This window comes from Sminthopsis crassicaudata, chromosome 3 (assembly GCF_048593235.1).
Source record: "Sminthopsis crassicaudata isolate SCR6 chromosome 3, ASM4859323v1, whole genome shotgun sequence".
NCBI classification, from domain to species: domain Eukaryota; kingdom Metazoa; phylum Chordata; class Mammalia; order Dasyuromorphia; family Dasyuridae; genus Sminthopsis; species Sminthopsis crassicaudata.
Window position 1 is genome coordinate 546,197,835 of NC_133619.1, and position 144,179 is coordinate 546,342,013.

At 33.8% G+C, this 144,179-nt stretch overlaps 2 protein-coding genes across 15 annotated transcripts; one reads left to right on the top strand and one right to left on the bottom strand.

The window, feature by feature from the left end:
* Positions 1–21,311: 21,311 nt before the first annotated feature.
* On the bottom strand, positions 21,312–42,409 carry ANKRD49 (ankyrin repeat domain 49). 8 transcript variants are annotated; one of them, XM_074304509.1, is made up of 5 exons: positions 41,921–42,258; positions 41,395–41,491; positions 39,771–39,866; positions 35,394–35,761; positions 21,312–22,094 (listed from the first exon to the last, which is right to left on the bottom strand). In XM_074304509.1, the coding sequence occupies exons 4-5, from the start codon at positions 35,664–35,666 to the stop codon at positions 21,633–21,635; spliced, it is 735 nt and encodes a 244-aa protein (XP_074160610.1). In that variant the 5' UTR covers positions 35,667–35,761; positions 39,771–39,866; positions 41,395–41,491; positions 41,921–42,258; the 3' UTR covers positions 21,312–21,632. The 8 variants fall into 8 exon arrangements, with proteins under 8 accessions (XP_074160610.1, XP_074160605.1, XP_074160608.1 ...); XM_074304504.1 differs by adding an exon at positions 37,131–37,211 and having other exon boundaries at positions 39,767–39,866; positions 41,395–42,258; XM_074304507.1 differs by having other exon boundaries at positions 39,794–39,866; positions 41,395–42,258.
* A 7-nt stretch (positions 42,410–42,416) lies between these two features.
* MRE11 (MRE11 homolog, double strand break repair nuclease) lies at positions 42,417–116,960 on the top strand. 7 transcript variants are annotated; one of them, XM_074304498.1, is made up of 20 exons: positions 42,417–42,532; positions 43,588–43,726; positions 45,521–45,653; positions 47,183–47,343; positions 48,309–48,396; positions 52,150–52,291; positions 54,165–54,279; positions 59,233–59,418; positions 60,555–60,726; positions 61,148–61,228; positions 64,830–64,956; positions 72,441–72,544; positions 74,358–74,531; positions 76,285–76,347; positions 81,951–82,170; positions 88,105–88,188; positions 104,550–104,608; positions 105,750–105,817; positions 113,701–113,776; positions 113,973–116,960. In XM_074304498.1, the coding sequence occupies exons 2-20, from the start codon at positions 43,707–43,709 to the stop codon at positions 114,099–114,101; spliced, it is 2,202 nt and encodes a 733-aa protein (XP_074160599.1). In that variant the 5' UTR covers positions 42,417–42,532; positions 43,588–43,706; the 3' UTR covers positions 114,102–116,960. The 7 variants fall into 7 exon arrangements, with proteins under 7 accessions (XP_074160599.1, XP_074160601.1, XP_074160600.1 ...); XM_074304500.1 differs by having other exon boundaries at positions 42,444–42,532; positions 43,593–43,726; XM_074304499.1 differs by lacking the exon at positions 42,417–42,532 and adding an exon at positions 42,612–42,743.
* Positions 116,961–144,179: the final 27,219 nt, after the last annotated feature.

The following is a 144,179-nucleotide window of genomic DNA, read 5'->3' on the forward strand; positions in this document are numbered from 1 at the left end:
ACAGGCAGTAAAATGCCCACAGTAAGGAGATGGAATAGAAAGTACAGCTAGGAGAGTATTGCTCCTAGATGGGAGCATACTTGGCAGGGGACAGTTAAGGTGTATGAAGATTGGAAAGATAGGAAGGGATCAGCAATTGAGGATTTTATACTTGATCCTGGAAGTAACAGGAAGTCATTGAACTTTACTGAAAGACAGATGACATGGCCAGACTTTTGCTTAAAGAAGATCAGTTTGATAGCTGAGAGTAATGAGGTCCTCTACTTGAATATAAGAATATAATATAACAATATAAGAGGAGAGAAAGTTGCACATATGGGAGATGTTGTAATGCAGAACTGATAATACTTGTTAAAAGACTGGATGGAAGAAAGGGTGAGAGAAAGTGAGAAGTGAAGGATGGTCCCTAGGTTGCAAGCCTGACTAGCTTGGACAATGACGGTGTTCTCTAGTTCTGAGGGAAAGCTAATGAGTTCAAATTTAGACATACTGAATTTAATGTTTATGAGGCATCCAGTTCAAAATGTCCAATAGGCAGTTGGGGATGTGAAACTGATGATCAGAAGAGGAGCAGATAAGTGATACAAGAGATAGTGTTGTATTTGGAATCAGGAATGTCTGAATTTAAATCCTGCTTCAGACATAAAATAGCTGGGTAACCATGGACATGTCACTTAACCTTGTTGAGCCCCAGTTTTCTCATCTTTAAAATAATAATAATAATAGCACATATCTCATGGGGTTGTACTGACCTTAAAGCACTTTGTAAATACTAGCTATTGTTTCTATTGGAGCTTTTAAAATGATTGTTGATTTGTATTTTTTTTTGGTAAGATTTTTGTTTGTTTTGTATATGTCCCAGATGTATATTGGTTCCCTCATATTAGTAGGTGCTATGTGATCCAGCACACGTCACAACTTTTCAGTAGCCCCTGGGAAATTTTCTTTAAGTGTGTGTGTGTGTGTGTGTGTGTGTGTGTGTGTGTGTGCACGCACGCCTGCACATATGTTGTTGAACAATGATAATCTGCACTGATAGAACTAAATTCCTCACCAGGAATATTCTATGTCAATGAAATAACAGTTCTATCAAAATAAAAATATTTTTCTTAGTTATATTAAAATAAGTTCTTGTATTGCCTTGTAAAGTTAAACACTGTATAACCATATAACTGGTAATCTTTCAGACTAACTACTGGTTTATTGAATGCACTTTAAAAAACTAAAAGAAACAGCAATATCTCCTTGTTATAAAACATTTGGTCACTAGAGGGAGGCAAAATCTAGGACTTCTTTTGTTGAAAAGTTCAGTCATTTTCAGCTGATGGATTCTTCCCTATGGGGTTTTCTTGGCAAAAAATAATAGAGTGGTTTGCAATTTTTTCTCCATATCATTTTATAGATGTGTTAATTAAGAAAACAGGGCTAAATGACTTGCAATGGGTCACACAGCTACTCTCTATACTATATTTGAACTTGTCTCCCTTACTCCAGGCCCAGAATTCTATCTACTGAGTTAAATATTTAAAAGTGAAAAATCTTCAAATGCAAAAATCTCAAAGGTGGGAAGATAAACCTGTTTAATCCCAGCTGTGTGTCATTATGTAGAGGTATGTACAACTCCAAGTGACCATAAGCAAGGCCATGCCATAATAACTGGTAGGTGCTTGTTCCTAAAGTTGATTGGCTCTGCTTATGGTCAGTGTGATTTTTTTTTTATTTTTTATTTATAATTTTTTTTGACAGTATATATGCATGAGTAATTTTTTTTATAACATCATTCCTTGTATTCATTTTTCCAAATTATCCCCTCCCTCCCTCTACTCCTTCCCCTTGATGACAGGCAATCCCATACATTTTACATGTGTTACAATATAACCTAGATACAATATATGTGTGTAAATGCCATTTTCTTGTTGCACATTAAGTATTAGATTCCGAAGGTATAAGTAACCTGGGTAGATAGACAGTAGTGCTAACAATTTACATTCACTTCCCAGTGTTCCTTCTCTGGGTGTAGCTGTTTCTGTCCATCATTGATCAACTGGAAGTGAGTTGGATCTTCTTTATGTTGAAGATATCCACTTCCATCAGAATACATCTTCATACAGCATTGAAGTGTACAGCGATTTTCTGGTTCTATTCATTTCACTCAGCATCAGTTGATGTAAGTCTTTCCAAGCTTCTCTGTATTCCTCCTGCTGGTCATTTCTTACAGAGCAATAATATTCCATAACCTTCATATACCATAATTTACCCAGCCATTCTCCAATTGATGGACATCCATTCAACTTCCAGTTTCTAGCCACTACAAAAAGAGCTGCCACAAACATTTTGGCACATACAGGTATCTTTCCCCTCCTCAGTATTTCTTTGGGATATAAGCCCAATAGCAGCAATGATGGATCAAAGGGTATGCACAGTTTGATAACTTTTTGGGCATAGTTCCAAATTGCTCTCCAGAATGGCCGGATTCTTTCACAACTCCACCAACAATGTATCAGTGTCCCAGTTTTCCCACATCCCCTCCAACATTCATCATTATTGGTTCCTGTCATCTTAGCCAATCTGACAGGTGTGTAGTGGTATCTCAGAGTTGTCTTAATTTGCATCTCTCTGATCAGTAGTGATTTGGAACACTCTTTCATATGAGTGGATATAGTTTCAATTTCATCATCTGAGAATTGTCTGTTCATATCCTTTGACCATTTATCAATTGGAGAATGGTTTGATTTCTTATAAATTAGGGTCAATTCTCTCTATATATATTTTGGAAATGAGACCTTTATCAGAACCTTTAACTTTAAAAATATTTTCCCAATTTGTTACTTCCCTTCTAATCTTGTTTGCATTAGTATTGTTTGTACAGAAACTTTTTAGTTTGATGTAATCAAAATCTTCTATTTTGTGATCAATAATGATCTCTAGTTCTCCTCTGGTCATAAATTCCTTCCTCCTCCACAGGTCTGAGAGGTAGACTATCCTCTGTTCCTCTAATCTATTTATGATCTCATTCTTTATGCCTAAATCATGGACCCATTTTGATCTTATCTTGGTATATGGTGTTAAGTGTGGATCCATATCTAATTTCTGCCATACTAATTTCCAGTTTTCCCAACAGTTTTTCCAAATAATGAATTTTTATCCCTAATGTTGGTATCTTTGGGTTTGTCAAAGACTAGATTGCTATAGATGTACCTTTTTTGTCCTTTGTATCTAATCTGTTCCACTGATCGACTAGTCTATTTCTTAGCCAATACCAAATGGTTTTGGTGACTGCTGCTATATAATATAGCTTTAGATCAGGTACACCTAGACCATCTTCATCTGACTTTTTTTTCATTAGTTCCCTTGCAATTCTCAACCTTTTATTCTTCCATATGAATTTTGTTGTTATTTTTTCTAGGTCATTAAAATAGTTTCTTGGGAGTCTGATTGGTATAGCACTAAAGAAATAGATTAGTTTGGGGACTATTGTCATCTTTATTATATTCGCTCAGCCTATCCAAGAGCATCAGTGTGATTTTAAATACAGATCAGTAGATATTGCAGCAACTGGGGATATTTTTCTTCCTACAGCAAATCTGTAGCCAGTAGATATGGGCTTGAGTCTACTTTACTTAGACAAGTTACTTAATCTCTCTGGAGGCTTGGTTTTCTCCAGAATGGGAGATTGGACTAAATGAATTATAAAATCTCTTCAAGTCTTAAGTTTTATAACCTAATTCTCTTAATAATTAGTTCATCATAATTTGGTGTCTGTCATTTCATGTGTTACTCTTGGTATGCCAGTTTATATAAAGAAGGCGTTTTACTTATTTAATATATTATTTACTCTAACCATTGCATTCTACAAATGAGAAAACTGAGGCCTAGAAAAATAAAGTGACTAGCTGAGGTCACACAGTCAGGTGGTAGTGGAACTAAATAAATTGGAATGAATTGATAATGTGTGTTTGTGTGTGTGTGTGTGTGTGTGTGTGTGTGTGTCTGTGTGTGTGCACTTATATAGAGTGTTTGAAAGTTTACAAAGGGCTTTCTTCCCCCAAACCCTGGGAGATATCTTCATTTTATAAATGAGGAAACAGATTCAGTAACTTGCCCAACCAACATCAGTCATATTGTTAGTATTATACAGTAGGGCATTAAACTTGGGCCTTCTGACTTCTCTGAGTCCAGCACTATATCATGCTGCCCTTTCTAAGTTTCGATTTTGCATCCTCTTGGAGGTCATTAGTGCCTGAACCTTGATGCTCAATATACACTTTTTGATTGATTAATTATTAAATTGAAAGGCAGGATGGGGCAGTGGATAGAGTGCTTGTAGCCAATCAAGTCCCACCTCGGACCCATAATAGGTTTGCAACTATGGGGAATCCTTTAGTACTTTTCATACCTAGAGAAAGAAATGGCAAATCACATCAGTACTTCTACCAAGATAACCCCAAATGGGGTCGTGGAGAGTTGGACATGACTGAAATGACTGAACAAAACTTTTGGCAACTCTCTAAGACAATAACATTAATAATGATAACCAATACTTATATTGCTTTAAGTTTTGCTAAGTGCTTTACAAATGTTATTTCATTTGATTCTTACAACTCTGAGGGATAGGTGTTATTGCTACCTCCCTTTTTACAAATGAGGAAAGGAGAAGTCAAGTGGCTTGCCCAGGATCACATAAAAAATGCATCTCAGGCAGAATTGGAACTCAGGTCTTTGATACAGCCATGGGCAACAAAGTGACTCTGATGAATCCACCCTCTTAGCCATTGTAAGGAATGATGAGAACTCTAACTCTAAGCTTGTTGTCAACTTGATTTCACACAAAGGGAGGCCACATTCCTGGGGCTATTTTATCTTGTCAGCATGATCCATACTTGTCTCACTGACCAAATCAGGGAAGACCCCACAGATAAGGCGCCTTTCCTTTCCCAGAGCAGGCACTCTAGAAGATACAATTACCCTACAAGCAACTTTTGTGATGAAAGCATCCTTACTATCCTGTATCAGCATATTCTTCCTGTATTCTTTTCAGGCAATTGTTGACATAGACATAATGCACATGTGGGTTCATTCTTTTTTTTTTTTTTTTTTTTTTTTTTTGAGGCTGGGGTTAAGTGACTTGCCCAGGGTCACACAGCTAGGAAGTGTTAAGTGTCTGAGACCAGATTTGAACTCTGGTCCTCCTGAATTCAGGGCTGGTGCTCTATCCACTGAGCCACCTAGCTGTCCCATGTGTGGGTTCATTCTTAACTAGGTTCCCACCCTACTTCTTCCCTAACTTTCTAGACCCTTCCTTTACTTTCCCTTACCCTCTTGTTTCTGACTTTTATATGGCATCCTGTCACTCACAGCTGGCAGCTAGATCACTTTGCACAGCCATGTCACAAAATAAGGGCTCTGTGGCTGTGCGAAACCTTTGTGAGTTTTTCACATACTGAATTGCTTTTTCAGAGCATGGTGCTTCATGAGTGTTCATAACACAAAGTTCAGTAGTTTGTCTACTTGGCTATTGTAAAGGGAGCTTTGAACTGCCATGGTAAGAAATATTCAATCCTTTCAGATATAGTCAATTAGTCAAAAAGCATTTATTAAATGCCAACATGTACCAAGCACTATGCTAGATGCTGATGAAAGAAAGGCAAAACATAGTCCCTGCCCTCAGAGGGCCTCATACTCCAAAAGGGGAAACAACATGCAGACAAGCTACTGACAGGATAAACTAGAAATAATTAATAGAGGGAAGGCAATACAATTAAGAGGGATAGGGAAAGATCTCCTCTAGAAGGTGGGATATTAGTTGAGACATTAAGGATGAGGGAAGCTTAGTCTTCATTAATGAAATCAGGACCTGTCCCAGGTGTGAATATGAAGAGTTAAAAAGTATACAAACAGCCTCTAGGCACTTCGAAGAAACACATAACTGTAGCCCTGTTCAGACTTGCCCTTTTAGCTGGGAGACAAAAGGTATATTTGTAAATGCAGAGACCAGATGCATAAAATGAAGAACAAACTTCAACTATTGTGGCTGGGAAACAGGAGTGGAGGGGAGGAAATAGGACAAAGATGAAAACTCTAGGCTTCTCTACCCATCTACCCAGATCAGTCTCAGTGAAAAAAAAAATACAGGGGCTTAAGAGTGGGAGTGATGAAAGCCACTCCCAGAATTGTTAAGTGGTTGTTGTTCAGTTGTTTTAATTTCTAATTGACTCCTTGTAACCTTATTTGGGGTTTTCTTAGCAAAGATACTGAAGTGGTTTGCCATCTCCTTCTCCAACTCAGTGATAGATGAGGATTAAGTGACTTGCCCAGGATTATACAACTAGTGTTTGAAGACAGACTTAAATTCAGGTCTTTCTGTATCTGGCTGGACACTCTATTCACTATGCCACCCAGCTGTTATTGAATTGTTAAGTGGAGACCTGGGAAATATTTTGCATGGAATATGAAAGATTTTTTTTTGATTTTTAATTTTTTAAAATCAAATGTTTTATTGTCCATATATAGACATAGGTTTACATGATCATTTGATTTGTATGTTTTGAACATGTTTCCCATTTAAAAAAACAAATTTAAATTCAACATGTATTTTGGATTAAACAAGAAAATAAAACTATAATCATTGCATTAATTATAGTCTGAAAGATTTTTTTTAAAGGAACTTTTTGAACTATAAATTAGATGATGAATGTTGGAGGGGATATGGGAAAACTGGGACACTGATGCATTGTTGTGATCCAGAGTTGTGACCCGATCCAACCATTCTGGAGAACAATTGGGAACTATGCCCAAAAAGTTATCAAATTGTGCATACCCTTTGACCCAGCAATGCTACTACTGGGCTTATATCCCAAAGAGATCTTAAAGAAGGGAAAGGGACCTTTATGTGCCAAAATGTTTGTGGCAGCCCTTTTTGTGGTGGCTAGAAACTGGAAAATGAATGGATGCCCATGAATTGGAGAATTGTTGGGTAAATTATGGTATATGAAGGTTATGGAATATTATTGCTCTGTAAGAAATAACCAGCAGGATGAATACAGAGAGGCTTGGAGAGACTTACATGAACTGATGCTGAGTGAAATGAGCAGAACTAGGAGATCATTATACACTTCAACAATGATACTGTATGAGGATGTATTCTGATGGAAGTGGATATCTTCAACAAAGAGAAAAATCTAATTCAGATCCAACTGATCAATGATGGACAGAATCAGCCACACTCAGAAAAGGAACATTAGGAAATGAGTGTGAACTGTTTGCATTTTTGTTTTTCTTCCCAGGTTATTTTTACCTTCTGAATTCAATTCTTCCTATGCAACAAGAAATTCGGTTCTGCACACATATATGGTATCTAGGATATACTATAACATATTTAACATGTATGGGACTGCCTGCCATCTAGGGGAGGGAAGGAGGGGAAAATTTGGAACAGAAAGGAGCGCAAGGGATAATGTTGTAAAAAATTACCTATTCATGTGTACTGTCAACAAATGTTATAATTATAAAATTATTTTTTAAAAAAGGGAAAAAAAAAGAACTATAAATTAGATAAAAGACTGAGTCCAAAGGAATTGTGGTAGTTTGTTAAATAAATATTTGAAGATACTTAAGGGTTATGTGCAGGCTAGCTGGGTGTGGTTGGATGATTCTATATAACCAAAGGGCTAGACAGCCTTATTTGTCTTTCAAGTGGACTATGACTTTGGAAAGATGTTATGACTTATTGTTATGACTTGCAAGTAAATTGGATTTAAGTGAGGCAGGACTGTGCAAAGTCAACCTCTACAGCTATCTGATTCTAGTGGTAAGACACACATCAGGACAATTGGAGATGGCCCTAGGTACAGTGGGAGACCTGGGACTTTTTAAGCTAAAGTCTTTCCCAGGTCTCAGTTTGTCTGAGGTAGTACCCATTCAGTGGCTAAGTAAGAAATGAGGCAAATAATGGCCTCCTTTACCCAGTTTAAAAAAAAATTATCTGGGAAGGAAAGACCATCTGGGTTTCTGGCTAAAACAGAAATAATTGCTATTTACATTCACTCTGAGCCATCAAAACCTAAATAATGACCATACTAGAAGACTGTCCCTCAGAGAATATTCCTAGAGTCTTGAGAGACTAGTTGTCAGTCATGCTCTGGGGATTCAGCCCAACATTGTTTGTGAAAGTTGTAACTGTGGCCCCAAAGGGGTTCTTTAACAGTTCTTTAACAGTGATGTCACATGGACTTGGGGCTTTTCAACAATGAGATGATTCAAGGCAATTCCAATAGATTTGTCATGAAAAGAGCCATTGACATCCAGAGAACGAACTATGGAGACTGAATGTAGATCAAAACATAGTATTTTCATCTTTTTATTTGGATGTAGGTTTGCTTGTTTTTTTTTTTTTTTTTCTTTCCTTAGTGCTTTCCCCGCCCCTCCCCCCACTCCCCTATCTGATTTTTCTTGCACCATGATGAATATGGAAATACATTTAGAAGAACTGCACATGTTGGATATTCTTATATTGAATTTTTTTCTCTGTAGCTTCCCCTCTCTGTAGGGGAGGGGACAGGAAGGCGAGGGCAAAAAACTGGGAACACAGGTTTTGCAAAGGTGAATGCTGAAAATTATTTTTGCATGCATTTGGAAAAATAAAATACTATTTTAAAAAAAGAGAAAGATATCACAAGTAGTCATGGGTTTAGTGTAAACCATTCTAGTTTCTTCAGTAGATCATCAGTGGCTATGGACTGGAGTTCCTTTACTATCCTGATTGCCTCCCTTGGACATTCTCCAATTTATCATTGTCTTTCTCAAACTGTGATTCTCAGAACAAAAGAGATAGTACAAATATGATCTACTTAGAGCAGAGTACAGCAGAACTATCAATTATTTATTCCTGGATATTGTTCAGGCTCTTAGTATAGCTCAAAATGTTAAAATGGGAGTACATTAAAATAATTAAGACTATTTTCAAAGAAACTGTTGTTTAACCATGTCTCTTCCATTTTGTGCTTATCAAGGCAATTTTTTGAACCCAAATGTAAATCTCAATTAAATTAATTTTATTTATTTGGACTCAGTGCTCTAACTTGTAATCTTTCTACATGACTTTCTCATCTCTGCTTTACAGAGAGATCTGCTGCAGCTCCAGGTAGAGTAATAAGCAGACTGACTCCTTTTTAATTGATATCTTGTTTCTTTTTCTTTCTCTTTTAAGTCACCCATTCCATGGTGGTTTTTTGTCATTGGTTAAACTCCAAAGTCTGGTGGGAGGGATCAATAGATTCACTCCTTATTGAAATACACTTGTTACATCAGGATCATAGGTTCATAGTTTGGGATTGAAAGGAACATCATGGGTCATTTAGTTTTCTTGAGACCCAGAAAGGTGAAGCCTAAGTTCACCTAGATGATTAAGATATTAATTAAGATGATTAGGATTCACATAGATGATTAAGACCAGAGCCAAGATTGCTGTTATGGCTTCTTGATAACCCTTGTCCAAGTCTCTGCTGATAATTAGATTTTTTACAATTTTCTGATTTCCATATAGTTAGTTGAGGACATAACTTCTTTAATGTTTCCACAGATTCTAAGACTCCAGTTCGGTGAGGTTGAAGGTAACCAAGTCTTAATTACAATCCTTAAATACTTGTTGCTATCCATGTATCCATGCCTTGAAAATTGAAAACCATAAAATGATCACAAAAACTAAAGCTAATTTCAATAGAAAAAGGGCAAATCAAGAGGAAGGAGAAAATAAGGATTAATGGATATATCAGAAATTTTTATTTCTTTTTATGGAAAAATGTAAATATAATCATCAATGAAAATATGTATATGTCACAATAAAATTATATAATTTAGTATTATTCTTTTAGTCTTATTGCTGCTAAGAATACAATTCTGTGAGTTTCTCTCTCCCCTGGTGACAGGAACACTCAATTCTATTTATTTTTTAAAAAGTTTTATTCCTATATCTTTAAATACATTCTGTACCACAGGTGGAATATCTCTAATTCTTCTGTGTATTGTTAAAAAAAAAAAAGCTATAAAGCTTTTAGAAACTGTGAGTTGTCAGACCCTGTTCATTCAACCTTTCTGATATTTCTTGATTATACTCCACATCTATGTTCTCTATCCTGAAAACCTTCACATCTGATCATCTATCCTTGCTAGTCACTTATGTATCTCTCTTCTCTTTTGTGGTTTAATCTCCTAGAGGTGACCATTTATAATTAGTGCCTCCACTATCTTTTCTCTCAGTTTTTTCTTAACTCTGCAATCTGGCTTCTGATCTCAACAATCTATTGTAATAACTCTCTCCAAAGTTATCAGTGATTTTTTAATTGCTGACTTTAAAGACAACTTTCCAGTCCTTATTTTCTTGACTTCTGTATAGCCTTGAAGGTGAAGGGAAAGGGAAGAGGAACAAGAATTTATTAAGTGGATACTGTGTAAGAGCTTTATAATTATTACCTGGTTTGACATTGTCAATCACTATCTTCTCCATTAGATTATAAGCTCCTTGAGACCAGGCACTCTTCCTTCCTTCCTTTCTTCCTTCTTTCCTTTCTTCCTCATTCTTCAATATGATATACTTTTTTCTAGTTCTCCTCTTACCTATCAGACTTCTTTTACTCAGAATTCTCATCTAGGTCACACCCTTTAACAGTAGGTGTGACAGACGGCTCTGTCTTGGGTCTCTTCTGTCTCTCTACTTTATTTGAGAATCTCATCATGGATTCAATGATCATCTCTATGCTGATGAATCTCTACTTATATAGATCTCTCTTATGACCTTCAATATCGCATCTCTACCTGTTTATTGAATATCTCAAAGTGAATGTTCCATAGCCATCTTAGTTCCGTAGACATGTCCAAAATGGAACTCATTATCTACTCCTTCCCATTCTCCCCTCTTCCTGACTTTTTTCCCCCAATTATATGTCAAGCCAATTTTTAGCATTCACTTTTACAAGATTTTGAATTCTAAAATTTTTTCCCTCCCTTTTCCTAAAATAGTAGGAAATTTGATATAGGTTATATATATGCAATTATATAAAATTTTTCCATATTAGTCACAATTATGAAAAAATTAACAGACCAAAAGGAAAAAAACACACACACACACAAATGAAAAAGTATACTTCAATCTAGAGTCCATCAGCTCTTTATCTGGATTTGGATATCATTTTCCATCATGAGTCCTTTGTACTTGTTTTGAATCTTTCTGTTGCTGAGCAGAGCTAAATTATTTACAGCTAATGTTGCTAATGCTTTGTACAATGTTTTCCTGGCTCTGCTCATTTCACTTGGCATCAGTTTATACAAGTCTTTCTAGAGAGAGAGATCTGAGATCTGCCTGCTCATCATTTCTTTTTGCACAATAGTATTCCATTATATTCCTAAACTACAGGTTGTTCAGTCATTCCCCAATTGAAGGCATTCCTTCACTTTCCTTTATTTTACCACCAAAAAATCCCAAATTTTGCTAATATGTGCCCTTTTCCCTTTTTTATGATTTCTTTGGGATACAGACCCAATAGTGTTATTGCTAGATCAAAGGTTAGTTTGGTTGCTCTTTACGCATAGTTCCAAATTATTCTTCAGAATTATTGGATCAGTTAATAACTCCATCAACAATGCATCAATGTCCCAATTTTTTGACATTCTCTTCAACATTTATAATTTTAATTTTTTTGTCATATTAACCAATCTGATAGGTATGAGGTTATATACCTCAACTTCTCTGTTACTGTTAAGGTACTACCATTCTCTCTGTTTCTCAAACTCACATTTTAGGCTACAAATTTGGAATTATAAGAAAAAAAGTAACTAAATTGTCTTTTGACCTAGCAGTCTCACACTTGGGCCTCTATCTTCAAAAAAATGTCAAAGAGAAAGAAAGGTTCAATATATGTCAAAATACTCATCATTCTTTGTGGTACAAAGAGCTAGAAACCAAATGTGGATCATTCTCTGTGGTTCAAAGAACTAGAAACCAAATGTGAATTCCTCATTTGAAGAAGACTCTTAAGTTTCGTTGGCTTCCTTAAAGACTTAACTCAAATCCCATTTTCTGTAAAAGGTTTTTCCTGATCCCCCAGCTACCTTCATGTACTCTTGTACATTTCTTGTTTGTACCTAGATATTTACATTATCTACCCTATTTTATAAATGCCTTGAGAACAGAGTTTATTTTTTGCCTTCCTTGGTATTCCCAGCATTTAGCATGATACCTGGAATACAAGAATACAGTAAGTGCTTAATAAAATTGGCTGGTTGATAATTGTCCTTCATTTTCAAAGAGGACCAAAAGATATCACTATATTAGAGGCAAATTATAGTGTGGTCAGCTGTGACTGAGCAAACCAATACAAGCATATATATATATATATATTCATCATGCTGTACAAGAAAAATCAAACCAAGAGTGAAAAAAAACATGAAAAAGGAAAAAAACAAACAAACAAGCAAACAAACACTACCACCAAAAACAAAAGGCAAAAATACTATGCTTTGATCTACATTCAGTTTCCATAGGTTCTCTCTTTGGATGAGTATGGCTCTTTCCATCACAAATGTATTAGAATTTGAATATTTAAAAATCATTGGCATTCTTTGACAATTTATCTATTGGGAAATGACATTTAATGTCACATATTTGTGCCAATTCCCTATATATCTTGGATATTAAAATTTCTCCCTCTCCTTCCCTGTCCTCCTTCCCCAAGAGAACAAGCAATCTGATATAAATTAAACATTTGCAATTCTTCTAAACATATTTGTCATGCTGTACAAGAAAAATTAGGTAAAAAAGGGAAAAAACTGAGAAAGGAAAAAAAAAACAAGTGAACAATAACAACAAGAATAAGAGGTGAAGATGCTATGTTTTGATCCACATTCAGTCTCTGTAATTCTTTCTTTGGATGTGGATGGCACTTTCCATCCCAAGTCTTTTGGAATTGCCTTGTTGAGAAGAGCCAAGTCCATCACCATTGATCATCTCATAATTTTGTTGTTACTATATACAAAGTTTTCTTGGTTCTAATCAATGAAGACATACTTTTTGCCAAACTGTTTTCCAAATTTCCTTGTACTTCTATTCAAAAGGTGAGTTTTCCCTTCAGTCATTCAAAATTCTAGGGTTTATCAAAACTTGGTATTCTTTCTTACTGCTTCAGTTTTTTTATCTAATCTGTTTTAAATTCTGTTGTTTTACAACTAAATTCAAGTAGTTTTGATGACTATATATTTATAATATTATTTGAGGAATGGTAATACTATGTTCTTTTTATTTGTACTTTTTATACTTTATACTTTATATGTACTTTTATGCTTTATTTATTTATACTTTTCTTGAGATTAAAATTTTTTTGTTCAACTGAGTTTTGTCATTCTTTTGTCTAGTTCTAAAAATTATCTTTTTGGTAATTTGATTGCTATGGCAATGTTTGTAAATTAGTTTGAGTAGTATGGATGTTTTCATTCTATTGGTATGACCCAATTATGAAAAATTAATTTGTTTCCAATTATTTGTCTTTATTTCTATAAAAAGTATTTAAGAAATTTTGCTCTTATGTTTGTAGGTAAGTTCCAAATATTTTATACATTTTATAGCTATTTTGACGGGGGTACAGGGTTTATTTAGAAAAGACTAGTGCCTCTGGGGTGAAGGTTGCCAAACCCTTTAAGGGCTGTTTTCCACCTTTGGTGTCTTCCTGATCCACTTAACTCTCATCTGTGGCTCCAAAAAGCTGTAGCATGCACAGTGGCTATGCCATGTTTCAAAGATGGGCTGACCCAGATTGAGAGTAACCAAAGAGACTCAAATCCTATAATGATTTGGGGGTGTCTACCCCAAGCATGTAAAGACTTCCCCTGGTATAGGGATGAGAACAATTTGTTCCAATGATTATGAAAGCAGTGAAGCAGGTATCATGAAGTGTCTTTATTCTGTCTTGCCACTAGACAGTGGAGGCTTTAGAAGAGAAAGTGAGACTGAGGACTTTGTGTAACTCACTTAAATCCAATTTATGCCCAAATCAAAAGACATCACCACACCATTTCCCCATTTCTACCTATCCCAAAGCTCTGTGGCCATGGACGAGTGATGAAGCAGCAGGTGCGGATATACTGGCAGCTGTGGTCACAACCTTGCACGTGGGCTGCCCAGGCTATCGGGTGTCTTCTCACTGGGAGCAGCTATGGGATTAGGCCCTTTGGGTATCTGAGCAGCTTTTTAAGGATTGCACTGCTCACCTCTATGTGTGAGGAAGGGGCTAGAAGAGGTGCCCTAAAAAACTGTCTGCTTACTCAACCCTGGACTGATTATTGTAGCAGGTGGGGATTCCATTCTGTAGGTGAGGCATTAAAAAAATGCACAAAAGCTTCAGAAAAACTTATTCCTCTCACCAATAGTACATGGAACGTGCATACACTTATAGACAACACAAAATCTAGTAGACCTGAAGGAAAAACAGCTCTTGTTCTGAGAGAACTCAACAGGTATTGCATCCAAATAGTAGTCCTGAGTGAAACAAGGCTGGTAAATGAAGGTCAACTTCCTGAAGTAGGAGCTGGATACATATTTTTCTGGAGTGGCCAGAGTAAAAGTGAGCACTGTGAATCTGGTATAGATTTTACAATGAAAACTAATCTAGTAAACAAGCTCACATGCCTTCCAAAAGGAGTGAATGATAAGCTCATGACAATGCAGTTGCCACTTGTAAGAAAATGCCATGCCACAATCATCAGTGTTTATGCTCCCACCATGACAAACTCTAATGAGGTAAAAAAAAATTATGAAGATCTGAGACCCTTATCATCAATGTGCTGAGAGGACAAGCTTATAATTATGGATTACTTTAATACTAAAGTAGCCTCAGACTACCAGACATGGCAGAGCCCTTGGGAAGAAAGAAGTTGGAAACAGCAACTCCAATAGTCATTTACTATTGAAGACTTGTGTATCTCATGACTATCTCCTTACCCACATTGTATTCACTTACCTAAATGCAATAAAGCTTCATGGATGCATCGTCACAGCAAACATTGGTATTTAATAGACAATGTGATTTAAGAAGAGACAAATAGGATGTAATAGTGACAAAGGCTATCTGAGTGCTGGACAGATCATAGACTTAACCTTTCCAAGCTCAATATTTGCATTCAACAAAAGGGTTGGTCCCAAGTCAAAAAGACTACTAGAAGAATTAATGTCCTCAGATTAGAGCACTTTTTTGAGAGGGAAGAGCTTATTGCCAAGTTGGAGAGTAAGTTGAGCCAATACCCATTTGGCAACAATGGAGGAAAAAAAGAAAGGGCAACTTTCAGAGACTTGGTGTTCAACACTGCATTTGTTCTTCTGGGTCATAACACTTGCAAATATCAAGATTAGTTTGATGAAAATGATGGGGAAATTCAGAAGCTGCTAAATGAAAAATGAGAACTCCACAGGGTATTCCAGCAGGATAGTGTATCTATCTCTAAGAAGTTGTCATTCAATTCTATCCAAAGTAAAGTATAATTGAAACTTAGGGCATTTTTTTTTTTTAGAGAAACTTGGCTCAATAAGAAGGCAGATGAAATTTATTTTTCTGCTGATAGTAACAACCCAAAGTATTTTTAGCATAGAATAGTATAGTATAGTATAACATAGAATAGTAGAATAGAGTATAATATAGTATAGAATAGTATAGTATAACATAGAATAGCATAGTATAGTATAGTATAGTATAGTATAGTATAGTATAGTATAGTATAGTATAGTATAGTATAGTATAGTATAACATAGAATAGTATAACATAGAATAGTATAGAATAGTATAGTATAGTATAGTATAGTATAGTATAGTATAGTATAGTATAGTATAGTATAGTATAGTATAGTATAGTATAACATAGAATAGTATAACATAGAATAGTATAGAATAGTATAGTATAGTATAGTATAACATAGAATAGTATAACATAGAATAGTATAGAATAGTATAGTATAGTATAACATAGAATAGTAGAATAGAGTATAATATAGTATAGAATAGTATAGTATAACATAGAATAGCATAGTATAGTATAGTATAGTATAGTATAGTATAGTATAGTATAGTATAGTATAGTATAGTATAACATAGAATAGTATAACATAGAATAGTATAACATAGAATAGTATAGAATAGTATAGTATAGTATAGTATAGTATAGTATAGTATAGTATAGTATAGTATAGTATAGTATAGTATAGTATAGTATAACATAGAATAGTATAACATAGAATAGTATAGAATAGTATAGTGTAGTATAGTATAGTATAGTATAGTATAGTATAGTATAGTATAGTATAGTATAGTATAGTATAGTAAACATAGAATAGTATAACATAGAATAGTATAGAATAGTATAGTATAGTATAGTATAGTATAGTATAGTATAGTATAGTATAGTATAGTATAGTATAGTATAGTAAACATAGAATAGTATAACATAGAATAGTATAACATAGAATAGTATAACATAGAATAGTATAACATAGAATAGTATAGTATAGTATAGTATAGTATAGTATAGTATAGTATAGTAAACATAGAATAGTATAACATAGAATAGTATAACATAGAATAGTATAACATAGAATAGTATAACATAGAATAGTATAGAATAGTATAGTATAGTATAGTATAGTATAGTATAGTATAGTATAGTATAGTATAGTATAGTAAACATAGAATAGTATAACATAGAATAGTATAACATAGAATAGTATAGAATAGTATAGTATAGTATAGTATAGTATAGTATAGTATAGTATAGTATAGTATAGTATAGTATAACATAGAATAGTATAACATAGAATAGTATAACATAGAATAGTATAGAATAGTATAGTATAGTATAGTATAGTACAGTATAACATAGAATAGTATAACATAGAATAGTATAACATAGAATAGTATAGAATAGTATAGTATAGTATAGTATAGTATAGTATAGTATAGTATAGTATAGTATAACATAGAATAGTATAACATAGAATAGTATAGAATAGTATAGTATAGTATAGTATAGTATAGTACAGTATAGTATAGTATAGTATAACATAGAATAGTATAACATAGAATAGTATAACATAGAATAGTATAACATAGAATAGTATAGAATAGTATAGTATAACATAGAATAGTATAGAATAGTATAGTATAGTATAGTATAGTATAGTATAGTATAGTATAGTATAGTATAGTATAGTATAGTATAGTATAACATTGAATAGTATAACATAGAATAGTATAGAATAGTATAGTATAGTATAGTATAGTATAGTATAGTATAGTATAGTATAGTATAGTATAGTATAGTATAGTATAGTATAGTATAGTATAACATAGAATAGTATAACATAGAATAGTATAACATAGAATAGTATAGTATAGTATAGTATAGTATAGTATAGTATAGTATAGTATAGTATAGTATAGTATAGTATAGTATAGTATAACATTGAATAGTATAACATAGAATAGTATAACATAGAATAGTATAGAATAGTATAGTATAACATAGAATAGTATAGAATAGTATAGTATAGTATAGTATAGTATAGTATAGTATAGTATAGTATAGTATAGTATAGTATAACATTGAATAGTATAACATAGAATAGTATAGAATAGTATAGTATAGTATAGTATAGTATAGTATAGTATAGTATAGTATAGTATAGTATAACATAGAATAGTATAACATAGAATAGTATAACATAGAATAGTATAGTATAGTATAGTATAGTATAGTATAGTATAGTATAGTATAGTATAGTATAGTATAGTATAGTATAACATTGAATAGTATAACATAGAATAGTATAGAATAGTATAGTATAGTATAGTATAGTATAGTATAGTATAGTATAGTATAGTATAGTATAGTATAGTATAGTATAACATAGAATAGTATAACATAGAATAGTATAGTATAGTATAGTATAGTATAGTATAGTATAGTATAGTATAGTATAGTATAGTATAGTATAGTATAGTATAACATAGAATAGTATAGAATAGTATAGTATAGTATAGTATAACATAGAATAGTAGAATAGAATATAATATAGTATAGATTTATAACCGCATCTCAACTACTCAGTGCTGATGGTGCCACACACCATCAGCACTGAGTAGTTGAGATGCGGTTATAAATCTTTAGTGATAAAGACATGATCCTAGAAGGATGGGCTGAACACTTCTATAGTGTTCTCAACAGTCTGTCATCAATCAATGCTGAAATTATTGATTGTTTACCTTAAGTTGAAATCAATAACTCCTTAGCTGAAGTTTCAATTGAAGAAGAGGTTTTGAATGCCATTAGGCTTTCATGTGGCAAAGCACCTGGTGCTGATTCTATTCCAGCTGAGATTTATAAGGAAGAAGATCCATTGTTCATACAAAATGACTGAAATTTACAAGATTTACAAGGTTGGAAGTCCAGTGCTTATACAAAAGCTGATTGAAATTTTTCAGATTATATGGCAAGGGATTACACCTCAGGAGTTCAAGGATTCCTCCACTGTCCATGTTTCAAATGAGCTGAAGAATAGTCAATATGGTAATTATTGCCTGACAACTCCTCAAGAAATACCAGGAGCAAAGCAGAGGTCTGTATACACTTGTAGATCTGAGCAAGGCCTTTGACAGTCAGTCATGATGGCTTATGGAAAATTATATCAAAATTTGGTTGCTAGTATAGTATAGTATAACATAGAATAGTATAGTATAACAGAATAATATAGTATAGAATAGCATAGTACAGTATAATATAAAATAGTATAGAATAGTATAGTATGGTATAACATAGAATAGTATAGTATAACAGAATAATATAATATAGAATAGCATAGTACAGCATAATATAGAATAGTATAGTATAGTATAACATAGAATAGTAGAGTATAATATAGTATAGAATAGTATAGTATAACATAGAATAGTATAGCATAGTATAGTATAACATAGAATAGTATAGTATAGAATAGCATAGTACAGTATAATATAGAATAGTATAGTATAGTATAACATAGAATAGTAGAGTATAATATAGTATAGAATAGTATAGTATAACAGAATAATATAGTATAGAATAGTATAGTATAGTATAGTATAGTATAGTATAGTATAGTATAGTATAGTATAGTATAGTATAGTATATCAATTTCATGATGGCATGATTGCCTAAGTTCTGCACAATGGACAATGCTCTTGAGATTTCTCAGTCACCAGTAGAGTGAAAGAAGGTTGTGTGCTAGCCCCCGTGCTTTTTAGCTTGATGTTTTTAGCCATGTGGTCAAATGCCTTCAAAGAGGACAAACATGGAATCAAAGTCAGCTCCTATGCTGATGGTAAATTCTTCAATTTGAAAAAGGCTATAAACCAAAACTGAAGTGAAGGGTTGGTGCATGATTTTTTGTTTGCAGATGATTGTGCACTTAATGCAGCCTTCAAAGCTAAGATGCAACAACATATGGATTGATTTTCTCTGCTGCTTCTGCTAATTTTGGCCTAACAATTAACACCAAAAAAACACAGATCCTCCATCAGCCAGCACCAAACCATCAATTACAGCAAATGGAGAAGCTTTGAAAGCTGTGGATAAGTTCTCTTGCCTTGGCAGAATACTTTCCAGGGGTGTCTGTTTACATTGATAATAATATTGATACACACATTGCCAGAGCTAGCTCAGTATTTGGAGACTTCAAAGGAAATTGTGGGAGAGGAGTGGTATTACTGACTACCAAACTGAAGGTCTACAAAGCCGTTGTGCTGACTTCACTGTTGTATGCCTGTAAAACCTTGACATCTATCAGTGTCATGCCAGGAAATTGAATCACTTTTATTTGAATTGTCTTAGGAAGGTTCTGAAGATCCCCTTTTCAGGATCAGATATTAGAAGCTGAGGTCCTCTCTTGAATTAAACTGCCAAGCATTCCAACTCTACTGCAGAGAGCACAACTCCATTGGGCTGGACACACTATTCAAATGCTAAATGTACACTTGCCAAAATGACCACTTTATGGAGAATTCACATAGCACAATCTCTGACAAGGTCAGAAAAAGCGATACAAGGACACTTTCAAGTTCTCTCTTAAAAACTATAGAACTGATTTATGGCATGGGAGACATTGGCACAGGATGGCAAAGCATGGCATGCCTTTATCAAAGAAAATGCTGTGCTCTATGAGCAAAGCAGGATTGAATCAACCCCAAAGAAAGGCAAGATGTGCAAAATTAGAGAAGCTATCCCAAATATTTGTGTCCAACTGTGGCAGAGCATTCTGAGCTTGTATTGGTCTGATCAGTCAGGATACACTAACTAGTAGGATACACTAACTGGACTCTAACATGGTGATATCATCTTGGTCCTCTTCCAGGACAAAGGATAACAATCAACAATCAATCACAGTTAATTTAAATAGAATTTTTCTTATCATTTACTCCTGGTTTTTTTAGTACTTAATTGTTAGATTCTTACTAAGTGCTAATGAGATAATGAGATATTAGGTTCTTACTAAAGTGCTAAGTTAGTACTTCACAATTCTCTAGTTCCGGCCTTTACTGTGAGTTTTTACTTGTGAATTCCTGGGGAAGAGCTTGCATGCTTAGGAGGAGCAAGTTCACTGGTTGAAGTAATTTTTCCCAGAAGCCCTTGCATTATCCCACGCCCATTCTCTGGGAGGATAAAAGAGGGAAGTCACTACTCTGGACCAGTTAATGGCAACTGTCTGGAGACAACGGCTCTCTACTGGAATCTAAATTGAGCCTCAAAGAAGGTAACAATCCTGATAAGGTAAATTAAGAAGACAGTTTTTCTTTTTTTGCAAAGGAATGGGAGTTTAGGAAGCAATTAATGATAGTTTGGTTGGAAAATTACATTGCATGGTGTGAGTCTGGGTGGGAACCAGATTGTGGAAGGCCTTAAGTGTCAGGTTAAGAAGACATTTTACCCTTGAAAGTTTCTGACCAGGGAAACTAAGATTTTACTCCCTGTTTCATATTAAAATACATATGTATATATTGCACATGGGCAGTAGATAAAATCTATACAGATCAGTGACTGTTGTTTTTGTATCTCCAGTGCTACTTACAGTGGTAGGCACTTGATCATTTAATTGAAATCTAATGCTCTTTCCAAGATACCACAGTGCAATGAGTTTATAATAATAACCATAGATCTCACAAGGTGAAGTATTTCAAATATGAGTAGAATTATGCTAATAGGCTTTAAACCTAAAACTCAATGTACTAAATAGTGAATAAAGAGCCAGAATATAGGATGTTTTAAAAAGCATTTTATTTGATTTAACACCCAAAATGACACATTTTAATATGACACTTGAATACAGAAAGTACAGGTAAGATAGTTATGTTTGATCATATCACAAAATCATCACATAGACATAAATAGTAGAAAACCCTTCAGAGCCCTTTCATATATACTTTGACAGTGAATCTGTCTAATCACCCGGAATAAATACTACTGAGTGTTTTCAAAACATCTTCCTTGAATTAAATTTCATATTCTGGAATGTTTTTGTATTTTATCCAAAGGAGCTGCAGCTATTCAGAAACTGATTAAAATTATCAGAATGTTTAAGACTCCAGTTTAGAATTTGTACAACCTTCTACAATTTCAAAGAGGTAGTGGTAGATACTGGTCCTCCTGGCAATATCAAATGCTGTTTCTTCCAAGTTATTTTTTAGGCCTGGTTTGATGTAACGATTCATCAGAAGGAGTTCTAGGGTGTCTTTGCCATCTCTATTTCCTGCAGCAAGATGCAAGGGGGTCAACAGGCCATTTGTTTGAGCATTGATATCTGCATCATGCTGAAGTAAGAAAGATGCCACCTTGGTATTGTTCCATTTACAGGCACTATGTAGGGGAGTCCAGCCATCTACTGTCACTGCATGAACATCTGCCCCTTGGCCAATCAGCTCTCGGACAATATCTAAGTGTCCACTATATGATGCTCGATGGAGAGGTGTGTATTCATCTTCATCTCTGGTGTTTACATGAGTGGTCTTTTCAGAAAGCAGCCTTCGTACTGTGGCAAGCTAGAAGGAAGTACAAGAAAGCTTTAAAGTAACTATTTCCTATTTTACTAAAGGGTCTTTATTATACTTTGGATGCTGTTTGGAATTTAACCCAGAGCTTAAAATAAAAAGGATATCATGAATATTTTGTCAACACTATCCCTCAAAATACAAATTAAGATGTTTTACTGAGAATGACTAAGTCGTAAATGACTTAGTCCATAAATGTTTCACACAAAAGCACAATTCCTAGCCTGTAAATTATGACTAAAATCAATATTCACATTATCTGTGAAGCAATACATAGCTTAATTGATTTTAGTATCCTCTCCAGATTTTTACTATGCCAGAGGTGAGGTTGAGTTCTCAAAAAATATGCCATTAATGGATGGAAGCTCATTCAGCTTCCTTCAGAAGCTTTCAGTATGGACTCAGCTAAGGATCAGCTTACCGAAGTTCAGAGAGGCTAATCATCAAAAGGTTGGGCACTAGATAATAGGATTTTTGGCCATAACAACTCGCGAAATTGTTTCTTAAAACAAAATTCAAGAATATGTTATTAAAAAGATTATTAGTATCTAAAAGAGAAAGCTCTGATCATAAAGAGCCATCAGCTCCTTAGCAAAAACAGGTTATATTAGACTAACCTTATCTCCCTTTTTGACAATTGCAAAAGAGTAGATCCCAGAAAATGGCATGAATATAGTTTCCCTCTTTAACAAATAAGGTACATAGCATATTTGCTATGTGGAATAGATGGAGAGACATAAGATGATAGAACAATCTGATAAATTTGGAAGTGGTTGAATTGCCATTCAAAGATTCTTTAAGTCATTTACTTGAGGTCAGTTTGTGATGAGATTATTAATGAATTGGTAAAAGCACTCACTAATGGTATCCATATCAAATCTGTACTCAAAAGCTAAGAGAGCTAGCAAATACCCCAGATGACTGACCCAGAATCCATAATAATCCTGAGGGGTTTTTAACACTTGGTTGAAAATAATAAAATTGTAATTGTCTTTATTAAATTTAGTGAATTTAGGTGAAGTTTAAAAAAAAACTTTAAGCACAAATTAGGAAAAGTATGGTTCAACAGCAATTTATGACATGGTGGAATAAATTAATGTGATCTTGGCTGCATTAAATTAGGAACAGTATCCAAGATTAAAAAGGTGATACTTGGTATCTGATGACATCTAAAATATTGTTTTCAGTTCTGGGTACCACAATTTAAGAAAGACATTATAGAGGGCCAGCTAAATTGTACAGTGGATAGAACACTTGCCTGGAGGCAAGAGGACCTAAGTTTAAATATGACTTTAGACCCTTATTGTTTGACCCAGAGCAAGTCACATAATCCCAATTGCTTCCAAAACAAAAACAAAAAAAAAAAAATAAATAAATAAAAATAAAAAAATTGGAGGACAATGCTGAAGAATAGCCAAAATTCTCTGAAGAACAGAAGTAGGATATTCAGTCTAGAGAAGAATTGGGGATCCATGATATTTATCAAATTATTATATTCAATAGTTTAACAGGGTTCAAATATTGATAGTATTAAAAAAGTTGTCATTTTGAAGAGGGATTGTAAAATGACATTTATTATATTTGGTTCCCTCTCCATGTGTATAAGTTACAAAAGAGGTAAATGTAGGTTTTTTGCAAGGAAAAAGATCCACATGGTGAGAGCTATACAAAAGTGGAATGCTCTATCTTGAGAGGTAGTGGGCTCTTCAATGCAAGTCTTTAAACAAAGTGTGAATGACTTCAGGTATGATTCACTTACCATGAAGACGATTTTTAAGATATGGATTGGATTAGATGGCTCCCTAGTTCACATCTAATCTGAAATTCTTATAGTAAAATATTGGACTGGGGAGGGGAATGAGAGTATCTCAATTAGCATTCATGGCAGAAACATTCCTACTAATGCAATTACATATCTTAATTACAGAAATAAGATTTTAGTATATTGGGATCAATGTGTACTTTATTTTATATGGAGTTAAAACCAAACTTATTTTTCCTGAAAATATACCAGGCTAATAAAAGTCTTCGTTTTACTTTTTATAATTAACTTACCAGCTTTCTCAGGAAGAAATTAAGAGGAAAACTTCCTGTTGTTTGCGCTTATTGTCTGATGTTTGCTGTCTTAGCAACTAAAGCTACTTTTATGTTTGCCTAAATTGAAACGATCTCTTCCTTTTGTCAGAAGACAGCACTTTGTACCTCTTTTGTGGTATTTTCATATAATAAAGGTTATCATCATTTATATAATCTTTTCTACTCTACTAAGGGAATGAAGAAACTGTAAAGGGCTGACACTCTTGAGTTAATGCACCGAGGTCAGACAATCGAGCACTTGAGGCTAATTACCGATTGGACAATACTCTATAAGAATATGCTTGGAAAATGGCTATTCCCACTATTCTGTGCTGGCCCAATCATTTGGTGCATACAGAGAATTGTAGAAGGGACTAGGGGGTGGAGTTATACTAGCCAGAGTCACTTCAGGGCAGGAAATGAAGAGATTAGGTCGTGGAGATTCTACAAGTCCATTCCCTTCACTTCTACCGCTAAAGACCAAGAATAAAGACCAAGGACTTTTGCTCATCCTGACTCCAGCTGATTCTAAGGTATCCAGGGTGCTAACACGGTCATCACAAGAAACTGTCTTATCTTTTTATTTCTCATAGCCTTGAGAATAGTGCTTTGCATGTATAGGTATGTTTCATAAACTTTTCTCCAAGACTTTTACTAAGTGATTCAGGATTCAACTTCCTTTTGGGGATTAAAAAAAAAAAAAAAAAAAAAAAAAAAAGGTAGCTCAATACGTCAATACGATAGATTTACTATTTACCATTTCTAATAAGTTAAAACTGATTCTTTCCTTAAAAGGCAAGTTATCCCCAAGACCTGATAGGTCCTAGGAACTAAGGCTCAAGCTGTATCTTTGTTGACAGAATCTGATAATGGCCTCTGGTCATTTTGATCACTGGGCATCTCAGACTTGGTTGATTTTCCAAAATTGTACAAGTCACAGTACTCTGATTTGCTAAGATGTTTATTTCCTCAAGGGAGGTTATGTCTAAGTACTATAATGTTACTGGTGCTAGGTATGGCTAAGTAAAACTCCTTTTGTTAAATATTGAATGATCTATAGACTTCTAATTTAATGCCACTGTAAAATCTAAATTAAAAAAGGGTATTGTCTGAGTCAGATATACCCATTATACTCATAATGTTATATGATTATATACATATTCATACTTTGGTTACCAGCCTTTTTTAGTGATAAGTAGTACAGGTTTTCCTATCTTTCCCTCCAGTTTCTTTTTTAATTCTGTCTCCACTGCTTTTACTTATACAAAATCTTTTAAATTTTATGTAGTTTAATTTGTATCTTATAATTCTGTCCTTTGGTTGTTGAGAAATTTCCTAATCAAATCTATGCAAGCTACCTGTTTTTGTTACCAGTTTTTAATGGCATGATTTTAAAAAATAGCCTTTTATTTTCAAAATATATGCAAAGATACCGTGTTTCCCCGATAATAAGACACTGTCTTATTATTTTTTTGGGACTAAAAAACACCAGAGGGCTTATTTTCAGGGGAGGGCTTATTTTATCCTCCATCATGCCCCTTTTATCCTCCATCATGCCCATTTTAGCCTCCATCATGCCCCTTTTAGCCTCCATCATGCCCCCTGAGTGCTTATTTTATTCTCCATCGCTTACTGAACTTACCGAGTTTTTAGATGGTCCTGTCTCAGCTCTACTCCGCGGCGCTGCTCTCAGTAGCGCCAGCAAGCAAATCACCAGGGAAGAAGAGGATGACGCGCTCACTGCTGCAGCTCTGATTGGATGCAGCTCGGAGCGCGACGTGCGTTTCACCCGGGAGGGGAGGGCGGCGCTGCTTACTGAAGGTACCGCTACGCAGCATATAGCGCAGGGGATCACCATGATGACCGTTTTCATAGTAAGTTCGATAGGGCTTATTTTCGGGGGAGGGCTTATTTTAGCGGAATATTAAAGAGTATGTGGGTGTCTTATTTTCAGGATAGGTCTTATTATCGGGGAAACACGGTAGTTTTCAACATTTACCCTTGCAAAATCTTGTATCCCCAATTTTTTTCTCCTCTCCTTTCTCCCATACCTTAGACAATAAGTAATCCAATACATGGCATGATTTAATATTTAGATCAAATAGCCATTTTGAGCTTAGTGTGATAACTAATCTTAAAATGCTTATCTAAATTTTTACCTAATTGCCTTATATTTTTCTAACTGTAGTGAAAAAAGAAAGTTTTTCCTTAAGTAATTTATTTTGGCATTCCAAAGATACTAGGGTACTATTTCTAATGCTTATCTAATCTCCACTTTTTTTTTTTTTAACTATAACAAATAGTTTTGAGGACTACTGACTTATAATATGGATTGAAGTCTGATATATTACATTTCTTCATTCATAGTTTATTTTAGTCTTTTGTTCTCCCAAGTGAATTATTATTTTGTATAGTCATAAAAAATATTCCTTCAGCAATTTAATGATACAGTGGATAAAATGCTGTGCCTAAAGTCAGGAATTCCCAAGTTCATATTTAGTCTTATATACTTATTAGTTGTGTGATCTTAAGCAAGTCACTTAAACTTTATCTGTCTTCAGATAAATGGAGGTAACACCTTATAGGGCTATGAAGTTCAAATGAGATAAAGCACTGCACAATGCCTAGGACAGTGAGTACTTAATTTAGTTTATTACAGTGATAGGACCCAACCACAAATGGTTAATTTCTGTCTAGTTATGTTTCCTTTTACTTTTGCCAAGTGTGTTTTATCTTTTGTGTCTTGGTAGGAGTAATATTATGCATGCTATAGGTATTTTATTTTATTATTTTTTTTGAGGCTGAGGTTAAGTGCCTTGCCCAGGGTCAAACAGCTAGGAAGTGTTAAGTGTCAGAGACCACATTTGAACTCGGGGCCCTCCTGAATTCAAGACTGGTACTCTATCCACTGCGCCACCTAGCTGCCCTTATGTTACAGTTATTTTAAAGGGATTTTCTTGCCTTTTCCCTGATATTTTTTAGAATAGCTAGTATATTTTGTGGATTTGAACCTGTCTTGCATACATCTCAGTTTCCTCATGAATTCCCTGAAGTTTCTTAAATATACCATTATGTCAATTGAAAATGAGGACAATTCTGTCTCCTCCTTGCTAATATTTAGACCTCTGATTGTGTTCTAGAACTGTGTCAAATAATGGGTTCAGTGCATTCTTGCTTTGGTTGTACTGGAAAAGTAATGTTTCTTCATTGCTCATAATTCTACCTTCTATGCTTTAAATACATGCAATGGTTCTATTTTTAAAAAGGCCCTTCTGTGAATGATATAGCTTGAAAAAGGTTTTTTCTGCTTATATTGAAATGATCATGTGACTTTTGTTACATTTTTACATCTCTTCCTTTTCTCCCATATAGTCTGTGATCCAAGGTGACTAGACTGTCCTTTCTGTTCCATTTCTGAAATCCAGAAACTTTTATTAGTTATGTTCAATCCTAGAACTCTTTCTTTGTGATGTTCTGTTTCTCTAGATTGTGATCGTTCTCTGGAGGGCAGATCTCTTGGAGAGCTTCTGAAGCCAGCCTTAGTTTTAGTTTCAGTTCGAGTAATCCCCAAAATGCAGCCAGGAGTTAAAGTCCAGATCCTATATTGTGTCCTTCAAAGTCTTGAATCTTTTCCTGTCAGAATGTCTCCAGACAGCTTCAGTCTCTAGCTCCCTCTAAATCCAAAGCCTGCAGCCAGCACGAAGGTAGATGTAGTAATGAATCAGACTGTGCCTCCCAGAGTGTGGGATTGTGGGTTTCCCAGAATTCAATCCTAGATGTGAATCTCCCAGAAGTCTATGAGCAGGCTTTTCCTTTAGACTTGTGAATTTGCTAGACTTGTGAATCCACTGAATACTCGCTCTGAATCTCCTTGAGCTTCCCTGAAGTTCTCCTGGGAAATCTTCTCCTTGACCCAATCCAGACTCACTTCCCCACTCAATGTTGGCTCCTTATATCCTCCCAGAGAATGGGCTTGTGGGAGCTCCTTACAGAACCAATGAGCTCCTTTTTTAAAGATGTGAACTAAGCATATTACCTTGTCTCAAATTCTGGCCCATAACATCTGCAAGAATCCTAACATTTCTTCATCTCCACCTTGGAGATTCCTTGAAGTTTCAGCTAAAGTCACACCTTCTATAAGAAACTTTTCTTAGTCCTTAAACTTATTGCCTTTCTTTTGAGGTTATTTCCAACCTTTCTTGTATAGACATATCTTGTTTATAGCTGCATTTTGTTTCCCTAATTGCACTTCAAGTTTTGGGACCTGAATTTTTTTTTCTTTTTCTTTTTATCCCAATACTTGGTACCGTCCTTAGTTATATATAGTAGCCACCTGATGTTTATTGTTGTTGATTTGACTTGTTTCTTTGTTTTGAATTCTACCAGATCATAATGAATTATGGCTAGGATTTTATTTAAAATTTTTGAATCAATATTCATTAGTGAATCCATTAGTTTTCTTCTCTGTATTGTTTCATACTTGTGTGGGTATCAGGACCTCATGAAGAGGTTTTTGGTAGAATGCCTTTTGTCTCCATTTTTGAGACTTTATATAACAATTTCTCTAGCCATTCTCCAATTGATAAGACAAAATATTTTCCCCTTTTCTCCCTCTTCTCAGTTTCTAATTTTTTACCTCTACAAAAAGAAATACCATAAATTACACATGAATCTTTTCCTTCATTCTCTGATCTCTTTGGGGTATGGGTCTAGCATTGATATTGTTGGTTCCAAGGGTATACAGTTCATTTTTTCATTTGGTTTTAAATTATTTTCTAAAACAGCTAGACCAGTTCACAGCTTTACTGCCAATGCATTTGGGTTTTTGTTTGTTATTTTTGTTATCTTTGCTAATCTGAAGAATATGAGGCCGAATCTCAAAATGGTGTTAATTAGCATTTTTCATATTATTAGTGAATTGGAGCCATTGTTCATTTGGCCATCAATAGCCTGGATTTTATTCCTTTCAGAATTACCTATTCATATTTATTTATCTTTTCTGGAATGGCTTTTGTTTATATATGTGAATTAGCTCCTTATTTATTTTGGATATAGACCTTTGTCAGATTAATTTGAAAATTTTTTTTCTAAATCAAGTTTCCCTAATAATTATAACTGCATTAATTTTTTATGTGTAAAAACTTCAATTTTATGCTATCAGAAATGTCCACTTTGTCTTCTATTATATCCTCTACTGCTTGCTTGGTCAGGAACTCTTCCCTTATCCTCAGGTATAGTAGTATTTTCTTCCTCCTTCCTTTATTTTATTATTTTTTTTTTGGGGGGGGGGTTCCTATTTCTCAAAGCTGTAGTCATCAGCTTCCATTTGCCTAATTCTAGTTTTTAAGGTATGATTTTCTTCAAGTTAGCTTTTGTAGCTCCTTTTCCATATAGCTAATTTTACGTAAGAGTTGTTTTCTTCAGTGGATTTTTTTTTTTTTTTTTTGTATTTGGTTAATTGTATTTTTAAAGGAACTAATTTTTTTTCCACTCAATTTTTGTCCTTTCTTTTCTAGTTAACTCTCTCTTGATATCTCTCATTTCTTTCCCCAAATTTTCTTCTCTCTCTTGACTTTTAAAATCCATTTTAAGCTCTTCCAAGCTTTTTTGGCTTGAGACAAATTCATATCCTCCTTTGAGGTTTCACATGTAGGCATTTTCCTCTTCTTTTGAATTGGTATTTTGATCATTCCTATCATTACAGTTGAGCTCTGCTCCTACAGTACAGAGGATATTCTTCCATTCTAAGCTTCTTGTGCAGGATTTCTGACTTTGAACACTGGGACTTCAGGTGTTTGGTGATTTGTTTGTGGTGTTGGGGTAGTAATCATTCCTGTTGTTGCCTGTTTTCCAAAACTGTTATTTTGTGCTGAGGCTGGAGGTTTCATTTGCTGGTCTGCTGTGCTATGGACCAAGGGCTATCATTTGCTATTCTGTCTTGTGGCTAAGATCCTTTAGTTGGCTTGCCTGAATATCATCTGTGCTGAGCTGCACTCCCCTTTCATCCAAATGAGACTGACCTTTCCTGAAATCCTTACAAGTTATCTTAAGCTGGAAAATTCTTTCATTCCATCTCTTTGTAGGTTTTCTTGCTCTAAAAAAGAGGTTTGATTTCAAGTTGTTTCTAAGGAAAAATGGGGAAAGCTAAGGAAACTTCCTGGCTTCTCTGCCATCTTGACCCCACCTTATTCTTAAGAGTTTATGATGTGACCTAGTTACTGGTTATAAATATATTTCAAATTGTTAGCATATGGTTTAAGTTGTTCTAAATAAATTTCTGCCTTGCCTTAAAATTTTTTTCTTCTTAGTAATTCATGTCAAATTCTTGTCCCAGAATTTGAGGCATTTGAGCATATCAGAAATCATGATATCATGTTAATTTACTTCAGAACCTGTTCCACTTATTAACATCTGTACTTCAAATTTAATACCAAATATTTTGATGATCATTTTTGTAATATAATTTGAGATTTACTATTTGAGTAGTTTCACTTCTTTTCCATCCTTTTTCATTATTTTTCTAATACCAAATACAATCTCTTGATAATTCAGAATGACACTAAATAAATAAGTAATTATACTTTTGTTATATTGGCCAATTCATAGGACCAATTAAAATCTCTTCAATTGTTCAGGTCTCTAATTCTGTGTAGTGTTTTATTACTGTCATTCTTTTGTATGAGTCATATTTGAACATTTTATACCTTTTCTAATCATTATGAATGGATTTCTCTCCATTTCTCTTGGGTTTTTGTTGGAAATAAATAGAAAAACTGATTATTTGTATGGAGTTGCTGAATTTATTCTTTGTTTCAGTTAATTTTTAGTCACCTCTAGGTTTCTCTATGAATGCCATGATATCTGGTTGTTTTTTTTTTTTTGGGGGGGGGTGAGGCAATTGGAGTTAAGTGACTTGCCCAGGGTCACACAGCTACTTTACTTTCACATGTTTAAGACTTAGATTTGAATTCAGTCAGTGCTCTATCTACTGTGCTACCTAGCTGCCTTGTGCCATGATATAAATGGAAATCATATCATGTAATTTTATTTTTTGTTTATATATTACTTCCTCTGTTTCTTTCTATTGTCTTTTTGTTAGTTACCTTTGACATTAATGGGAAAACCTCTAGTTAATCTTTTTTTATGTGTAATATAATCTCTTGATTTTAGATACATGCTATTTGTCATATTAAAGGTCCATTAATTCCAATAATTTTTAGTATTTTTAACAAATGGCTATTTTGATTTTTTCTTCTTGCTTTTAACATGACCTATGTATTTGTGATCTTAATCATAATTGAACCAATCTGGTATTGTTGGTATAAGTCTAACCTTGCTCTTACTGTAATTAAAATTTTGGTACTGATATTCATTAAGGATAATGGTCTAGTTTTCTTTTTTCTGAGTTTTCCCCCCAGGTTTAGATTATTGAACATATATTTGTATCACAGAATGAATTTGACAGGATTCCTTCATTTAATATTTTTGCTAAGTTTATGTAACAGTAGAATTAACTGTTTTTTATCTTATTGATAGAATTCATTTGAGAATTCATCTGGCTTGGAGATTTTTCCTTTTGGAAATTCATTTATATATACTCAATTTCTTTTGCTAAGATAGAGTTAGCATCTCTTTTCCTTTTTTACTTTGTTTTTGTAGCTACTCATCTATTTTAATTCTTAGATTTGGGAATGTATATTCTAGAACTCAGAATTCTTTGGTTCTCTCTGCTACAAATTTTTATTGTAGTAACTTGATTTTCCTTTGTCCTTTTCTTGATCAACTTAGATAATAGTTTATCAGTCATATAACTCTTTTTCTCTTTCATTTCAAAAAGCATTTTTTAAGCATCTACTATTATGTGGTAGGCTCTGAAGGAAACATGAAAAAAATTTGCATAGTTCTTGTCCTCAGGTACCTTACAATTTATCTTAAGGGAATACAACATGCATATAAATAGGTATGATGCAAGATGACTATTACTTCCCTTTCTAAATACTCAAAATACCATCCTTTAAGCAATGTGTTCTTCAATATCCTACTTGTAAAAGATACTGTACAGGAATTCTTGCTCAGACACAGTTAAATTATTTAATCATTGCAACCCTATGAAAAAGTATTCTAAGGAGGTTTGGTAAAGGAAGTACCTAGTTAGTTATGAGCAGTTGCTATCACTTATTCTTAAAATGACTTTCAGAACAGGTAGAGAGCAGGAAATAAGTGTTATGAAGTATAACAGTTTTGCATGGACAGGAGGTAGAAAAATTTCTCTAATTCTAGTGAAACAATAGAAGAATATTTCTTTAGAATAATTCAATATATCCTGATGAAGGACAAAACTAAACTAAATGGAAGGCTATTTTCCTCTTTGTAAATACTAAGACATCTTGCTCAATATATAACTGAATGTTAAATTCAATTTATAGGACCATAACACCCTAAAAGTCAAATGAATTAACAGAAATAATGAAAAGGCTGAAGATTTTTATTAATTTACAAATTTTAATCTCACCACAGCCTTCAATCTAAGACCTAACTTTTTGATTTGTACTGAAATAGGCCTGTATTAGAAATGGAAAAAAAAAAAAAAAGAAAAAAAAAAAAAAAAAGAAAAGAATTTTTGAAATGTGATGGAACAGAAAATAAAAAAAGGTAAAAACTTAGTTTTATATTGCTGAGAAAGGGAAATGGAGAAGAGAAATAACAGTTTTGCCTTTTAATGTGTTTTATTTAAAATAACAATGAGCTAAAGATAGATGAGGGCAAGATGTAAATATGGAATTTACCGAAAGAGGAGCAATTGAATTCCTACTGAATAGAAGAAAAACAATTTAAAAGGTTAAGGTAGAATTCCGAAAATAGAAAAACTTTATTACTCTCTCACTAAATTTTAAAATAACATTCACTCCACTTTTGCTAAAGTCCCGAGTCCAATAACTATTTGACTTTGAATAGAGATAACTCTAGCTTCTTTAATAGTGTTATAGCAGAGCACTATTGATAGATCCTAACCAGATGCAAAAACTTCAATTTCTTTTCCAAGTCCTCAGCCTAGTGAAGAATGGAATGGTTTCAGGGAATTACACAAATCTTTTAATGACTCCAAACTTCTTGAAATAAAAGTCATATTCTTGTGATTTTGTGAGTGATATATAAGTGATATAGTTGCTGAAAAAATTATTTTAAGAAGGAAGAAGCTACTCATAAAATCAAACATTTTGAAGAGTGATCCAGTCTTATTTTATGAAAAATGAGTAAAATCTGCTTTGTTAAAAGGTAGGTAATACAGATGAGGAAACTGAATTTCAAAGAAAGGTAAAATGAGGCACTCATACCCATGAAGGTAATGCCAGACCCAATCTCTCTTGACTTTAAGCCTAATATTCTTTTTACCATTTTATGTTGCTTCTTGCCTCTTTGCTGTTTGCTTTTTTTTTAAGCAAAAAACAACTTTCATAGAGCAAAAGACAACTTTTAGAGTGTGTACATACTGACTCACATAACATTCTGCAATAGACATAGGCAACCACATAAATAATTTAAAGATCTTTTGATAATGTCATGTAAACAAGAAAAAAAGAAGATAAAAGGTGTGTACTAGGGTCATGGTAGATATCCTGAGTAAAATCCAAAAGAAAGAGTAAATTCCCTACAGATGATTCTCTAGATGTTTACATTTGCACAAAACACCAGGTAACTATATCTAGTTGTACAGAATTGCAGATTAGTAGTTTAAGACACAACAGAGTTGAAAAAAGTTGAGATACTAGTGTTGCCACTTTTACAGATGTTCTGAATTTTTGTGACAGCAGATGTAGCCTCAAGAGGAGTATCATCAAGACCATAAAAAAAATCTGTAAAGGCTGCTACATTTAGCTTTGTATGTAATTTTGAGAGGTGTTAGTTGGCTTGGGTAATGGATGCAGCACCACATAAGGTTAAGTAGTGGGCTGAAGTGAATGTGTTAAAGGTTTGTGTTCAGAGGGGCAACAACTGAACGTGGAATTTGAATTCTCCTGTTTGTAAGTGTATAAATTTGCTAGTATATGTATAATCAGAATATTATTCTTCTGACCTCTTAGAGATGGCTTTCCTTTAGGATTTCAGACCAAAGGAAACTGATGCCACTTACCAGTTGTGAGACCTCAGACAAAATTACTTCTGAGATAGATTCTCCTCATCCATTGTTCAACTAATCCTATTTGATCTTTGAGGTTTTTTTGAGGACCTTTTTCTTTAAGATTGCTTCAGCATCAGCATTTAAGTGCTTATGTATACCAGGCTAAGCATAGGGGATATAATGAAAGGGAAAAAAGTCAATGCCCTCAAGGAGATTACATTCAAGTTATTAAAGAATTAAATGGACAACATATTCTTGAGGGAAGCTTGGACACAGAGGATGTAATTATTCTGTGAGTATACAAATCCTGACAAGACAATGAAGTCCTAAAAATTTATCTTAAGTCATGTGCAAAATATAACAATAATCATGTCAAATTGTTGCATGATGGGAAACAAGAACAAAAGTAGCCAAACTTAATAAATAACATTTCAGTCAGGCCACTCATGAAAGATGTGATTAATTTTATATTATAAACTGTAAATATAAAGAGATGGATCTTGATTTCAGGAAGATTTTATTTTAATGAAATAAGGAACTTTAGCAAACTATTAATCAAGTTTTCTTTAAGACAAACCACTCAGCTATCTTATTTCAATTCTTTAAAATCCACAATTTCACTAGTGTGGATGAAACTGCCAATGCCACACATTAAAAGCCTCATAGTAAATGGTTTCATGAGTTTCTGTAGCCAAAAAAATTCATTAAACACTAGTCAATCTTCTAATGATAAGCCTCTCCATCCATATTGATATGTTGGGGTATGTTGCTAGGTTTAACTGAGGAGCTTTTAAGTTTTAGAATCTATTTTCTAAAGTTTCTTGTAATGAAGGGCTAGGATAGGATTCCAGTAGAGGTAGAAGAGATTAATTTATCTATAATATATACATTCTAATCAATTTACTATACTGTTGGATGCTTATATATAGAATAATACTTTAGTTGTACATATAATTAGTAGCACTATTTAAAAATGTTTCCATGATGCTATTAATATACTGACCTATTTTTCTTGACAGAAAAATGTAGATGGTTTCTTATATACTTTATAGATAGAAATTTGAAATTAATAAAAAAAGAAATTTTCTTCTTACCCGATTTTTTTCAGCAGCCCAAAGAAGCAATTTGTTTGGCTCCTTTTCCAGTTTTTGTTCTTGCATTTGATACCACTCTTCGGTTTCTTCATCCTGTTCTTCTTCTTCATCAGTATCATCAACCCAGAGGCTCTGAGTTCCAAGGGGAATTAGGTGTCTATGTGTTTCTAACAATTCCAGCTGGTTAAAATATTCAGAAAAGTCTAGTGTCTTCTCTGGATCAGATTTTCCACCATTATCTGCTTTTTCTTTTTCATTCTCAATATTTTCCATTTTTACTATCAGTTTCTCTGAACATCCGGGGCTCGGGCCTATCTGTTTCTTTCTGTGATGAATTGTGTCGTTTCTATTTTACTCACCATTAGAACCTGACAAAGTGCAAGATGCAAAAATTATTAGTAAATGATGGAACCACTGCTGAATACAATAATGTCACATAAGCATGAACATTAGCAAAGTACTAGATAGAAATCGCTTGAATGCCATTCTTTCCATAATTAGAACTAACATCTCAATTTCATGTGATGATTACTGATTCAACTCCAGTTGAATCTCATACAATGTCAATATCTATATATTATTTTAAAACTTTGTAATATATGCTAAGCATCAGAAATTATGACAGCTGTAAAAACGACATACCAAGTAAAATAGTAAGGTGGATAGTAAAATTTTAAAAGAATTTTAGGGTAAAAGAAATACCACTGTACTACTATACTACCTATCATTTATAATAGCAGCTCACATTTATAAGGTAGTTTAAGGTTTACAAAACACAATACTACAATAACTATTTAGTATAGGTAACATACATATTATTATTCCCATTTTATAGATGAGGAAACTGAAGTTCTGAGAGGTTAAGTGACTAGTCCATGGCCACACAGATAGTAGTGGAGCTGGGTCTTATACTAAAATTTTCTTACTCCAAGACTATTTCCATAATACTATGCTGTGTCTTATGGCTACCATGAGTGTCAATTATCATAATAAAATCATAGTTTGACTTTTAAGATAATTTTTATCTAAGGTTTTATAAACCTATATTGATTGTAGTTCTTCCTTCTTCAAGTGACACCACAAAATAACTATATTATGTTGGAGTCAAGGAACAGTGTATCATTTGTGGCTAATCAGACCAATACAAGCTCTAATACAGGTTAGGCCCAAATAGTTTATATGAACATTTGGAATGGTGAGGTCTCTCAATTTGTGCAACTTCTGTTACACATCACTCTATAACTCCCTTGGTTTACTATGTCATTCATGAAAATATATCAGGTGATTGGTAGCTATGACCAAAGAATTTGGCAAATGGATATTTGTGTAAATCAGAAATGAGAAAATATGATTCAGATGCAAACACAAGTTAAATTATTTCCCAGAGTTTTAGAGAATCCTTTTGAGTACAAATGGTAGCAGACAGTAATCTATCTAGTAATATTAATAATAGTAGTAATAAATAATAATAATAATAGTAATTTAACCTCTAATTAGATTAGAGAATACTACCAATGGTGGTAAGCTAACCACTTTACTTAGTAGCACTACCACACTGGAACATTTTGAATTGTTTAGAATACTTATACTGCATCAAAATTTGCCTCCCTGTAATTTCTTTGAAGTGCTCTATTTATTTAAATTTCAATACTAGTCCAAATTAATTAATAAATGAAATTAAGAAGACCATATTAAAGTATATGAAAAATATTATATAGCAACATGAGTATCACTTACATATCTTCACAACCTTTCATAGGTAACAGCCTTGTTAATCAGAAATGTTTGCCAACTATTAAGAACTGTACTCTCCATTACCTGACAAGACAGCAAAATCTTTCATAGTACTATTCCTAACATTTTGATTTCATTCTAGTTAAGATATGGTAAACGAAGTAGGGTTAAGAAATACATTTGGGGGAATGTGTGCTAGAGAATCAGCTTAGAGTTGTTCTTAGTCTTCCTAATTTGATTTCACACTATTTTTCGAAACTATAGTCAACCCTCTTTTCCTCAGTGTTGATATATTTACTCATGAACTCAGAAATTGTTTTCCCCACTTAAAAACTTAATCAACTCTGGCATACTCAGATCCTCCACCAAAATTTTTCTCTGATGCTTCATAGTGGAATGAAAAGGACCCTAGGATTTTGAAGACTGTGCCCCAGAAGAGTGCATATTTTGACAGATTCTACCAAACTAGAAAGAATCACTATGGTGTCAAGGATAGACTATTTAGTGGGGTGGCTCATTATCAAAAGGATGGACACCAGATGATGAATTCTTTGTTCATAGCAATCAATGAAACAAAGAATAATAAAAAATCATTCAGCTTTCTACAATCCTTTTCTATAGTGACTAGTGATTAAGAATTACAATTTTTTAGGTGAAATAAAAAGACTATCTTACTTGTTGATGCTTTAAATAAATGATCTCTATCTAATGCCTAACAAGTCAATATATTATCAGAATTGAACTGTATCAATATTGACATTATATGTGAATTAAACTAGAAGACATAAAGAACTTCTGCATTTTCCTTATAGATCAATTAGTTCAATTGATTTCATAACATGTAAAAAGAAATGTCATTTTATGGAACTCTATAATATCTTGTCTACAGTGTTCACACTGAACATAACTGCAGCTTATAAACTATTATATGTTGCAGAAGACAAAGAGTGAGAGAAATTCTATAAAGAATTCTGCAAGATATCCCAAACCAAGTCATTTTATATACTGATCCTTGGAGCTGGACATGGTAAGTACTATATAACAAAACTCAGATGAATTATTTTAGAAATAGGGAATAATTGATTAATGCTACAGGAATTATTTTTGTCTTTGTCAATCAGATCAACTACTTAAACTTCAACATACAATCAGAATAGAGAGAGAAATGACAATTACAACTACTCAATGAATATGAATTACCTATAAAATAATAAATGGTAAAGAATTGTTGCCATTTATTTTTATTTCCAACAGAAGTTTAATTGTGAAAATAAAACTGCTATGAAGAGTAGTCCAAAAGAACCTGGAAATTAGAAATGACCTAGGAAAACATGTACTTTCCTAGATAAGGAGATCAGGGCATCAAAAAGCAATACTAATTTACTATATAAATTCATATGTAAAATGTTATGGAGAATAGTGGATAATCAAAAAATTCAACTGACTCAGAAAATAGGGAATAGCAGTAGGGAAAAAAATGAATCTTTGGAAAGCTTGGTAAGAGATCACTATATGAAAATAAGCTGGGTCATTGCATGAAAATTTATAACTGAAACTCAGAATAACAGAAACAAAAAACCTTAAAGTGTTTCTGCATCATTCTGTTTTCACCTTCTGAGAGTGTGACCACATATTTACACTCATAACAACTCTTTCCCTGTGGTATATGAGAATGTGGATATAGCATTTAAGAAAATGAAATCAAGAATTGAGAGGCTAGACCAAATCAACAAAAATGTGACTAAAAGATATAAGTAGCCAGTCATCTGGCTTTTATTAAAAAACTGCTACTGCCAGGCATAGACTCTGCTGAGTAGTGGAGAATAAGTACGAAGTATGGTGTAGTAGAAATATCGTTGATCTTAAGATCTGTTTCAGTCTCACTTCAGACATATAGTGTGATCAGCTGTGAGTTGGTATCTATTTGTAAAGTGGGGATAATAACAATATCCTTAAGTACAGTGAGGAATTGTGGGGCTCTAAGGAGAGAAGGGTACTTAAAGGGCTTTGCAAACTTTTTAAGTGTTACATAAATATCAGCTGTAATAGTTATTAGCAACCCACTTGGTTACTTTCTCAGCTCTAAAAAGTCTTTATGAGAACAATCTCCATATGTATAAAGGGTAAAGGGTATGTTAGAAAATATGAGAAGGGAATAGCCAGACTTCCATAAAGGATGTTGTACTGCAAGCTACATCCTTGGTCATACAACTAATCAAAAGGTGATACAGAACATAAGATCCTACTTTTTGCTGATTATGAAAGATTTAGAATAAAATGTAGCCTTAAAGGTTCTCTTCAAACAAAGTATCACACGCATATATTATTAACAAAAAAGATATCTAATTAGTGAATTTTGAGATAGAACCACAGGGGTAATTTTTTTTTTCCAGTGATCTACCAATATTTATTGAAGTATAAAGTAGAAGATATGTGCTAACTAAAGCAATTTTGCCTCTGATATGTACAAAACCCAAATGGAAGAGGAAGTATTCTTCTAAATAGTATGGTCTTCTAGATGCTCTCATTTGAAGATCATATCACAGCCCAGAATACTTTATGACTTCCTCACTCAAATAACATTGAAAAGAGATCAGTTCAACTATCTATTCAGGAAAAAAAAAATTGATAAAGAATACCTACTGCTCAAACTATGATATACATACAGCTGGATAGTCAGGCCATTCAGTTATATCAACAGTAAATGTATCTTGAATAGGTATGAAGATTGATGGTGAGCTGGTCCAGAACAGAAAAGGAGGAGGAAAAGAACAAGCTGGTCAGCATTTGGGAAACAGCACAGTGCCTTTCATGATCTGGATCTCAAACCATTCCTGACATAGAAATCTATCTTTAACACAAATAGATGTTTAACCAATTTAAAATAATTTGGCTTAATAATCTACACAGGACAAAATAAGTGGATGAGTATATATATAAAATAACTAATTACCCATATTATATGCAGTTAAACAGCACTTGTCCACCAGAATATATATCTAAGAACTGACAAATGAATAAATGAAATTACTTTCTACAGCAAACTACATCTTCAATTATACAACTAAGTAAAAGGTGATATGAAAAACAAGATCCTGATTCTTTGTTGCTTTTGAAGGACTTTGAATATAATGTAACCTTAAGAGACTTTCCTGCAAAAAAGTGTTGGACTGGGCTTAGCGGGGCTCAGAACTTCAGGACAAAAAGAGTGTTGGATTGTTTTTAGATAACTGAAGACCTTCCCTTCCTCCTTTTTCATATCAATATTCTATTCACTTTGTTGCATAGATAAGTCAGGGAGCATGATGGTTTGCAAAGAATCCAAAACAAGCATCACACAGAAGGCAAGGGAGAGGTGCATAGTTGATGGGAATTTGTAATAAATAAGGTACTTTGTAGAGATGGAGTAAGAGAAGGGCAAATGTATGAGCAAAAAAGAATACTGGCTTGTGTGAAGGGATGCAGTTGGACTGGCCCGGTGCTCCGTGGGAATCCTGTCCATTAAGAAAAACTGAGGAATGCCTCCAATATAGTTGGAAGGGCCTCTGGAGCAATACAGACAAGAGTAGCACAGGAAAGGCAGATATGGATGGATTGTAATTTACATTACAGGAAAGGCAGATATGGATGGATTGTAATTTACATTATTGGAAGAACATCCAAATTGATGAGGTCACAGATTCATGAGTTATTATAAGATAAATAGTTGCAAGTCATGAATACCACACTTTCTGAAAAACCAAAATTGCAGATGAGTCAAAAAACTAACAGAGATGCATGATAGAAGTAAAAAGGCTATAGTACATTATTTATGGTCATTAACTTGCAAGTAACATAAAAGGGATACCTAGAAAGGGAAAACCAGATAATGAGGTAGGCCAGTCATGTTGTAAGAAGGGTAACAAAAGCAGCTTGAATGATATGGTGTCCACAGATGCTCTATGGAGAATTTATTGGAGGACACGGACAAAATTTACCTAGGTTGAAAAAGCATAGATGAATTTTGCTTTGCACTATTGGAGGAAGTACCTAATCCTGAAATCTCAGATCCATTAAAATACGTTTAACGTTTATATAATGGGTATATTTCTGAGGTATGGGAAGGTATGGATCTTCAACCCATATCAGGCTCCTCCTTTTCTCCAAGTCTCAACAGGACACATGACAGAAGTGCATTCTTAATGGTCACATCCTTTTCTTTACACATATAGCAAAAAACACTTAAAACAAACATGCAGAAAATCATAGTTTTATCCAGGTATCTTACCACCTCCTTGGTTCATATTCTTCTTTTGGGCTGAGTGATGTTAAGGTTGTACAGTCATTTTGTTTGTTATACTGTTCCCTCTTCAAAAGTTAGAAATCTGCAGGTCAGGAGTACATGCTACATAACCCTCATCTAGGGCTACCCTGAGTAATTTTTTTTTTCTTTTAAAAGGCAAATACTGGTATGTCTCCCTGTGTAATGAACTTTAATGTGTCAGTTACCCAAGGTAAACTGAGGGAGAGGTAGCGGCCTTGAAATTAACTTAAAGAAATGGGTCTACTTGGAGTTGGGCTACATGAGGCAAACATCCGATTGCAAGTAGCTACAAAAACTACGAAGGCCTGGGTCCGAATCCCAGCTCGGCCCCCTAATACCTGTGTGGCCTCAGGCAAGTCCCTTCCCCTTTATAGGCCTCAGTTTCCTAATTTGTAAAATGAGGAGGGTTTGGACTAGATAATCTTTACAGGGTCCCTTCCAACTCTAAATCCTATGACACTAGGATAGGAAGGGAATGAGGGTTGATGACCTGGAGAGGCGGAATTCCCAGGACTTGGGGAGGCCATGACAAGGCCCTCCGGAGAGGGCCAGTCACCTCACAAGGCCGGCGTCGGGGCCCTCTGTCCTCCAACAACAAACGGGCGGCTCTGCCAGGGCCCCAGGTGGGAAGAGAGGTGGCGGAAAAGCTGATGCGTCGCGGCCCGGTGTGATCTTGTCTAGTTGGACCGGAAGACGGAGCCACGTATGGACCACAAGCAAGTCCGTTACGCGCAGAAGACGGGCTCCGGGGGTGCCGGGGAGCGGGGTAGAGCGAACCCACCACTCCCTTCCACGCACTTCCGGGTCCTGTCACCGACTCTTCTCCAAAGCCGACCGGATTGGCTCTCGTTAAAAGGGCGGGGACTCGTTCCCAAGGATCTAACCATGCGCCCTATACATCAGCCAACGAGAGCAGAAGAATCCGAGAGGGTCTCGCGCGATCTCAGCAGGCATCGTGAGAAGATGAGGTGATTCGTTCCTTCCTTCTTTCCTTCCTCGTCCCCTCCTCCTACCCTTTCCCGCCTGTTCTCGTCTATGGAAGGGCTGGAGGCGTCGGCTTCAGTCTGAATTGCCTTCGCGACCCCTTTCTCCTGTACCTGGGGTAAAAGGCAGCCTGGATTTGTCCCCATTGCCCCGTCATCGGCAGGGCAGTCTTTGTGTGGCAAGGAGGCTGTAGGACCTGTTCCCAGGCGGGATCCTGTGCGGGAAAGAAGGGCTGCTCTCGTCCCCGCCCCCAACTCCGCCGGCGCGGCTGGCGTCCCCGGGCTCCTTGGGTGCAGTCGGGGCATGAATCCCGGGCCAGCGAGGCCCAGGTCACTGAGGGGGGGGGGCTTGCGGTCATCTTGGACAGCCGCGCGCCTGCCGTCCGCGCTGGCATTCACTACCTGCCCCGGATCTTCCCCGCTTTCTAGCATCTGCCTCCGGGCACCTGTTGGCTTTAGATCACGTGGCTGTTCTTTACCGAGGCAGTAAGCTGGAATCCACTGGTTTGGGAAGGGTCAATTTCCTATTAAACGGAAGGATGGATTTAAGTAAGAATTCGATCTTTGCTTTCAGGAACGCTTTGTGGTCCTTGCTTGTCAAGGGAAAAAATGTTATGTATTGTAAGAACTTTCCTCTTTCAGTGTGCAAAACCAGGGAATTCCCATTCCTCCACAAGGGAAACTTCATTGGAAAAAGATCACTCTTTGCTCTATAATTCTGCAGTATATTAGGCTTTTCTTGAGCCAGATTATATAAATACATATGTAAGCAAAAGGCAGCTGGTTTAGTGGGATATATGACATTTTGTAGATAAGGATTATGTAATTTAAATAATGTGATATGTTGTCATGGTCACATATATACATACAAGAAGCTAATATGGTAATTATGTCATTCACATGCCTCAAACATAGCACAACCATAAAAAGCAGCTAATTTAGAGACAGCAATCAGATCCCTCAGAAAAGTTATTGGTTCAAGTTATGATGCATTTATTTTACTGGCCATGTGATTCTGCACAAATCGTTTAACTTTTAAGTGATTCAGGTGCCTCAGAATTTAAGAAAATTATTTTAAAACTGCATAATTAGTTTTTCTATTTAAGCAGCACATGGTGTAAATGTATAAGTAATTTATAAATGCATTTAAAAATATAATCATTTTGTTTTTTAGAACAGACTTGGAAAATTTGAAATCCAAATTAAATTTCCTGACCAGCTGGACCTTAAGGCATATTAGAAGCTACTTGGTGAAAGTGCTGGCCCCTAGCAACTGGGTTAATTGTAGAAGAAATGAATTCTGCAGATGCGCTGTAAGTCCCACTTCCTTCTAGAATCTTTGAATTCCCCCTCTCCTCTCCGCTGTTTTGCTTATGTAAGGAAGAATTATTTATGTTTATTGATAAAATGTATTTTACCTTTGAATTCAAATTTTAGAGTATTAAATAAGCATCTTTATTTCACTTTTCAAAAAGTTCATGCAGAAATTAGGGAAAAGGAATGTGTAGTTGATTGTTAAGTGTGAGGCAGCTTGGTTTAGTGGCTCTAGCCACCTTTGAAGCCAAATAAGTTACAGAGAATGAGTCAAGATATTTCTTTCCTGTGAACTCCTTATACAGAAACCACAGATCCTATTCCCCGAATGCATTGTGTAAAAACTGCTCATTTTTTCACCATTTGTGGATAGTATTTGATAGTGTTTGATTAAATTCTTGCTGTGTGAACTCTAGTCTGAGCGCTGGGGGAAGTTTTAGATAAGTTATTGCTCCTGTCCTCATAAAGCCCCTCTAAATAACTAGGTTCTGAAGCATTTTAAAGTTTGCAATGTGCTTTATAAATGTTTCCCATGATCCTTACAACAACCCTGTGAGATAGACACTACAAGTATTGTTACACTTTCCAAGTAATGAAATTACAACAAAGTGTCATATAAATGCAAAACAAAGTTATGTAAAGTGTAAGGCCTGTGATGGTTTTAAAAAAACGATCATTATTGTGGGGTGGGCAGCAGGGTAAATCAGGGAAAAGTTTGTATTTAAAGGGCTTTCATTAGGCAGAGAAGATAGTAGAAAGGATGATCCAGTTAAGGAAAAATGTGAACATTATAGCATGTTTACAGGAGTGGTGAATAGTTTAATTGGGTTAGTGTTTCAAGTGGATAAAAAGAATATGAATTAAACAGCAAAGATTGAGGAAGACCAGATTGTGGAGAGGCTTGAGTGCCAGGAGCTTGAACTTAACTTGCTAGGAAATAAGCAAGAGCAAGAGAGTGATATGGCCAGATATATACAGATCACAATAGATTGACAATTGTCCAAAGGAAGGATAAAGAGAACTAAAGTTGAAATAGTAGTAAGGAGACTTAGAAATTGAGGTTAATGATAATGTCAATGGTGATACAGTGTGATATGTGATAATGTACTACAGTAATAGCAGTGGGAAAAGGTGAAGCAAGATGAGACACTGCAGAAGAATTAATAAGATTTAGCAAGTGGTTGTATTATAGGAGGTAAGAAAGATGAACCAGTCAGATAAAGTTTTGGGTAGGAGAGACTAAATAATGGTTCCATTAACAGAAATAGTGGAGTAAGGAGGTGCATTTTTTTTTGGTAAAGACAGTGAGTTTGTGCATTCCCTTTGATCCATCAGTGTCTCTGCTGGGTTTGTATCCCAAAGAGATCACATGTACAATGTATTTTATTTTAAAAAAATGATCTTGTGAAGAAGAGAGCCATCTATACTCAGAGAAAGGGCTGTGAAAATTGAGTGTGGATCACAACATAGTGTTTTTACTCCTTTTGTTATTTGCTTGCATTTTGTTTTCTTTCTCATTTTTAAACTTTTTGACCTGATTTTTCTGGTACAGCGTGATATTGTGGAAATATGTATAGAAAATTGCACATATTTAACATTCATTGGCTTATTTGCCATTTGGGAAGGGGAAGGGAGGGAAAAAATTAAGAATACAGATTTTGTAAGGGTAAATCCATTATCCACTTATATATTTTGAAAATAAAAAGCTTTAATTAAAAGATCACTAACAAAAATCTCTGGCTGTAAAATTTTATGAATTACTTTTTATTAAATGCATTTTGTTTCTCATACAGCGATGATGAAGATACTTTTAAAATTTTGGTTGCAACAGACATTCATCTGGGATTTATGGAGAAAGATGCAGTCCGAGGAAATGATACATTTGTAACGTTGGATGAAATTTTGAGACTTGCCCAGGAAAATGAAGTGAGTTAACATATCTTTAGTGGAATTTCTGCTCTCTTATAATTAACTAAAGGATTATTCTTTCTGCCTCGTGATATTAAAAGAATGTACCTATATGTTCACCTAAACTATTTTTATATGAATGTTGTCAATACAATTATAAAGATAATTCAATTAAACACTTCAGAGTTTACTTTGTTTTAAAAATTCTTTATAAGTTGTATAAAGTCAAAATATATTTTCAGGCATAAGTGACAAAAACAGACATATACATACATACATACACTTAAAAAAAAAATCACAGCTTAGTTAAAATCTCTCATTTCTTGTTTTTTGACCTTAATGACAACCTTTCCTGGCTTCAGATATTAAGTGCTGTCTTTGGTTTTCACCATTTCCACCTATTGAAATTGGGAAGAATCGATGTGTCCACTTTTATTTTGGACTGATTACACTTTAGCATGAATAATTTCACTTAATTGGGTTAATTAATTAATTTTGATTTCTGATTGTGAAAGAAAAGTCTTTTGTTCTTCTAAGAAATTTCAGGCTTTTGTCAGCAAGCAGGTGATATTTGGGGGAGAGGCAGGAGAGGAGAGGGGAGGGTTGAGGAAGATATGAATATGGAAGATCCTGAAGTTACACAAAACTTGTTAAATTGGATACTTCATTTTATTTTGGGGACATATGTTAGATTTCCTTAAGAGAAGCATAGGGTCCAGAATAAGGATGGTGTTAATGCTAATTTTTCTGTTCTAGTCATCTTAACATCTGGAGTCATATATTCAGTAATGGGTACTGTATTAGGAAGGACATTGACAAATTAGGGAATCACTAGAAGGGCATTTGAGTTAATGAGAGGAATGGAGATCTTGTCATGTGAGGATAGATTGGAGGAACTGAAGTTGTTTAAATTGGAGAAGAGAAGATAATAGGTCAGGGAAATCAGGATAACTGTCCTTGAGTAATTGAAAGGCCTTTATTTGGAAGAGAGATTAGACTTCTTGGTGAAACTGCAAACAGTATATGGAAGTTACAGAGAGGGAGGTTTTAGCTTGACATAAATAAAAACTAATAGTAAAGTCTGTCTTGAAGTAGAATGGGCAGCTTTGGGAAATTTGTTGGTTTCTCATCATTGAAGCTTTTAAATAGAGGCTTATTGATGTTTGGGATGTTGTAGAGGAAGTTCCTTCTAAGCTATTTGTTGGACTAAATAGTTTCCAAGATTTTGTGATTATTATATGTGAATAATAACTTTTCTAATTTTTTTTCTCAGTGTCATAACTTAACTGTTGACATTTAATAATTTTTTTTAATTATTGAAAAGTAAAATTGTTGGTGCTTGATGCTTTTGGATTGTGAATTAGTAAAACACAATGGGAAAATATTTTGAAAAAAGCAAGTTCCTATACTTAATTACTATGTGAAAATAGTTTAGATCTATACATTTCCATATTTATCCAGAATTTCTAGTTGAAAATTTAAGTTATATTTAATAAGCAACTTGTAGCACTATGAAATATATTGACTGTAAGATAATTATTTTTTAGGTGGATTTTATTTTGTTAGGTGGTGATCTTTTTCATGAAAACAAACCCTCGAGAAAAACATTACATACTTGTCTGGAATTATTAAGAAAATACTGTATGGGTGATCGTCCAGTACAATTTGAAATTCTCAGTGATCAGTCAGTGAACTTTGGTTTTAGTAAGTAAGTATGTTGAAATGTTTGAAATATCTAATTTAATTGTATACAATAAATTTCAAAGAATATATATGTTAGTAGTTAACCACTTAAGTATCATTGCAATCAAATTATATTTTTGGAAAAATATTGACTTTTAATATCCTTATTTTATCAAATCCTACTACAACTTCAGTCCAAATTGTATATTTTTTGGTAAATTTTAGCAATTGTTCTTCAGAATTGCTTTGTTAATCTTTATTATGCTATTCTTAATAATGTTTATTATATTTTAGATGGTTCTAGTACTATGATCATTTTTGAAAATGTTTCTGTAGTGGAGTGCTTTGTTTGATATGAAGTGCAAAACAATATCCAAAATGCCATGTAGAATATATACTATACCTACTTAACTTTTTGTTACTGTACTTTTATTTAAATTGTCAAAATCAAGTCTCTAGGCTTCACCCCCAAGATATAAGCGTTAGAGACACAGTTTACATGGTGTTAGTATTTTTATTTAATTAATTTTTTGACATTAACTTGAATTCTTGCTTTTTGTTCGCTATCTTTTGTTCCTTTTTCATGCCTACTATCTTGAAGTTGAAGAATGGGTAGGAAGCCACAAGGATAGAAGTTGGGATTTTCCTTCCATGTGGTTGTTACCCTGGAAAGATCTTTAAACCAACTCTTAACTTGGGCTTATACGAGGGGCATGAAATAGACACAGGAAATTTAGAGAAAACATATTGAGTTGAAGTTAAGACTAATACTAATTCCAAAGAGCATTCTAAAACTGAATATGAATGATTTTTAGTATTATACCTACTGATATTTTCTTTCATCAGCACATAGCAATATTGTTAATCTACTGTTCAGCTCAAATTGCTCTTATTGTTTAGTAATTACATAAGTATCACTGTCTGAGATTTGCAGAAAATTGCATTTGTTCTCTAAACTTTCTATTTTATTAACACTTTCTTTATGTTTAGGTTTCCATGGGTGAACTATCAAGATGGCAATCTCAACATTTCTATTCCAGTTTTTAGTGTTCATGGCAATCACGATGATCCCACAGGGGTAATTATTCTATTCTAGAGTTTGAGATTGTAGGTATAGTCACTTCTGGTTTTTGTTTTTTTTGTTTGTTTGTTTTTTGGGGGGGGTAGGTTTTCCATTCCATGCTATATTTAAATGAAATATAAGACCCAGAGGAAATTTCTGATTATAGCTTCTTGGCCTCTCCTACTAACCCTAAATTATTTATATCTAGAATAAAAATTGGATAACTGGGTTTTTATTCCTTTTGTGGTGTTTTAAAGGCAGGTAAAGACTCATCTAGAGGAAGAAATGATTATTCCACAAATAGTTTCAAAATGAAATTAAATATCTTGAGAGGATTTTTTTTTTTAATAGAAGAGAAGCTAAAGGTCCACATCTCAGAATGTTTCTTTGATTTCAATTCTTTAGACTTTAATATTCCAAATTATTTTTATCTATAATCTATAGTTTTTGTTTCTCACTTCTTAGTTTATAAAACAATTATTTCATGGCTAATTATGCTTTGAAATAGCTATGATATATATTCATCATATCCAGTTTCTAGGAAGTTTTAACTGCACTTGGCATGTGATTCCAATAGCAATACATCATTTATATTTTATTATTATATTGTATTAAAGCAGCTATATAGTATATTGAAAAGAGTGTTGGGGCTGAAGTCAGAAAGACTTGAGATCAAATCTGAAGTCAGACACCTACTAGCTGTGACCCTGGGCAAGTTACTTAACTTCTGCCTGAATTTCCTCAGCCGTAAAATGGGGATAATAATAGGACCTATCTTGAAGGATTGTTTTGAGGATGACAGTTATAATGTTTAATACAGTGTCTGGCACATGGTAAGTGCTATGTAAATGCTCATCTTCAAGCCAACCCTATTATTTTTATAATGCCAAAAAAAGCCCTCACTTCAGAATGAAATAAAATTTGGCCATTTTTATTATATAGTTCATTTAACCCTCAAACATAGTATTTTGAACCATGTTATATATCTATGAGATAAATTTTTATTATTCATAATATATAATGATATGGAAGTAAACTTTTCCATGATGTCTTCTTTTTTCTTTTTCAAGTTTCCCAAGAACACTTTGTTAGGCGCTTTTCTTTGCTTTCATCACTCATCACTTTGTATTATAATTCTGTCAGTATATGTTGTACCCCTTCTAGGAGAATTCAAGCTTCCGGAGTACAGGAAGAGTATTATTTAATTATTTAACAAACATTTATTAAGAATTACCATATGCTGTGCTCAGTATTAGGGATACAAAAATAGGAACGAGGCAAGACATTTTATATTCTATAAAGGGAGGCAAGCACCTTCAAGGATAAATACAGAATATCTGCAAATAAATTTTGTAGTGATGAGAGGAAATTAGCTAGGAACTCAACATGGAGGGATCCTAAGGTGAGCTTTGAAGGGAGCAAGGGGTTCAAAGAAGCAGGCATTAGAAAGAAGAGCCTTCTAGTTGTGTGGAAGAGTCCATGTGAAGGTTCTCAGAGAGAAGATAGAAGGATGTGTGTAGGAAACAGCATTTATACTAGTTTGGTTACAACTAATCCCACATAAAGAATAGAAGGGGAAGGGCAGCTAGGTGGTACAGTGGATAGAGCACTAGCCCTGAAGTCTGGAGGACCTGAATTCAAATGTGGCTGGAGACACTTAACACTTCACACTTCCTAGCTGAGTGACCTTGGGCAAGTTACTTAACCCCAATTGCCTTTGCAAAAAAAAAAAAAAAAAGGAAAAGGAAGCAATGTAATCTTTTCAGAAGGATAGATTGGATCCAAATTGTGAAGGTTGTTAAATGTTAAGAAAAGCAGTTTAAAAAGCCATTTAAGCTTATTGAACAAAGGCGTTACATGGTGTTCTTTAAAAATATCACTATGGCAAGTTATGTGGATGGTAGACTAAGGAAAAGATTTGAGGCTGGGTAATTATTTTAAGAGGTTATTTAATAATTCAGATGGGTCTTGAGTAAGGTGTTTATATGATTAGACAGAAGAGTTATCAAGGAAGCAGACTTGGCAGGTGATGGGATGTGGGAGTAAATTATAGTAAAAAGTTTAGCATGACAGATTGTGATCCTGGGTGACTGGAAGAATGGTGGTGCCTACAACAGAAAGGGAGGTTAACAGTTATGGGTTGGGGGGAAAATTCTCTTTTCAGTGTTCAAAATTTGAGATGCATATAAAATATTCAAGTAGAAATGCAAGTAGGAAGTTGGAGATTTAGGACTGGCACTCAGCAAAACGATTATAGTTGGGTAGTAGTTTCTGTATAATATAATAGTTGAATACAGGGCAACTGATGTGATTGCTCTGAGAGAGTATAGAGAGAGGGAAGAGCCAGGCCAGAGCCCTGAATTAACATCCATGTTAGAGAACATAATGTAGGTAATAAATCTGCCAAAAAAAAAAAAAAAAAAAAGACAGAGAGATGGATGTGGCTCTTTTTTCAACAGTGAGGTGATTTAGGCCAGTTCCAATGGTCTTGTGATGAAGAGAACTATCTCACTCAGAGAGCGGTCTAAGTGTGGATCACAATATAGTATTTTCACTTTTTAAGTCATTGCTTTTTGTTTTCTTTCTCTTTTCCCTTTTTGGTCTTATTTTTGTTGTGCAGCATGATAGATGTGGAAATATATGGAGAAGAATTATACATGTTGTAGATGTACATAACATATTGGATTGCTTGTTGTATAGGGGTGGGAGGTGGGGTTGGGGAGTAAGGGAGGGAGAAAAATTTTGAATACTAGGTTTTGTAAGAGTGAATGTTGAAAACTATTTTTGCATATATTTTGATAATAAAAATCCATTATTTAAAAAAAAAGAATAATCAGTCTGAATGGTATGAATGGTATGAAGAGATTTACAATAGTAGTGTCAAAAACCTAGAGAGGACGGAGTATCCAAAAAAGTAGATTAACAGTGTCAGTCTTTATAATAGAGGTCAGAAAATTTGAGAGCAGGGGAAAAGCCATTGGATATTGCAATAAAGAACTCAGTGGTAATCTTGTATAGAACAGATTTTGTCAAGTGGTATGGACAGAAAGGGGCTAAGGAATGAGAAAGGAAATAGCTTTTTTCTAGAGGGTTGGCTTAGGGGACAGTAGGGGCAAGTCAAGTGCAAATCTTAAAGCATTGTGAAAATGTTAATAGTTAATTGTTAATATCATTAAGAAATATGGCAGTGTTCTGGGCATGATCAGAAACAAGCAGGGAATGAACAGATGGTTTGAAAATTAGGGGAAGAGAGGGTGATTGAGTGTTGTGTCCCTTGTACTAGACCATGCCTTACATATAATAATATTAATGATAACAATATCTAATATTTATAGCACTAAGGTTGAAAAGCACTTTACATATGTTATTTCATTTAGTCCCACAACGACCCTGAGTTAAATTATGTTATGATCCTCATTTTACAGATGAGGAAGCTGAATGATTTACATAAGGTCATACAGCTAGTAAGAGTTTGAACTTGAGTTTGCCTAAAGTTCTTTGTACCACCCAGATGCCATATGCTGCTTTTTTTTGAGGGGGGGTGAGAATGGAGAGGTAATCAGGCTTAAGTGATTTGCCTAGGGTTACACAGCTAGTAAGTCTCTGCATTTAAAATTGAACTCAGATCCTTTTGAGTCTAGGGTTTGTGCTCTATCTCCTGTGGCACCATATGCTCTTAATAAATGATTATTTACACAAGACACTTAATAAATACATGTTTGTTAAATGAATTTAAAAAACATTGATTTGTATCTAACATTTTTATAGGCAGATGCCCTCTGTGCATTGGATATTTTGAGTTGTGCAGGATTGGTGAATCACTTTGGACGTTCAATGTCTGTAGAAAAAATAGACATTAGTCCTATTTTGCTTCGAAAAGGCAGCACAAAAATTGCTCTCTATGGATTAGGTAAGGTTCTTTATTTTATTGCTGATGTACATTTCATCATTTGTCCAATTGGTTAAGAATAATGTAAATGAATGTCTTAAGTATCTGGAGATAAAGAAGGAGGTTGCCATGTGAAAAAAAAGATTAATCTATTTTTTCTTCTTTAGCTATAAAGTTGATGTTTCAGTGAGGTAGGTTTTTTCCTAGTGGGGTTGTAGTAATAAATGTACTTTTAAAAAGATGCCTTGATGATGAAGAATTTTCCTGTCTATTTAGTGATTAATATTTAGAGTTAATGAAGTTTTAGTCCATGGAGAAGACTCAGTAAATGGAAAACCTATACAAATATTAAAATTTAGAATCAAGCTCACTTAAATAATGCCATTTGGAAAACTTACTTATATCACCATCATCTTTTATTGACTAAAAACTAGGTTAGCAAGTTTTAGTTTCTGTAAATGAAAGATTGTGAAGGCTTCTAAAACCAAGTTTAAAAAAATATATAATTAGACTTGTTGGTAGTTTTCTTTTTAGTCTTTAAAGTATATTTTAGGTCAAGAATAATTCTCTAGATTCAACAGTCAGCCAAGGAAAATTGTAACTTGTAACCATAAACTTGAATTCTCATTTTTCTTATATTTTATATATGTATAGCTTGTGCTATTGCCATGTACTTTAGTTACTCAGAATATGGGGTATTCAGTAGTTTCTACTATATGAAATTAGCAACATTTATTTCTGAAATAAAATGCTTTGAAAATGTGCTTAAATATTCTTTATTATTAATTCATACTTTGTATATAATCACCTTTGGTTAACTGTTTGCTATAGATTTATTTGTTATAGATTAATTATGCTGATGTTTTATTTATCATGTTTATGGCCTACTCTATTTTTTTTTTTTTAATCTGAGCAGTTTATTTCAATAACAGCATTTTATAATCCCTTGTTAACATTAGTGCTTAGTCACCACATAATTTTATAAAAGACTTTTAATATATTTATGTAATAATTTTTTCAAAGAACTTAATGTCTTTTACATTGATCAGTGTTTACAAGCTTTCTGGGGAATTAATATTATTGTTCATTTATTTAAAATTGCCTTTAAATTATGTTAACCAATTCAAAATGAATGTATTTTTTTTTCTTTTTCTTTTTTTATTAATTTTTATAATTATAACATTTTTTTGACAGTACATATTGCATAGGTAATTTTTTTTTTTTTTTTTTACAACATTATTCCTTGTACTCCCTTCTGTTCCGAATTTTTCCCCGCCTTCCTTCCACCCCCTCCCCTAGATGGCAGGCATTCCCATACATATTAAATATCTTATAATATATCCTAGGTATAACATATATGTGCAGAACCGAATTTTGTTGTTGTTTTTGCAAAGGAAGAATTGTATTCGGAAGGTAAAAATAATCTGGGAAGAAAAACAAACAACAAAAAAATGCTCACAATTTACACTCAAAATGAATGTATTTCTGATGTAGAATCATTTGACATAATTTAACAGAAATTTTTGGTGCAAATGAAATTTTTATTCACTTATCAAGTGTATGAAAGAACAGTATCATTTGGCTTTTGGGGAGAATCGGTGGGTTTTTGCCAGTGTAATTGACCCATTTGAGAGCCTTATCTTTGGAGCTACTACCTGATATGTTTTACAGAGGTAGGCATTCCCACTATAGTTGTAAACCAAAAATAGGAGGACAAATCTAGTAAAAAATGTTATTGTTAATGTAATTATTGTCACAAGTGGAATAAAACGTTTTAAGGAATACATTTATTATGTAAATATAGGACTGTGGCTTTCTTGGTTACATAATAGTCTAGTTTAGATATAAATATATATGTGTATATAAATATGTGTATATATTTTGTCCCTTTTAGGATCTATTCCTGATGAAAGGTTATATCGAATGTTTGTCAATAAACAAGTAACAATGTTGAGACCAAAGGAAGAAGAAAATACTTGGTTTAACTTGTTTGTGATTCATCAAAACAGGTAAAAAGTACTTGAGTAAATTTTATAATACAACAAAATATAAATCCACTTATTTTCTCTTTCATGCTATCTCTCCATTTCTAGTTTCATCTTATTTCTTTTCTCTATGTTAAGGGTTCTGTAAAGTTTAGAAAATTTTTTCTTAGGATCATAATAAGCCTTTATACATTTAAAGCTTTCAGCATCATGGGATCATAGATTTAGAAATGAAGGACCTTTTTTTTTTTTAAATTTAAATTTTTATTATAATTATAGCTTTTTATTTACAAAATATATGCATGGGTAATTTTTCAACATTGACCCTTGCAAAACCTTCTGTAGCAACTTTTCTCCTCCTTCTCCCCATCCCCTCACCTAGATAGCAAATATCCAATACATGTTAAATATGTTAAAGTTTATGTTGAATTCAGTATGTGTGTACATATTTATATAGTTATCTTGCTGCACAAGAAAAATCGGATCTAGAAAGAAAGAAAAAAAATCTGAGAAGGAAAGCAAAAATGCAAGTAAACAATAACAGAAAGAGTGGAAATGCTATGTTGTGGTGACCTTTTTTTTCTTATTCTTCTAATCCTACCTTGTCATTTTGCACATGAGGAAACTAAGGTCAGATCCCACAGATAGTAAGAAAGAGAGCTAGAAAAAGAAAACAAAAACAAACAATAAAAGAAATAGTTAGGATTCACCCCTCCTTCTTTGACTTCAAATCTAGTACTCTTGTCTTTAAAGTCCTTCCCCATCAACTCCCTATCATTGATTCAAACACTGATTTTAAATTAAGTTTCTGAGATAGGGGAGAGCATAATATTTTGAATCACAGTTAAAGAAACTTCTTAAGTATTGGTAGAAGATTGGTAGAATATTTTATCAACAAAATATTTTCAACAGATATTTAAAGAACATATACAGTGCCTAGTACTGGACTCTTTATTTCTGATCTCTTTAGGGAGAGAAAATGTTTGGACTCGAAACAATAACTACAAGCTGAGAAATATTGGAAACTCTCCTAGTCATGACTCTAGTGTCCTATTAAGTACAAAATTGTGCCATTTAGATCTATATCTGTCAAAGATTCATCTTGTTTCCAAAATACTACTATGTCTGTAGTCTTTCAGCATCAGTTAGTTGAACCAACACTGATTCTCAATATTCCATGTATTTAAACTGTAGTCTAAATTTATGCCAAACACTCTGGCCAGTCACTAAGTATATTACTCAAGTCATTATCAGCCCCAGGGTTCCAGTCTTGGGGTGGGAGAGAATATAATCATTCATTCCTAGCAAATTACATTTCAGCACAGTTACCATCTCTTCCAAATCTATCATATTATTCAGTATAAATAGTAGCAAAAAATAAATATTAACTGCATTTTGTAATCTCCCAATTCATGGTCTTTTTTCAAATGCACAGAGGGTCAATGATATCTCAGTTGCTAAATCTAATGGCTTTCTTGACCTTGCTGAAGCCTTTGACATTGTCACTCATTCTCTTTCCTTTGATATTCCTTTCTCTATGGCATTTCGATGCACTTCTCTCCTAGTTTTCCTCCTTCATTTAGTGTTCCTACTCCTTCTCTGTCTTCACGGGATCATCATCAACCTTGGATGTTTTCCCAAGACCCTGTTCTGCATCCTTTTTTCTTCCACTTCTATATTATTTCACTTGGTAATCTAATCACTGCCCATGGGTTCAATTATCATTTGGTGATTCTTAGTCCTCTTTATTCAAACCTAATGTCTTTCCTGGAAAACCTTCTCTTCTTCCTAACTTAACTATTATTGAGTATACTGTTATTCTCCTAGTTACCCAAGTTTGATAATAATTTGAGAGATTTTGCATGATGATACTTGTCATATGAATGTTATAGATTTAAGTGCTTTGTTTATAGAAAGGAAATCAATGAGTGATCAAAGGTTTCATTTATAAGGTGGAACTTCCTATAGGACCTGAGAGATGATTGTTTTTGTTAAATTTTTCTAAAGTAAAATATTTGTTAAAAATTTTCACAATGCTAAAAAAATTATTTTACAAACATAAAAACTACATTAGATGATCACACTCCCTTTGGTATGAAATTATTTATAGGAAACTCTAGAGCTTTGAAAGTATTTTTTTTTTTTTCTTTTTGCTGAGGCAATTGGGGTTAAGTGACTTTCCCAGGCTTACACAGTTAGGAAGCGTTAAATAAGATCACATTTGAACTCGGGTCCTCCTGACTTCAGGGCTGGTGCTCTATTCACTGCACCACTTACTTGCCCCCTTTAAATATTCTTAAAGATTTTTTACCCTGAATGCAGAATTTTTTTAGTTTTCTGTCAGTCTGCCTTTCACCATCTGTAGTAATCAGTATTTAATTGTTTAATTATATACCCTTTGCATGATGTAGGTGTTCAACTTTACATATTGTAAGATAGTCAAACTGGACCACTCACTATCTCTGTTATTGTCCTGCCTCTTTCTATCTCTGTGCATTTAATCATTTCATCCTTGAAGCTTCGAACATACTCTTTCTCATTTCCTTCATTGAAATTTTTCTTGTTAAGGGATATTTCAGGTGTCATTTCCTTCATGCAACTTTTTATTTTCCTTTTTAGTTCTATTTCTCCTTCAATTTATTTCTTAGTATTTTGAATCTTTTTGTAATACTTTTTGTAAAGTTAGTTTGTATTATAGTTTATATCTTATATCAGAGTCTATATTTTTTAATCTCTTTTTCATTACACATTTTTTGTTTTTGTTTCATTTTTGTAATATCATGGCCCAACAGTTCCTTGTACGTAGTAGATACTTATTTGCTGAATTGAATTTCTTTTATTTTTCTGAATTTCTTAAGAATATCCTGAAGCCTAAATTAAATTTACTTTTGAGGAAGCTTTCTCATGATAAATTTTAATAATTCATTTTTTCATTGCTTCTTATTATCTCTTCAAACTTACCTTAGTTATTTCTTCATGTGCTTGTGATATTTTATTCATGCTGTCAGACTATCTGATTGCATAGAATCATAAATATTCCCAAGAGGTGTATGATAGTCAAATATCTATTCCTTGCATTATCATATTATTTGGGACAAGAAGACATACCCAAATTGACTACTCAGAGATCACTCATAGAAAGCAGAATTATTTATTAGAATCTCAAGAAGTGGACCCTATCCTGGTCTGAGCCAAATTTCACAGCAGGATAGGGCCAGAGCCTTGAAAATGCTTATAGCTTTTATACATTTCAGACAAAGAACCTCCAAAATCCCACCCTCTATATGTTGTGATTGGTCACATAAGTCTACTGTTCCCCTACTTGATCAGTAGAATGTAGTAGACAAGGTGATATAAAGCTTCTTCGGCCACTTTGGACAATAGAATGTAGTCCAGGCCTTATGTAAAAATCACGTTGACTCCAGAGAAGCCGAAACAGGCCTATAGGCTTGATTTACTTTAGGATCTGTAAATTCTTCACCCTTTTCCCACACAATACTGTGATTTGTTTTAAGTTTTGAATGCTCTCTAATAATGCTATCATATAGCCTCAAGATTCCTAAAAGGGTGGATGTGATACAGTAGTATTTTTGGTTGGTTTTCTGGAGGTCTCTGGGGAAGCCTTTTTAGCAGGGTAATCACCTGGAGAATAGCCAGGTGTTAAAGTTTAAAATCCAAATTCTTTATTGTCTCCTTGCCTGGGGCTGGGCAGCTTTCTAGAGAGTCTTTCAGACCATCCTTGGTCTCAGTGGGGGAAGTGCAGGAGGCCAGCCACCACGGTGGTGTGAGATTGTAATGCTGGAGAAACTGAAGCAAGATAGATTAGAGAGTTTTTAATATTTTATTAATTGGAAAGTATGATTAACTGGGCAGGACTCTCGTCTCAAAGTATCCAGTGGTGAATGTGAAGATCTCAGGTTTTTTTTTTTAATAGGCAAAGAACAAAGAAAGAAAAAAGTGGGAAGTTTCTGGACCATAAATTTGGCTAGGGGGGGAAACTAGGGAGCCAAAGTCTGGATATCTGAATAAACAGAAGTAAAGATGTTAGTGAGGTATCTGAGATAGTCTTATCTTTTGAATATTTAGAGGGGGGTAGTGCCATAAATTCTTGAGACTAGAAGGAGTTAGGAGCCAGGAAGTCTGATCTCACCCTTATCTTGAGTTTTACCGGATAATTTATAACCTTAGAGCTATGGCCTTCAGTCTGGAGGGGGGGGTTTGCAGCTAAGGGGATTGAGGCAAAACAGTTAAGGAAGCTGAGGTAGAACGGTCAGGACTATTAGGGAAACAAATGCAGGGAAACTGAGCTAGAACAGTTCAAGGAGACTGTGGCATAACAAGATGAAGTGAATAAATTTGGCTTCGAGTTCCCAGCTGAGTTTGTCCCAGCTTATATTCTCTACAATGAATATAAACCAATCATTATATCCCTAGGAAACTATTATTGTTGTAAGATTAAATCAATCATACTGAACTTAGAGAACTATTAATTGCCATGTTAAACTAGATAACCATTGTCTTATCAATTCCACTGACTTAACACCTTGTAAGAATCCTTATTTTAAGTACAGAGTTCTGGCCTATAACATGATTTTATAGTTGATAAGTCTGAGACCACCTCTCAAAGGTTAGTCAGAAAAGAAACAGGTCATAGTACTATGGATCTTTTTCACTGTTATTAGATGAATATATATTCATTACTAAAAAGTATGTGTGTGTGGGGAAATTCCTTGTGGTTTTGTATACTTAGAAATGATAATAAGGTATTCAAAAGGAGTTGGAAAGAGTTTTAGCTTTACATATTATGAAGAGCAAATACAAATTGTTTTAAACTATTTAAAAATGACATGTTTTTTTGATGTATATTCAGATAATCATCTAGGTTTTTTTGGTTATGAATTTTTTTGTGTTCCATTTGAAATTTTTCTAAGTCCTAGGAATCTATACTATGTTTATTTTGTCTTTATCTTGGAATAGAAGTAAACATGGAGCCACAAACTACATTCCAGAACAGTTTTTGGATGATTTTATAGATCTTGTTATTTGGGGTCATGAACACGAGTGTAAAATAGCACCAACTAAAAATGAGCAGCAGCTCTTCTATGTTTCACAACCTGGAAGTTCAGTGGTTACTTCCCTTTCCCCAGGAGAGGCTGTAAAAAAGTAAGTCTTTTCTAGATTTTGACAATTGTATTTCTTTTAAAATTGTTTTGTCGGGGCAGCTAGGTGGTGCAGTGGATAGAGCACCATCCTTGAATTCAGGAGGATCCGAGTTCAAATCTGGTCTCAGACACTTAACACTTCCCAGCTGTGTGACCCTGGGCAAGTCACTTAACCCCAGCCTCAAAAAAAAAAAAAAAAAAAAAAATTGTTTTGTCAATTTATAGGCTATGTCCGACTATAGTCTTAAAGAGTCAATTTTTCTTTTATCTCTTTTTAAAGCACCATTCATCTCATAGATTCAAATTACATATGATTTTTGCTTAGAATATTATGAAATTTAACTTTTCTATTATCTCTAATTTTATATTTCTAAGTTTTTAATCAGTATGATCTGAACAGGAAAGGAGTGCAAATATATTTAATCCTATTTATATTTCTAATCAAGTCCTATTAATGTAGTTTTCTTTCACTATGTTTCACGTTACTATCACAAGAATTATTAATAATTCTGCTTCTAAATATATTCATTTAGAAAAATATAATATATAATAATATAAAAATAATATAATATACATTAAATATAGTTACAATTAGATTATTTGAAGTTTTTCATGTTACAAAGGTATCCTTTAGGATACCTTGTTTTATTACTTTGGTTATAAAATGATTACCTTTGACTAAAATAATACATAATTTAAAAAAAAATCTTATTTTGTCTCAAAAACTTTACTAATTCACTGTGTTTCTTGTTGTATTAGATGGTATGCCTTAAGTTTAGCTCTTTATTTAAATATAGAATAGTTTTTGAGAATTTGAAAGAAGCAAGCAATCTAATTTTTCTTTTTGAGTGTACTCCTTACTTACAATCCTGGTAAATAATTTTACCACTATACTTTATTATATAATTGATACTGTTTTTGAAAAAGAGAATAAATGTTTCCATAAGAATTTTGTTGTTCTTTTATAGTTGTAATTACTTTAAATTTAAATTGTCAAATCATTATTTTTTAAGTGAGTAATTTTGTAAAGCCATTTAAGATATTTGTAGAGTATCTATTAGATGTATACCAATTTCTTTATCAAAAGCCAGAAGATTTTGCATGTTCAGATATGCATTTTTTTCTTCATTATTTTAGACATGTTGGCTTACTGCGCATTAAGGGAAGAAAGATGAACATGCAAAAAATTCCTTTAAGGACAGTACGGCAGTTTTTCATAGAGGATATTGTACTTGCTGATCATCCAAATATTTTTAATCCAAATAGTCTTAAAGTAACACAAGCAATACAAAATTTTTGTTTGGAAAAGGTAAATGTTTTTTATTTTAAAAAATCACTGGAAAAGGTGTGGAAACAAAAGTATTTTTGGTTTTGAAGTTATTCCATATGATTTAATTTAATTTTAATAATTTAAAACACAAAGCATTCTCTTTTAAAAAGAGAGAAGAAAGAATATGTTGAGATGTTTCTTTGTGTAGAGATGATTTGGGACATTGGATTGTTGTTTTATTAAGACATTTAATGAAATATGTTAGTGATAGTATGGATGGTGACAAATTTTATGAGAGCTCATGTTAATGAAAAAATTATCATTGTGAAATAGGAAAAATGTGAATTTTTAAATAATATGGCACTATGTACTTATAGTAGGGAGGAGGTAATACCAAAATAAAATTAGATGAAAATAATTTCTGCTTGCTAATTTTTTTTTTCTTTTCTTTTACATTAAGATTGAAGAAATGCTTGAAAATGCTGAGAGAGAACGTCTGGGAAATCCCCGGCAGCCAGAAAAACCTCTCATAAGATTAAGAGTATGACCAGTTTGTATAAAATAAGCATCTATTTATATACCTTTTATAACTTTGTAATATAGACTTGAAGCTCATTTGCTTTAATATGTTGTAATAATGTTTTATTAGTAACTGAAATCCATCTTCAGTTATTTTTTAATTAGGTTTTTAAAGTATTATACAGGAAAGAGGTACTCCTATCTGGGACTGGGGACACATTTTTATTATTGGGCAAGCTGAAGTTGGTGAATTATTTAAGTTCTGGAGTTCTGAGCTGTACTAAGGCAGAAATCAGTTGGGTATGTACACTATGTCCAGTGCCAATATGGTGAGACCTTGGAAATGTAGGACTAACCTGCTGCCTTGGGAGAAGTGAACCAACCCTTGTTGGAAAATTGAAACAGGTTAAAACTTCCATGCCAATCTGCTTACTGGTTTGAATGGATATTCTATGAATATCCCTTGCATTTCCAGCCTAGGTAGGATAGGGAGACTGAATCTCCACAAAAAAAAAAAGAGAGAGAGAGAGAAAAGAAATGAAATGAAAAATGTTTTTTCGGCAATATGAGCAGCATATTCATATGTTGTACATTTCCTTTGGCCCAGAAAGCAGGTGAAACACTTGTATATAATAATAGAAATTGATACAATATTTTAAATTTTCTGCTTTTGCTGCCTTTTCTTCCTGCTCACCATCCCAATTGTTTTTATCCCTAGTTTTTACATATAAACTCTCATATATTCCTTATCCCAGCACAGTATATTTGATATGATATGCTTCTTGCCTTTTTTGACTATAACTTTACTCTTATGTTTATTTCTTTCAACCCATTCAAATCAATGGATTCCTTAAGAAAACTCTCAGATAATTATGGTAATCCTTTAGATCCTATATTGATCTCTTCCAGTCTATTCAGATCTATGCCATCTTTGATTTCTTAAACCTCTCTGGTGATTGAACTTTGTAACATTTTTTGAAAAAAACTGTCTAAACCATAGAAAAGTGCACATAGATAAGCTTATCAAGCAGAAGCAGAAGGTATTTAGTTATAGATGCATATTATGAGCAGGAAATAGTAGATCCTTACATGTACAAATATATTATGGGAGAGGATGTTAGAATTAAACCTAAAGCTGTTTTGTGAATATTGAGCAATGAAAATGTTTGGCTGGTGTATGCTTGTTGTGTATTGATTTTAAATTGTAGTAGTAGATTAGGTAAAAACTAGTGGTTTCAGTAGCTATCTTCTTCCATTACTAATATGGTAGCTGCCGCAGGGGCAGTGATAATATTTTTTACATTTATTTTGTGTTTTTCAATTTTCAAAGCACTTTTTCACATATATATATGTATATATATGCAAACATACATATATGCACATATACACATATGTATAAGTATACATATGTCTATACATATATATATATATATATATATATATATATATATATATATATATATATATATATATATACACACACACACACATAATCTTGTTTTTAAAAGATGGCCATTAATGTGTGTTACATATTAGTCTGATTGCCAGAAAGCAGATAGTGAATTTTACCTCCTTTAGTGTAGAGAAGTGGTTTTCAAACTTTCTCAGTTTTGAGATCTCTTTAGCAGTGTAAAAGACTCTTTGGAATCTTACCCCTTGTTTTGCTCAGGTGTCTCCAAAATAATGCAACAGGATTAATGAAAATAATGGCATTGCTTTTGATGAAACACTAATAAGATCAAGCTGTAAATGTTATATTGTAAGAAGCACTTAGAATCAGATGTTATAAGCCTCACGACCTTCAAATTATCTATCTGTAGAATAAATCTAGTAGGCTCAGTTAAAGTACAATTAAATATAATAATAAGTGATTAATTTTTTTCCCAGAAAAACCAAATAATTGTAGAAATATTTGTGCCAGAAATTCCTCCATAGATTGGGAATCACAGGTGAAAAAAAATTGTTCTCTTTGTGAAAGACTTTTTTTTGTTCATAGGTATTAGAGTTGAATTGGTAATGCTCCTCCTTTTACAGATGAAGAAATTGAAGCTCAGAGTATTTGTGGCTACCACCTTAACTTTTTCTCCATGAATACCTTCAAGAGCTAACCAATAGTCTGGCCTTCTGACTGGCACTGGCTTTTTTTCTTCTTAGCACAGAATAACAACCAAGGAGAACAGTTATTGTTTTGTCTCTTGGTTTTGCTTTAAAAAGAAGCTACAGTGGAAGAAATTGTTAATTATACTATTTTGAAAGCAAGATTCTGCTAAATAGATTTGCTTTGTCTTTTATTTTCTTCTTTGTAGCTATAAACATTCTTCTGAAAATGCTTGCATTGTTAAATTAGTTTTGACCAAAGCTGGTGATTTTGTTGTCTTATTTTAAATTTAAAATTTTGCTTTTTAATTAGAAACTTGAAAAATACCAATTTTTCAATAAAGAACTTAAAATATATTCAAAACTATGAACTAAATATTTTTAAAAATATTTCATTGATAATCTTTAAAAAAAATTTTTTTTTGGCATTGTTCTCATTTATCAAGTTCCCTTTCTTCCTTATTCCTTTTTCCTTCCTATCTCCCCTTTTGAAGTCCTCCCCACAAGGGATTGAACAATGAAAATGTTTGGCTGTATGCTTGTCGTGTATTGATTTTAAATTGTAGTAGTAGATTAGGTAAAAACTAGTGGTTTCAGTAGCTACCTTCTTCCATTACTAATATGGTAGCTGCTGCAGGTACAGTGATAATATTTTTTACAAATAATCATAACTAAGCAAAACAAATCAATTTGATTTGCTTTCTAAAATTAATTTTTCAATTTTAGATCAAATAGAAAAAGCCCTGGGTTGTTGTTTTTTATGTTCTATTAACTTGGTTTGTGAAGTAAATGCTCAGCACATGTAGCTATTGTTATATTTTCTTAAACCATACCATTTGATTTGACTGGCTAAGCGGTTTTATTACAGTCTTTTTTTTTTTTTGGAGGGGGAGGGGGCTTGAGGCAGTTGGGATTAAGTGAGTTGCCCAGAGTCACACAGCTAGGAAGTGTTAAGTGTCTGAGACCATATTTGAACTCAGGTCTTCCTGACTTTAAGGCTCCTTGCTCTATCCATTGTGCCACCTAGGTGCCCCTTAATCTTTTTTTTTTTTTTTAATTAAAACTTTTTATTTTCAAAATATATACATGGATAATTTTTGACATTCATCCCTATGATATTCTGTTTTAATTTTTTTCTTCCCTTCTCCCATCCCCTCCTCCAGTCAGCAAGTGATCCAATATTTGTTAAACATGTGTAATTCCTTTTTATATATTTCCACAAATATTATGCTGCACAATAAAAATCAGATCAAAAAGGAAAAACATGAGAAAGAAAACAAAATGCAAGCAAACAACAAAAAGTGAAAATTTATTACGCTTTTAACTTTTTAGCTTCAGTATCTTGATAGGAAATAGTGCTGTAATTATATCATAACTTAGAAAGATGGGATAAGCCTTAGAGCAATCTTGTACAAAAGGAACTAAATAATTTTTAATACTTTTTTTAGATAAGAAAAATTGTTGATACTAGGGCTTTTAAAATAATGTATTTTCTTTTGTTTATAAAGAATATTTTATATTTATAGGTTGACTATACAGGAGGATTTGAACCTTTCAGTGTTCTCCGCTTTAGCCAAAAGTTTGTGGATCGGATAGCTAATCCAAAAGATGTTATTCATTTTTTCAGACATAGAGAACAAAAGGAAAAAACAGGTAATGCAGGTATTATTACAAATTAAGAAAATGAATGTCCAATATTCATGTAAATTTGTCATTAGTGAAAGAAATAGAGAATTAAAAGAAAGTTATCTTCCTTCCTTGATAATATAGGGAAATTAAATATTTGTAATAGTTATAAATAAATTATGTTTTTCCTGAAAAAAAATAGACGGGCTATTAATTTGATTTTTATGAATGTTAAATTTCACTAAAGAAAGGTGAATATGTGATATATGCGAATTTTTAAAATGCTACTGAATATTTTCTACAAATTTTTTTTCCCCCATTGGGGAGGGTAAGAGGAAGAGAAAATAGAATTTTTTTTATTAATGAGAAAAATTAAAACCACTTACAATATATTTTGAATATTTTAGAAATTTTGTATTTGATAATGTGTATAGAAAATTTTTTATCAAATTAAGTGTAAATATTTCTTGTATAATTGGTCTAAGTTTTGTTTGGCTGTTTTAAAGCTTTATAACCTGAATGCTCAAATGCTTAGATAAAATTTCCTACATCTTTGTGTTTCAGTTATTCAAGTAATTTGTTTTCATGCATATTAACTTTAATGTTCATTAAATGATTTCATTAATATTTCCTTATAAGAAATATTTTTTCATTAAATATCTGTGTACTTTTCAGCAAACTGAGACAAATAATTTTAATGGAACAGAGTGAAAAATCTAGATTTTTATCACTAAGAAACATCTAATACAAAAAACTTTAAATTATAAAACCAAGGTTAGAATAGCTTCTATTGTCTGAGTTCATTTACATTTCAAAATGTAACGCATTTCCTGATGTAAAAAAATTCTAGTTTTTGAAAATTTTACTTTAAAAATTATCTTAAACTTAATAACCTTTCCAAAAATAAGCATTCAAGTAGAGAGGAATGAAATAATTGTACATAAAACCATAAGTTTGTCTTATTTACAGAACAATAGAATATGTAGGAACTTTAACAAGATACTAATTACATAATCCTCTTTACTTTAATCCCTTCTGAACTTTTTTCCTTGTTTATTTTCTTTTGGATTTGGTTTCTGTTTTTGTTGTTCAGTCATTTTTCAGTCTTGTCCAACTTTATAATATCCATGTGGTATTTTCTTGGCAAAAGTATTGGATCCATTTGCTGTTTTCTTCCCCAGCTTATTTTACAGATAAGGAACAAGATTAAGTGATATACCCAGGATCACACAACTAGTAAATATTTGAGGACAAATCTGAACTCATAGAGGTGAATCTTTCTGATTTCAGGTCCATATTCTATCCCCTGTGGCCACCTACCTGCCCTGCTTTTATACCCAATAGTAATATTTCTATTTATATAATAGTTGTATTTTTAGTTTGTATGCTACTATTTTAATTCTACTTATATAAATTTTCATCTTTGTTTCTTTGTAGTCATATTTGTCTTATGGAGGGGGCAGCTAGATGGTGCAGTGGATAGAGCACCAGCCTTGAATTCAGGAGGACCCGAGTTCAAATTGGGTCTCAGATACTTAACACTTCCTAGCTGTGTGACCCTGGACCAAGTCACTTAAACGGGGGGGGGGGGGGGGGGGGGGGGGGGGGGGGGGAGAAGAGGAAGAGGGATATTTGTCTTATGGAGCAATAACATTCTATTTCCTAATTTCTCCAACTATTCCTTAATATTTTTGTATGAAATATTTCCACTTTTCTTTGCAATTAAGGATGCTGCTCTTGAATATTCCTATATATCTATATTCCTCAATCAACCTCCTTATGAAGTATAATTCTAATACTGGGAGTACTTGATCAAAGGATTTTTTTGTCTATTTGTACAATACTAGATCTTTTCCCCAAAATATTGCAGCAATTCAGAATGTTATTAGTATCTTCATAACTTCTAATAGCATTTAATGTTATTTTTAACTACTGTTGCCTATTTCGTGAGTGTAAAGATTGTTTTGCTTTCTTGTACTTAGTCTTTCAGGTGATTATTGTCAGTAGAAAATGTTTAATTTTCATTTCTGGAATTATTAGGGAAGTTGTTCTTTTGGGTGGTCATTGACCCTTTTGTGTTTCTTTATCTAAAACTGCCAGCTACATTTGTTCCTTAGCCATTCATCTATTGAGATATAGATTTCATAAACTTTTGTCAGTTCACTGTAGATTTTGAATGTCATCCTTTGTCAGAAACCTTTGTAGTAAAGATATTTCTGTCTTTCCATCTTTTTTTTTCCTCTTTTAATCTATATACCTTGCTTTTTTGTTGTATAGAGGCCTTTGTTTTCATGTATATTCATATATTTCATCTTGTAGATTTCTATGATTGAAAAATTGACTATTTTCATATTTGTGATAAATATCACATTCCACTTTTCTAATTTTTGTGTGATTTTAAAAATTAAATAATCTTGGGATTTTTTTATTATAATAGATTTTTATTTTTCCAAATATATGCAAAGATAGTTATCAGCATTCACTCTTGCAAATCTTGTGTTCCTAATTTTTTCTCCTTCCTTTTCCCCATACCCTCCCCTAGACAGTAAGCAATCCAATATAGATTAAACATATGCAATTTTTCTAAACATATTTCTACATTTATCTTGCTGCACAAAAAAAAGAAAAAAAATTAAGGAAACAGTAACAACAACAAAAGTGAAAATACTATGTTGTGATCCACATTTAGTTCTCATAGTCCTCTCTCTGGATGCAGATGTCTCTCTCCATCATGTCTGTTGGAATTGGCCTGAATTACATCATTGTTGAAAAGAGCCAAGTCCATCACAGTTATCATCAAATAATCTTGTTGTTGTGTACAAGGTTCTCTTGGTTCTACTTACTTCATTTAGCATCATTGAAATTATCCTGCTGATCATTTCCTATCAAACTATAATATTCCATTACATTCATAAACCACAACTTATTCAGCCATTCTCCAACTGATGGGGTATCCACTCAGTTTCCAGTTCTTTACCACCATGAAAAGAGCTGCTACAAATATTTTTGCATATAGGGGTCCTTTCCCCTTTTTTATGATCCTTTTGGATATAGGCCTAGTAGAGACACTGCTGGATCAAAGGGTATATACAATTTGATAGCTCATTGGACATAGTTTGCTTTTTTTTTTTTTTTTTTAATGTGTTAAATGTAGAGCTAATTTTATCTTTTCATTATCTTTTCCAGTTTTTCCAACCATTTTTGTTCACTAATTATATCTCCCATGTTTTTTGGCTTTAAATTTAGCCAGTACTAATAGGATAGCTAGTCATGTAAGCTGAGTAGTACAGTGGGTAGAGCATTGGATCTGAATCAGGAAGATCTGAGTTCACAGCCAGGTTCTCAGATATTTTATCTAGCTGTTTGATTCTGCACTTAACCTCCATCTGACTCAGTTTCTACATTTGTAAAATACAGATTAATAATTGCACTTACCTCCCATGGTGTGAGAATTGAGATAATATTTGTAAAGTACTAGCAGTTACTATTTTTGTTACTGTATGCCATTTGGTTCTAGTCCTAATGATAATTTGCTTTTTTTTTTTTTTTTTTTTTTTTAATTTAAATTAAATTACAAAAAATTTTTTAACAGCGTGTTGCCTTAGCAGTAAATCAGAAAAGCTCTTTTTAAGCCTTTCTACTGTGTCAGACATGTAGTAGGCAATGGAGATAAAATTTAAAAAATGAAGCAACCTATATATGTAAAAAAAGTTGTGTTGTAATAAGGAAGACAAATCTATAAGTATATAAAGAAATATAAGTTGAAGAAATATGATAAATACAAAGCTATTATATATGTTATATATAATTTGTTATATAATCATTATATAGTACTATGTTATATATACATAATATACATTATGTTATATAAATATGAAGTTAAATATAAGGAGTTTGACAGAGAGGATACAAATAGCTGTAAAAGCTTGATGAAAAAGGGGAATTAGCTTAGAATATTGAAAATTTTTTTGTAGTTTTTCTTGAGCTGTATTGACTTAATTTATAGTCCTACTGTGTCATTAGCTTCATTTTTGTCCTTGTATAAATCATTTCAAGTCTTTGGACTTCAGTTTCCTCAACTGAAAAATGAAGGGAGTTAGCTGCTTGACCTATGTAGTGCATTATAGGAAATGTTTCATTAGTTAGCTATTTGTAAAAAATTTTTTTTTCTTTGTTCAAGTAGAACAAACTCCTATTTGATTTGTATATTTGCATTCTTAGCTTATAATACATTGCCTTGTTTGTAGTGGATATTTGTTTTCCAAACACATTGATTTTAGTGCTGCAATACAGCAGACCAGTATAGAATATGATGCATATAATGTCATCATAGGATTTAGAGCTGGAAAGACTCTTGAGAAATTTAGTTCTAAGTCCATCATTTTGCAAATGAGGCAGTTGAAGTTCAGAATTTGGAACTGAATTTTAAAATCAGATCCTTTGATCCAACTCTATACTAGATCATGCAAATTAAGGCCAAGGATTGTTGATGTATAGACTGAAGAATAAGAAATGATAACAAAAATGATTACTATTAATTTTATAAAGTAGGTTTCTAATGGAGTTTTTTTCTTACAAATTTCCATAAAGCCCTCCCCTTCCTCATTTTCTTACTTTAATACTTGAAGGGATTATTCAGCCTCTTTACAACTTAATAGATATTCTTTTATAACTACTGTGACTGAATTAGTCATGACTCTATATAGTCAACCTAGTAATAAGCATTTCAAAAATTAACTAGTTTGGATTTGAGATAGCAGATGTAAATGTAAAGTACCAGTACTGCATTGTAAACCTTTCCAGTATGATGAATGACTTGCCAAAAGCTGTATGTTCTTTTCATAGTCTGAGAGCCCAGAATCATCACTCACTACACCCTGACCATGTTTTTACAAAAGGAGCCTCCTTTAAAAACAAAAATAAACCCAGAACAGTTCTAAATTAATTTTTTCAAGAAAGTTTTGAAAGGTGCTTTTATTAATTGCAGCATTTGTTAGTGTTTGGTGGCAATAGTATACTTTAGAAACTTTCAGATGTGGAGCTTTTTTGCTTATTATTGGGATATATAGGGTGTCTAATCTGGAGAGAGATAATCTTGCCCAACATCAAACTATAATTTCAGTTTTTCACTTGTATGAGAAATTCATTATTTTCTGTAATTATATAAGCCTAATTAAAGTTTTAAAAATTGAATTTTGTTATAAGACCTATAGGTAGTATATAGTTCATTCAGTGATGAATTTTGTTTTTCTTTTTTCTGTAGCTATATACATATACGTGTGTGTGTGTGTGTGTGTGTGTGTGTGTGTGTGTGTGTGTAGTGTTTTAAAAATCTGTTGTAAAGTGGACATGGTGGTGCAGGCCTATAATTTCTGCTGTCAAGGAATCTGTGGTTGATAGATTACTTAGGGTTAGGAGTTCTGGGCTGGAGTAGAGATAAAGCTGAGAGATTCTGTACTGAATATGGCTCTTAAGAGTAGAGGATCATCATTCCATTTCAAGAGGATGAAGTGGCCCTGATCCAAAAAAAAAAAAAAATTTTTAAGCAGTTTAAATAAGCTAAAACTTAATTAAATGTTGTTGTTATGTTAAATGTGTTATTAAATGTTGTTGTCATTTTCATTACTTTCTGATTCTACATGACCCTTTTGGGGTTTTCTCAGGAAAGATTTTGGCATGGTTTGCCATTTCCTTCCCCAGCTCATTTTACAGATGAGGAAATTGAAACACACAGGGTTAAGTGACTTATTTAGGGTCACATAGCTAGTACTGTTAAAGCAAGATTGTAACTACTGATTTCAGGCCTGACCAGCATTCTATCCACCGAGCCAACTAATTTCCCCTACACCTTTAGTATTGATATGTGTTGGGATTGAAGCTTTAAGTGGCTACTGTATTTCTAGCCTGGGTAAGATAGGGAAACTCAGTTAAAAAATATGAAAATTTAAAAAAAATTTTTAAATAAAATTTAATATAATTTGAAAGAACACAACTAGGTCCCTATAGATAAGAAATGGTTGCATAGATCCACTATTTAAAGTTATAATTATGTGAAATATGATAATGGGTTCTTATATGACCACTTCTTGTAATTCATTATTTGTATTAATCAGAATCTCAATAAAGAGAGTATCCAGGGACAATTTAAAAAGACTTTTAATGGTACTGATACCAAAATTTTCAATTCAATAAGTATTGATTAAGTATTTACTCTGTTTGGGGTACTGTGCTATGTGCTGGAATACAAATAAGAAAAAGGAAAGTCTTGCCCTCAAGTTGCTACTGCATATATAGGGCAGAAAAGGGGGTGTGTAGGGGAAACCAAGGTATATCTGGCATGGAGGCATCTTGTTCTATGGAGTTGAGAAAACCAAGCTGCAGTGAGAAACTAGAGAGGAAGCGGGAAAGTCTAGGTTTTGCCTTTAATAAAGGAAAGCTAAGGAGGCTTTCCAATGTGTGTCCTCAAACTTTCCAGTGTGAGGAGAGAGAGGATAAGGGAGGTAGGAAAGGTTGAATGTCTAAGGCCGACTTAGCAGCACTGTGATTAGATTTGAAGAGATGAGCTTCATAGTGATCAAAGAAAAGGAGCAAGCATCATGGTAGATACTTTTTGAGTCTTGTTACCTCTTTATTTTTTCGTTTCTTCATTTGCAAAATGAGAAGATTGAGTTAAATGAATTTTACAATTCTTCCAAGGGCTATAGTTCTTTTGATGTTTAAAAAAATGTTTTTTACTTTTTCAAATTACAACAGAAATTTTTTTGAATTCACCTCTAGTCACTTACCTATTCTCTTTTCATTTATTCCCTCTCATTTTTATCTTTCTGTTTTTGACATATATACTTGCACATTTATCTTTCTTGCTTTCACATGGGTTTATCCTCTCATCAGGTACATAAAATTAAGTCATGGTTAGTCCATATAGTCTACAAAGATAGTGGAAATAGCAGCATATCTTTACATGTAAAATAGTTTGATGACAAATTCTTTGTGTTTGTATACTTTCTATTTATGTGGAAGATGTATTTTATTTGTTTAATTTGACCTCAGGTAGCGTGATTTAGACCACAAGCTAGTTACAATTCAGTGTAAGAAAAATTTCACAAACAGAATTATTGAAAATTTAAGTGGGTTTTTGAAATTTGGGATGTGGGAGTGGGAATTTTTCAAAAAGAATCTTATCTGTATTAATATTTACTAGGGATTCATATTTCAGGAGATTTACATGAATTATATTATGTTGTATTAAACATCTAAATCTCTGATATTTTGATTTATGAAGATGTAGAGAATTATTACAGATAAGGAAAAATTATGGCTAGTAAGAATAAGTCTTGCTGCTTTATCTAAATTTGTCTGTGCTAGTACTATGATAGTATTTAGTAGAATAGTATTTCTCCCACTTTCTAGTACATCACTAGTGATTAATGAAATGTAGTTTTTGGCATATTTAACATTATATAAAGTACAAAAGGTGAGCTGTTTTTAATGGATTTTCTTTTTTTTTTTAGGAGAAGAGATCAATTTTGGGGAACTTATTACCAAACCTCCTTCAGAAGGACCTACTATAAGGGTAGAAGATCTTGTGAAGCAGTATTTTCAAACTGCAGAGAAAGTAATTATATTTATTGTTTCAAATGACAGGTTGTGAATAATACAACGAATTGAAATTGTCATCTTTTGATAAAGAAGAATTTTAATTCAGTTGTATAAAATGATTTGTAGATTTTAATAATGAATTCTAAGATTTTCTTGAGAAACAAATAGTGTGCACATAAGTGGCTCCATTTCTAATTATTTACTTCAACAATTAATTCAGTAAACATATTTTGAAAACCTCGGTACAATCTACATCATACTAGATAATGAGTTAGGTACAAAGTTTAGATAAACCACGGTCTCAGTCTTTAGAGAACTTATCATTGAGGGATATGTGATATATATGAAAATTTCAATTTCACAATTGAACAGTTCAGCTAATAATAATTAGCAAATTTCTGTATAAGGTACTGGTTTTTAAAAACTGAAAAATAAAAAACCTTCAAGGATCAAAATATCTAATAGAAACAGTACAAATACATAAGAGATTCAAGCAAAAAGTTCAAAGGTAGAAAAAGTTATTGACAATTTAGGATTATTGAAAACCCCACAGAGAAGCTGGTATTTAAGTCAGGTTTCAAAAGGTATTTAGAGAAAGTTGGGAAGGGGAGGTGAAAGTATTCTAGTAATTATGAGTAACACAAAGGAAGATGGAGACATGGAGAAGCAAGTTTTGGTGGAACATAGAATACTTGAAGGTGAGTAGTTTGAGGCTGAATAGTTAGGATGTCACCATTTTGTAATGAAAAGGCTTTGAGTACCAGCCAATAATAAATTATTCAATTGTAGAAGATGGATTACATAAGCATGTCTTTGTATCAAAAGGGTGCTTTGGAGAGGTAGAGTTAGTAGAAAAAAGAAAGGGGAGATTTAGGAATCTGTTGAAATGCTGAAAGGAGGGAAGAATAAGAAAGATACAGCAGAGGTAGACGAATTTTGATCTTCATGGGATATGAAAAGAGAGGGAAGTATTAAGATTATAGTGAAATTTCAAACAGCTTACAAAATGAATGGTGATAGTCCTGACAGAAGAAGTGAATGCCAGAAGATTTGGGTTTGAGGGGAAAGATGAATAAACTCATTTATAGGTAAGCTTGTAAGGTAGCAGCAGATATTTCAGTAGGTGTTTGAAGATAATGCACTTCAAACCTGGGAGAGAGATCTGGACTTTATGTATACATTTGAAAGGATTACAGTTTTAGAGAAAATTGTTGAGGCAAGGTATAAAGATAGAAGCTTAGGACCAAATCTTGGAGAATCCCTGCTTTATAAGATTGAAAAAAGTTTGAGGTTCTAGAGAGAGAAATAGTTAAAAGGCATGAGGAAGACCAGGAGAATTTGTATCCCTGAAGCTGAGGAAGGAAAGAATATTCGGAGGAGGAAGTAGATATTAAACAGTTACCAAATTCTGTAGAGGTCAGGGATAATAAATATTGAAAAAATCTTGGACTTTGTACCCAGGACATTATTGGTAATCTTTGAGGAAGTTATTTCTTTGGAGTAATAAAGTCAGATTGTAAGGAACTGAGGATATGGATGTATCAGGTATGAACAATTTAAATTTGACATTGAAGAAGAGGAGAGATGGGATGGTAATTGGTTGATGCTAGAAGGCTTTTTTAGAGCTTATTCATAAGCAAATGAGAAGAAGCTGTTGGACATAGAGGAAATGATACTACTTTGTGTATGAAGTCATTCCCTCAAATACTTCATTTCTCTCTTCAGTCCCCCAGAATTATTTTGAAGTTCTTACCAATTGTGATTATTTCTATTTTGTCAGAAAATTTTTTTTCTTCCTTCTATAATGACTTTTTTTTTAACCTCTACAGAAACTGCAGCTTTCCCTTCTAACGGAGCGGGGTATGGGTGAAGCTGTGCAAGAGTTTGTGGACAAAGAAGAGAAGGATGCTATAGAGGAACTGGTAAAATACCAATTGGAAAAAACACAGAGATTCCTTAAAGAACGTCACATTGATGCAGCTGAAGATAAAATTGATGAAGAGGTTAGTAAGAAATTTGTGGGGGCTCCACTTAGTGTACTTTGGCCAAAGGTGTTTCACAGTCTTACCATGGGTGAGCATTGAGAATGAGGAAGGGAAAGATCTGGTCCTTTTGTAAAATTTAGGTTTGTGTAGGGGAAATATAGAAAAGAGGAAAAGAATGAGTAAGTAAAGGTAGAAAAAGATTTGAAGAGAGAAGGAAAAGGACAAGGGAAAAAGGAGACAGAACAGATATAGAAAAGAGAACAGGATCAGTGAATGGTCTCCTGTGCTTGGAGATCTCTTAGGCTGAGGGATTATATTGTTGGAACCTCCAGAGATTCCTCAGAGCCCATGGCAATGTTTGTTCTCAAGGAGCTGTTGCTTTTCCCAGTTCTTCCTGGTCAGGGCTTCAGAAGGTGTGATGATGATGACTCCCAATGGGCTGGTAGCTGGGGCTAACACTAGCATGTTGCACAGAAACCTTATTACTTTAAGCATTAATCATATCTTTGCCTATTGTAGTATTTAGCAAAGCAGCAGGAGGTAATAGATGGTGTGGTATAGTGAAAAGGGCAAGGTGTTGGGAATCGAGACCCTGGCATTTGAGTTATAGATTTGTCATTAGAGGGCACTGTGGCTTCAGGTAAGTGATTGAACCTCTAGATTTTTATTTTCTGCTGTTTGCTGTCTCCTTATGATATCCTTTTAATCATAGATATCATAGGAGCTGGGAAGGATCTTACTTCAGCCCTCTCTTTTTACAGGTGAGGACCTGAAGCTCAAAGAGATAAAGGGATTTGCCCAGTTCTAAGAGACAGGAGCAGGGTCTGAATTGAGATTCTGAAACTTCAGATTGAGTGCCTTTTCTATTGTAGTACACTGCTACTTTCTCATTCCTAATTTTATGGTGAGGAAACTTAACTGTACAAAAATCTGCAGAATTTTCTCATTGCCTCATATATCAGGTTCAAACCTTCTGTTTGCATTTCAAGGTCCTTCATAATCCTTCATCCATCCTTTTTTCTAGACAGGTTTTTTCTAACATTTTCCAAAAGGGATTTCCCTACTATAATTAGGCCAGTCTTTTTGTTATTGTTCATATACACTGTGCTAATTGCTATGGTTCTTACCTAGCCTGAAATGCTAATATGCAGCTCCAGATCTTTCCTATTCTCAACTTATATCTCATATGGAATATTTATTTACAATTCAAACCCTACTTATTTCCAGTCTCTTTTTTTTTTTTTGACTTATTTATCATTTCATACCATACAAAGAAGTGCCAAATTGTGTCTTATTACCCCAATTGTTTTTTTTTTTTTTTTAATCTATATGAAGCCAGCTCCATTTTTAACTCTTTAAGATATAATTTCTTTGACTTCCTTTGTATTTGAATAGTGAAATATCCCATTGTGGTGATAAAAAGCAATAGCGGATTTTCTCAATGGCTTAGCTGACTTATTAATAATTTTAAGAAATGTGGACATTTTGATAACAAACATTATAATTTTGTTGAAAATCAAAACCTTTCCCTTAAAAACAAGTAGTGAAATTTTCATGTGAGCCAATGGGAAAGTGTGCTTAGTTTTATGAACAATTGAGGATACGTTTTATTTTAGCCAAAGGAACAGTTGTATTTAAATTAATCAAGTTATATGTTATATTTTAAAGCATTCCATAAACAAATTGTGACTAATCATTTTATTTTGTGCACAAATTATACTTTTTGCTGATGGGTAATTATATTTCTCAGTGTGTTTATAATTTAATATAGGTACGTCATTTCAGAGAAAGCAGAAAAAAGAATACTACTGAGGAAGAAGAAGAGGTTCGAGAGGTAATTATTATAATTCACATTTAGCTTGCATCTCCAATTGAATCATTTTAATGTCAGAAATAATTTAAATCAATTGTTTAAATAAAATAGTTTATCAGTTAAATCAAAATGTATAATTACTAATGTTATATAGGAGGCAAGAGAGAGTGCAGAGATGCTATTTTATTTGATTGTGGGAGTGATAGGCTTCAGATATTCTGTTTTTCTTGACTGTCTTGTATTCCTCATTTTACCTATCCTGTTAATAAAGATCAAATCATAGGTCAGCCTTTAAAAACTTTCTTCTTGTGTTTTCAGTTCAAGGAATTCAGCCTTGACTAGACCTTTTTAGAAAATTTCATTCAAATGAATGTGGTTCAAAGCATAGTATTTTCACTTTTGTTTTGCTTTTTCTTCCTTATAGTTTTTTCCCTTTTGATCTGATTTTCATGTACAGTATGACAAATATGGAAATAAGTTTTAAAAGACTACACCTGTTTAAATATCAAATTACTTGTTGTCTTGAGGAGGAGGTAGATAGAGGGAGAAAAATTTGAAACAGTCTTATAAAATGAAGTTTGAAAACTATCTGTACATGTATTTGGAAAAATAAAATACTATTGAGAGAAAAAAAATAATTCAAGGTACAGAATTAGTTTTTTATAAGTAACCTATGACCCTGGCATGGTTTATTTAAAACTTGGAGCCTCTATTAACTTTTTTTGTCATGAATATTTTTGACAGTCAAGTGTAACTTAATATCATTGTGGTTGGTCACCCATATTCATAATTGAAGGAATTGCTACATTTACAGTTCAGTGAAAATGAAGATGTGCTTCTTTTTCATCTAAGTTCACAGCCCTTCCCTCCCCTCAAAAAAAAAAAAAAAAAAACAAACAATTCTAACTATGCATCAAAAGTTCTATGGACTCTGTGTTAATAAACACCTATTTTAAAACCTTATTTAGTTTGAGTTGGCAGGGTTATATAACATTTTTAGATACTTGGCTAATAAAATAATATATACTACATACCTACCATTTAACCTAGGTCAGAAAGAAAGACAGGGGAAACTAATCATTATTCTCTGCCCTTAAGCATCTTAAAATTCGTATATTATTTAGTTCTGTCAAGAATAAAATAAATAATTAACATGAATTTTAAAAATATTGGGGAAGTTTAAGAACAAAGAAGTCACAGAAGCCCTAAAGAACATTACAGTTAGTCTATTCTCACCAATCCATCTCTCCAATAACATATTGCTCACAAGAAGTTCAATATAATAAAAATGCAAAGATGGATCAGATTAAAGGCAGAAAGCTTATACATAATTGATGTAATGAACATCAGAACATCTATGTCAAAAGACTTGATTGGACACTGATTTTTCTCCAGTATCAGAGATTAGATTTGTGTAAGGTATAATTAATAAATCAAGTGTTTCATAGTAGCACATCAATAATATTTTTTAAGCAAATAAATTATTTAAAAAGTTTATCAGTTTTAATCAGATTCAAGCCTGAACTTAGTTGAAGGCATCATAACAAATCATTAACGAAAGAATAAGAAAAAATGGATAACAAATTTATAGAAAAATAACTACAGAAATTATATAATAATAAAAATAAGATATAAGAACAGTAACCCCTAAAAATAGGCTATTATATACTTTAAGATATTCATAGTTTATATCACTAAAAATATTTATTAATAATTAAAAGGTGATATTATATTGGTTGCAGAGTAAAAAGGGCCCATTGAAAAAGAAAGATAAAGAGCAACTTTGATGCAATAGTTATTGAACAAGGTACCCAGAAATAGTATAGTATTTATTGTTTTTATTATCACAAAGTCTTTTTTTAATTTAAATTTTTTTATTTTTAATAATAGCTTTTATTTTCAAAATTTTTGCAAAAATAATTTTCATCATTCACCCTTGCAGAACCTTGTATTCTAAATCTTTCCTCCTCCCTTCCTCCCACTCCTCTCCCCTCCCCTAGACAGTAAATAATCCAATATGTTAAACATGTGCAAATCTATACATATTTCCATAATAATGCTGCACAAGAAAAATCAGATCAAAAAGGAAAAAAAAGAGGAAGAAAAGAAAAAAACAAGCAAACAATAAAAAGGTAAAAATACTATTTTGTGATCCACATTTAGTCCCCAGTCTTCTCTGTGGTTGTAGATGGCTCCCCATTACAAGTCTATTGAAATTAGCTTGAATCAACTCACTATTGAAAAGAGCCACATCCACATCCAGAACTGATCACTGTATAATTTTCTTGTTGTTGTGTACAATGTTCTCTTGGTTCTACTTACTTTACTTAGCATCAGTTCATGTAAGTTTATCCAGGGCTCTTCAAGATCTTCCTCTAATTCTGCATGTTTTTTACTTCTCTATCAGAAGGTGGGTCGCATGTTTCATTTTTAGTCCTTTAGAATTCTAGTTGATCCTTACACTGATAAAAGTTTAGCACATTAATATTCTATAACATCTATATATATCCAAAATTCATTCATTGCTCCAATTTATAGATACTTTCTCAGGTTCTTGTTCTTTGCTACTTTAAAAAAAGCTACAAATATTTTTATTCTTTTTAAGGAGAGAGAAATCAATTTAGAACATCCTTTTCTGTCTTACTGGGTTGTATTATTTTGGGATTTCTCTGACCTCTCCACTATGCCCCCACATTGGGTATGTTTCCTTTTACTGTTTCTTCCTTTCCCCCCTTCACTTTTTAACTTCTTTTTGTATGTTGTCTTCCCCTATTAGATTGTAAGCTCCTTGAGAACAGGGACTGTTTTTCTTCTCTTTGCATTTTTAGTGCTTAGCACAGTGCCTGGCACATAGTAAGTACTTAATAAATGTTTATTAACATGTTGACTGACCAATCTCTCCCTTAATTTCATCTTCTAATTTTCCTTCCTCCTTGTTTGTATTGATGTCTACTTGTACACTCTAATAATATGAAAGAATTTTTCCTAATTTTCCTTTCCCTCCCTTGTTTAGTCCTTTATCATTGTTTATTCATGTTTACCATTTTTATGTTGTTCTTCACTCCTGTACTTGAACTTAAAAATTTTCCCATAGCTTTGATCTTCTAAAATGCTTGGAAGTTTTCTAAAGTTTCATTTTTTTTTTTTTCCACCAGTAGTATAATATTTAGTTTTCCGGGTTGTTATTCCTGACTTAAACTCATTTCCCACACTTTCTGAATTACTATGTTCCAAATTGTTTGCTCCTTTTTGGTAGAGCCTGCTAATTATGTGATCCTGTCTTTGGCACTTTAGTACTTCATTTCTTTGATTGTGACTGCTTACTCTATTTTTTTTTTTTTTTTTTTAATGACCTGGCAATCCCAATAAAGTTTGGATGGCAAATATCATCCGCATCCAGAAAGAAAATTGTGGAGACTAAATGTAAATCAACACATGCTATGTTGAGGTTTTTTTTTTTCCCTCTTGTGGCTTTCCCTTTTGTTCTGATTTTTATCTCCCAATATGATTCATAGGGAAATATGTAAAAAAAATGAATGTACATGTATAATCCTCCCCTCCCCCATTTAAAAAAAAACTGTATAACTGGGTGAAATAAAAGACATGGGCAGGGTTTTTTTTTGGTTGTTGTTGTTTGCTCATTTGTCCAACTTACTTATTGATTTGGAATTTCATGCTCATGTTGAATTTTTTTACCAGCTTGGGGGATTCTTTCTTAGGCTTCAGGCTTTTTTTGCACTCTTATTTTCAGAGAAAGTTTTGGGATTTTGGAAATTTTTGTGATTTCAAAGTGGAGTGGTCTGGGCAAAGGTATCGTTATTGCTCTCTTGTGTCTGCACTCTGGTTCTTACCCAAAAAAGACCTTCGATCCCTTAGGATTGCCTTCAGTACTGTTCCTCAGGTCCCCTCTTTTCATAGGTCCAGAAATGACACTCTTCCTTCTAATCCTTGATCTTTTGGGGCCAGAAGTGATATTTTCTCCCAGAGCTCCCACTCCCTCTTGACTGACAGTACTCTTTTCTGCCTCTAAGCTATGACTCAGAAATGTATATAGGGAGTGAAATTGCCAAACATCATTTGTTCCTGAATTCATTACTAGCACAGTGATACCTATAATCTTTTTTTGATCAGTTGCCAAGTTCCTTTACTATTTCTGACTTGAGAGGTCCCAAGGATGCCATTGCTTCTGTCACCACCTCCTGATCCTACCACTGGTGTTTCAAATACATAGGCTTCCAGGCCATTGGCCACTTCTGTGTCAAAGATCTCTTTTTATCTCCTAAATGGTCTGGGACTGGAAGAATGTTTCACTCTGGCTAATTGTTGGTTCTGCCACTCCAGAATTCAATTTGAGACATTATTTTAAAGTTGTTTTAAAGGGGAATGTTAGGAGACCTTGGCTAAGTGCTTTCTTGTCTTTTTCTTGTGTAAAGTTTTTCACTTCTCTTTCCAGATGTTAATTTTTTAAAAATCTATTTCCTTGCTCTTCTTTTTTCATGTTTTTCTCCCATTTTTAAAAAATAAATTCTTTGTTCTTTTTAACTTCTGTGGCATTTTTCTCTGAAACTTTGCTTGTGTAAATGTTTTCAAGTTATTGTTTTCTTTTGTGTTTGGGCCTCTTTGCTATTCCATTTTCTAATAATAAGGTTTTGGCTTTCCCACATGTTTTCAATGTTCTTCCTACTCATTTTTGCCATCTAGTTTTCTTGGCTTTCAAGTGTTAGCTAAAATCTCACTTTCTGCTAAAATCCTTTGTAATACTCTTTCTTAATTTTAGTACCTTTCCTTTGAAACTGCATCTAACTTTGTGTGTGTGTGTGTGTGTGTGTGTGTGTGTGTGTGTGTGTGTGTGTGTGTGTGTGTGTAAAGTTTTTAGCTAATTGTGTGCATATTGTCTTCCTCTTTAGATCATTAGACTTGAGATCAGGTGTGTTTCTTTGTGTCCAGAATGATTAGCATAGAGGCCTGGCATATAAGAGATCTCTCTCTCTCTCTTTTATCTTCCCCTTCTCCAAGACAGCAAGCAATCTGATATAGGTTAAATATGTGCAATGCAGAAGTTTCACAAAAAGAATTAAATACAAAAGCAATAGATCTTTTACGAAGAGCAATTTTAACTAATGAGGACTTGTTTGTAGAATTAAAAGCAGAAAGTAGGATGAGTTTAGGAAGAGGGGGATGAAGAGTGTCAAATGTAGATAGGTCAAGAAGGCTTAATAAATGCCTGTTGAAACACTGACTTTTTTCATCTTTTATTTTAAACTTTTTAACTTGAAATATGCATTTTATATATAGTTATATGAGCATACATTTCCTTGTCTTGGAATTAATCACATTTAGACTAATCAATTCTTTTGACAACTTCTTTAGGAATATTTTTTTTCTGATGAATTTTATGAAAAGACGGAAAACTAAAAGTAAAATTGAATAGATTATTTTAAAATATTCACTTTTTTTTTTCTTTCCAGTCATGATAGTATGGAATAAAAAAAAATTGGTTTAAAATTATATTATAAGTAGTATAATTATAATATTGCCTGAATATCCTAGTGCATTTCAATCATGTATTTTCAGATTGTTAGATTTTATGATAAATAGTAACTGCTTTATGTCATTTCTCCAAGGCAATGAATAGAGCAAGGGCTCACAGAGCCCAGTCAGAAGATTTATCTTCAGAATTTAGTGTTGATGACCTTGCCAGCATAGATATGGCAGAACAAATGGCCAATGATTCAGATGACAGCATCTCAGCAACATCCAACAAAGGAAGAGGCCGAGGGAGGGGTCGAAGAGGTGGAAGAGGACAGAATTCAGCAGCAAGAGGGAATTCTCGAAGAGGAAGAGGTTAATATTTTGTGTAATTTTTCTGCACAAAATAGGTAGTCAGTGGTTGTTGACAGAGTAGGAAATCCAGTATATTATTGTAGTAGGTAAATATGAGTTCAAAACTTTATTATTCACACGAAATCTCATAAAATTCTTTTCAAATCTAACTCTTTATACTATTTATAGGATGCCTAAGTTTCTTTTTAAAAATTTTCAGTAGTATTTTATTTATCCAAATACATGTAAAGATAGTTTTCAACATTCATTTTTGTAAGAGTTTGTGTTCTAAGTCTCATTCTCTCTCTCTTCCCTTTATCTTCCCCTTCTCCAAGACAGCAAGCAATTTGATATAGGTTAAATATGTGCAATGCAGAAGTTTCACAAAAGAATTAGATACAAAAGCAATAGATCTTTAACAAAGAAGTATTTTAACTAATGAGGACTTGTTTGTAGAATTAAATGAAAAGCGGGGAGTAGGTGTGAGTTTAAGAAGAGGGGGGGTGTCAAATGTAGATAGGTCAAGAAGAATTAAAAAGCTGTCAGTTTTGATAATTAAGAAATCATTGTTCACTTTGAAGAGCAGTTTTAATGAGTGATGAGGTCAGATGTCAAATCAAAGGATTAAGGAATGAGTGAAGAGAGGATTTGTCAGTGAGGCTAATAGGTGGTTCAATGGTAAAATGCAGCTGTTCCTCAATTCAGAAAGAGATCTAATTCCAAATCCAGCATGAGACACTTCCTGGCTGTGCAGCTGTGAGCACGTCATTTCATTTCTCATCAGTTTCCTCATTTTAAAAAGAAGATAATAATACCATCTATCCCCAGATGGTTGTTATGAGAATCAAAAAAATTTCTTAAGGCATTTTGCAAATTTTAATTAGATGTTACAGTAATAACTACTTAGGAAATAGAGACAATGAGATATAAATAGATTTTTCAAGGTGTTTGAAAAAGGTAGGAGATATCTGGGATAATAGTTTGAGTGAATAGTAGTGAAGTTTTTAAAAAAAATTTTTTTTAATCGTTTGAAGGCTGTAGGTTAAAGTGAAATGAGTTGAAGCATACAAATAGAGTAATTGGCTTTGTTAGGCACTGTACTGTTTTTATTATATATATATATATATATATATATATATATATATATATATATATATATTTTTGTTTTTACTAATATCTCATTTTATAATTTGATTTGTAGGAGAGGAAGCTGATGAGAACTATATATAGTCCAGTGGTATTAAAATGAAAAGAATAGGAGAAGAGGGAGGGCATGTTGGTTTGCCTCAGTTTTCTCAGTATGAAGCGTTCTTAGTTGAGAAAAGAAGGTAGGAAGGAATGTGGCAGACTTGAGAGAAGAAAAAGTTTTAGTTTTGCTTGTGTGGGGAATGAGTTAAGTTATCAATTAGGGGAATAAAAGGTCTTTTTTGATACATGGAGGGCTCAGTAGAAGTTAAATAAGGTGAATTTACAGTGTACCCATTCTGCATGCTTGTGAAACTTCCTCTAGCTATGTTCAGCCAGAGCTAAGGAGGAGTCATCCAAGACTGAAGTTTGGCAAGAGAGAAATGATGATAGGAAAAAGAATAAATAGTTTTGAGAGTACAGGACTAAGTGAATTTAAATAGCTAATTATTAGGTTGAAGTTAGAGAAGGAGGAAATTGAAATCAGAACAGATAAATGGTTTCAGAAAGTGCTGAGGGATAGGTTGATTTGAAGTCTCAGCAAAGGCAAGAAGTAGGGTTAGGAGTGATGGAACATAGGGAGTAGTGAAATAATTGAAGTTTATAGTTAGAGAGGTGTCAGAATTTCTAATTAATGTAGTAGAACACTTATACTGAGATTGTAATTTGTTACCATTCCTATGTAGAAGATGAAGTGAGGAAATAGGTTATAGATTTTTTTTTTCCCCCCAGATTGATAATTTTATTTTTTTTTTGTCATTTTTTAAAATTATAGCTTTTTATATACAAAACATATGCATGGGTAATTTTTCAACATTGACCCTTGCAAAAACTTCTATTTCAACTTTTCCCCTCCTTCCTTCCACCCCCTCCTCTAGATGGCAGGTAGTCCCACACATGTTAAAAATGTTAAAGTATATGTTAAATACAATACACACACACACACACACACACACACACACACACACACACACACACATTTATACAGTTATGTTACTGCACAAGAAAAATTGGATTTAGAAAGAAGGTAAAAATAACCTAAGAAGAAAAAACAAAAATGCAAGCAAACAATAACAGAAAAGTAGACATGCTATGTTGTGGTCCATATTCATTTCCCAGTGTTCTTTCTCTTGGTGTAGCTGGTTCTGTTCATTACAGATCAATTGGAAATGATTTGGATTCTCTTTGTTGTAGAGAGCCACTTCCATCAGAATTGATTATCACATAATCTTGTTGTTGAAATGTACAATAATCTCCTGATTCTGCTCATTACACTTAGCATCAGTTCATGTAAGTCTCTCCAGGTCTCTCTGAAATCATCCTGCTAGTCATTTCTTACAGAACAATAATATTCCAATAGAAACACTGCTGGATCAAAGGGTATGTACTTTTTTGGTTGTAGTTCCAAATTGCTCTCCAGAATGGTTGGATCTGTTCACAACTCCACCAACAATGCATCAGTGTCCCAGTTTTCCCACATCCCCTCTAACATTCATCATTATTTTTTCCTGTCATCCTAGCCAATCTGAGAGGTCTGTAGTAGTATCTCAGAATTGTCTTATTTTGCATTTCTTTGATCAATAATGATTTGGAGCATATGACTAGAAATAGTTTCAATTTCTTCATCTGAAAATTGTCTATTCATATCCTTTGACCAGTTTTCAATTGGAGAATGGCTTGATTTCTTATAAATTAGAGTCAGTTCTCTATGTATTTTGGAGATGAGGCCTTTATCAGATAGGTCATAGATTTAAGGAGGCTGAGAAATTTGGTGGTTACACAGTTTGGGAGAGAAACTAAATGAGTATAAAGGTCCCTTAGTTTAAGGGCAAGAGTTGGAGAGAAGAATATAATTTTAAAAAACCTAAATACTTATTAATGTATGAAAACAATTTGGAGAGAAAATACTTCTCAAATTTTTTTTTTCACAACAGCAACAAAATAACACCCCTATTTAGCTCAGAGTCCAACCTTCATTGTTATTAATTATCCTATGTGTGATAGTAATGAGGCTAATATGAATTATGAAATAAAAATGTGGCTTTTTGCATGGAAAAGGACAACTCAGAGAATAAACTACAGTAATTTTTTTTTTTTTTGCTCTGAGAGTGAAATATTTGCATAAAGCCTAAAATCAAGTAAAATTTTATTCCTGATTTCCATATCTCCTTACTATTAAGAGAGGAAAAGTCCCCCCCAAAATTTAATATTTTTTCTGTTCATAGAATTTCAACATCGAAAGGGACCTCAGAAGCCATTTAATTCAATCCATGCCTGAAAAAGAAAAAAAAAAACCTCAAACCTTGCTCATCTAAGAAGTTGTTATACACTCTTTGTTCAGCCTTCAATAAAGTAGAACTCACTACCTTGAGGTAGTCAGTCATTTAGGATTTATTAAACACCCAAATGCCAGGCATAAGCATGTGGATACTAAGCAGTGGGGGTACAAAGAAAGACAAGAGATAATCCCTGCTATTAAGAAGACCAGTCTAATAGGGATAGACAAGATGCAAACTACTATGTATAAACAAAATGTGTACAAAACAAATTAGAGCTAATCAAAAGAAGACATTAGCATTAAGGGGAGTAAGGAAGATGGAATTTTATCTGGAACCTGAAAGAAAAGCCAGGAGATGAAGAGTTTTAGGAGAGAGTTTTCCAGGCTTGGAGAGCAACTAGTGAAAATGTACAGGGTCTGAAGATAGCAGCATGTCTTCTGTGAGGAAAAGCAAAGAGTTCAGTGTTACTGGATCAGAGTGTGGATTAAGGGGAGGGGAGGAGTAAGGTATAGGAAAACTGATAATGTGAGGGGATCAAGTTGTAAAGGGCTTTGAGTGCCAGATAGAGGATTTTATATTTCATCTTAGAGGCAAAAGGAAATATTCTAGTTTATTGACTACTTATCTAGACCTAACCTCTGGAGCTTGACATGGTTAGAATTATACTTTAGGGAGATTAATTTGACACTTGAATGAAAGATGGACTGGAGTGGGAAGAGACTTGAGGGAAAGAGACCAATTGAGAGACTATTGCAATTGTGTAGCATAAACTGATAAGGATTGCATCACAGTTGTGGCAGTATCAAAAAAAGAAGTCAGAAAGTGTGAATATTTTTATAAAATTAAAATCAACAGGACTTGGCAAAAGATTGCACATGGAGAAGTGAGGAAATGAGGAATTCCAAGCCTTCTGGTTGCAAGACTGACTGCCTGGGAAGATAGTAGTATTTTTGACAGTGGGATGGATTGGGGAGAAAGAACATACCTTTAGTTTTGAATTTTAAAATTACATTAAAATATCTATGGAAACTACAGTTTGAGAGGTCTGATGGATAGCTGGAAATGTGTTTGGACTTTAAGTGAGAAGTAAGTAGATATGAGAATAAGTAAATATGAGAATTATTCACATAGAGATCATAATTGAAACTATGGGAGCTGAGGAGATCACCTAAGAGACACTTACAGAAGGCATGACCTGCATAAAGATCAAACAGCTAGGAGAACCAGGATAGAGTAATGCTATAAAATTCTATCAAGAAGATATTAAGTAGATAAGCGTTATCAACAGTGTCAAAGGCTGCAGCCCAGTTAAGAAGAGATGAGGATTGAGAAAAGACCATTTAAATTTGGCATTTAAGAGATCACTGGTAACTTTGGAGAGAACAATTTTAACTTGATGAAGTCAGAATCCAAACTATAAAGAGTTAAAAAGAGAGTGAGAAGAAAGTAGAGACTTTGATCATATTGCCTTTTAAAAAAAGTTTTAGCCATAAAAGGGAGGAGATATAGGGTACAATAGCTAATATATGAATGGATGGATCAAGTGAGGGCTTTTTGGTAATGGGAAAGACATAGGCTTGCTTTGAGATTGTAGGGAAGTATTCAGTAGGTAGAGATTGAAGTTTAAGTGAGAGGAGATATGACAGTTAAAAATCTGCTGGAGAATGGTGGAATGAGATCACTTGTGTAAACAGAGCTCTTTATTTTGTCAATGTGGACCACCTTTTCATGTGAAACTAGGGTGAAGGAGGAGATAGTGACAGAAGGCATCCAGGACATATGATTTGAGGAGAGGAGAAGAGAAAACTCTCAGTAAATGGCTTCCATTTTTTCAGTGCAGTATGAGGCAAGGTTGCCAGTTGAAAAGATAGGGACAAGGGGACTTCCGGAAGATTTGATGAGGCATAAAAAGGTTTGGGATGGCTACTCTGGTTAGTGAGATTTGAGTTAATTAGGAAGGTGTAAACAGAATGTCCTTGTGTCAGTGGAAGTCCAATTGAAGTTATATGACAGATTTGTAGTTGACCCAGTCATTGTAATTTTGTGTAGCTAAAGGCTACATTTAGCAGCACATGTGGAGGGGTAAAGGTAGGGGACAGAGGGAGGTAATTCAAGCCTGAGTCTTATTAGCAGGGCAAGATTGAGAAAATTATAAAGTTGAATTGGGTTATCAAATGTAGCTAGTTCAGAATGGTAGTTTGGGGGAAAAAAAACGGAACAGTTAAAGGGATGGAAGTCATGGTGTGGATGAAAAGCAGCCATAATTGTTAAAGTTTTTCCTTGTTTGCTTTTTTGTCCTTTGTAGCCTTTTAGGCTAACTTCAGTTTACTTTCTAACCTTATTACACATTACTCAACTTACTATGGGGCAGCTAAGTGATACAGAGAATAATGTTCTGGTCCTGATTGCTGAGTTCAAATCTAATTTCAGACATGACTGAAAAACCTGAGAAGTTTGGAGAATTGCATATTATCTGCTTTTTTTGTTACAGGAAACACTCAGGAGAAGTCTGTTCGAAGCCGGGCTTCTAAAACCTTTTCATCTTCACCAACAAAAAACATGTCTATCATTGATGGTATGTATAGAATAGAATATAAATGTTTATCTGTTAATTAGCTGGTAATTAAGGGGAGAAACTGAAAATCCCTGTTGGGGGGGGGGGGAAAGGAACTTTTTTTGAGTTCTTTCAAAAATGCTAAGACATTAGAGCATGAAGATTCTATGGTTGTCTGTTGCTTCTGTTGTGTGACTAGACCTAATGTTTCTCTTTCTCTTCCTCCCCATTTTATTGTTATTTGAAGACATTTTTCATACCATTTCCCATAGATGATTTTGCATTTCTACTTTTATGTTGTAGCCTGCTTGTAGCAACTGTATGCCTCTCTGCCAGTATTTTATAAACTATAGTATTGCATGACTCATTGGCATTTATTACTGGACAAATATTGATGCCAGGAAGATATGCTTTTATTTAAAAAATATATTACTTAAAATTATGTTTTGTCTTTCTATCAGTCATTTCATCACAGTTGAAACCTTTGTGATTAGCAAAATTAACTATTACAATGCTACCTGACAATATATAATATATATAGGCCTTTATTATTCAATTTGAATTTATTTCTGTGACTTTTTCATTTTTATTATTATAATAATTATGTATATGTTTCTCTTACTTCTGCTTATGTTGCTCTACATCATTTCATCCAAATCTTTGTATATTCCTTTTTCTACTTTACCCCTTTTTATTCTAATACTTCAGGGTAATTTCCTTTAATTATTATTATTATTATTATTATTTTTTATATAGTTGTATCAAAAATCTTTTTTTTTTAATCATAGCTTTCAGGTAATTTGATTATTCTTATATTTTCTCTTGATATGTTCTCCAGATTAGTTTTTTTTTTTTTTTTGTCTCACATTCTCTGACTTTTTTATTCCTTGTATTTTGTTTAATTATTTCTTGGTCTCAGAACTTCAAAGACTTCCCTTTGCCCAATTAAAGGAATCATTTTTTCCTTTAATATTCTTGATCTCCTTTTCCATTTGGTTAACTTTCTTTTCATAATTTTTTTTCTTGGATTGTTCTGTTTAAAAATTTTTCTTCAATGTCTTTTATTTGACTTTTAAAGCCTTTTAAAAAGTTTTTCTAAAAATTCTTTTGGGGTATGTGACCATTTGACATTATTCTTTGGGGTAGAAGAAGCTTTTTTTTGCTTCAGTAGCTGCCTCTGAAAACAAATCCTGATCATTTCTAGTCCTACAGTAACTTTGCTGTGGTTCTTTTTCCTTTGCCTGTTTTTGTTTGTTTGTTTGTTTGAATAACAGTTTGTTTGAATAATGCCTCTAAGGCGTGGGGGGATTGTGCCTCTAGTCTCAGGTCCTTCTTACTGGTTTGTTTATTTTAAGTTTAAGTGACTTGTCCAAGGTCACACAGCTAGGAAGTGTGCCCATTCTCTTACTCTTTCCTCCATCTATGCAACAGCTAAGACTCCCTCTCACCTCCTCCATCCCAGCTGGGAATGCTCTTGTTTCCTAAGAACCCTACAGTGGCTATTACCTTCAGTTCTCCCCTCTGAACTATAACTGAAACCAAGAACTCACCTCTCCTCTAAGTGCTTACAGCCAGCAGCATCCTGTCTCACTGCTTCTGCTCTCACCAGGCATGTGCTGGTTTCTTCTCACAGCAAACCTGGTGGCTCTTCATTTCCTATTTTTTCAAATAATTTGCATAATATCGATGTGGGGTAGTGGTGGTCCTAAAACTGTCCTCTCTAACTTTGGGGGGGAAGCCATGGAGTGAACTCTTGAGAAACTCTCCTCTGGGAGAGGCCCACCTCAGGGAATCAAAATAAAGTGGCTTCATTCTGTTATCTTGATGGTGACTAGCTTCTTCTATTGAGTTGAAAATTAGTTCAGGACCATTCCTACTTAGCTTGAACTTAAGTGGTCTCATTCAGCTGGAAATCTAGGCCTGGGGGCAGTGACAACATTGAAGGAATTATATTCAATTGATCTCTTATAAAAAAGGCAATTTTAAACTCATAATTTGCAGAGGCCTGAAGCAGGACTATGCCTTGCCAAGAAACCTCTCTCTCTCCTTGGAATAGCTGCCTGCCAGGATTCTTGCCCACTGTGAAGACATTCTCTTCTCAGCAAGAACCCCAATGTTTTTCAACATTGACCCTTGCAAACCTTTCTGTTCGAAATTTTTCCCTCCTTCCCATCACCCCTTCCCCTAGGTGGCAGGTAGTCCAATACATGTTAAATTTGTTAATATATATGTTAAATCCAATAAATGTATACCTATTTATACAGTTATCTTGCTGCACAAGAAAAATCAGATCTAGAAAGAAAAAAATCCCAGAGAAGGGAAGCAAAATGCAAATAAATATCAACAGAAAGTGTGAAAATGCAATGTTGTTGCACTCAGTTCCCACAGGCCTCTCTCTGCATATATATGGTTCTCTTCGTCACTGAACAATTGGAACTAGTTTGAATTATCTCATTGTTGAAGAGAGCTACATGATCATCGTATAATCTCGTTGTTGCCGTGTAGTGTATAATGATCTTCTGGTTCTGCTCATTTCATTTACCATCAGTTCATGTAAGTCTCTCTAGGCCTCTCTGAAATTATCCTCTAGTCATTTCTTACAGAACAATAATATTCCATAACATTCATTTACCATAATTTATTCAGCCATTCTCCAATTGATGGGCACCTGCCACATCAAAAGGCTGCCACAAACAATTTTGCACATTTGGGTCCTTTTCCCTCCTTTAGGATCTCTTTGGGATATAAACCCAGTAGTAACCCTGCGGGTCAAAGAGTATGCACAGATTGATAATTTTGAGCATAGTTCCAAATTGCTCTCACAATGGTTGGATGCATTCATAGTTCCACCAACAATGTATCAGTGTCCCAGTTTTCCCATATCCCCTCCAATATTCATCATTATCTTTTCCTGTCATCCTAGCCAATCTGAGAAGTGTGCAGTGGTATCTCAGAATTGTCTTAATTTGCATTTCTCTGGTCAGTATTGATTTGGAGTACCTTTTCATATGACTAGAAATAGTTTAAATTTCTTCATCTGAAAATTGTCTGTTCATATCCTTTGGCCATTTATCAATTGGAGAATGGCTTGAATTCTGATGAATTTGAGTTAATTCTCTATATATTTTAGAAATGAGACCTTTATCAGAACCTTTGAATGTAAAAATGTTTTCCCAGTTTATTGCTTCCCTTCTAATCTTATCTGCATTAATTTTATTTGTTCAAAAACTTTTTAACTCAATATAGTCAAAATTATCTATTTTATGATCAATAATGATCTCTAATTCTGCCTCCTCCACAGATCTGAGAGGTAAAGTATCCTATGTTCTTCTAATTTGTCTAGACCATGAACCTATTTCGACCTTATGTTGGTATAAGGTGTTAGGTGTGGATCAGTGCCTAGTATCTGCCATACTAGTTTGCAATTTTCCCAGCAGTTTTTGTCAAATCGTTAGTTCTTATCCTAAAAGCTAGGGTTCTTTGGGTTTGTCAAACACTAGATTACTATAGTCATTGACTATTTTGTCCTGTGAACCTAACCCATTCCACTGATCAAGTAATCTATTTCTTAGCCAGTACCAAATGGTTTTGATGATCACTGCTTTATAATATAGTTTTAGATCTGGTACAGCTAGGCCACCTTCATTTGTTTTTTTTTTTTTTTTTCCATTAATTTCCTTGAAATTCTTGATCTTTTGTTCTTCCAGATGAATTTTGTTGTTAGTTTTTCTAGGTCTGTAAAATAGTTTCTTGGGAATTTGATTGGTATAACACTAAAGAAATAAATTAGGTAGTATTGTCATCTTTATTATATTTGCTTGACCTATCAAAAAGCACTTGTTATTTTTCCAATTGTTTAGATCTGACTTTATTTGTGTGGAAAGTTTTTGTAGTTTTGCTTATATGGTTCCTAACTTTCTCTTGGCAGATAGATTCTCAAATATTTTATACTATTGACAGTTATTTTAAATGGAATTTCTCTTTATATCTCTTACTTTTTGATTTTGTTAGTGATGTATAAAAATGCTGATAATTTATGTGGATTTATTTTGTATCCTGCAACTTTACTAAAGGTGTGGATTATTTCTAATAGTTTTTTAGTTGATTCCCTAGGACTTTCTAAGTATACCATCATATCATCTGCAAAGAGTGATAATTTGGTTTCCTCATTACCTACTCATAGATGCTACTTACTTTTTTTTTTTTTCCTGAAGCTGGGATTAAGTGACTTGCCCAGGGTCATACAGCTAGGAAGTGTGAAGTGTTAAGTGTCTGAGGTTAGATTTGAACTCAGGTCCTCCTAAATTCAAGGCTGGTGCTCTATCCACTGCGCCACCTAGCTGTTCCCCGCTACTTACTATTTTAAGGAAAAGTCCATTTATTCCTTTATTTTAATAGGAATGGATGTTGGATTTTATCAAATGCTTTTTCTGCATCTATTGAGGTAATCATATGTTTTTTGTTAATTTGGTTATTGATATAGACAATTATGCTAATAGTTTTCCTAATATTGAACCAGGCCTGCATTCCTGGTATAAATCCTACTTGGTCATGGTGTATTATTCTGGGGATGATTTCTTGTAATCTCTTTGCTAATACTTTAATTAAGATTTTTGCATCAGTATTCATTAGGAAGATTGGTCTATAATTTTCTCTGTTTTTGTCCTACCTGGTTTAGGTATCAATACCATGTCTATGTTATAAAAGGAATTTGATAGAAGTCCTACATTCCCTATTTTTTCAAATAGTTTATATAGAATTGGAGTTAATTGTTCTTTAAATGTTTGATAGAATTCATATGTATGAACATAATCATGTGGATGTTTTCTTAGGGAGCTGATTAATAGTTTGTTCTATTTCTTTTTCTAAAACGGGATTAAGTAATTTATATCCTCTTCTGTTAATCTGGGCAATCTATATTTTTGTAGGTATTCTTACATTTAATTTATGTTATCAAATTTATTGGCATAAAGTTGGGCGAAGTAACTCCTAATTATTGCTCTAATTTCCTCTTCATTGGTGGAATGTTCTCCCTTTTCATTTTTGAGGTTTAACAATTTGATTTTCCTCTTTCCTTTTTCTAATCAAATTAACTAAAGGTTTTACTATTTTTTTTTTCATAAAACCAACTCAGTTTTATTTATTAATTCAGTAGTTTTTTTTTACTTTCAACTTTATTAATCTCTCCTTTTATATTAGAATTTCAAGTTTGGTATTTGAGTGGAGGTTTTTAACTTGTTCTTTTTTCTAGCTTTTTTAGTTGTAAGCCCAATCCATTGATCTTCTCTTTCTCTATTTTATGCAAGTAAGTATCTGGAGATATAACATTTCCCCTTATTACTGCTTTGGTTGCATCCCACAAATTTTGGTGTGTTGTCTCATTATTGTCATTCTCTTGGATGAAATTATTAATTGTGTCTATAATTTGCTGTTTCACCCAGTCATTTAAAAGCATTATTATTATAGCTTTTTATTTACAAGATATATGCATGGGTAATTTTTCAGGATTGACAATTGCAAAACCTTTTGTTACAATTTTTCCCCTTCCCTCCATCCCCTCCCCCAGATGGCAGATTGACCAGTACATGTTATTTATGTTAAAGTATATGTTAAATACAATATATGTATACATGTCCATACAGTGATTTTGCTGTAAAAAAAAGAATTGGACTTTGAAAATAGTGTACAATTAACCTGTGAAGGAAATAAAAAATGCAGGCAGACAAAAATAGAGGGATTGGGAATTCTATGTAGTGGTTCATACTCATTTCCCACAGTTCATTTGCTGTCACCCAGTCATTCTTTAGGATAAGATTAATTAGTTGCCAGTTACTTTTTGATCTCTTTTTCCTGGCCTTATATTGCATTATGATCTGAAAAAATGCATTTACTATTTCTAATTTTTTGTATTTGATTTTGAGATTTTTATGTCCTGACACATGGTCAATTTTTGTATAAATTCCATGATCTGCTGAGAAAAAAGTGAACTTCTTTACTTTTCCTTTCACACCTAACTTTCTAACATTTTGTTTACCTTCTTTCTTATTTATTTTGCGGTTTGATTTATCCAGTTCTGAGAGAGCAAGGTTGATATCCCCCTACTACTATAGTTTTTCTATTTCTTTTCGCAGCTCTCTTAACTTCTCCTTTAGGTAGTTAGCTGCTATACCCCTGGGTGCATATTAGTGGGATTAGTAGTAATATTGCTTCATTATCTATGGTACTCTTTGATAAGATACAGTTTCCTTCCTTATCTCTTTTACTTAGATCCATCTTTGCTTTTACTTGAACTGAGACGAGGATTGCTATCCCCTGCTTTTTTTTTCTTCACTTGAAGCATAATATATTTTGCTCCAACCCTTTACCTTCACTCTATTTGTATCGCTGTGCTTTAAATGTATTTCTTGTAAACAATACATTGTAGGATTCTGTCTTTTAATCCAGTCTGCTATCTGTTTCCATTTTATGGGAGAGTTCATCCCATTCACAGTTATAATAACCAATTCTGTATTTCCTGCCATCTTCTTACCCTAGGTTATGCTTTTCTCTTTCCTATGCCCTTTCCCTCCTCCCCAGTATTTTGCTTTTTGATGACTACCTTCCTCAAACAGTCTTCCCCTTTAGATCCCTTTCCCCCCTTTTTATACCTTTCCTCTAATTTTTCTGTTTTCCCTTCTATTATAGTCTTTTCCTTTCTTTTCACTCTTTCCCTCCTAAGGGAAAATCCCTAAGGGGACATTTTTCTTTATTATACCAAATATGTCTGATATTCTCTTTTAGAGCCAAATCTGATGAGAGTAAGATCCACATAATGCTCATCCCCCTCCCTTCATTCCCTCAATTATAATAATTTTCTTTGCCTCTTCATGAGATGTAATTTCCCTTATTTTATCTCCTTTTTCCTCTTCTAGTATGTTCCCTTTTCCACCTCTAGTTTGTTTTTCATATTTTCATAATAAAATCAAATTATACCCACATTTGCTAAATATACCCATAACAATAATATAGTTCTCAAGAGTCCTTTCCTTTTAACTTTTTATGCTTCTTGAGTTCTGTGTTTGGAGATCAAAATTTTTGTTTAGTTCTGATCTTTTCATTAGAAATAGGTGAAATTCACCTATATCATTGAATATCCATCTTCCCTGAAAGATAATGCTCATTTTAGCTGGTTGGTTATTCTTGGCTGTAATCCCAGTTCCTTTGCTTTTCAGAATATCAGATTGCAGGCCCTGGGATCTGTTAAGGGGAAAGCTGCTGGGTCCTGGGTAATCCTTATTGTGGCTCCTCGGTATTTAAATTGTTTCTTTTTGGCTGCTTCCAATATATGTTTTCCTTGGTATAATAGTTCTGAAATTTTGCCATGATATTCCTTGGGGATTTAATTTGAGGGTCTCTTTCAGGAGGTGATCAGTGGATTCTTTCAATGGCTATTTTACCTTTTGATTCTAAAATATCAGGGTGGTTTTCTTTTATGATTTCCTGTAAGATAATGTGTAGCTGCTTTTTTTCATCATGGCTCTCAGGAAGTCCAATATTCCTAACATTGTCTCTCCTAGATCTATTTTCCAGGTCAGCTGTTTTTCCTAGGAGATATTTCATATTTCTTCTATTTTTTCATTTTTTTGTTTTTGTTTGACTGATTCTTGAAGTCTTATTGAGTCATCCACTTCCATTTGTTAAATTCTAATTTTTAGTATATTATTTTATTGGATTACCTTTTTTAGCTCCTTTTGCAATAGACCAATTAAATTTTTTTGTTCATTGCATTCTTTTTCCATTTTTTCCATTCCTTTTTTCAGTGATCTCATTTCATTTCCCCATTTTTCTTCTAACTCTCTTTTAAGATCCTTTATGCAATCTTCAAAGAAAACCTTGTGAAATGGGGACCAGTTCATGTCTCTCTTTGGGGCTTCTTCTGGAGTTGCTTTGCCTTTAGGAATTTCAGGATTAAAAACTGTCTATGGTGAGAGTTATTTTTGGTGTTTTATTCAGTTTTTTGAGGCTTGAGGTCTGTTCAATGAAAAGGGGAGACAGCTGCTTTAATTTGCCCTGGGGCAGTTCTGCTGATTGATTTCTAGTGCTGGGTAATAAGGGCTAGGACCTGCAGTTCTTCTGGGGCTCAATGGTTTACAATTTGTCTTTTACAAAAGGCAAATCTGCCAAACCACCTGTGAAAAACTTAAGCAATGTACTTCCACTCTCTGAGTCTTTATTTTCTCAGCTATAAAAAGAAAGAATTGGACTAAGTGATCTTTAACTTCTAAATGCTACAATCCTGTAATAGATTCTAGTCATAGTCATAAATATTAAGTTAGTCTGTCTTGGCTGTAGATATTTTCTTTGTGTTCTTAGTTGTTTCTTTTATATAGTTAATTTTAAGTATCATACAGTCATTTTAACTCATAGATCCAACTCTTAACATACAGGATATCAAATAAGCATATAGAAAGATGTGTTCAGAGTATTGTACTTGTTCAGTAAGGACCAAGACAGTTGATTGTAATGGTGTTTGCCCCATTTTACAGATGAGGAAACTGAATTTCAAAGAGATTAAGTGACTTGCATGAAGACTGGTGGCTAATTAGTCTAGTGAAATTTTTTTTTTGGGGGGGAGTTAGAGGGGATTGAACAAGTTAGTGTTAATGAAAGTGCCTATGCGCCTTGTCTTCCTGAGTACCTCCTTGAAGTCAGTAATCATGTCTTATATTTTGATTTCACTATCATACTTTGCCTCTGAAAATGAAGTTTTTCTCAACCGCAGCTCTACTTTTTGGTACTGTTAGTGAAATGAACTGCTTCAGGATACCTGGGTTCTCTTTCATCAGAGGTATTCAAGGAGAGAGAGATTAGATGACCATTTATTTATTGTTGTAGTGAAAAATTTTCTTTTTGAAATGTGGACTAGATGGTCAATGAAGGAAGGTCCTTCTAGTTATGAAATTCTGTGATTCTGTATTTTGTTGTCAGACTGAATAAACTGGACAGTAATAGTATTTATTAAAGATTATATGCAATGTGAAATTCATTTCATGGAACTGATTTTACCAGTTTAATTAAAATATAAATCAGCAGGATAGGTTGGACTTTTTAACTTTCATTGAAAATGTATTTGGATTTAACTTTCCTGGCATTTTTTTCTGAATTTGGAGACTCACCTATGAACAATTGCATTAGGAATTAGGTGGCTCAGATTCTAATCCCAATTCTGTCATTAACTCATTTGTGTGTCCTTGGTCAAGTCATTTAACTTATCTGGGCTTTAGTTTTCTTATTCTGAAAATGAACATTATTCTGCATGATGTGATTTTTTTACATTTATGATTTTGACATGTCCTTTATATGTGGAAAGAGAAGGGACCTATATTTTGTTCCCCTTAAGGTATTAATAGTATTGCTTGCATTCTGTTATTGAATCATTTCAGAATCTGACTGGTATGCCAATGCGATTTTCAGAGAAACTCCTCAGTGAATACTGCCATGTCACCAAATTATAATGTAAATAAGGATTATATTTATCATAGATAATATACAGAGCCAAGGGACTAATTATTGTGTCACAAGTGTCACAGATTGGCACAACTAATCATTAAAAAGAGAAGTGACTTTCTTTTGGAAAGAGGCTATGTAGCTAAAGCAACTTAAAATAGAATTTTATTTTCATTGACTTCAGTATCAGTCAAAATGTTTTAGGTTTATTGTTAGTGTTTGTGGTAATTATGAAACTCAATGTTACATTAATTTGAAGATTGTTAGAAATACCAGTATGCTTTTTATTTCTTCTTTATCCATATGAGTGAATTTAATGGTATTGATAATTTGTGATAAGTCTTTGAAAAATGAGTTTTAATTGGATAAGAATTCATTCCAGAATTAAGTTTAGTGAATTTTAAATCTTTGCAATTATATCTGTGATATACTAAGTACACTCTTGCCATAACAAAGGGACAAACCTATTTTAAAAGTATAGCTTTGCTGTGAGGAAAAAAGTGAAATTGTTAATAAACTGCTATTTTTCTGTTGAAGCTACCCTGAAGGGGATAGTACATTAGCAACCAAAAAAGAATATTCTTAAAATACTGTAGAAAGAGACAACATTCAGAAGGAAATTGTCTTGCATTTCATGAAAGTCGTCCATTGTGTAAATGATGCAGAATTATACTTTCTTTTAAGCCACTCTGCTTTCTTTCTTTGCCTCTCTTTTGCTGCCTTTGCTTTTTTCACCTTTATCAAAATAAGTAGAAGATTGGTTTTTGATTTAGGTGAAGGAGGAAATCATATTCATATGAACTTTTTAGAAAATGGTTTTAAGGCGGCTCTTTTTTTAATTAATTTTTTTCAATTAACAAGCATTTTTTTTTTATCCTTCCATATAACTTTTTCCCACTGGGGGAGGGGGGAGAACAGATATTATAACAGATATTCAATAGTTGAACCAAAAAATCAAAAATACTAGACTGATTTAGCCACTAGTTTTCACACAAAGTACTTAATCTCTTTGAAATTCAGTTTCTTCATCTGTAAAATGAGACAAATAACAGCATTACAATCAACTGACTTGAATTTTACTAAATAAGTGCAATACTCTGAACACATCTGTCTTTGTGCTTATTTGATGTCCTGTATGTTAAGGTTTGGGTTTGTGAGCTAAAATGATTGTATGATACTTTTAAATTAGTTATATAAAACAAACAACTAACACAACGAAAAACCAAAAAACATTGACTATGTCTAAAAATATTCTGCATATTTAATCCATTATCTATCTTTTTTTGTTTTTGTTTTTGCTGAGGCAATTGTAGTTAAGTGACTTGCCCAGGGTCACACAGTATCATCTATCTTTTAAAAGAGTTGGTACCATTTTTCATCATCAGTGCTCTGTAGCATTGATCAGAGTTCTTAAATCTCTCTCTCTCTCTCTCTCTCTCTCTCTCTTTTTGCTGAGGCAATTGAGGTTAAGTGATTTGCCCATTGACGTACAGCTAGGAAGTGTTAAGTGTCTGAGTCTGGATTTGAACTCAGGTCCTCCTGACTTTGGGGTTGGTGCTCTATCTATTGTACCAACTAGTTGGCCCTTAAGTGTTTCAAAGTTATTTATTTTTACATTGTTGTATTTGAGGAAAATTGTTTTCCTGGTTCTGCTCACTTTATTCTTCTTAGTGCCTTTAAAGTCTTCCCAGATTTCTCTGAAACTGTCCTTTTTGTTATTTCTTATAGCCTAATCACATATATATATATATATTTTACTAAAGCTTTTTATTTAAAAAACATATGCATAGATAATTTTTCAACATTGACCCTTTCAAAACCTTCTGTTCGAAGTTTTTCCCTTCTTCCCTTCACCCCCTCCCTAGATGGCAAGTAATCAGTCCAATACATTAAATATGTTAAAATGTCACATGTTTTTTTTAACAGATTCCTCAATTGATGGTTATTCCCTAATTTTCCTCTTAGTTATCACCAAAAAAATATTCGTGTGTGCGCACACACGTGCGTGTGTGTGTTTGTGTGTGTGTGTGTGTGTGTGTATGCATATATATATGGGTTGGCACTACTTTCACAGAATTTAACATTTAGAAAGGACTTTTCTGGCCATCTACTATAGCCTGTACCTGAAAAACGATCACTTTGTACAACAAACCCATATTTGATGGTATATTCGACATCTGTCTTCCCCCACCTCTTTGCTAAGAATTGGTAGGTGTAGCTTAGCTTCATTTCTTAGGGAAATTAGTTATTACAATTAATCAAGAGTTTTGGAGTGCCTTTTAGTTTTGTTTTTATTCATATTATTGTAGTAATCTTATTTAATTCTGCTTACTTTGTATTGCTGAAGTATTCCCATGTTTCTTTGATTTCCTTATCTTTATTGCTTCTTATAACAATCCATTACATTCTTCTATCACAGTTTGTTCAGCCATTTCCCAATTGGTGGGTCACTCATTTTGTTTTGTTACAACAGAAATTACAGCTTTGAATATTTTGACAAATTTTTGTCTTTGACCTTCTTAATAGCTCAGTAATAGGATTGTTGTTGAATTTGTTTCAGTTGTGTTCAGTTCTCCCTGGAACCATATGGGCAAAGATACTGGAGTGGTTTACCATTTCGTTCTCCATTTCATTTTACAAATGAGGAAATTGAGGCAAATAAGGTTAAGTGATTTGCCAAGAATCACACAGCTAGTAAGTATCTTAGGCTGAATTTGAATTCAGGTTCTTCAAACTCTTGGACAAGTGCTCTAACCACTGTGGCATTTAGCTGGTTCCAGTAGTGGATATCGTTGTGTATGGAAAAGACTTTTCTTACGTAATTCCAATTTATTATCCTGAACAATTGCGCTAGTTCATTCTTGGTACCTATCTTTTCACAGTCCATTGTTCAAAGTCACAAGGTCAGAGTTAAGTTAAAAACCCAGGTACTCACATAGGTTTGAATTAGTGAAGTAATACTATAAGTAGAAAGATGACGTGTGTGTGTGTGTGTGTGTGTGTGTGTGTGTGTGTGTGTGTGTGCGTGTATTTTCTTTAATACATTACTTAAGACAAATTCTATATTTTTCTATTTTCAGAATTTGAAACTAGTGTTTTTTCTTAGATTTTCAGGGGTATATCATGAATTAGTTTGATCTTTTGTTTAAACCAGTATATCATGAGATTAGCAAATATTTGAAAAGAAACAAAGAGCTAGATGCTAGCAATGTAACTAAATGTGATACACATTAAACAAAAAAAACCCTTTAAAGAAATTTCACTTCTTGTATACTCCTCAAAACCAAGCCACTGACATAATAATTATGAATATTCAATATCTCTAGTTCACCACCTATCTACCAAGAATAAGGAAATGTGTTTCATTATTTGTCTGCTGGCATCAGAATTAGTTATTATATTTAATTTATGTTCTGCTGGCTTATATTGTTTTTATTTGCATTATTGTAATTATTACATACCTTATTTTCTTGGTTTTGCTTTTTTCGTTTTTCTATTAGTCCATTATAAATCTTCTCATGTATTTTTCCAAGTTCTCCATATTTATCATTTCTTACAGTGCAATAATATTTGTATGTCATAGTTTGTTCAGTTATACTTTAGTTTGTGGGCATTTCCTTTGCTTCCAGTTTCTTGTTACTACAAAAAAAGTGTTGCTTTGTATATAGAAGACCTTTTTTCTGTCATTAATTTCGTAAGTGAAATCATCATATGATCAAAAGGCATAAGAATAGGTTATTGACTTAGCTTAATTTCAACTTGTTTTCCAGGACAGTGGACCTAACAATCTATAGCTTCTCCAGGAGTGTATTATTGCATTTTTTTGCTAAAAGGGAAGATTCATTTGAGGGCAATGGCAGATAGGGAAGAGATATGATCATAGTATAAAAATAAAAAGAATCAATACAATTTTATTCTAAAGTAAAACAATATTTTTATCAGTGTGCCTGTTTCCTCATAGCCTTTAACACTGGTTATTTTATCTTCATCATCCTTTTCAATTTGATATAAATTGAAATCTCAAGAGTTGTTTATATTTGTTATTATTAATAGTGATTTGGAACATTTTCATATGATTATCAATAATTAGCAGTTCTTACTTTGTAAACTGTTTACTTCCTTTGGCCACTTAACTATTGGGGAGTGAGTCCTAATGGTTTGTCTGAATTATGCTTGATATAAAGATTTTCTAATCCAAATAGTTTCTTTTTGTAATTAAGCTGCACTAATTTTATTTGTGCAAAGGGTTAATTTTATGTAATTCAAATTGTTTTGTTTTTTGTAGCCTCTATTTTTTGTTTTGTTATGAATTCTCCAATACAGATTTGAAAAGTGAGCCTGTCTGTTCTCTAGTTTTTTTATGATGTGACCTTATGTTGTGTACCATTTTAGAGCATATTGTAATATGTGATAGAGAGGTGAATCTGTACCTATTTTCTATCAACTTTTCTAGTTTTTCTACTAATTTTTATGGATTAGGGAGTCCTTCCTTTGAACAATTTGTTTTCTGGGGTTAAACAATCTCCTGCTGCTATGCTTGCTAGCTTTTAGGTCTCTTGTCTCTTCTATTTCATGGACCTACTTTTCATGGACTTTCCATAGAAAATAGTTTTTTTATGAATACTTTTTATAATATGGTTTCATATGTGACAATGCTAGATCTTGTTTCATTTTTTAAATTTCCATGAATTTTCTTATCCTGGCAAAATTTTGTCACTGTTTTTGTCAGTATTTTGTATAAAGCTCTGTCAAGTGACACGCAGTAGTATAATTATATGACACAAAATCTCTGAACTGAATGTTAGAAACTTAAATATGTAATTTGAATTTAAGGTCCCTGGAGTAGAGTTTGTTTGCTGCGTTTTCATTAATGTGAAGTAAAGAAGGGCTTAGAAAATCCTAAAAGGAAGAATTTTGTTATACTCAGATAAAACTTAAGGTTCTGAAATTATATTTAAAGGAGACATTCTTAGTCAGAAAAAAAATTGTCTGTGCATTCACTTACTTTCTTTTAAACCAAAGACAAATATGTGATATCTTTGAAAACTCTTAGGACTATATTTTCTAATCACCAAAGATTTTATTTTTTGCATGTGATGTTGTAGGCTCCCATATAATACCCTACTTACCTGTTTTTTCCTCTAAATCCCAAGGAATTTGTTAAAAACATCAGATGAGATAATATTTATTACAAAGCACTTAGCAAAGTGCCTGGCACATAGTTGATACTATATAAATATGTATTTCCTTCCCTTCTGTAGAGATATGATTTTTCTTTTTAAGTTGGCATGGCTTTTTAAAACTACTGACCTTGTTCTAGCTTCTTAGATGTAGAGATGGAAGGATCATATAATCTAATCCCTCAATTTAATAAATGAGGACATTGGGATCTGGAGAAGTTAAAAGATTTTCCTAATATCTTTTAGCTAGTAAGTGGCAGATCTGGGTTTCATAAACACAGCTTTGCACTGTATATTTAGCATTCTTTTTACTGTACCATAATAGCTCTGTCATTAGAGCAAAACTAGAATATACATATATATATATATATATATATATATATATATTATATATGTGTATATATATATTATGTATACATATTATATACACACACACACACATATGGCATAGGTGCTGCTAGATAGCAAGTATACTCTATATAATGACTTACATCTTATTAGTGATGTTTTATAGTCTTTACTATTTAGAGACAGAAGTTGCTGTGTCCCACACTGCCACGTAGTTATTACAAAACTCACTTTTTTCTATCATTGTCTTTCTTCATAATAAGGACACCTTGTTGTGTCATATCCTCATGCTGACGTTTAGATGCTACTCCTTTACTTTCTTTTCCATATTTTCTTTCTTGTCATTGATTTTGTTCTAATTTTTCAGTTTTCCTTTGAAAATGTTAACCTTTTGTGGGTTTCACTTGTCAATCAGAATACCTCTTTTCTTCTGTCCTGTAAACCAACAAAACAATATGTTAACATGTTTGGCATAACTTGTTCTTGGAAATATTGTTAAGCAGTATTTAGGAACTACCTCTTTACCATTAAAAAAGAGTTTTAGTTTCTCTTGCACTTTTCTTCTCCTCCCAGTCACCTCTCATCCCCATCCCAAATTCCTGGAGAATTTTGAACAAAGAAATGAAGCATTCTGTGAGGCAAAGTCAAGGAAGAAGTGTATTCTAGATGGGATGAGCAGTGGAAAATCCTGGAGGCAGGAAAAGTACCAGGTGTGAGAAACGGAGATCACATGGCCTGGAAAGATTGTAGAGAATGGGAAGAAGAGTAATGTATAATGTAGTAGGTTGGAACCATGTTGTTAAAACTTTCAAAGCCAGAGGACTTTATATTTTATCACATAGGCAATAGGGAGCTATTGGAGCATTCCAGGTCATAATATGTATCAAAAAATATATTTTTCTGTTGGGTCATATTTTAAAATATTTCTTTCAGAAAAACAAGTGTTAATTTGATGAAAAGAGAAGTTTTGAGACTGACAGTATCTCTACTACCTTCTGTTGAGCCAAAAGGATGGATAGAAACATCCATACCAAACCTATTTGTAGGCTTCTCCAGCTGGATTTTTCATGGTTTTTCTAGTCATACCTTTATTAAGTAATCAGATTGAGTTTTAGGTATGTTACAATTATAGGGTAGAACAATTCATAAAAAACTACTACTATAATATCTGAATAAACTGTGCATTGTACATAAGAATAGAAGCTCTTCAGATTAAAAGGCAAATTCAGAGCAAATTATTCTAAAATTAGTCATAACGAGCAATTGTAAACAAGACTTGGAAAATCTCCAAACAGAAATATGCAAACTCAATTTTACTGTTTTAAAAAGAAAAAACATACATTGTGTGTTGCATTTGTTTTATTTTAGCTTTTAAATCTGCACGACAACAACCCACCCGTAGTGCCACCAGTAAGAATTACTCAGAGGTAAGAAATGTTTTTTTTAAATGCAATTTTTTTTGGTTCTGCAAGTAGATTAAAAAATAAGAAAGAAACTCCATAACAAAAATTTGCATTTTTAACTTTCTGTATTGCCTGTTTGGTTACAATTGTATATTAGAAATATGTAAGGTATATAGAAATATATAAGTATAAGAAATCTTCCTATTTTAAGTTCTGATTCTTTGATTCTTGTTCTAAATCTTTAACTTTTTCTATTATTCCATGCTGCCTCCTGTCAGCCAGGTTTGGATGCAGTTTGATCATCTGTTAGCAAAAGTAACAGGCCTTTATAGAAATTGAAACTCTGAACTTGCTTCATTAATGCCAAGTTTTAATTAATAGAAATAGCTGACCACAGTTGCTCCTTTTAAAGATAGATGACCCAACCTTGGAGTTAATAAGATGTGGGCTAAAGTTTTGCCTCTGATGTACTAGTTACGTAACTCTGGGTAAATCTCAATCTTCCAGTAATCTAGACAACTACTATGAGCTTCATTGGTAGAGGGAGTTTCCATATTGAGAGTTTTCCACACTGATGAAATATTATAGGTTTGGTTCTCTAATGAGAAGGAATTTTGTATCTGACTTTCAGTTATTAGGTTGAGGGTTATTGATTTTTTTATTGATTGTCAAATTCTCAAAGAAGTGCCATATAGGGTGAACACTCCTGCATACCTACCACAACACCTAGGTCATGTAGATCAGAGAGCTTATTAAACTTTTTTCACTTACAACCCTTTTTGCTGGAGAAATTTTTATGTGACATGAAATATATAGATATATGAAATAGATATACAAATCAAACATTTACTGATGATCATAATTTTGCAACCTCCACATTCAGTTACAAGGCCTCAGTAGAAGCTGGGGTGTAAAGGACCCATTTTAGGTCATGGTGGGAAGTAATGTGTGTGACTTTTTTATTGCAGAATGGCATTGGCAGAGGATCAGAAATAAGATAGTTCTTATGAGCATCATACTGCTAACATAATAATAAGCAATATGTTTTCATTTAGAAAAAATCTAAACAATCTAAATCTAAAAATCTAAAAAATCTAAAAAACAGTTTTTATTCAAGCATTCTAATTTTTTGAGAAAATTTTAGATGTTTCTTTTTCTCTCTTAGGTTATTGAAGATGATGATTCTGACATGAATGATGACTTTTTCCCCACTACTTCTAAAGTAGATAAAAAGTAAGTGCTATGACATTTTTGAATAAGAGATGTTTAAAAAACTTAAAATAAAACCCACTTTCATCTGTATTGTTTCCTTATTATAGAAAGAAACTCTTTTCATTTAGATTAATTGTATTATATAGTCATACATAGTAAAAATAGATTTTAATGCCATTTCAGTTGGTTATTGAGTAAAGCAACTATATATATATATATACTATAAATAAGTATATAAGTATAGATTCTTCCTCTAATGCCCCACCATGATATAGTGGTATAACCTTAGGATTTGGAAAGGCATTGAAGAGAGGCCTAGTGATAGTCTGTTTGTGTGTTCCTACTCTGAGAAAGCTCTCTAATATTCTGCAAATCCATAACAGCTGTTTTTATTCTGTGTAGGCAATCTCCTCACTTTACTACTTTCCAGTTGCACATAGCTGTCTGAAGTCCTGGCAGAGTCCCAAATCTATGGTTAATCATAATATACTTGAACTCATTCCTAAATAATTTACATACTTCTCTGCTGTCGTATTGTCTCTATCCCATTGAATCTGTACCCCCAGATGCCATTTTTCAGACTTCATTCTTCTTCCCATTGTACTTATTAATGTTTCCTTTAAATCAATAATTCCATCATCCCACTTTAAAGTTACCTACTCCTTACATTGTGAGCTCTGTAAAACTGGCTCTTTAGATAACAAATTATCTTTTATCTTAAACTTTTTGCTTTCTCACTGCTTCTATTATCTTGTATTCATTGAAACTTGGCTTCCTTTTGCTTCCATGGCTACACATTTCAGCTCATAGTCTCCAACTCACTAGTTTTGATATAGGAGTGGAAATAGTCTTTTGCTTTCCCTATTGCTACTTCAGGCATTGCCTCTACTACCACAACTCTGTAACTTTTCTTCCTTTGAGGTTTATTTGATTCATATTTGTCACTGAGTCACGATTCTGGTACTTACTGTCTGCTTATCTCCAGGTTCCCTAGAAAATTAGCTCTTGAATCTTTTCCTGCTATTGGGAAATCTTTTCAGCATTTAGGTATTAAGGAGTTGTAAGTTCCATAAGATCTGAAGAAATTGAGTAGAAATTCTCTCAAACTTTACATGTCTGAAATTATGCAGTTTTAGAAAATCTGCTTCACTGATACTGCATGTCAACCACATTTTAAAGTGAGTAAACAAAGTCACTATTGTGACTTATGGTGTATGAATAGGATGGAGCACAGGCCAGTTGAATATGCATTTTATCCAGAGAATCACACAAATCAATATGAATAGATGAAGCCAGGTTATTGGCCCAGAGCCCTGCTTTATTTGTCGAAGTTACTCAAATTTGGTATTTTTCTTAGTTCAAAAATATTAGAATATAGTGTTTCATAAAGGAATACGGTTTGGATGGGTAATTTCATTGCTGAAGGGAACAGTGAGGTAAGGAAATACCCTATATGAGTACAAACTTTTGATCCTAATGCAGGACTTCTTAAACTTTTTCCCATTTGTGACCCTTTTTCTTCTGAGAAATTTTTATATGACCCTGAGTACATAAATCATTGTATGACCCTCACATTCAATTACAAGACCCTATATGGGGTCATGAACTACACTTTAATAAGCTGAGTCCTAGAACACTGACAGTTTAAATTACTTTCCAAGGGTTGAATCCACATCTTCCAAGCTTTAAAACTTATTTTCTACCCACTAGACTGAGCTACTTCTCCTGTATTTTAAAGTTTGTAGCAATGTCCTGAATTTTGTATGCTACATTTACTAAATTGCCCTTTATTTTATTTGCATGTTGTTAATAAGGTGAAGGAGAAAAAAAAATAGTTTTATAATTTTCTCAATTTGAAATTTGAATTCTCAGTTTGAAAAATGAGCTAAATGCCCAGAGGACATAAAATCTGAGTTAGGAGTTAAAAGAATTATATTTGTTTGTATATGCATATTGTGTGTTTAGTCAAGCCATTTAAATGCCTCTACATTTTGCTTCATCCTGCTTCTCTAACTTTATTTCATTTTACTTTCCTTTATCTACATTTCATTCAGAGTAAGACCACTTTTTCCCAGTTTTGTCTTGATTTGCACTCCTCTGTCAAGTCCAAGCTAGCTCCCTGTGAAGGACTCAGAATAAGTCCTTGTCAGGATAAGCAAAAGTCTTTGCCCCACTTTGGGCGCCAAATTGTAGTGTCCTGTCGTCTCTCAATTGTAATCCTTCTCTGAGAGAAGGTTTCTTTTCTGTAAATCTTTTCCTCTGTGAGCAGGTTTCTTTTTTTTTTTTTTTTTTTAATCTTAAAAGCCTTTATTATACCTACTCACATAATGCCCTAACTGATGCCCTGACTTGTTGGTTCCCTGGTGAACACCTGGTCAGAAGACCCATGTGTTCACTACCAAAATCCTTACCTCTTTCGGCTACCCATCTTGGCTTGGCCACCCAGGCTAGGAGCCAGGGTGAACAGCACGAGGTTAAAGAGGGCGGTTGCTGCCTGCAGTGGGCTTACATAGGGCCTGTGAGGTCACACACACAGCCAATCAGCGAGAGAGTCACCCATTACGAAACTATCTCAATATGGCCAGGATCCCGCCCAAGGGCAGTCCTAATATCCACAGAAATTACTTCTGGGCCTCAATCTCCCGATGCACTGTGTCCGCCCATTTAAAGGGCCCTTACAATTCCCTTTCTCTTGTTTTGCGGGAACCGCACATCTCACCAAGCTAAACTTTTAGCACCAGCTATAGTTCACTTGATCCATGAGATGACAGTGTTATGCCCAAGGAGGTACAAAGCAGCAGATCAGTAAACAGAAGTATGACAATGAGAACCAGGCTCAACAGTGGCCCAAATGTTCAACCCATTAATCAAAGTCATACTCGATATAATATGCCAAAGAGGTTGGATGCCAATGAGGTAGGATGTCAACACTGAGGTGGGAAGTCAACAAGGTAAAACATCACAATTCTAGTTAACAAATATTAGTAGGTAGGTTGTCACAATTCTAGTTACATTTATCACAGTTCTAGACCAATTCTAGTTTCTTACAATTTTCTGTTGCACTTTTCACACTCCTAGAACAATTCTAGCTTATCACAATTCTCAATTGCACTTGTCACAATCCTAGAACAATTCTAGTTTATCACAATTCTCTATTGCACTTTTCACAATTCTAGAACAATTCTAGCTTATCACAATTCTCTATTGCACTTTTCACAATTCTAGAACAATTCTAGCTTATCACAATTCTCTATTGCACTTTTCACAATTCTAGAGCAATTCTAGCTTATCACAATTCTCTATTGCACTTTTCACAATTCTAGAACAATTCTAGTTTCACAGGTGCACATAAGCAAAGTCATGTCCAGTAACATTGTCTCAATAACAATGGCAGGTGGGTGTGTTGGTTTTTCACCCACTAATTTAAAAGCATAGGGCAAAGCCTCTTCCCAGGCCACCATATGGCAAGTGGCCACGGGAGAAGCAAGCAGGCCCATTGTCCATTTACAGTCTTTATATCGCGTATCACCCAAAACAGTCCATTTCAGCTGCAACACTGGAACTGTGTCTGGTGTCTCTGGTGTCACGGTCAGGAGGGACGTTGCTGTCATCAGCGTCTGAAGGGCTGCGGACATCTGGCTGGTCCCTCTGGACTGTTGTCTGGTCCTTTTCTTGGATCCCCAGGTTACAAATGTCTCTGGTGGGGATGAACTCTACTGCTGGATCTGCACCTAGGAAGGAATGTACCCAGGGCCCAACTTGGGCCTTTCCAAATGCCATCCAGGCCTTTCCACATCACAGTGGAAACAAAGTTGTTGTCAAAAAGATCAAAAGTCAGACAAAAGTCAGTCAGTTTGTCACTTAGCTGCACTTTCTATGTATGCCCGAAGTGCATTGCTAAGGTAAAAGGCAAAGAATTTAAAATTGTAAAACCAAAATAGATTAAAAATATAAAACCAAAATAACTTTAAAATGTAAAATCAAAATACTTTGAAGATGTAAAATCAAAAATGTTTAAAAATGTAAAATCAAAATTTAAAAATTGTAAGCAATCACATATCCCAAAATTCCCTTCTCTTGTTTAGAAGAGAAGATCTTGGGGATAGTCTGTGCAGTAATGACTTTACTAGAACACTCGGCTATATCCCTGAATTCTTTTGCCTAAAAATCAAAGTTTGAATTTCTGATACCGAATTGTACTCCAGGAGTGTGAATCAATAAATCTGATATTACTTTTCCTCCTGGGTCAAAGATCACACACTGTCTATTTATTCTAGTGATTAAAATAGCAATTTTCCAACCCATTCTAAACATAAACACTGTTTTATAAGTACCCGTAGGGGGTTGGGAAATCAAGCTCACCTGTGGAAGTGGAAAATCCGCGAGGTAATAAAAGAGGAGTTCCAACTCTCCAAAGACGATCCTAGCAGTTTTACAAGGATAAAACTCCACTCTCTCTAACTGCAAGATCTTATCCCTGTAAGGTTTCTTAGAAATTAACTGAACTGTATTTTTAAAACTTTTCTGATTATACTCAATACCCCACAATTCCTTTTTGCCTTGGGGCATAAAGCCTACTCCTGTCTTTTGAAATGAAGACACAGGAGTTTTGAATGGATTAATGGGCAGTGCTGATGATATTATCGCCCTTCCTTTTCCTCCCCCTTCTCCCTTGGCCCAAGAAGGTGAGGCAGAGGGAAGAAGAATTGGAAAATCCCCCAAAGGCTGATTTAAAATCAAACCTGAGCTTTGCACATAAAAAGAACTAAACTTCTTCTCAATGGAAGAGTAATCAATAAATTCCTCAAAACAACAATGCAGGAGGTAAACCAACAAAATGCTAAGAAGAATTTCTACAACTGAAATCCATGTGGTTCGTTTATTTCCTTCCTTAGTTTCAGCCACTGGTTTGAACTCTTCCTGTTCTATCTGTAGTAACCTAGCTTTTTCTTCTTTCTCTAGCTCAATCTGTAGTTTAACCTGCAATTCCAGCAACTCTTGCTGTGGCATTTTATACTCTATACTGTCATACATACGCACTAGCTCTAGGTTGCTCCCTCTCCGAGCTATATTTAATGGGTGTGGGGATAGCCTTCTCGGAGCTTGATTACAAGCTTCCTGCTGTTCTTCAGTGGTGATCTTTGTTAAAAGATCTTCCATCTGGCTCTTTAACCTCTTTATATAATAAGCATTATGTTCAGCTGTGTCCTTGAGTCTGATCCCAGATTTACCTGGGTCCATATTGCTTCTCTGTCTTCCCTCCTAAGTGGCGTTTCTACCGGATCTTTCAGAATCTTAATTCTGAATATTAAATATTTTCAAAACCTGATAATTCCTGATGCGTCCACCACGTTGGGCGCCATTTGTAACGTGCTCTCCTGGCAGTTACAATTACTAGTCTGTCCTAGACCCACCAGAGTACCTTTGACCACTGTCCTTTGCAGTGTGAGCTCTACCCGGCTCGCCTCCTCTGAGGCCTTCTAAGGTCTCTGGCCACAATCTCTTGAATCTATAGCTTAGTAACCGGTAGCGCACTCAAGAACAACCACATGTAATCTTAAAAGCCTTTATTATACCTATTCACATAATGCCCTAACTGATGCCCTGACTTGTTGGTTCCCTGGTGAACACCTGGTCAGAAGACCCATGTGTTCACTACCAAAATCCTTACCTCTTTCGGCTACCCATCTTGGCTTGGCCACCCAGGCTAGGAGCCAGGGTGAACAGCACGAGGTTAAAGAGCTGTGAGCAGGTTTCTTGGGAGTCTTCTGGATCCTCTAGCCAGAGCGAAGGTAGAATCTCACATCCTTTTCTTCCTGAATCCTGGCTCTGAATCTCCTCCAGCTTCCCTGAAGTTCTCATGGGAAGTCTTGCCCTTGACCCAATCCAGACTGCCGCCTCAGACTCACTGCTCCTCTTTTTATCCTCCCAGAGAATGGGCTTATGGGTACTCCCAGGGGCTTGTGGGAACTCCTTACTGACCAATGAACTTGCTCCTTTTTAAAGGTGTGTAAACTCCTTTTCAGAACTCCTTTTAAAGGTGTGAACTAAAAGTGTGAACCCTGAACTAGAGAATTAAGTACTGACTTAGCATCTAGTAAGAACCTAACCTCCTCCCTTGTGTGTGATATACTCTCTCCACTTCAACACCTGTTGAAATTCTTTCTTCTTTAATGGCCTATGTGGCTTGTGTCACCTCATCCATGAAACTTTCTTTGATCAACCCCCCCTAACCACACATCTTTGTATTCCCAGAACTCAGCATAGTACCTTTCATATTATGAATTTAATTAATATTTGCTTAATAAAGTATGGCATTTGATCAGTAATCATAGATGAAGAGAATTATACTGAATACTTTTACTTCAACATACTTTAAAGGTTCTCTGACAATTCATGTTGATAATTACTTTTAGGGATGTAGATTGCAACCTATTCGTGACTGTTCATCCTTTGTAATTCCTATCCATATCCTTCATTAAATTAAACTCATCACAGTGAATATAACCAGTGTATTAGGGGTCTTTCCCAAGTTCTACTAAAATTATAAGGATACAGGGGAATATGAGATTTGTCCATGGACCTTGTGAATAGCTCATCTTTTTACTTTGAGCACATTTTTAATAATGCTTCTCCCTTGTGTTGTGTAGCATCCTGCTTATGGCTATCATGTGCCTCTCCATTTCCCTTTGACAATTTCACATTTTCAGAGGTTATAGTAGTGAGAATAGTTCTGAGATGAGCTCATTTATATAATTGTACTCTTTATTAAAAAAAATACTCATGACCAGTTCTACAGGTTGTTCACAAAATTACATATTGTAGATTGAACAGATAAGCTTGTTTTATCTATTTGGTTTTTCTTATACAGATTATAAGTCACATTCCTTTAAGTGATTTTGAATCTCACATAGGAGGTTCTGCTATGTTCAGTGTAACATATCAATTAGCCATCTGCAAACAGAAGCATCTGAAGGACCTCACTATGAGGAAATATATCTGCCATTTCATAATCAGTGACCAGATCTCCACGAGAGTGGCATATATCTTTAAAGAACATATCTTTCTGTAGATGATGTTTTGTTTGATATTAAAAATCTAGAGCATAATGTTATTTCTACTATTAAATCTGATGCAGAATCTTGACATGCATAGAAGGCATCTTATATTGAAGGAGAGCCTTTAAGACACTATTTTCTCTGCTGAATCAAATATTTTTTATATTGAACGGACAGTAAGCATAGTAGGTTCTTTTATTCTCTGCATCTTTCAGTCATTTGTATGATGGTAAAGAGGTGATCTTTTATAAGTATGCCTTACAAAAGCAATCTCTTCAAAATTGGACTTTGCCATTTTTTGTCATTTTTGCCAGTTTGTGGTTATGAAACAAACCCTCAAGATTGTTTTGATTTTGCATTTATTGGTAGTGATTTGGAGCATGTTTTCATATGGTTGTGAGTATTTTATAAGTTTGTTTTTTTTTTTTTTAAGAATTTGATCTCTTTTGATGACTTACCATTTTGGGGCTGGCTGTTATGTTATACATTATTTGTTTTAAAAATATTGTTTGGGGGCAGTTAGGTGGTTCAGTGGTTAGAACACCAGCCCTGAAGTCAGGAGGATCTGAGTTCAAATCTAGTCTCAAGACACTTAACACTTCCTAGCTGTGTGACCCTGGGCAAGTCACTTAACCCCAATTGCCTCAGCCAATATATAGCTATATATATAGCTTGAATACCAAATCTCTATCAGAGAAATTTGATACAAAGATTTTTTTTCCCACTTGACCTTTTTTTCCTCTTCCTGCCAGAATATAAGTTAATAAGAATGTAATATAACTACTACATTGTTTTGGAAAATTCAGTGAATTCTCTTGATGAATTCCATCTCTTTTAATGTTTAAGGTTCTCAAGCATCTCCTTTAGCAGAAAAAGTTCCCAGAGCCAGACAGGTAAAGGAGTTGATTTTGAATCAGATGAGGTAAGTTATCATTGTTGTTACAACTTTGATTCTATTTGTACAATTAACAAATTCCCAATACATTTCTGTAGATCTTTTACTAAAAGAAATGTCTAAATAATTCTTTTATTCCACTGACTTTATTCATAAGTTTATGTGTTTTTAAAGTGTATGAACAACTTCCTTCCTCCCTCCTTCCCTTCCTTCCTTCCCTCAGAAAAGAAGTACCTGCTGTGTAGGAGGGCAGCCAGGTCAACAAGCATTGATTAAACACCTACTATATACCAGGCACTGTGCTGGGCTTACAAAGAAAGACAGAAAAGAGCCCCTACTTTCAAGGAACTGACAGTGCAGTGGAGGAGACAAAATATAAACAGCTATGTACAAACCAGACCTATGTACAAACAGGATCTATTGAAGACAGTCACAAAGGGAAGAAAGCATCATTACAAGAAGTCTGGAAAAGCTTCATGTAGAGGTGGGATTTTAGGTGGAATATAACGGAAGCAAAAGAGAAGGGAATGGAAGCAACTCAGATTCTTACTTTTAGTTTACAGTTTCTCCCAATTTTTCTCAATTAGTATATTTGATCATGTTTACTTGGCACCAGACTTTGTTTTTCTCACCCCTTTTATCTTGAGAACTTATCTTTATATCCTTATTTGGTGTATCCTCTGATTTTAGTCATGTGGGGTGATCAGCATTTCTTGATTCTTTGGAATGTCTCCCAATTTTGACCACTCTTTTTTGTCCAACATAAGCACATCTTATGACCAATTAGTTAGGGGAGATACCTATGTAGTAGCCTTGGGCAAATCACTTCATCTCATTTATCCGTTTGTAAAATCTTCCTCTATGAAGATCACATGGAATCATGGATATGAAAGTATTTAGTAGTATTATCTACAGTAAAATATTATGTTGTAAATATATAGGGATATTATAATATTCTAATTGGTTAGATTTTATATAAGTATATATCATCGTTGAAAACTGACATTGGCTAAAGTTCACAGAATGGAAAGAACAATTAGCAAATTCTATTTTAGTTTAGACAATTTTTGCTAATGGTAACTATGGAAATATTTTCATTTTCACACTTCAAAGAGACATGATTTCTTAAGTGTGAATATTCCATTTGTCAGTGCAGATTGCTCACTAAAGTTCTCTTGACTTTAGCTGACAATCTTTATTAATTGCTGGAAAAAATTAATTCTATTGATATATACCTTTCCTTATTTTATTAGGCCCATCCTTAGATGACCTATACTCATCCCCCTCACTAATCCATATTGTGTGTTCATGAGCCAAATTATTCAATATCATAGTCAGATTTAGCCAACTCTTTTATCTTCTCACAAACCCTTCAGAGCAAACAATGTCTAACATAAATAATTTGCCTGAATTAAAAGAAAAAGAAATAGCGAATTATAGAATTTTATAATTGTATTTCCATCCTTCAGCCACATTATACATTCTAAATTAACCTCCAAGTTTCTATAGGCTAGTAATCGATAATTGAATTTATCTCAAAATGTTTTTCTTTGCAGAAGCCATTGGGCTTTAAAGGATTTTAGGATTTTTCTGCTCTTTTAGAATATCCATGTGCATCTCATATCCTTTTGATTAATTTGACTAATGGATTATTAATAACTGCATACCTTATTGACAGTCACTTAATTATGTTACATAGATGATATCTAGTACTTATGTTCTCTTTATTTGCCTTTAACTGTATTTCTCCATAAAAAAAGCTTTTAGAATTCAAATACTATAGCAATGGCCTTATTCCAGATATTATTAAAAGGTAGATTTACTGGCTCATTGCTTTTCTGTGACTAGGAGATTAACTGTTTTATTTCCAGTTTTGATTGTAGAATCATGAGGTGAAACCCCCAGAGATGTAGAATAGGAATGTAAGATAAAGATACTGGACAGCATCATAGTTCCTGAGTTAGATCTTTTCTGTAATGTAATTATTGTGTTGACAGTAGATTCCCAGAACAGTTAAATCTTTATTTGCATATAAGGTCACAGAAAACATTCCAGAAGCCTTTGGACTTTTAAGGGATTTAAGGATTTTTCAATACACACCTCACATCTTTTTAATTTGTCTGACTAATGGACTTTTAATATATTTACTAGATATAGCTGTTTAGGTATATGCATGTATATGTGTATATGTATGAGAGAGACTGACAGACTTTTAAAATCTTGAATACTCATTTTATGTCTATACAGGAATAGAAAGCAATTTAATTACCTTGTAAGTCTCTCATTTTGTATGTTTATGTAAATCTTCTTAATGGTCTATATAGTCTCAGATTTAAAAAAACAAGTAAAATCTTTTAAAAAGTGATAAAAAGCTAATTTATTTTATCATCTTGAGTATTTCTTGCTGTAGCCTAATTTTTTTTTTTTTGAGAGAAGGAATTAAAAAATAAAGGCCTCATTTCTTTGTGATGGTGGAGAGCCTTAGAGAAAGAAGAGTGAGACTTAACCTACAGGGAAAAAGAACGTGAGAAAATCTTGGTGCTTTGTTCCTTGTCAACTATTCTGCCTCTTAAACTTAAATGAAGTATGAAAAGCTTTCCATTACAATAATACTTGTGTATCATTTCAGGATGATGATGATCCGTTTATGAACATGAATATATCCAGAAGAAACAGAAGATAATTTCTGTCAGCTTTTTGATAATGACACTTTTCTGAAATGCTCAGGATTCATGAAACAATCAGAAAACATTGCAGATATTATGTATTTGCATATATTTCTTAAAGACTATTAAACATTTTCTTTTAAAATTGTATTGTGGTGAACAGCAGTGGAATATTTTGAAGTAAAAGGATGATTATTAAAGATACTAGGGTATAAAAGTCTATATTTTTTGAATATTTTCTATGGTTCAGAGATTTTAATTTACCAGTCTTTGCAAATCTTTTGTTGCAGCTCCAGTATACAGTTAACATTGTTCTTTAATATTTTTATCAGGATGTTACTACTCTCTGGGAGTAACATTTATCTAATACACATATGTGTGTGTATATGTTTATATATATGTGCACACATATATATTAGCATATAGATTGTTTTAGAGAATATCTTTATTTTGTTCTTGTAATGTTGGTTGTAAGAAGGAAGCTTAAAAATATCAACCTGTATTTCTACTCCGAAACAATAAAAAATTGTTAGAATTATCAGATGTAACTATAGTCTGAAAAAATTAATTTATAAAGTTCCTTTTTCATAATCCAAATTAATTATTGGGCTCCTGGTAGTAAAATTAAATGGGCCAAAAAACAAGCAACAAATACTACGGTCAAGGCTCCCTTTCTATTTTGAATTGCTTTTCTTTTTCTTTCCTTGCTTAGTGTTAATTGATGTTTTTCAAATAATTTCACTTCAGTACAACCAACACTTATTTAGCATTTACTTTGTAGAGCACTGCCCAGATTTCTAGAACACAAAAAATTTAAACAATTTCTTCCATCATGAGATTTACATGTGGACTATGTGCCATATGTAAGACTTAAAAGGCTCAATGCTTCCCCCAGAGTAGATGCCTCTTGCTTCAATGCAAATTGCTATTTCTCTCAACCTCAAGTAATGATTGCCTTTATAAGCAGTTTTGATCGGTATTCACCATTTGATCTCCAGCCTTCTGACATGCTTTGAGCTTCTCTGACATGCAGTCAGTAACTAGACTCATAATTGAAGCTTTTTCAGCTTGGTAGAAACTTCTAAAATTTGGACTGCTAAAACATGAGATCTCCACTACATAAAGCCTTAGAGTAGGACTTTAGTGGAAGACACAGCAAAATAATCTGTAAGTCCAACATAAAGGTGCAAACTAAGTGAAGATGAAGGGAGAAGAGATGAAGGATTAAATCTAAGTGTTGACACTAAAATATTCAACAAAGTTATTCTCTATTATAATTACTATAATCATAATTAGGGAAATTGATATCTGCTTCAGTATTAAAAATATTAAAAGTACCACTGAGTATTAATATTTTTACATATTTATTTACATTAAAATTCTTCACGTCTTTTTGCATATACATTAATATTTTTACATTTATTGCTAATGATTTTTTTCTGATGTGTCATGCATTTGCTGCATATTTCTAGTAGAAATACTCTTTATGAAACATAAGTTATACTTTAATATTTCAATACAAATAGCTCGAATGAACTATAATTATCTGGCAAACACAAAATATTTTGACCTGCCCATTTTTTATTTTCTTAAAAACTGTTTGTTTCATAAAGAGTATTTTTTTCAGGGCAGCTAGATGGCACAATAGAGTACCAGGCCCGAGTTCAAAGGCAACCTCAGATATTTAACACTTTCTAGCTGTGTGACACTGGGCAAGTCATTTAATTCCAATTGCCCTCAATAAGAATTAAAAAAACGGTCTTTTTTTTTCCCTCTTTAAAATTTAATTGTCTGACTTTTGTTTGAATGGAAATTGTTTGTAACTTACATTGAAGTTGCCTTTACTTTTTAAGTTTTTGTTCATCATATTGTGAAGGAGATCTATGACCTTATCTAGTGTGTTACATAGTCTCATTCTCCTATTTGAAACTTAGAGTTTGTAATATTCTCCTGGTTCTGTTCAGTTCATTCAGCATTGGTACATGTAAATCTGTCCAGGTTTTTCTGAAGTCAGACTGCTCATCATTTCTTACAGAACAATAATAATGCATTACATCCATGTACTATAACTTATGCAATCATTCACCAGTTGATGAGTTTCCACTCAATTTCCAATTTCTTGCCACCATAAAAAAGAGGAGGTACAGTCTGATAGCAATTTGGGCATAGTTCCCAAATTCCTCTCCAGAATGGTTGGATTAGTTCACAATTTCAGCAACAATGCGTTAGAGACAGCCATCACTATCTTAATCTTTATAGGAATACATCCACCGTAATCAATCTCCAGCCATAAGGCCAGAGCTGAGATCAGAATGTCTATTACTGGTTTTGTTTGTTGATTTTCTTAACTTGCAGCTTATTATTGTCTTTGCCTATGTTCATATTGGCTAGAAGCTTGAGTTGTAATTAACATTTTGCCTGCCTATGAAATGCATTCGGATGAATTATAGTAATGAAAAAAATATTCACTGAAGTAACTTGATAGATTTTTTTTCCTGTGAAGAAGAGATGGGACATCTAAATTTTGAATCATTATAATGCACAAATCTCCCTCATCCTGGAGTTTTCACTTTACCTTGTGCCATCTCCTCAATTTATTAATAGCTATTAATAATTTATTAATATATAGTTTAATAATAGCTGTCATTCTTCTCTTTCAGAGAAAAAAATCGTATTAATAGCTGTCTATACTATTCTCACTTCTCAACCTGTTATGGTATGTTTTCTGACCTTAGAACTAAACTAAAATTACTCTCCAAAATTACTAATGATCCCATTAGTTGTTAAATCTGATGACTTCCTCTTAATCTCTTTGTCTCTCTTTGTTTGTTTTTTCCCTATTCACCTACCTGAGCACTTATTCATCCTTTTCTTTTCTCTTTTGCTCACTTTCTCTTCCCCTTTGGTGATCTCATCAGCTCCCAATGGCCCTATTATCTCCTGTAAAACACTTTGTCTTGATTTTTAGCTGTGGAGTGCCAATTCTGCAATTACCCTGTGTCTCTATTTTTTTTGTAAAGATTTTTCTTTTATCTATGATTAAAAAGGGGTGGGTGTATATGGCTGTATGCGTACATTTTGGGGTGTACGTGTGTGTATAGTGTATCTGTGTATTTGCATTGATAAGAGTTTGGAATTATTGACTCTAGGTCTTCAACTATAGATTTGAGAACTTCTGAAAATATTGCTCTGGCCATAACAAGCCCTATAAGATAGGGTGCTGAGGAGCAGGCTATAAGTAGACATTTAAAAAAATTATTTTTCAAAATACATGCAAAGATAATTTTCAAAATTTACCCTTGCAAAATTTGTGTTCCAAATTTTTGTTCCTTCCTCCCTCCTCCATACCCATAGATGGAAAGTAATTCAATATAGATTAAATGTGTAATTCTAAACATATTTCCCAATTTTCATTCTGCATTAAAAAAAAATCACATCAAAAGGGAAAAAATGAGGAAAAAAAAAACAAAAAACACAAGCAAACCACAACAAAAAAGGGGAAAATACTATGTTGTGCTCCTCATTCAGTCCCCATAATCCTTTCTCTGGATGCATATGGCTCTCCTGTAGATAGATATCTTGAACACTCTCTTGATAATCTTATCACCTATCCCCTGTAGTGTTAATTTTCAAGAAAACATGTAGTGATTCATTTTCATCTATTTCTTAAAAAGAAATCTAATGTCTTTAATCTGTACTTCATTAAGCAATTTGAAACACATTTAATAACAGTATTTGGGAAAATGCTATGGAGACAGACAAGTAGTGTGAAGAATAGATGAGCACTTTTTTGTCACAAGATGGTGCTATCTACCATTGAATATAATTGGAATAATGCCAGCTTTAGTCTGAGGTTATGCCATTAGTTTCTTAATTAATTTGAAATCTCTCCAATGTATGTTACTGTAGTAGCTTTGTTAGATAGGTTAGCTTTATGAGTATTGTTTGTGAAGGATTCAAGAATCACAGAATTTTTAAGGCAGAAGATAATTTGGAAACCACTTAGTTCAACTTATACCAGAAAAAGAATCCTTTCCTCAATATAGCCAATAAATGGCTACCTGGCCTTTTATTAAATACATCTTATGAGGGGATCATCAATTAGGTTCCATGGCAACACATTCCAATTATGGATAACTAATTGTTAGAAAAATATGTAAGTTGTGACACATGTAGCTTATTTCAGTTTCTTTGGACATCTTTGAAATTACTCATAAGCCCAATCCCGGGAAGCACTTGAATTTGTTGTCTCTCTCCCATAACTAAAAGTATTACTTTATTAAAAACCATATATTCATATGCTACTTGAACTCTATTTGAACAAAAGAACTTGGTGATAACTTTCAGTTCATGAAAGAGCTGGTGCCACAGGGATGTTAAATTAAGTACTATTCATCAATTGTTCAAGAAATATTTATATAGGAGGCAGACAAGTATACACCATATGCAGAGGATGAATATTTCATTCAGAATATGGATAAAGGTAGTATAGGAAAGCCTTCAACAAGGAAGTGGTAACTGATAAAGTAAACCCACTTTAGCTAGCTATCTCTCCCTTTGCATTTCAAAATCCTTTAGAGGAAAAGACATTACTACTTTGGGGAAAGGAGGACTCTGAGTAGGGAACTACAATTCCATTTGTTATGTTAATTTGCTACCACCTCTAATAGCTCACATTTTTACAGTACTTTAAGATTTCTTTTTTCCTGACTGGTAGCTAGTGCAAAGTTATCCCCATTTTAACAAATGAAGAAAAGGTCAACAAAAGCGAAGTGATTTGCAGATGATTGTACTATTAGAAAGTAACCAAATCCTGAAGGTAAAATCTAGGTCTCCTGGCTCTAAGTCCAATGCCTTTTTCATCCCATCATAATTAAAGGTGGTGTGCTCATATACCAAAAACTCATCACATGCCATGATGGGATATGCATTTGTTTGGGCACTGAGCTTAGCTCTGAAAAAGTCAGAATTGTTTCATCCACCATTTTAACTTTTGGGTTAATAAAGCTAACTTTTACTTTTATTATTATAATTTTTTAGCAATGATCTTGTTGCTTCTACATATTGAGATTCAATTATTAATCTGAACTTAATGTCAGGTAGAAGGGAACTCAGATCTATGATGCTAAATTTAATTCAGAAAACAGTGCTAGCTAATATATTAAAGAGCTTTTTATTGATTATTGTGTGGCATAGAGAAATAAGGTGAAGAACTTACAGGAATGTGTGAATTCTTTTTCTGTATTTTATTTTCATTATGTCTGTGTTTCCCTTATGACCTGTGTAATATGTGCAGGCCCATGTGTATTTGAGCCTTGGCCAGCTATATCTAAAGCCTGAAGGCCTGATTTTCTGTTTTCCAGAAATCAGGAGATTTTGGGGAAACAGAAACCTTCCATTCCAATCTCTCCTAAGAGCAACAACCAATTAGATGCCTCCTCCTCGCCTCCTTCTCAAGCTCTCTTCCTTGTGATATAATCTCTTGTATAAAAGCTATGTATCTTTACTACCTCTTTAGCCTTCCTACCACGAGCTTTCTCTTTCCCTTATCTTGTGATGGGATGGCTCATCCTCTGGAGGTTTTAATAAATAATCTGCTTTCTATTTTGAGTGATCTCTGAATAGTCATTTTGGGTAAGAGTCTTCTACATTCCTCACAGTTGGAGGCTCATCTGAGATGGGGTCTTTGGGGGAGACAGCTGTGTGCACCTCAGACAGGGACAGGCACCCATGAAGTAGTTTTCTCCATGGTCTCTGGTTCTGGATGAGCAGCCTCCCTCCCCTCTTAGACAACGACCTGAGTCAGGGATACTCCGGAGAATGCAGAATTGAAGATTGAAGGAAATAGAGTCCTAATGGCCAGCATCACAGCCTGAAAGATATGTACACATGTAAACTCGAGGTAATGCTCTTGGGAGTCTGAGGGTCTACTGGCCAGGGGAGACCTGAAGAGATTAGCCCTCCTAAATTTGTTTTTGGGTTAGGATTGCTATAAATGCCAATTATAAAGGACTTTTCCTGAGGAGGCTCTTTGGTAGCTGCGGGGTGTGAGGGGAAGGGCTTCCACCAACACCTGGACTGGGTCCATCATGGTAAAATGGGATAGAAGCAGTTCACGGATTTGTATCACAACGTTAGCTAGGCAATTCAAGACTGGGATGAACTTCCCAGATATAAAGGGGAAAGAAAACTGGGAGAATGTTCCCAGGACTATTTGGGTATATCAGACTTAAATATGTATGTAAAAGGTGAAAAAAGTTCTGTGTGTGTCTGTGTGTGTATGTCTGCTTTGTTCTGTGTTATAAGTTAGCAAGCTCATAAGAGATAAGAATTCAGCCTCTGTTTTGTAGGCTTAGAAAAATATCAGGTTGAATTGTGGGAAAGGGGAGAGAGGGAAAAAAATAAAAACATTGATTGAAAGTTTGGAAAGTTTTGAGAAAATAGAAGAGCAGTGTGCTATCTATCACTTTAAAAGTTCTGTAAACAAGGGACCCTGTTACTCAGGCTTATGGAATCCAGCCAGAGGAAAATAAAATCTCAAGATAAAGCAAGAATTGGTGCTTAACTCTTTCCTGGCTTACTAGAGAAAAGAAGTTTGAATGGAATAGCTAAGTAAATTTCACAAACTAACGTACTTGTTTATTTTAACATAACTTTAAATTGTTATGTGTGTTAAGATTGAAAACTTAAGATTGGAAATAAAACATTGCAAATATTGGAAGGGAGGAATAAAAATAGAGTAAGAGAGGTAAATAGCTGAACACAGGGGCTCTCTGACCTATTGGACCTGTGGGAAAACTAGGCATTCTTCTAAAAAGAAAAAAAAATTGTCCCAGAAGAAAGAAAAATCATTATTAGCAAGTTTGCTTTCATGGAATTAGAGAACAGAAAGTTTAACTCGGTAATTGTTTGCTTGCAACATTTGATTAAGAGTTTTGGGGACTTAGTATATTTTAAAGAGGTACTATAATTTTGAAATTGGGGAAAATAATTTTACTGTTGCCTTGCACATGTTAGGTTTATTCTGAGTATAAAAATCTTCAGAATTGTTTTTAATATTGTGGCCTTTACAACTGAAGAGAAAAACTTTTCTTTTTTTTTTTTTACTATTTGGTTGGACTTCAAATTAAAAATATAGGTTATTAAACAAAATGAAAGAAGAGGACAATAACAAGAATGACCCTCCATCTCATCTACAGGTACAGTGGCTATGAGGGACATCACCACCATGTATATGCATCTGCTGCCTTGTTCCAGGATGTCCAACCCTTGAAAAGGATGTAAATACAGCCTGTGTGTCACCTTCTGTTTCCCTAGCTCGTATGTGTATATATAGCCCTAAGTTCATGGTTTTCATTGTCTTTCTTAAATTTATATTTGTATACCCAACACACGTGTATTCATGATAAAGTGAATTTGAGATTTTGAGATGAGGAGGTAAATTCAACTTCAAGGTAACCAGTGCTTGGTGAGATGTGTCTCATTGCTGGAACTGTGTTGGAAAGTAACTATCACAGGGCATACTTTATTTAAAAAAGAAGAAATCTATTAAAAGAAGCCCTGGAATGACATTTTATATCAAGAACATATAAGTTCAAGTAAAGAAAATTATGAGGCAAAAAGAAAAAAAATGATAGAAAAACATGGGAGTGAAGCTTAAAGAAAACAAGCAGAATGGCTGAGGAATGCTATAATTCTATTATTTGTATTACTTGAGTCACTGAGCAAGTCATTTCTCTTTCCAAAGATTCATTTTACTCATCCATATAAAATTGAAAGGATTGGACCTCTGAATTCCCTTCTAACCCTTGATCAATGATAATTATGAAATGAGTTCAAGATATAGACTAAAAACCTTATGTAGAAACACGACATCTCTGAGTATGTTATCATTATAATGATTGGGAACTTCAAACATTTCGATATCTTTAGAACTCAGCTGAAAGCAAAAGAGATGATTAAATTTTGACTTGTCTTAATAACTTAAATTCTAAAAAAGGGAAATACTTAAGGGAATTTTTTTTCTGGGCCTGATTCTGACCAACAAGAAGGAAATAATTGATGTTACTATTTAAATCACTTAAATATTATTTCAGACATGAATTTCTTTTTTTTTTCTGATTACATTAATTTTTAAAATTAATTTTATAATTATAATTTTTTGACAGTACATATGCATGGGTAATTTTTTTTTACAACATTATCCCTTGTATTCACTTTTCTAAATTTTCCCCTCCCTCCCTCTACTCCTTCCCCTTGATGACAGGCAATCCCATACATTTTACATGTGTTACAGTATAACCTAGATACAATATATGTGTGTAAATCCAATTTTCTTGTTGCACATTAAGTATTAGATTCTGAAGGTATAAGTAACCTGGGTAGATAGACAGTAGTGCTAACAGTTTACATTCACTTCCCAGTGTTCCTTCTCTGGGTGTAGTTGTTTCTGTCCATCATTGATCCATTGGAAGTGAGTTGTATCTTCTTTATGTTGAAGATATCCACTTCCATCAGAATACATCTTCATACAGCATTATTATTGAAGTATATAATGATCTTCTGGTTCTGTTCATTTCACTCAGCATCAGTTCATGTAAGTCTCTCCAAACCTCTCTGTATTCATCCTGCTGGTCATCTCTTACAGAGCAATAATATTCCATAATCTTCATATACCATAATTTACCCAATCATTCTCCAATTGATGGACATCCATTCAACTTCCAGTTTCTAGCTACAACAAAAAGAGCTGCCACAAACATTTTGGCACATACAGGTCCCTTTCCCCTCCTCAGTATTTCTTTGGGATATAAGCCCAATAGCAGCAATGCTGGGTCAAAGGGTATGCACAGTTTGGTAACTTTTTGGGCATAGTTCCAAATTGCTCTCCAGAATGGCTGGATTCTTTCACAGCTCCACCAACAATGTATTAGTGTCCCAGTTTTCCCACATCCCCTCCAACATTCATCATTATTTGTTCCTGTCATCTTAGCCAATCTGAAGGTGTGTAGTGGTATCTCAGAGTTGTCTTAATTTGCATTTCTCTGATCAGTAGTGATTTGGAACACTCTTTCATATGAGTGGAGATAGTTTCAATTTCATCATCTGAAAATTGTCTGTTCATATCCTTTGACCATTTATCAATTGGAGAAGGTTTGATTTCTTATAAATTAGGGTCAGTTCTCTATATATTTTGGAAATTAGACCTTTATCAGAACCTTTAACTGTAAAAATATTTTCCCAATTTGTTACTTCCCTTCTAATCTTGTTTGCATTAGTATTGTTTGTACAAAAACTTTTTAGTTTGATGTAATCAAAATCTTCTATTTTGTGATCGATAATGATCTCTAGTTCTCCTCTGGTCATAAATTCCTTCCTCCTCCACAGGTCAGACCTGAATTTCAAACAAGATTTCATGAAAGAACCATGCCAGCAAGGCATAAAAACAATAAGCACTTTATTATGAAACATTTTAAATCATATAAGGGTTGACTCAGGACCCAAAATGAAATATTGCTAAGTCAAGAGAGTGGGAAATAGGGACAGTACAGGCAATCGATAACCAGGTAAGATTCCAGGCCCCCAATTGTCCTGGATTTTAAGCCATAGAAGATAGGGAAAGACTTAGAGATAGTCTTTTTATTTTATTTTTTTAAAAATAGTATTTTATTTTTCCAAACATATGCAAAGATAGTTTTCAACATTCATCTTTACCAAATTTTGTATTTCAAATTTTTCTCCTTCCTTCCTCCCTCCTCAACAGGACAGGAAACAATCCAATGCAGTGTAAGCATGTGCAATTCTCCTAAACATATTTCCATATTCATATTCATCATGCTGTGCAAAAAAAAATCATATCAGAAGGGAAAAACACAAGAAAGGAAAAAAAAAACAAGCAAATAAACAACAAATAAAAGGTGAAAATACTATGCTTTAGTCCACATTCAATTTCTGTATTTCTCTCTCTAGATGTGGATGGCACTTTCCATCACAATTCCAATTGAACTGCTGTGAATCACCTCATTGTTGATTGAGAGCTACATTCATCAGAATTAATCATCTTATAACCTTGCTGTTGCTTTGTGCAATGTTCTCTTGGTTCTACTCACTTGACTTAGCATTAGTTAATATAAGACTCTTCAGGCCTTTCTGAATCATCCTGCGGATCATTTCCTACAGAACAATAATATTCCATTATATTCATATATCATACTTATGTAGCATTCCCCAAGTGATAAACATCAATTTCCAATTCCTTGCCACTACAAAAAAAGTTGCAACAAATATTTTTGCAAATGTGGTCTTTTTCTTTCTTTTATGATCTCAGAGATAGTCTTTAGCAGAAACCACCTTCTGACTTGACAAATTGCTGAGCTCTCTGCCAATTTAAAAAGAAGAAAAAAAGGACTAGGTTTGGAGACTATCACAGGAATCATTAGCAGAGGTGAAGATTCCTTCTTGAGAATATATAATACAAAAGGTGAAATTACATGGACTGACGTGACCCTGTATTTTGAAAGACTAAATTTCAAAAAGTACAGAGAAAGGAACGTTAGAATTCCATGGCATAGAATTCTGCAGAGGGAGTTGACCCCAAGTAAGCATGCAATTTTGATGTTAAGAGCTGAGACCATTCTACTGAGAGAAAAAATGAGGGAAATACTTAAAAAAAGGAATTCTTGACCTTTTAACTCATGGATTCTTTTGGCAAGTTGATGAAGCCTGTGGATCCCTCCTCAGAATGTTTTTAAGTGCATGAATAATGTTACAAAGGTATATAATTATATTAAAATAAAAGAATAAAAATGTTTTTAAAAAATTCATGGACCCCCAGGTTAAAGACCTTTGAGAAGAAAGTAATGTGGCTACAGGGGATTTATTGGATCATCTTAAATTTTAGAGAGACATCCTTGGAACATAGAACAAAAGCAATTAATATCAAAGTAGGGTCCAGTTTTATAAGAATACTGAAAACTTAAAAAAAAAAAGTTGTGATTGCCAAGGACAACAAGAAAAGGCATTTTTTAGCTATTGGATTATAAATTTATAGATGCATTTTAGATGTCATCTAATCCAACTTCCTTATTAGACAAATAAGGAAATTGAGGACCTGCTCTGGCAAAACTAGGGTTGCATTCCTCTTAATCCAAGCATTCTCTGAACATGATAAGGAAACTAAGTCTCAGAATTAAGGGATTCCCCCAATATGTCACAGCTAACAAGTTTAGAGACAAAATTCAGATTAAGGTCTTCATGACTGTCTAGGGTTCATTGCAGGGTACCATTGATGGATTATAAGTGGCTGTGTTCTTTTCCAACATGAGAATTTTACTTTTCTAAGATAATTTGTCTTTGTGGGCTTCAGTTTCCTCATTCAAGAAAAAAGAACTAAATCATCTCTAGGGTCTTATCCAAGTTTAAATCTTATTAAGACATAATCCTATGATCTCTACTAACAGGGGATGCATTCCAATTACAGTTCACTGTCAGAAATTTTTGGTAGAAACTATGTAGAAGTCAGACAGATGTGTTCTTGGACCTGAATCTGTAGAAATACCTGTACTTGAGCCAGTGCTTGTTCTTTCTTTTCCTCCTCAGTCATGCTGATGCTTACCCTATGCAACCATTACTAATTCCTTTCTTCATTGCATCCCTCTGAAATCTAGCCCATACAAATTATTAAATATTTCACTCTCTGGTTTTGTCTTTCTGTTGCTATCATTCTCTCCCTGTTTCCCCACCTCTCTCCTATTTCCTCTTTCTCCCAGTCCTTTTTCTTCCTCTCACTCCTCCAAACAACTTCCTCTTCTTACTCCCTCCTTCTCTTCTCCCTTTCCCTCTCTTCCTCTTTCCCTCCCTCCTTATTCTTCCACTCTTTTTCCTTTTTTCCTTCTTACCTTTTCACTCTCCTTCTGTTTTATTTTCCTCTTCTCTTTCCCTCTCTTCTCTCCTCTCTTCTTCCCTCTTCCTCTTTTCTCTAGTTCTCAACATGGCATATTTTATCAAAAAAAAAAAAAAAAAAAAAAAAAGGAGCTTTGATACCAGATGATTCATTAATTGACACAGATCTATGTATTTTTAGCTAAATTATGAAACAATAAAACATTTATATTATCAAACATTTTTAGGTGGATAACCATGTTCAAATCACTTCAGTCTCATTTTTCTTGTGTGTAAAATGGGGGGAAAATATACAGACAATACTTAATTCACATAGTTTGTGAAAGATATATGTGAGAAGATCTGTGGAGAAGGAAAGAATTTGTGGTCAAAGAAGAGCTAGAATACATTATGGAATGCAAAATGAATAATTTTGATTATATTAAGTTAAAAAGGTTTTATACAAACAAAACCAATGCAGATAAGATTAGAAGGGAAGCAGTAAACTAAGGGAAAATTTATAAAAGTTCTGATAAAAGCCCACATTTCTAAAATATAGAGAGAATTGATTCAAATTTATAAAAATTCGAGCCATCTTCCCACTGATAAATGGCCAAAGGATATGAACAATTTTCAGATGATGAAATTAAAACCATTTCCAATTCATTTCATTGAAGTATTAGACCAAAAAGGCAATCCCAAAACTTGGGAAAAGTAAGTTTAGGACAAATTAAAAGTCGTACTATGTCATACTCATTATTCTCAAGTGTTAAGGAAAATATTAAAATATAAATAGCTTTTACAAAAGGATTAAACAAATTCTTAGATAACAGTGCCCAGAAGAGTTACTTAGGCAACCTAGAATTTGGGAGAACACATTCTAAACCAGTTTGGATCATCAACCACGCTCATTGTTGCTACCAGTCTCAATGTATTACTTTAGGTTGGCACTAAATATGAGAATTAGTGGGAGGCAATTGCAGCATTCTTTTAGGGATATAGTTTGTGTTTCTTTTATGGTAAAAACAGAATAAAATCTATTGCTTTTGTCATACTTATTCCTTTTATTCTTTTCTAATTTTCATTTAGGACACAGAACAATTTGCGTCTTCAGGGAGGATTCTCATTGTTATAAAGTGGTAAATCAAATTAAAAGTTGTAACAACCATTTTTTGGATTATTTTTTTTTTCTGAGAGACTATTCTGAAACTGCATACTGTGTATATAGAGGATATGATTCCTGATTGGCTGAGAAAACACACATCTGAATGAGTGAAGGAATTTCTTTTTTTTTTTTTATTATTATAGCTTTTTATTTACAAAATATATGCATGGGTTATTTTTCAGCATTGACTATTGCAGAACCTTTTGTTCCAATTTTTCCCCTCCTTCCCCCATCCCCTTCCCCAGGATGGCCGGCAGATCAATACATGTTAAATATGTTAAAGTATATGTTAAATACAATATATGTATACATATCCATACAGTTATTTTGCTGCACAAGAAGAATCAAACTTTTAAATAGTGTACAATTAGCTTGTAAAGGAAATAAAAAATGGAAGCAGACAAAAACAGAGAGATTGGAAATTCAATGTAATGATTCACACTCATTTCCCAGAGTTCTTTCGCTGAATGTAGCTAGTTCTATTCATTATCGAATAAATGGAATTGATTTGGTTCATCTCATTGTTGAAGATGGCCACATCCATCAGAATTGATCATCATATAGTATTGTTGTTGACGTATATAATGATCTTCTGATCCTGCTCATTTCACTTAGTATCAGTTTATGTAAGTCTCTCCAGGCCTTTCTGAAATCATCCTGCTGTCATTGTCATATATCATATTTTATTCAGCCATTCTCCAATTGATAGGTATCCACTCAGTTTCCAGTTTCTGGCCACTACAAAGAGGGCTGCCACAAACATTTTTGCACATACAGGTCCCTTTCCCTTCTTTAAGATCTCTTTGGGATATAAGCCCAGTAGTAGCACTGCTGGATCAAAGGGTATGCACAGTTTGATAACTTTTTGGGCATAGTTCCAAATTGCTCTCTAGAATGGCTGGATGTATTCACTATTCCACCAATAATGTATCAGTGTCCCAGTTTTCCCACATCCCCTCCAACATTCTGCATTACCTTTCCCTGTCATTCTAGCCAATCTGAGAGGTGTGTAGTAGTATCTCAGAGTTGTCTTACTTTGCATTTCTCTAATTAATAATGATTTGGAGCATCTTTTCATATGGCTAGAAATAATTTCAATTTCGTCATCTAGTCCCTGTCCTTGGGAAACTCACAGTCTAACAGGAAAACAGACAAACTAAATAAAGAATAATAGGAATTAAGAGAGAGAGAGATCACTAGGATTGAGAGGGAATAGGAAAGGCTTCCTGTAAAAGATGGATCTTTAGTTGGAAGCTTTTAGGTTGAGATGAGGAGAGGGAACATTCAAGCAAGGAAGACAGCCCCTTCTTCCTCTCCTAGTATCTGGAGTGCAGAGATGGAGCATTTGTTTGTGGAAAATCCATGAGGTCAGTGTCACTAGATTTAAAAGCATGCAGTGAGGAATAAGATGTAAGAAAACTGGAAGGTAGGAGGAGGCTATATTATGAAAGGCTTTGAAAGTTAAGTAGAATGTTTTGTATTTGATCTTTGAGTGATAAGAAGCTACTGGAGATTACTGAGTAAGGGAGCTGATATGATGAAGGAAAATCACATTAGTGACTGAATGGAGAGTGGATTGGAATGGGGAGACACTCAATGTAAGCAGACCTATCAACAGGCTATTGCAATAGTCCATGTGTGAGCTGATGAAAGCCTGTACCAAAATGGTGGCAGTGTCAGAAGAGAAAAGGGAACATCTTTGAGAGAAGTGTCGCAAAGGTGAATTGATAGGCCTTAGCAACAGATTGGATGTGGGTTGTGACTCCTACATTGTGAGCTTGAGGGACTGGAAGGATGGTAGAGTTTTCTACAGTTAGGGGAAATAGGAGTGAGGGAGGTTTTAAAGAGAAAGATAATGAGGTCTATTTTGGACATGTTTAGTTTAAGATGTCTACAATTCATTCATATCCAGATGACTGAAAGACAGTTGGAGATGCTAGATTGGAAGTCAGCAAGGAATTTGGGGCAAGTAGGTAGATTTGAAAATTATCAATATAGAAATAGTAACTAAATCCATAAAAGCTGATGAAATAGTACAGAGGGAGGAGAGAAGATATAGAACAAAACCCTGTGGGATATCCATCGTAGAGGGAGAAATCTGAAGTAGAGGATAGCAAAGGAGACTAAGAAGAAGCAGTTATATAGTAGAAGCAGGAGAGGAAAGTGTGGTGTCCTGACAAACTTAGAGAGAAGAGAGTATCAAAGAGGAAAATGTGATCAACGTGTCAAAAGCTGCATCGAAACTGAGGAGAATGAGGATGGAGAGAAGGCCATTGGATTTGGGAAATAATAGCACTGTTAAATTTAGAGAGAGCAGTTTTGGTGGAATAGTAAGAATATCAAATTAGAAGGAGTTAAAAAGAAAGTGAGAGAAGAGAAAATAGAGACACCTATTATGGATGACTTTTTCAAGAAGTTTAGCCACAAAGGGCAGAAAAAATATAGGATAATATTTAGTTGGATTAAAAGGACCAAGTAAGAGGTTTTTTTCAGGAGTTTGAGTCTGGGAAGATTGAGGGAACTTGTGCTGAGAAGGAACACCAGGACTAGCTGTGTTGCTGAGATGAGGCCTTGGGCAAGAGGAAATCAGCACACTCCAGGTGCATGCAGAAACAGTGGGGAAGCATAGCTACTGGCTGCAGGCATTTACAGGAGAGTAGAGTTCCTGGTTTTGGATTCTATGCCAGAGGCGACAACTGAAGGAAGTCCTGAAGCCAGCATTATACTCCCTCCTCCTGCACCCCAGGACCAAAGATGATTGCACTAACAAGATCTTATTATTTTTTATTAAAATTTTTATAGTACTTTTTTATGCCTGGGTAATTTTAAAAATTCACCCTTGCAAAACCTTCTGTTCCAAATTATTCCCTCTTCCCCCCCCTCCCCTAAATGGCAGGTAGTCCAATACATGTTAGATTTGTTAAAATATATGTTAAATTCAATATATGTGTACATATTTATACAGTTGACAAGATATTATTTTTTAAAACATGAGGAGGTGAAGAAGGAAGAACCTAACTATTGAAAGTTATGGGAATAGGGAAGATTGAGGTTCATCTTCGGAGGATACAAATGTAAAAAAAAAGCCTCTTCTACTTCAAAAAGTAATATTAAATGGTTACCTGCTCAAAAAGAATTCAAAGAACTAAAAAATACCTTTAAAATCAAATGAGAGAGATTAAGGAAAAACTTAAAAAAAGAACAATCTAAGAAAAACAAGGAGATTATAAAGAGAAGGTCAACCAATTAGAAAAGGAGAACAAGAATGTTAAGGGAAAAAAATGACTCTTTGAAAATTAGAATTGGGAAAGGGAAAGCCAGTCAAGTTATAAGAGACCAAGAAATAGTAAAATGAAATATGAAGAATAAAAATAGAAAAGAAAAAGGACTCACATGTGCAAAAATGTGTGTAGCAGCTCTTTTTGTGGTAACAAAGAATTGGAAAATGAGTAGATGCCCATCAACTGGAGAATGGCTGAATAAATTGTGGTATATGAAGGTAACAGAATATTATTGGTATATAAAAATGATGAACATACCTTTCTAAAAAGGCCTGAAAAAATTTACATGAACTGATATTGAGTGAAACAAGTAGAACCAGGAATACATTGGACATAATAACAGCAAGAAAATGTGATGATCAAATATGAAAGATTTGGTTCTTCTCAGTGGTTTAGTGATCCAAAGCAATCCCAATAGACTTTGGACAAAAATGCCATATGTATCCAGCAAAAGAATTATGGAAATTGAATGTAAATCAATACATGCTATATTCACTTCTTTTTTTGTTTTGTTTTGTTTTTTTCTCTCCCATGGTTTTACCTTTTCTTCTGATTTTTCTCTCCCAGTATGATTCATAAAGCAATGTGTATTAAATAAATAAACAAATACATTTTCAAAGAAAGAAAGAATATAGAAAAGAATGTGAGACATTTCATAAGAAAACAACAGATCTAGAGAAAAGAATAATTGGACTACTTGTAAGCTATGACCAAAAAGAAACTTGATACAATAATGCAAGAAATAATTTAATTGTCCTGAAGTGAAAGAACAAGAGTGAAAATTAGAAATGGAAAAAAAAAATCTGCTGATCATCACCAGAAAGAGTTTCTACAAGGAAAACATGCCGGAACATTATTGCTAAATTTAAAAACCCTCAGATGAAAGAGAAATTTTTATAAGCATAACAGCAATAAAACCCAAACAATTCAAATATATTGGAGCTACAATTAGAATACCACAAAATCTATCAGTGACTACAATAAAAGATTTCAGGTCCTGAAATACTATATATCAAAAATTTTAAAAACTAGCATTGTAACTGAAAGTATTATATCCAGCAAAATTTAATATAAAACTCAATGAAAAAAATGAACATTCAATGAATCATCAGATTTTCAAGTGTTTTTTGCAAACAAACCTGAACTTAATAGACAATGTGACATATAGGAGTGAACACCAAATACTAATTTCAAGGGACTCAATAATATATGTATATATGTGTACACATCCTGCATGTATATGTACATATATATGTATGTATGTGTGTGTTAGTAAACATAAATATAAACATAAATATATCCATGATTATTGGTAGCCTACTTTGGGGAGGGGGAATACAGAAGGGTGTTTAGATTAACAGGAGTAGGATAAGGTATGTAGATTAATGAGAAGGTGATAAAGAGAGAAGGAAAGGATAGGGGGGAAAAGATAAAGGAAGTATTGGGGGGGAAGTGAAATAATAGCAAGGTAAGCTAGTAGTAGAAGTAAAGTAAAAGATTTAGCAGGGATAGGAAATAATATATGCAAGTATAATAACAAATGTGTGCATGTGTATATGTGTGTATGTATGTTTGTAAGTCTATGTGTAGGTGTATGTGTGTGTGTGTATGTACATAAATACATAAATTTATCTGTGATTAACTGTAGCCTCCTTGGGGGAGTTAGGGAAAGGGAAGGGAAAAAAAGAATAGTTAAAAGTGCACAGCAGAGAACAAAAGAAAATCTATAAAGAAGCAAAGATAGATAGTACCAAATACAATGTCTTCTATTATTATACATGCTTTCTTGAAATGGAAATTTATTGTTATGTATTTTGAATCATCTCATATGTTCTGCTGCACATTTAACAATGTTCCCCCCCTTCTTTTCCTGTCTTTCTTCTATTTTGTATTTAAGTTTTAAATAAATTAATTAATTAAAAATAAAACATGAGGCAATGTTCTCAAATGAGACAGTAAGTGGCAGGGGAGTCAGAGGAAGTTTGAGGAAGGATGATAAAGTTTAGAAGAACTGCTACATAGAGTTGATTTGGCCCTATTGATAGGGAAGGTATAGTAGGATTGTCCAGCAGCAGTGGAGGCTCAATTGAAGTTGTGTAACATAAATTTACCATGGACTCAGTCAGAATAGTTGTATGATTTTCTCTATTTTTGTTCAGCTGCACATGTCTAGGACTGAAGGTGTAAAGGGTGGAAATGATCCAAAGAAGGGCACAATTGACATAATAATAAGAAGGCTATAGTGCTCTAGAAAGAAGGACAGCATAGAGTTGAATTAGTTCATCAAGGCATCAAGATGAGGGAAAGAAAGTGATTAGTTCATATAGCTTGGGGGGGAGATAGCCTGGAAGATTGTAGAGGGGTCAAGGCACCGGAGATCATGATGCAGATAAAGAGTAGTGTTTTGCATAGAAAGGCAAAAAAAGTGATGAAAAAATATATTATGGCTAGATAAAGGAATTTTAGGATTCTTGAAAAATGGAATTGGGTGTTGGAAAAATCAAGGGAGATCTTTCTATGTGACTAAGGTAGTGAAGAGGTTGAGGAACTGATAGTTAGGGTGTTTGAAGGACAGTTAATATGTTGAAATCCCCTAGTATAAAGTAAGAGTTGGGGAGGAGAGAAAAATGTTCTGAAGACATCCACATACTGAACTTGCTGAAATCTGTAGACAACTAGCATTTTATTAGATTATAGATATGAACAGAATATCATTCTCTCTGCTTTCTGCTATAATCATTATATTTTTGAGTTGCTTTTTGGGTTTTATTTTGCTTCCAAGTCAAAGAGATCATTTATTCTGATGTAATCTATTGTTTACCCTAATCTGTGAAACTTCTCTCATTTTTGGTTACTACTTATTTTGACAAAGAGTTTCATTAGTTGTCTATATAATTGGTGGTTTTGTTTCATCTTGATAGGAGGGAACTAAGATGGAAAGCTACCCTCCCCTTGAGAACAATCAAGGAAAATATCATTGATTCTCATCCCTCCAAAGTACCAATATTTGAAGTGTGGTAGATAGGTAAAATTTTAGCTCCCTTAGAGAAGGATGAACCAGATCGCAGACCAGATATCTATCTACAGCACAGTAGAGCTGAGCTGTTTGTATATTTCCAAAACCCAACCACAAATAATAGCTTGCAAAAATTACTTTATTTTTCTGGATTTCTTCCTTTCTGTAAGGACACTGAGAGACAGGGTTTGTTTTTTTTTTCTTACCATGTTCAGCATCCTTATTTTTAAAAATACTTTTAAAGTATTTGACCTCATCAGATTTGTGTCAGGTTTTTATGCCAGTTTCAGATAAAATATTTTCCATTTGACTTTTTGGTCTGCTATTCTCTTATGCCCTAATTTGCTACTCTAGTTTTCTATCTTACAAATTGTCTTTCTCTCTTGCTAGAACATTGTCTCACTCAATCAAGATTCATAATCCATTTACTTTTATCTTTTCCTGGCTCTAATATTTTTTAGCTATGTAACTCCAAACAAATTTCTTTACTTTTCTGGGCCTCAGTTTCTCAATCTTTAAATAAAATGGGGGTAATATGTATTTTCTCTACCTACTTTGGCTTATAGATCTGGAATTGATGGAAAGGAACTTCAGAGGCCAATCAGATTGGATTGGTTCAGGGAAGTTAAATGCTTTGGCTAATGTCTTATGACTAGTAAGCATTAAAGAAGAATTGAACCCAGGGCCTCTGTTTCTGGAACAAATTGTCTTTCCATTATACCATGATTTATAACAAGGCTGTTATAAATAAAGTATTTTAAGATTTTGAGGAGATGTGAAAAAAAGAAAGAAAGAATCTTTAGGGATCATGGAAATGTGATTTCTTACAAATTTTTTTTTTTTTTTTGTGAGGTAGGAATCTGTGATTTCATCAGTATAAAGATGCCTCAGTATGGAAACTCCCTCTACTAATGCAGACTATCCACTTATCTAAAAGTTATAGGCTTAAAGAGTTGTCTATGACACTGAGAAACTCTATAAAATTAGGTCTTCCTAATCATCTATCCATTTTGTCACACTTCATTATCTTGATTATTTTCATGATGTTTGTTATCACCTAGATAAATACTTCTATTAAGTTGAATTATATCCTGTATAATCGAAGTGAGCAGTCCAGAGTAGTTACAACTTCCACTTAATTCCAGACCATATATAGTTTTTCTTCTGTCCAGGAATTTCTCTAGAGTGTCAGTAACAATCTTACTTGAACCTGTTGTCTCAGAGCCAAATTTTCAGTTGCAATTGCTATAATTCATTTCCTATAGCCTGACCTTTTCAAAAGAAGAAAATACTCTTTGTTCTGTAGGGAGTGACTGAAATAGACTAAAAAATTAATAGCCTCAAGTGGTCTTTTGAAAATGGATTATGGATGAATTTGAAAATAATAATACCAGATGTTAATGGGATGAAAATTGTGACCAGAAATGTTAGGCTGTTTTATAGAAATGATTTTTAATGAAATATTAATAGCCTCATTTTAAAGAATCTTGTCTTCATCTCTAAGCAATTACCAATACTCCACCCCCTAAATGAATGATAAACCATTTTCTCTTCACTTTTCCTCATCTGCATGAATTTGATTTTAGGTGCAACACACAAAAGAATAAAAAGGAAATAAAAAATTAGCCTGGTAGCAATAAAGGGTGTATATTTACAGCTAGTGCCTGAGAAATATAATTCAACAGTTGGAATTAAAAGAAACAACTCTCTGGTAACGGGCATTCCAGGACAATGCACATTAGAATGATTGATTGCAATGTCTAAAATATAGTAGGTCCTTAATGTATTTTGTGGGAATAATTTTTATGATTCTAACTAAAAAAACATTTGTATAATGCTTTGAAATTTACAAAGTATCTTTCAACAGCTTTGTAAGGTAGATGGAGATAACAACTCACACTTATACTGCTTTTTTTTTTTTTTTTTTTTTGCTTTAATGATAAACCAATGTTGGTTTTACATCCACAGTACCTAGCACAGTGCCTAATGCTCAGTGTTGTTATTATTCAATCATTTTGGTCATTACCGAGTCTATTGATTTCATTCTTTGGAATTTCTTGGCAAAGATACTGAGGAAGTCTGCCATTTTATTCTCCAGTTCATTTTACTGATGTGGAAACTGAGATAAACAGGATTAAGTGACTTGCCCAGTATGACACAGCTAGTAAGTGTCTGAGGCCAGATTTATACTCAGGAAGATGAATTTTCCTGACCCCCGGGGCCCAGTGCTAATAGCTGCTGATATATCGATATACAACACACATACTAGATACAAAATCACCTTAAAGAAGAAGGCCTCTCAGATACCAGCAAGGGCCTCAGGGAGGGGCTGATATTAAGGAACTGAGGAATTTTAAAAGGAAAGGTTGTTAGGGAGAGTATTTCACGCATTTAAGCTAACTCATGTCAAAGTGTGTCAGTTTTGTGTGTGAGGAACAATAAGAAGGCCATTTTGGTTGAATTTTAAAGTAGAGACCTAATGCTTAATAAGGATAGACGAAGTCATTAGTTCTCTATTTTATGAGAATTAATGCTTAATAAGTACAGAAAGGCAAGATGAAGTCAGATTATCACAAACAGAGAAATGTATATAATTGCTTTAATCAAGGGAAACCCTCTGATTTATTGGATCAAGGTGTTGCGGGTTTGCTAGAAACTGAAAGTACCGTATCACGTGCTGCTAGCTTCCTCCAGCCTTCGGACGTCTCCTGCCCTGCTTTGGAGACGGAAGCGGGGAATAAGCAAACAGAGAGCCAACATGTAGCAGAACTGGTCTTTATTGTCTGCCTGCCAAAATGTCTCCCCGAGCCGTTGCTGTTCCCTACTTTTATACAGAATCTTCTTGGACCCTCCCCGATTCTTCCCTTTGTGGGCGGGGCCAGCTTTTTTAGCAATGCCTAGCCGTTTTTCTCCTTATATGGCCAGGCGGCTCACAGCCCTACTTGTCTAGTGACACGTAGCTCTATTAGTCAACCTGGAACCACATCCTGGAGATGACTGACATTAGGGCAGCTCCCTCCCGCCCAGGGGGCTCAGGTCCAGGTCCATTACATCAAGGTAATAACAATCTACCTTAGAATGGAGGCTTAGAATGAGACAAAGCTTTATGAACTGTGGGTCCCAACCTCTCATGGAGTCACATAACTGAATGTATGGGTTGCAAAAAATTGGGCAGCAATCAAATATCAAATATTCTGCCAAGATTTAATTCTTTATGTAAAAATAAACAAGCACATCTATTTCATTAGCATGCAAATTTGTTTTCATGTTTAATAAATGGCAACCATATGTATGCCAAAGAATTGTTTTAAAGCATTTCTTTATGATTTATTATCAGTAAATGTTTAATTTGAATACCTATTGCATATACCTACATACCTGGGGTCGTGTAAACATTTCTCAGGCAAAAAGGGGTCATGAGTGGAAAAAGTCTAAGAAGCTCTAGAATAGGGGAAACAATCAGGAATCTCTGGTCCTTTAGCAAGGGACTATCAATAGTGCCGAATAGGAGACTTAGTTCTTGGGGAGCTCTCCAGACTCATTACATTTATATTTGATCCTAAAGTTAACAGATAGCCTCTGAATTTGTGATGTGATGTGTGTGTGTGTGTGTGTGTGTGTGTGTGTGTGTGTGTGTGTGTGTGTGTGTGTCAACACTGCACTTAAAATCCTTAAAATAACTTTGAGGGCTATGGGATGGAACTTTGGGGAAGAATTGCAGTAGTCTAAATACAATTGATAAAGCTTGAACAAGGAGGGGAATATAAGTAGAGGGAAGGGAATGGATGTGAGAGAAGCTGTGGAGGTAGAAATGATAACTTAACATATGGGGTAAGGGAGAATGAGTGAGATGACATCAAAATTGCAAATCCAGGTGGTTAGAAAAATAGTGATGTGTTCTACAGGAATAAGGAAATCTGTAAGAGGAATGGGTTGTATTGATATAATGTGGTCTCTTTTGGATATGTAAAGTATCCCTTCCAGGACATCATCCTCCTTTCCTTCACAAAACTCTTTTCTTACAATAACCCTATTAGTTGTGTAGTATAAATATTATTATGTTACTCCTTTTATATTGATGAGGAACTGGCTTTCAAGTGGTTAGTTTTGCCTTAGAGCTAAGCCATAAATCCAAATCTTCTAATTCCAACTCTGATGCTCTTTCCACTTTACCATGAATAAGGTACAAACCGACCAATTGATAACTCTCCATTCCAACTGGGATCCAATAATGAAGTGTGATTATCAATATTTTGAGCAGGTGTTTTCTGCATTCGCCCATGAAAGTCCTACTCCTAAATTCCCCAAGGGCTATTTGTGATTATTCGGTCATGTTCATGACTCTTCGTGATCCCATTGGCATTTTTTTTTTTTTGACAAAGATACTGGAGTGATTGGCCATTTCCTTCTCCAACTCATTTTATAGTTGTGGAAACTGAGACAAACAGGGTTAAGTAACTTTTGGAGGGTTTATAGGTAGTAAATGTCTGAAGTGGGATTTGAACTCAAGAAGATGAGTCTTCCTGACTCCTGTCTCAGGACTCTATACACTATGGCCACCACCTGGCTTCTAATAGCTGGCTCCATTAGTAGATTATAAACTGGCAAAATCCCACCAATCTGAAAATCTTGTTTTCTGCTTGTTGCCAGACAGTATATGACTAAATAATGAATATAGGCACAATATGATCATGGCCCAAGAGTGAATAATGGTGATGAATATTTAGTAAATTTAATCTTCATAATTTTCTTAAGTCTAGACCAATGGTATCAAATTCAACTAGAGACAGGGCCAGGAAACCATAAATAAATATCCTGTAGGTTATATATTAATTTAGAAAAGTGCAAGTGGGTGTTAGTCATATTTCATTGTACTTTTACTATTTTATTAAATGTTTTCCAATTACATTTTCACCTGGTTCCTTTGTAGTAGGGAGTGTTTTGCACAATGGCTCTGTAGGTAGCCACATTGTAGGCATGTTTAATACCCCTAGTCAGATAACAAACAAAACAATAAAGTAAGTTTTCATTTATTGCATTTGCTGATTTCGGAGGTGTAAGTACTTACACTGTGAGCACATAATACTTAGCTATCTATAATAGGTGTTTAATAAATGTTTATTGACCAGAACTGAAAATTTAACAATGGGCTCTTACAATCTGGTTAAGTGATCTGTATCAAGTGGAGCAAGAACCCATCCCAAGGAGATCATGGAGCCTTGGACCATTGTCTTTCCTTATCATACAAAATGAGGTTATTAAATTAGTAATTATAATGATGAGAATCCTTGTCATGCTTTATGATTTGAAAATGTTTGCACAGTTGGAATCTCATTGAATTGTCATGAAAAGCAAGGGAAGCACTAGAAACCTGATAAAGCTAATGGGCAGGTAAAGAACTATTGGAAAATTTAATTTAAAAAGAAATATAGGGAAATCTGGGAAAGAAGCAAAGTTAGGGAATTATTAATATTCACTGAAGAGATGTGTATCCTGTGCATGTCAAGGGCCTTGGTTTTCTTATTGGTAAAAGGGATTGGCTAAAGAAAATTGTTTCTTAGCTCTCTTCAGTGCTAACATTTTGTGGTTCTAGTTAAGGAGTCTTGGAAACTCCTCCAATGTGAGTGATTATATTACCTGTGCCTTTTTTTCCCCTTCTCCACAATGCTTACATGGCACTGGGTACATAACAAGTACTCAAAAAAAGTAGGAGGGTATGCTTGCAACATTTCTTAAAGTGTATCTGAGATGCCTATGGGCACCCTTTCAGACTATCCAAAGATCAAAACTGTTTTAATAATATTATTAAGACATTTTACTTCCTAATATGGAAAATATTGATAGAAATAACCCACACAAATGAAAGCTCTTTGCATTCATCTTCAATAATTTTTAAGTGAAAAAGAGATCATGCTACAAATGGGGGAAATGAGGCAAATAGGGTTAAGTGACTTGCCCAGAGGCATACAGCTACTAGGTGTCTGAGGTGACATTTAAACTCAGGAAGAGGAGTCTTCCTGACTCTGGGCCCTGCAGGCTATCCACTATACCGCCTTGCTTTCTGCCACATTTGAGTAGCTTAAATTATTTAGATGTTTTTTTCTTAACTAATTATTAGTTTTAGACAACAGTTTCTCATTCATTCTTTCTAATTTTTGTTTTGCTCCCTAGGGACAAAGAAAATAAGTCTAATTCCTTTTCTAGATGCTGGTCTTTCAAATGGTGGAAGATAGTGACCACATCTCCTCTATGTTGTCTCTTCTTATGTTTAAGTCTCCAGTTTTGTCAGCTGATCCTCATATTGAATGATCTGGAGGCTTTTCATTATTCTGGTTGCTATGTTTGAGCCTCATATGCAATGCCTATACTGAAAGACACGGCTTAGGTGTACTCAAAAGAGTATAGTAGAAGTCTTATTTCTTCAGCCTCAGACATTCCTGTTCTCTTTATGAATCCCTAAATTTCATTAATATTTTTGGCTGCTATATCATATTGTTGACTCATGTTGAACTTGCATTTCACTGAAGCCCCTTATATCTCCCAGATAAAATTATTTAGCCCAGTCTATACCTCTTGTATTTAGTGAAGTTGATTTATTGAACTCAGATACAACCTTTATACTTATTACATTTTATCTTATGAGATTTGACTCAATATCAGAACTTGGAACGATTTTTTTCTGAGCTCTGTCATTTGGATTCTTATCCAGTGTGTTAGCTATCTTTGTTAGTTTTGTGTTTTCTGCAAATTGGATAAGAATGCCTCATATGCCTTTATAGAAGTTATACAGTGTTCAACAGTACAAGGACTAGTGTGTCTTCTGTTATCTACTCTTAATACATATATTTTGGGGATTTTTTGTTCTTTAAACATTTTTTGTCATGTCTGATATTTCATGGCCTCATGTGGGATTTTCTAGGCAAAGATACTGGAGTGGTTTGCCATTTCCTTCTCAGCTCATTTTACAGATGAAAAAACTGAGGCAAACAGGGGTAAGTGATTTGCTCAACGAAACACAGGTAGAAAATATTGGAGGAGAAATTTGAATTCAGAAAGATGAGTCTTCTTGATGCTAGATCTAGTACTCTATCCACTGTGCCCCTTAACTGCCCATCTTTTTGTTTACAAAATGTTTTATTGATGTTTTTTGTTTTTGTATTGGTTGTTAGGTCTCACCACTCCTTTCCCCTCCTAAAGTTCTCCTAAAAGTATTTGAAGATAATTTTTTGACAGAAGCATATGGCAGTGGTAGACATGTGTTTGCAGATGGCCTGAAGGGGAGATAACCAGAATGGTGTTTTCCAATGATAGAAATCAGGGCACTGAAAGGTTTCCTGTGGATGCATATGGCAGAAGTAAACATGTGAATGTCTAAAAGTGGAATTTCATCTTCAGCAGTTGCCTTATGAGTAACCCCAAGTTCAATAGTTCCTGAGTTTGAGAGCATGGGCTCTGGACCTTTTAGAGAGCTTTCTTGTACGTTGTATGCAGTGAGTCCTCCTCCCTTAAAAAAATTCTGAACTTAACAAACATTAACAAAAATGAATAGTTTCATAATAGCTAACATTTATATATGACTTATACTAGGTATCAGGTACTTGGCTTTATAAGTATTATCTCATTTGATCTTTACAATAATTATGAAAGATAAGTACTATTATCCTCATTTTACAAATGAGAAAACTGAAGCAAACAAAAGTTAAATGACTTGCCCAGATTTACACAGCTCAAAAATGTCTGAAGCAGGATTTGAATTCAGGTCTTCTTGACTCTAGGCCAGAGGCTCTATTATGGCTCCTATCTGCTGCTATGACTGAAAATCTTTATTATATATAATTTGATATATAATAAATTGTATTGTATTGTATAGGCTGTCCTTTATGCTAAGAACATACTTCCTCTTCACTTTTATCATTGAAACTTTTCTCTTCAAATCCCAGGTCAAGGAGAGCTCCCTCCATGAAACTTTTCTTAGATTTTTCTGGTTGAAAGTGATTCACCCTATTTCAGATTTTTTTTTTCTATGCTTCATTTGATTCTTTCTCTCTTCGTTCCTTTCTCTCTGTCTGTCTCTGGTCTGCTTCTGTCTCTCTCAGATTTTTTATATCTCTATCTCTCTCTTTCTGTCTCTTTGTCTCTGTCTCTCTCCCTCTGTGTATTTTTCTATTTGTTCTTCCTCTTTCCTTGTCCCTGTTTGTCTCTCTCTGTGTTTCTCTATCTCTGTCTCTGAATCTCTTTCTATCTCTGTCTGTCTTTCTGTCTATCTCTGTCTATCTCTTTCTGTCTCTCTCTCTTTTGCCTCTTCAAATTCTTCTTGCTTCCTTAATTTATGTTAGGTATTGCAGATTTTCTATTAAACCATTACATTCCTCGAGGGAAAAGAATTTTTCAGAATTGTATCTCCAGCTTCTACTACAGAGTC

Bases quoted from the DNA above. Each gene is read 5' to 3' on its own strand.
- ANKRD49 (XM_074304506.1), bottom strand. From the start codon at position 35,666: ATGGAAAATATTGAGAATGAAAAAGAAAAAGCAGATAATGGTGGAAAA. The intron at 22,095-35,393 runs GTAAGAAGAAAA...ACTTCCTTCTAG, and splicing joins GGGCTGCTGAAAAAAATCGG to CTTGCCACAGTACGAAGGCT.
- MRE11 (XM_074304498.1), top strand. From the start codon at position 43,707: ATGAATTCTGCAGATGCGCT. The intron at 61,229-64,829 runs GTATGACCAGTT...TTATATTTATAG, and splicing joins AACCTCTCATAAGATTAAGA to GTTGACTATACAGGAGGATT. The intron at 88,189-104,549 runs GTATGTATAGAA...GTTTTATTTTAG, and splicing joins AAACATGTCTATCATTGATG to CTTTTAAATCTGCACGACAA.